Here is a 144179-nt window from a genome sequence, read left to right on the forward strand (position 1 = left end):
GTTTAGCCTCAGCTAGTGACGAATACAAAGCCATACGCGGGTTGTAAACGCAAGTGGACACCGGCTTCCCCCAGGACGACGACACCTCGTCCGGGAAGAATGGCAAGCACCGGCGCGGAGGTACTCTACGGGAAGGTAGAAACCGTTCCTGCCTATTCGCTGGCCAGCTGATGCTGAGTTTCTCAGCGGCTCGAGTGAGTACCTCCAGCAGCTCCTGGGCGGCGGCGGGGGAAGGAAGCAGCTCCTTGACCTCCGCTGCCTCCACGCTCACCACGTCCAGTTCCTCGGAGCTGGAAGACTGTGAGAGTGGTGTCTCGTCCACTCTCACAGTGGTGGAGGAGGAACCTGCCGCGCGTGCCTCCGACACCTGGTACAAGATCCTGGATCCAGCGGCAAAGGGACGGGAAAGTGCCTCAGGCGTCCCGAGACCCTCCGCGAGGTCCACCTGCGATCCCCACAAGGACCGGCGCTCTGCCTCGGCATGAGCGGGACCGGAGCCGCGGGGAGCGCGCCTCATCGAGCCGTCCTCCTCAAAGCGGGCTCGACAAGAGAGACGCGTGCGCCAAGAAAGGTGCTCGCAATCTCCACAGCCCCTCGAGGGCTAGCTGAGTGTGCTCCACGCCCAAGCAGACGACACACAAAGTGTGCGAGTCCTTGCCTGTAATAAAACGGGTGCAAGGGGGAGCACACTGGACAAAACGCTTAGCCATAGTTACTTCACACGCACTTGATGAAGGCACAGAGATGAATGGGCTTGCCCTTCGGGTCCCTTTATTGCTTCCTGGTCCTTCAATGCCCGCCTATGACGTACCAGCTTGCCATTGGTTAGATCTCACACGTGCTTCATGACGCGGTCACGCAGGGGCGTTCCCAGAGCATTTCCTCGAAGCTCGAGTTCCCTGAGAGGGAACCATAGGATTGCACCTGAATAAAATACATTATAGGTTAAATTCCATTGTTCCAGTTTTTACCAGCAATATTATTCTTGTGATTAAATATGTATATTCAAGCCTGTGTGTAGTGCATTCTAACAGTTAAAAAATGTAATTCTCCCAGTGGGAATTAGTAAAACGTATAGATTAGGATTAGGGTGTAATAAAAATATTAAATGACAACATATAGTTTACCATATTTTCGCGACTATAAGGCACACTTAAAATCCTTTTTTTCTCAAAAGAATGTTTTCATTAATCAAGAACGAAAGTTGGAGGTTCAGAGATATTGTTAATTTCCACATTAACGTTTGAACAACGTTACCAGAGGAGTGAACGCTTAATAAAGTTTGATTCAGCACAGCCCGATTTACTGGATGCATAACACCACCCCAGTCAAACGTTTTACTGCAATATCTTTTATTCCATGCGCCTGATAATCCGGTGCGCCCTATATAGGAAAATAGTCCTAAAATAGGCGATTCATTGAAGGTGCGCCTTATAATCCAGTGCGCATTATAGTCGCGAAATTACGGTAAACGTTTACCTGAGCAGCAATTTTCTCCCACGCCGTTTCTGTCTGCAGTAGCGGTGCTGCTTGTTTTTAATTACGGGTTCATACTCGCCATACGCTTGCATTAATATTTCCAGCTCAATAGGGGTGAAGTATGCCCACCGATTGTTTGTGGTTGTCCATTCATGCTGCTTTTATACTGTGGTCGTGCACACGCTCAACTCTGAGTCAACCTACTCAGAGTTGATTGAACCAATTCTAAACAGCTGTCCTGAAACCGAATACTCAGTTTCCCATCTCAGGGTGGTTTGACTCAGTTTGTTGAACCTCCTACTTGAAACGGACACCTGGTATTGATATTATCACACTGAGAAAGGGGAGACAAATCAAGACCGATTTTAGCTTAACCTCATGAAAACCAAGCCATTTTTTAGCCCCTTACTTGAAAATGACATACCAATGATAAAGGTTATATTGTGAATGATTGACTCATGTGATATTGCATCCTTAAATCAACCCCATATTCATCTTGCTCCTTCTCCAATTATACCTGTCAGACATTTGCATAGAGGCGGTATAAAAGGGTTCACAGTCTGACAGCTGACAGATTTGGTGTTCGATGTGGCGAAGGGTCTCCAGATATTTGCGTCAATTGCTCATGTATCTTCTAAATAAATGTTATCTTTTTTAACTTTAATTGATTGACGGGTCAGATTCTTCTCATCAACCACCTTGGAGAAATCGGAAAATTGTCAAATATGCCTGTACTTAAAGCCACTTGTTAAGGCTCAGGGAGTGGAGAAATGCCCACCTAGCAGCAAAGATCAGCTGTGATGATGTATGCCGACTTGCGGCCCTTTAAAGCCGGGAAAAAATGTTGTAATTGTATACAGATATTGCTCTGATCTAGAGCATGTCTGTGTTCCGACCTCTGCAGCACCTCCCGTCCAGTCACAATAGCAGGCGGCAGGTCACTATCATGTATGCAAATCTAGCCTTTCTTACTGATAGTAGCATATATTTACACCATATACAAGGATTGTCAGATTCAAGCTTGCCCTGAAGTGTTGCATTCTCAGACAGACCGCCTGCTGATAATTGCCATCCATTATGTGGGGGAAGACCATACAAGAACTCCAAACAAAGGTTGTTTTAATTTTACAGCCTTTAACACTGATGTTGCAAGTAATTTCACCCCTCAACCTGGTTTGCAGCAGGAGACAGCCCTGAAGAAACAAAAAAACCCTGTAGCCTAGTCTACAGGACCCCAAAGCACACAGATAAGGTTAAAGACCAGCTGGTAAACAAAGGGGGCATTCAGCGGCCGAAGACACAAATGTCTTGGGTGCTCAAGCATAGTCAATGTCGAAATGGTCAAATGTGTCCCATGTTGGTCTTGTGTCGGAAATGGGATAAAACTGTGTTGCATGTGGACAATATATATTCCCTTAAATATTAACTTTATGTTGAGATAAAATGGCTATCCTGGGGTTACAGATTGTTGCCCAAAGCATTAATTAATACTGCTTCAAGTAGAATTTTAACTAAATTTCCAAACTTGTTTTTTGTTGATGATCTCTGTTTTTGCCAGTGTATTTCCATTACATGTATCTATTCGTAAACTTTCACAAGAGTGAAAGAATTATAGCTAAGTCCAACACTAAATCAAACAAGCAGAAACAAATGGTTGGAATCTGTTTCCAGGTCATGTCAGGCAGATATTCTTGTATGCTATAATTGACAGCAGATAGACAAGACAGCTCTTGTTCTGCAGCTTTAATTACACAGGGCAGAGAGTTTGATGCATGCTGCTGTTTGGATTCAATCCACTGCATTTCTTAGCAGGATGACATTTGAGAAAATGTAGTCCTCGACCTTAACTTAAGAAATATGGTTTTTAACCTTACATCTGTTATACCTTTGCAACCACTGTCTTGTGTGAGGGTGTTGATCAAGTAAGGACTTGCTGCACAGCAATCTGCAGTATAACAGAAGGTTACATTCTAAATGGAATGTTAGTTGAGAGTTCCAGCTCCTGGAAGCATTAGGAATAAGTAGTCTTTGTCACCTGGGAAATAAACAGACAAACTCCACTCTGCTGGGAAAGTATTTTGTAGTTTTTCACAGCAGCCCATACGGTGTTAGTTAGGAATAGATTCAAATGGAAATTAAAATCAATTTAAACCTAACAATTTTCTCATTGTGGCTCTATTGGTCATACTTTACACTCGCGAAATCTGGAGCAATCTAGCACTTGTGTGTGTTTACATGTGTCAAACCTTCTGCCAGATAAGCAGTAACACATGACAAAGAATATAGTTATACATGGGAAATTATAAGGTTTAACGTTTTCTTTAGGGTCTTTTAATTGGCGACCAATTTTCTGCAAGACAAGGCAAAGCAATTTTATTTTTATCGCATAACAAAAAGGTTTAATGAGCTTTAAATAAAAATGCTTAGTTGCATGGTTCAAACAATCATCAAACACAAGTAACAAATAAACAAGCTAAAAAAAGAATAAAAGTTGCAGTGCAGGAGGCTTTGTTAGCTAGTCAACAGTGGCAAACAATGCATGTGTTGTTACGGTATCTGAGAAGAAGGTCTGGAGATTTGTTTCTGGCCACCAGCTGTTCTACATTCTCTTTTCTGTATTCTGACTAGTGTGGCCTTCCCCCAAGGAGATTTTTGCTTACCAGAGAGAACCTTCACTTTAGTGGGTACAATCAGGGTTCGAAATGACTTAGGACTCTTGGGGGGTCCCCTAAAATGTAACTATAAAAAATACTAAAGACTACCTTGCTACACTATATACTGCAGGCAAAGTTATATTGACATATTTTAAAGGTGGGATAATGGTCTTGGATGTTTTTCATGGTTTGGGCTAGTCCCAGTATTACCACAGTGCTACGACGCTGGCGCAGTTGAGCTGCTAGAGCAGCGTCGCAAGGTAGACCTCGGCGCGATAATTGACCATTTTTCACTGACTGTGCCCAAGCACCAGGTTAAGCAGGAGTTGCGACGCTGTATCTGGGAAGCGCTTGCTATACGAGGTGTGTTGCCTCCAGTTAAGGCGGCAGGTTCTCCTATCAGAGGAGATGGGCAAGGTGAGCAGTCTGCCAGTGTCTTTGGCTCTCCCACGGGAAGGCAGGCAGAGGAAAAGGATGGGGTGAGAACCCCAGTCACTCTGCCCCGCTTTGATCCTTTATCCAGCCAGAGATCCAGTTTGGATGCTCGTGTCAAGGTGAGGCTTGCACGTCTCCAGATGGAGGAGCAGGCTAGGCAAGCAGAGAATAAGTTTAACTTCAGGAAAATGGAACTTGACGCAGAGTACAGGATAAGGCAGCTGGAGATCGACGGGCAAATTGCGGTGGGTCGCGCTGGGAAAACGTCTTCACCCTTGTCCTCTGCGCAGACCACATTCCCAGATCAGATATCTGATCGTTTTGATGTCAGTAAGAACATTGCACTTGTCCCACAGTTCAGAGAATCAGAGCAGTGCTGGCTGACGAGTTTGCACTAACGCACAAGACAGTGTTCACTTTACCTCGTAGTGAGTTTGGGGGTGCCTGACAGTTCAGCTTGTGGCTACAATGTTTTGTTACAAGGCATTGAGATGGGGTACGTTCCGGTGCCGCTCCACTATGTGTATTTGCAGTCTGAATTGGTTAGCGGACGTTTCAAAGTTGCTGTACAACCTTCTCTCCCCGTCAAAGGGATCACCTTGGTACTGGGAAACGACATTGCTGGGGGTCTGGTGAGTCCAGTATTGGAGGTTTTAGATGCTCCTGAAGAGCTTGCTAACTCTGTTGAGCTTAGCTCTGTGTACCCAGCATATGTAGTGACGCGTGTTCATCTCTTTCCGCTCGTTTCACTGGTCCGTATAGGGTGCAGGAGAAACTTTGTTGTTGAAAAGTTGTTGATTTTGTCCATGTAAGCGGAAGAGATCTTATGTTCACTGCCAAAATGTTCAATCAAAAGCGCTTTTGCTCTTTGATAACCTGGCTAGGAGGGCATATGGTTTTTTACTTAATGTAGTGGCTATTTGTCCATAAACTTCAACAAAACAAATAATAACAAACTTCTCAAATGGCCACTTGAGGCTACGTCATGGTTAGGCTTTACGCAGGTTCAGAGGTACCAAAGCAAAGTGATGTCCATAACAAGATTGAGTTTGAGGAGGTTTATTCACACACATAAGCAAGCTCACAGACATTCCTGCTGCCTCTCTCACGCTGGTAAAAAACCATATGCCCTCCTAGCCTGAAGTACCTCCCACCTTGACCTACTTATGCAAATGAACATAACACCATGTGACCAATAAACGACAATACAAGTAAAGCATAAATACAAAATAAACCAAATTAACCTTAACAAGAAAATAAATGAATAAATGAAGCTATAAATTAACTTAAGCCCAAAAATAAACAAAAATAAAAATATAGCTCCAACAGAGACTTCATCATGTTCAAAAACTCTTGAATTTTTGCACGCGCTTCAGAAGTGCGCAAAATTGAGATATGATTCGTGCTCTCTAGCGCCCCCGTAAGTGCTCCCTATGGGGAAATTTTTCCCCACTTTTACCGATTGAGCTGGAACCTTTTCACACAGGTGCTCTTGGTTGTGCTCTACAAAAAAGTAAATTCTGGTATGCAAATGCGCCTACCGTTTTATGTCCGCCATTTTGAATTTTGTGAAAAACACGTTTTTGCAAACTCCTCCCAGACGCTTGGTCCGATTCTTACGAAATCTTGAAATGTTATCTCATTTTTCATTGAAGTTATGGACCAATGAAGTTTGTAGGATTGTGTCCTGAAAATTGAAAAACCTATAACTTTTTTTTTCCAAGGTCAATTTTTTACCAAATCTTTAGGACATGTTCACATTGAGTCCTAGAACATCCCCAAATATTGTCAGAATATTTGAACATTAGGGGGCGCTGTAGTGATTCTGTGTATTTTAGGCCATTTCCTTCAATTTTTGCATTTACAAACGAACAAACTCCTCCGAGAGTTTAAATCTGATCCATTTCAAAATCTGGCAAGTGGTTCCTGATACCCTTGGGGTCAAAAGTTATTAAAATCAAGAGTTTTCATAAAAGTACCTGGGCGTGAGCTTGCGTGCAGTTTGGACAATTTTGGAAGATTGTTTTCCAAAATGTAAAATGGTATAACTCCAAGGAACATTGGTATTTCTGGCTAGAAATGTTTATTCGTGATGCTTGTGTAAGCCTGCAAGTATTCCCATGCAGTGATTTTCGAAAAAGTATAGCGCCACCTATTGGCTTAAGTCAATGGAAAGTTTCAACATTTAGATGTCCATTTCCTAGCCCTTTAATCTGAGAATATAAGACGTAAGACTGTGACGATGGCTCACAGTGAGAATTGGGAGTTTTGGACCAACTTTGTTGCTGTGGCGACGTCATCTTCGCATGAAAGTTCAAGCACATCTTCTGAGCCTCGGCACACTCCAAAACTCTTGAAAACCTCTGTGAGTATCCTACGTGATGACCTTTACAGACCTGATGTGGAGTTTTGGATCAAAAGTGAAAAATTGCCTCCATTGCGCCCCCTGGAAGATTTTGACGAAGCGGCGCCGGCACCCTGTTTGACCTACAAGTCTGCTGATTTTTTACCAAATTTATTAAAGGGAGACTTTAAAAAGTCTCTAAGGACGATGCTCTAAAACAAACAATAAGTCAGTTATAATTTTTTTAGTCTGACAATTCCCTGTATTTTTGCCGGAGAGTGACCAATCCTATTTCAGTGACCTTTTGACTCTGCAATCCTATCAGAGGGTATAGCTCTTCTCTTAAGCTCTCGGCCCCCGATGCTGTAGTCATGAGTTCGAGTCCCGACGAAATAATACTTTTTTTTTTTCCTCCTTTTTTTAAACGCGTGTCCGGCTGATCTAACGAACAAAATGATTCAGTTTACTCTCCTTGCTGAGGTTATTGACTTTGTACACTTTAGAGGAGGTTTGTCAAACTCATTTGAGTTTACTGCCAGAAACTGCTGCGTGGCACATACTAACGGAATGAACAGCTGAAGGGAGACGTGGGTGAGCTGGCGGTACGCAGTCCGGTGGCGGACTGGTCTGGACGGCGCAGCCGTTCGGCAGCGTGTCGCGAGTTTGACATATCTAAACTAGACAAATAACACGAACAGTTCAATATAATTACATCTATGGATTTAAATAGACGTATTCTGCCCAGAGCGGAGCCACAGCGCGTAGTCTCGCGTGAGTTTATGCTGTTATCGCGAGAGTTCGCCAGCTCTAACATAATGTATTTCTGTTCAAAGTAACCTCTATTCAGGTCTTGCACATCGCCCCAACTTATTTAATTAGACTCCTGATGTGACTTAATTTGTGTTTATTAAATAATGCTGCAAAATATTGTCCCAACGGATCGATTTCTCTCCCCTGATGGAATGGAGACGATCCAACGTCTTTTAGTGTAATTTCTATTGCACAATCAGTAGTGAGCTCGTGGCGCAGTGTGTATCTCTATGCCTTTGGTTCAAATCCCCCACAGTTTTTTTTCTTCTTCTCTTTTTAACCCTGTGTCCAGCTGATATAAGAAACAAAGTTGCTTTTGAGATACTAAGTATGCTCCATTCTTTACTGAACTTGGCGCCCATAATAAAGTTAAAGACTTTATCACCTCTTATGATTTTACTGCTTCCACAATTGAATTTTGCTTGGTATTTCATCTAACTTGCCCCAGCACCTGTTGTGATTAATTCTTTCTCACGGTGTCAAGTGTGTACCTTGATCTTTTTTTTGCTCATTGCAACCCTTCTCTGCAAATTCATTAAGCAACTGGGTAAAGAGCTTGAAATGCCAAATATAAAAAAGCTCATGGAGAGCAATCTTGCCTTGACTGAATGGGGGCGATCAAAATATTTTAGTGACGTTTTGATCATTGATTCACAACAAGTTCTGTCTTGTAGAGGTTGGCTTGATGCTTTGGAATCTGTAGACCTGGGTTTGTCATCAACCTGAATTGACAAGCCATTGACAACATTGCAGGAATCTCCTCTGCCTTAAGATTGCAATATTACTTTTAGCTGAAAGTACATGGCTCCACTGATTCAATTTGAATTCACCAATATATATAATGCCCCGGAGGAGAAGCGTATCTTACTAAATGTATTCATTAATTAATTAAGCAAAGATCTCTTTAGGAAGACAGCCACGTGGTCATCCAGTGTGTGTAGTTAAAAGGTGAATATTTCTTGATGGAGCAAAAGTGGTGTGATTAGCCGTCGTCCTTGGCCTTGACTGAACTAAGGTGATCCTACATTCAATTGACTTTTTTCCAGGTCTTTTGCAGCTCGGCAATAGCCTTGTCTTGGTGGATTCCGTTCGTGAGACCACAGACTCAGGTTTGAATGCCAGCCCCGAGAGTGATTTATTTTGTCTTTTTGACCCGCAAGTCCGGCTGACCGCTGCCCCCCCGACGTGCGAGACGAGGCGAAGGCCCGTTCATCGCTGCTTGCAGCTTTAATTTTGTTTGTTAACACTGTCTTATGTACTTACCCCAAGAGCGCTGTGGAGCAGGGCTAGGTAAGATACCCTGGGGTCTACATAGGAAAAACCTGTTAGACACACTAGGTTAGAAGCCAGTGGCTGTCACCCAGTGTATTGTAGCAGTTGTGTGGTGTGATTGTGGTAGGTAGGTTTAGAGGAATAGGTAAGCTCAGGGTCCTTTTGTTTGTTTCTTTGCTTTGACAGACCGCTGGCACCGCCCTACTCCACAGGCCTTGCTACCTGTTAGCCCTCCTATCCCCTGTCTACCATTTTGTGTGTATTTATATGGTATGTACTTGTCATTTCTTTTCATTATTATTTTGTGGAAAATAAACCCACCATTCTGTACTTTTTTGTAGCAGCGTGTTTATTATTGATTGCTATTGTAGTGCATAGCATACAGGTTCTGGCATCCAACAGGCGTGGTCTTGGGCAGTTACGCCCCACCTCCTCTTCCGAGCCGGGGTGGAGGCGTAACATATATATACATGGTATCTATATATATATATATTATGGTTAGTAAAAAAAACGTTTGTCAGCTCAAAATTAAATGAATTATTAATAATGTAATAACAAAAACTTATTTCACCAGTAAATTACTATTAAACGACAAAAACAATGGGAAAAGAGTATTTCAAGTGAACGCAACATCTGTTTTGTTTTTCAGACAACGGCAGACTGTTCAGTGAAACACACACACTTTTACACCGTTTAGCTGTCAGTATTTTAACCGTGGTTGCTCCATTGACATATTTAAAATATATATATACACTTCAGCTGCTAGCTAACGGTAGGCTAACGTTACCTGCTGTCGAGTGTAGTGTTTACTAGCGTCCCGTCCGCCGCTGTTTCAGTTCCCTCTAACGTCCGTTTTCGGTAGCATCAGGGAGAAGCGGAGGCCTTTAAGTGGCATCTAAATAAGGCACCGAAATCAGAGTTGCTATTCGGTCCGGTAGATAACGGCCGTTAAGACACCTGTACCGTATTAGCACCGGGTCTCGGACCCCCCCCCCCTAAAAAAACTCTTCGGATCTACACGATTCACGTAGATGACATTTTCCCATTCAAAACTCACAGACTTGAATTAAGTCCTCACTGTCTTTCGTAATCACTGACTGGACAATTAGGTTGGTATGCTAGCTTTGAATAGCTAACTGCTATATATGTCTGCTGTAAGCTGGCAGATTGTTTGGCTTCATACACATACTAGCAGCTAGCAAGTAACGTTGACAAACGCACTCTTCTAATCATTACTTCACACTGGGTATCTAAGTTAGTTAATGCAACGTTTGATATAGGAACACCAACTCCAAATATTTTACTATAATAAGCAATTATTATGGAGATATAAACATAATCAAAGCACTTCCAGGATTTTCATAAGGGATTTCACTCTTTGTGAGGCTTAGTTTTTGCCGCGTTCAACAATAACCTACGTGTCTGCGCCATAGACTGTACTGTTTACGCCGGAGGACCACAACAACAATCTCTGATGCTATTAGCTGCCCTGATTGCTGCCCAATCGCACTAGGAAATAAATTATTGTTATAAATATAAAACGTCACTAAAGCCCTATAATTTTCAATCATTTTTAATGTTAAAAATATTTGTCGGGGACCGCCCAAAATCTAAAAAAAAAATCTTATAGGGGGTCCGGGACCCCCCCCAGTCCCACCTTATTTCGAACCCTGGGTACAATGATATTAATAACATCCCTAACTTTAGAATCAAAGGTGTCAACAAGCTCATGCTAGATAGAGCTGGTGTGGAGGAGAACATCTGAGTAAATAGTTGTCACGGTTTGGGTCCTCTTCCTGTCTTATTTTGTAGTTTTCTTGTCTCTTGTGTCTCTGTGTGAACTTCACTTCCTGCCTTGTCTTGTGATTGCCTGATTGTTTCCACCTGTGTCCAATCACCTGCACCTCCCTAGTGTATTTAAGCCCTGTGTGCCTGTTGTCCCTTGTAGCGTCATTGTCAATGTTACCCGTCGTTGGAGCACGTCCTGTTTTGGTTATTTAAATAAAAGAGCACAGTTTTTGAGAAGCCTGCATTTGAGTCCTGCCTGCAACCTGCTCCAGCACCCATCCTGACAATAGTTCACTGTTCAGATATGTAATGCTTGTGTACAAGGAGATTGCATTTTCAAAGAATACACAGAATTCATCCTAAAGTACAACATCAGTTGCATTCACCGTGGAATTGTTTAGACCTGATGACCTGAGATCAGAAAGTGGCAGGTACACCTTTTTTCAGTTTAATTTTTTAAAACAGCATAAGCCAATCTCCTATCTTCATGTTAGATGCTGTGCTACTTTCAAACAGTGTTTTGTGCTAAATTCTCAACCTGTACAGGTCTACAGTTGTAGGTGAAGAGGACGGTGCTCAGCACACAACCCTGTGGGTCACCGGTGTAAATGCTGAACTGAAGTCTATGAACAGCATTCTCATATATGCATTGTTATTGTCAAGGTGAGAAAGGAAGGAGTGAAGTGCCGTGGAGATGGCATCCTCCATACTCCTATTCTTGCGATAGGCAAACTGTAAGGGTCCAGTATGGGTGGCAAACAGAATTTAAGGATGGTTGGGGGTGAGTGAAACAGAACGGAAGTCACGTTTTTGGCAGTGGTTTTAACGGCTGTCTGAACCAGTGACAGGTTAAAGATGTCAGTCAAGACCGCGGTCAGTTGCACTGCAGTTCCTGAGCTTGTGGCTGTGCTTGGCCTTTTTGATGCCCCTTTTTAGGTCAGTCCTGTATGAACTATAGGCCTAAGAATCACCAGATCTGAAAGCAGCGTCACGTGCCTTCAGCAGTCTCAACTGGTCTGGCTCCGGGACCCACCATCACCCATTAATGACAAGCCGCGGTGCTAGCGGTTTTCTTTGCGGCGCCAGTCTTATCTTTTCCTGTTCTAATTGCCGCGCTTGACTGAAAACATGGACGGACGAGCCGGCAAAAAAATGACACTCCGCTGCATTAGAAAAAGTCCCTTCAAAATAAAAAAAAATAGATTTTTTATTTTTTTTATTTTCCCATGCAACGGCCCGCGACCCACTAAAAACGGGGCGACCCACCAGTTGAGAATCACTGCTCTAAAGGGAGATTGGTGGCTACACCAAGATTTTTGTGATGAATATTTTTGCTTGACATTGAGTAGGCCATGTTGTTCGAACCCATAGAAATGCCCATATATTTGTACTCATTCATGGTTATGTCACAAAAAAACCGCATTATGATCTTCACATTTACAAGTTGTTACAGAATTTAAATCAGTTGTATGACTTGTCATGTCCAAGAAGCAGTGTTAAGTTAATTAAATCATGTTGTCTTGTGTCTATGCTGTCTCGTGATTTCCTGTTTTACTTTAAAAGTTAGTATTGCTCTCGTTTCAGGCAACTCCTCATCTGTGTGCCGGCCTGATTGTCTTCCCTCCCCCTGATTGTTTCCACCTGTGCCCTTTCACCGTGTGTGTATGTATTGTCTGCGCCTTGTTCATCTTGTCCGTTGTGATAGAAAAACCCACATTTACCCATGTCCTTTGCCATTACCAGGTCTATTTTTGTACTTTATTCAGGCTTGATTTCGGTTGGTTCTTTTTTCAGCCTGGTGTTTATTTTCAAGATCGCTTTTTTGTTCTTAGGTTAAGTATAGGGTTTTCCTCTTTCGAGAACGATTTTAATTTTGGCGTTTTGTAATTTTGAACTTTGCCCCAGAGTCGTGCAATTGGGTTCATATCCATTGCCCGGTTGTGAAATGACAATGGTTTATGTCAGCATTTAGTGTGCATCATAGCAGGGCCCGGAGTGGGGCCACTTTTCCCATGGTAGTGTAAAGTGGAAAAATCAAGCAACAGTTCAGCTCTTACTATCCTGTTGTTTTTTTATTAATACCATGGTTCAACAAATAATTTAAAGGTTAAATAATCCACTTAAACTGAGAAGCTAACAAAAATATTCCACAAGAATAAGGTCGAAAAATTAACAAAAGCAGAAATAAATAAATAAAACATATCCCACTCTTCAACAAAGTGGCATATTGAACTAATGTTTACAGTTCAACTCACAGTACAGTAGACAGTTACACTGCGAATAGCATCTACAGCCACTTTATGTATAACTGTGTCATATACTGCTCTTTCTTACATTAAATAACTTTAATTCATAACTTCCCCCCCACACTAACAGTTTCTTCCCGTGTACATACACTTTGTCACTTTCTGTTGGCTGGTGCACTTTATTTTTAACTTAACTAACCCATAGCTTTAGATTACTAACCCATAGCATTATATTTTTATCTTATTCCTGTTGTCCATTGTCGTACCGTCTGCTTTCATGCACCAATCGCCAAGTCAAGTCCTTGTCTGACATTTTATGACAAATGTTTTCTGATTCCTGATTTACTCTCTGATTTCCTCTCTATCAGTCCCTGTAGTCATGGCTTCCTCATTGCATATTTCAGGCTCATCATTTTCTGCAAGAGACTGGCTAATCAGAAGCTACAAAGAAAATTTAAGATAGAGTTTGAGTTTGTCTCACCGCAGTGAAGTTGTAGGGGTTGTTTTATTTTGGCGGGTCCTTTTTGTCTTGTCATTTCCTGTTTTATTTTGAAATAGTAACTCTCCACTCATTTCAGGTCACTTGCTCTTCCTCATGTATCACCAGTCTGATTCCTGATTGTGTCCACCTGTTCCCCATTCCCCTCCATGTGAACTAATAGTCTGCGTCTCCCTTTGTCCCGTGCCACTGTGTTCGTTTTTGCACTTGGGTCTGTTCATCCATTCTAGCCACGCCATAGTTCCACGTCTCGAAAACCAGGTTGTTGTGTTCTGCTCGAGTGTTTTGCCTCCAAGCGAATTATTTTGATTTTGTTAGGTTTTGTGTTGTAGGGTAAAGTTGCATAGTCCTTTTTGTTTACCTCCAAGTGAGTGATTTTGTAAGGTTTTGTATTATAGGTTTAGTTGTATGGTTCAAGTTTCATAGGCCTTTTGTTTTCCTCCGTAAGGATTTTTTTGTTTAGTGACATGACCTCCGTCATGAGAGTGCCTATCCATATTTTGATAACATTGAGTCTTTTGTTTTCCTCCTAGAGTGGAGTGACCTTTATTTGATAATTTTGTAGCCACACCCCTTCCCCAACTAATTGTTGGGAGAAGCACGGTCCAGATAAGGTTGATGGTTAGTATTTACTTCTGCCTTGGAGATATTCAGGCTGTTCAATAAAGACTACATCATGCCTTGGAAAGAAAAAAAATGAGTAAGCCTGGCATATTCAGCAGCATCCTCCTCCAATGTCTTTTTTTTTTTTTTTCTCCCCCTCCTGAGGGCTATTGCACAAAACCCGGATAAGGGATTAATCCGGGCAAGTAACCATGGTGATTTATTCTTTGAAGTTAGCCTTCTCCAGACCAGGCTAAGATTAATCCTGCAGCCCCATATGTTAAATCAGCTGCCGCTTTGACCCGAAACAAACATGTTTAACAGTTATTCCGTTGGTTTCTGGGTCCGCTGGTGGGCGAAAGTGCGCAGTGGGGAGTGAACAATTGTAAACGTTATGAGGGCGATATATAAAGTCCATTCACCTGTGTTTTTTCCTGCACGTGTTGGATGAAGAAGCGTCGATTAAGAGGTGCTTTCAGACGTGAGAGGGTGTTTGGGGACAGATCGGACCCTTTAGCTGTTCCCGACGAGTACCAGCATGGCTGCGAGGTATAGACTTAGAAATAGATAGAGACGGAATCCATTATTTGGGCAGACTGCTGGGTCCCAAAATTCAGCACCACACAGCGCGAAGCCATGTCCAGTCATGTTTGTTCTGTATGAACATTAATTGTAGAAAGATTTAGAATTAAACACAGCAGAGATTTGTGGATAAGGGTTTAAATTTCGGATTAATTTCCAGAGGAGGTTTAATTCCCAACCTTAAAATGTTTCCTACCTTAGCTGTTTCCAACAGAAATAAGAATAAGAAAGCCTTATATGCAGGTTTAGCAGGTTGGGTGGGCTTGGAAGTCAGACGTTACAATCGATTGTCTACCTGTCGCGCCATTTATCTTCATTCCAGGAAGATTCATATTTTATAGGGCTAAATACCCTGTTAGTGATTTTGTCACGTTACGACATGTTTTTGTATTGTTTATGTAATGTGTCAAAAAGTTTGGCCACCCCATGTCTAGCATCTATAACTCTGAATCTGGAAGGTAGCCCGGGAGAGGAGTATAGCCATGGGCCATGCGCTCGTTTGTGTGGAATCTGGAAAACAAAAACAGTAAGAAAGTACAATGTGCCCCCTACCTTCTTCAGAAGGTCAAAAGTGTTGTGGTGTCATTGGCTGCGACAGAGAGACTTGTTTGTGTGACTCATCCAAGTAAATATTGTCTGGAGGGTATGCCTCTTGTCAAGGTTCTGTTGTTTCTTCTAACATACTGCACCACACCCCATGAAATGCAGAGTGTGTGAGAAACCTGGATAAGTGGCTGCTGTCTCATACAAACTTGTTTCTACTGGTCGCCATGGAAGGAAGGAGAGAGAGAGAGAGAGAGAGAGAGAGAGAGAGAGAGAGAGAGAGAGAGAGAGAGAGAGAGAGAGAGAGAGAGAGAGAGAGAGAGAGAGAGAGAGAGAGAGAGAGAGAGAGAGAGAGAGAGAGAGAGAGAGAGAGAGAGAGAGAGAGAGAGAGAGAGAGAGAGAGAGAGAGAGAGAGAGATTTATATTTGACTCCACTCTCTGTGGAGTGTCAGGACAAAACTTTTAGTGCAGTGTTTAGAAAATGAGCAAAAGGTCTACATCTCCTCAAAAAGATGGAGTTGCAGCAAGTGTACACAGAGTTTTCCAAAAGGATCCCCCGCCAGAACCCGGCGGGACAAAGCAGTTTGAGGACAGAAAGGTGGGATTGGGGAAGAAGGTGACTCTGCTCCGAGGCATCTCCATCATCATCGGAACCATCATCGGAGCTGGAATCTTCATCTCTCCAAAGGGCATCCTTAAGCATTCAGGCAGCATAGGAATGTCCCTTGTCGTGTGGATTGCCTGCGGTGTGCTGTCCCTCTTCGGTGAGTTGTCACAGGTGGTACAAGAGATGTACTGTTGGCGGTAAAAGTTACAAAAATATATTTATTGTAGAGAAATTATTAACGGAAGTCTATTTTAGTACTGAATCAACATGTCAAACTATTGGACACTTAAATAATGTTATTAGGATAGATTTACGTTATAAAACCAACTGCCAGCTCAATGCAGGAGTAAGGCCTTCCTCGTGCACATTACTGTGCTTGCTTTGTAGGTCATGCTTGACCTTTTACATTTTATTGCAATTTAGTCGTATGTTCAGCACTACTGTGAGTTGAAAGTGTCTGCTTGGTCCATATTGTCGCTTTGATAACTGTAGTCGGTTACCCCCGGTGTGCAGTTTTGTAAAAATATCCTTATATATATATAAAATAGATAATTGTAACGTTATCCAAAAGATGATTATGAAATAAGAATTAATGAAAGCATTAACCTTGTTCTCTGATATTATAATTGGAAACAATTTAAATCAATGTAAATGTAATATCAGGATTTATATATAGCATTTAAGTTTGAAATACTGGTGCTGCATGAGAACAATCTGAAGTGATGTGCACATCTGTGTATTCTATATTGTTTCCTTATCCTTTCAGTTATTGTACATTAATGAAAGGTCCTAACACTTATTCCCTGGATATACTTTCTTCACCTCTTTCCAGTAATTCATATTCTCCAAACATTTAGTTTTTTTTCTCATTAATCTGGGTGATCATGGAGCCTGGGGGGGACTTTTCTGTAGATGTGGCTGAGATAGCTCGAAAGCCCTGGGCTCTTTCTTCAGAGCCAGAAATAATCAGTTCCCCCTGTCACTCCAGGAGCCCTGTCCTATGCTGAACTGGGGACTTGCATTAAGAAGTCTGGTGGACACTACACATACATACTGGAGGCCTTTGGCCCTCAGATGGCCTTCATAAGGCTATGGGCTGATCTCATTGCAATAAGGTAATGTCTGCCTCCTTACATAAAAAGTGCACTAACAAATATATTATATGCCAACAATGGATTCAATTAAGATGTTTTCCTCCAAACGTATTATATACGGATGCTTGGTCTGCCCCCTTTGGTGTCATTTTGAACACACAATACCCTCGTACTCAGCATACATTTTTCAATTTAGAAGTCCATTGTGGATAATGTTGTGAATTTTGGAAATGATGGTTTGTATTAAAATAACTACATTTATTACGTCTGTATTTGTATGTTACAAAGTATGTATGTTAGTTGGTAATTAGTAATCCTTGACTTCTTCTTTCAAGTTGGACATGAAACAAATCTTGTTATCTGTTTTTTTTATTCAACATATAAAATGTAGCTATGTCACACAAATTCAAATACGCCACTGTTGACCTTCCTTTTGGGTTACATTCCTGGGTTTTACTTTTTTCTACATAGACTGCCTACCTTAGTTACTCCTAGAGTTGAGCCGGATACTCGGCTGAAACGAGTATCCGGTACGGATAAAGCACTTTTGCAGAGTATTATACGAGTAATACGAGTCCATATCTGTGCTCGGATTGAATAAAAGTCCTTATTGGGTAGCTGTCTGTGTCTGCGTTCTGTGATTGGCTGGTAGCCACAGCGCCCCTCCCCTACACACATACAGTTTATTGTGTTGCTGTGTCCCGCTCCGCTCACTCATACACAGAACTCCTCTCTCCCTCCCTCAGTCAGCAAGTTCGCGGGTAAATTTAAAGGATTTCTTCGGCTTCAGGTTCATTTTTTTACTTCGGTTTGTTGTTCTTAACTAGTAGAGTTCAGGTCTACGTGGGGCTTGTTAAGACGTGGTGCTTAAGAATGCGACTCGCGTTGCGTCTCTGCCTGTCGGTGATTTTTTTTTTCAGTCTCTCTCTCTCTCTCTCTCTCTCTGTCTCTCTCTCTGCCGGTCATCAGTTTTTTTTACCGTCTGCTGGCTCTCTTAACGTGTCTGACGTTGACTAGTCACTAATAACTAAATATTACAAATTAAGCCACACACACACTTTCCCTCTCTCATAATCATCAGTGATACAGAATAATGAGTGATAAACATAAATGAACATAAGAATTAAGAAGGAATGCTGTTTTAACCGCAGAAATGCAGTACACTGTTTTTCAAGTTCATGTATGATTGGTCATATCACCTATTAATCAAGCTCCCTCTGAAGGGTCAATTGCATGCTTACAAAAGAGCATAACGGTTAAAGCCCAGCCCATTTCAAGACAACCCGACAATTTACGGGGTAAATCCTTCCTACTTCCGGGTTAAGCCCCTCCCACTATCGGGTTAGGCCCTGCCCAATCCGAGTACAGATACGGATACAGATAATTCATATGGTTCAACAGATACAGATAATGCTGTACTCGCTCATCTCTAGTTACTCCATTCAGAGGAAAACTTTGCTAGTTCAGTTACGTGTGAACATGGCTTAAATGTGGTTGCAGGAATACTCAACAAAAACACTACTGTTACAGGGTTTGAAATGACTTGGGACTCTTGGGGGGTCCCCTAAAATGTAACTATAAAAAATACTAAAGACTACCTTGCTACACTATATACTGCAGGAAAAGTTATATTGACATATTTTAAAGGTGGGATAATGGTCTTAAATGTTTTTCACGATTTGGGCTAGTCCCAGGATTGTAGTGATATCTGGAGAAGAGGATTGGCTATAATCCAACAGGTAACCCTTTAAGTCTGGAGCAACAAAGTTACAGCACCTTATATAAAGCCCTGACATGACAAAGTGGATAACAGGTCATTTTTTCCTTGAGCAAGGAAGTTAACTAAGTTACCTAAATCCACCATGCACCTTCAAAGGGTTTGATCAAATACAAATGGCATTTCTCATCCCTTATGTTAATAGATGCCCAATGGATTCTAAATTAAGAAATTTGTTATAGTTAGTAAAAAAAGACTCAAAATTAAATGAATTATTAATAATGTAATAACAATAACAAACTTATTTCACCAGTAAATTACTATTAAACGACAAAAACAATGGGAAAAGGGTATTTTACAACTTCGAATGCAGCACAAGGCTGGCGAGGCGAATTTCAAGTGAACGCAACATCTTTTTTGTTTTTCAGACAACGGCAGCTACAGACTGTTCAGTGAAACACACACACTTTTACACCGTTTAGCTGTCAGTATTTTAACCGTGGTTGCTCCATTGACATATTTAAAATATATATATACACTTCAGCTGCTAGCTAACGGTAGGCTAACGTTACCTGCTGTCGAGTGTAGTGTTTACTAGCGTCCCGTCCGCCGCTGTTTCAGTTCCCTCTAACGTCCGTTTTCGGTAGCATCAGGGAGAAGCGGAGGCCTTTAAGTGGCATCTAAATAAGGCACCGAAATCAGAGTTGCTATTCGGTCCGGTAGATAACGGCCGTTAAGACACCTGTACCGTATTAGCACCGGGTCTCGGACCCCCCCCCCCTAAAAAAACTCTTCGGATCTACACGATTCACGTAGATGACATTTTCCCATTCAAAACTCACAGACTTGAATTAAGTCCTCGATATCTTTCGTAATCCCTGACTGGACAATTAGGTTGGTATGCTAGCTTTGAATAACTGGTTTAGCTAACTGCTATATGTCTGCTGTAAGGTGGCAGATTGTTTGGCTTCATACACATACAGCTAGCAAGTAACGTTGACAAACGCACTCTTCTAATCATTACACACTGGGTATATAAGTTAGTTAATGCAACGTTTGATATAGGAACACCAACTCCAAATATTTTACTATAATAAGCAATTATTACGGAGATATAAACATAATCAAAGCACTTCCAGGATTTTCATAAGGGATTTCACTCTTTGAGGCTTAGTTTTTGCCGCGTTCAACAATAACCTACGTGTCTGCGCCATAGACTGTACTGTTTACGCCGGAGGACCACAACAACAATCTCTGATGCTATTAGCTGCCCTGATTGCTGCCCAATCGCACTAGGAAATAAATGATTGTTATAAATATAAAACGTCACTAAAGACCTATAATTTTCAATCATTTTTAATGTTAAAAATAAATTCTTATACGGGGTCCGGGACCCGCCCAGACCCCTCTTATTTGACATTAACTGTGGTAAAATAGTTTTATTGCATTCAAATGGCAATAATTTAGTTTTTTTTCAAAATATTTTCTCAAACCCTGCAGCACAATGGTTCTCTAGATGTGTTCTAAACAGTTTCCCTACACCAAAGAAGAAAGCAGAACTTGTTTTTTCCACAATTGAGCCTCCTTTTAGCTACGAACCTCTAACAATAGTGCAAGTTCTTATTAATTGTTGAACAGAGAAGGGGATCATGCTCTAATGTTTATACATTTGTTTCTTGTGCAGTTTAGTTTTTTTACTCTTTGAACCAATTGATAGGGGATCAAAGTTGAGTACAGTTGCTGTTCTCAATGCCAGTTAAAAGCTAAAACCAGTTCAGTCAGATATAAGCTATTTACACACAGTGCAATTCATTATACAACATTTTGTGTTTCAACAGTTGTATTAGACTTTGTTGGGTGACAGAGCCCATCACACCAGGCATGTAGAAGCTCTATCTGGCTGCGATCTTGTGATGTGGTGAACAGACTCTAGTTCAGACTGGTGAGGTGACAAACGGCTCCCTGTGAACCTGTCATAGTACACAGCCAAGCCGAGTAGTATAAACAGTCCAGTGGCTATCCTGAGCTTTCCAATTTTATGCTTGCCTAGGTCTAGTGGGACTCGATGAAAGCCATGCGAAATGAACAGAATTAGAAAATGAAAACAAGAATCAGGGAGACAATGAGAGATTTCCATGGCTTTAGCAGCTCAGTGGCTGCTGTGGGAAATGAGGGAAACACTGATGAGCCATAAGACCAGTATGTGAGACCAGCCAACCTTATTTGATTCTTATTGAAGTCTATAGCAACACAAACACACACTCACACTCATACCATGGGATTAGAAATGATGACAGAGGAAAAGGTGAACGTCAAGTCTGCGTGATTAGTCAGCCATACAGGTGTGAGTGTTTTTGGCTATTTATAAACTTGTGATCTTTAATAAATTGTGTAGGAATCTCAGACTTTTTATCCCCATAGCTTTGTTTGTTTAACTATTTGTTTAAATAAGTAAACAATAACTACATCATCCACGTGATCTACTAAATTCAACTCAAATATTGTCTCTATTTTGGTTCTGTACCAACTCCTGGCAAAGAAAACACAGCTCTTTAGATGTCACATGCTCCATTATGTTCACCATTTAGTCCCAAACTTGTTGTGGGGGTTTGTGGATGTATCAGACCTTTCTCACTGAAGTTGGGGGGTTTTACTACTCAAACAATGGTCTTAGACCCTCCTTGAATCTGAGTATTGACTAATGTTCTAATGTTCGCCCATCACTTTGTATGCATGTGTTTTCCAGGCCTGCAGCGATGGCAGTCATCTCTCTGGCCTTTGGTCAGTATATCCTGGAGCCTCTGTTCATGCCCTGTGATATCCCCCCTATGGCTGTCAAACTGGCAACGGCCATCGGCATAAGTATGAATATCATTAATAAATCATTCAGGATGATTTTTTTTTCTTGATGATCTTGAATCCTATATTGGAGGCATGCATTTCCTTTCATTTACAGGAGTCACACAGTGGTGCAAGAGAGAAGTCCTTTATTTAATTAAAAGCAGCAATGCTAAAACTTGAAAAATACTCTACTAAAACATTATGTCCATTACAATTGAAAGTCCTTCATTGAAAATGATTCTCTCTGTTTTCAGCATCTTTTATTTAAAAAAAAAATTGCATACCATGATAAAAAGTGTAATAACTAACTATTTTGTCTATCTGAACAATTTTAAGGATAAATATCCCTGTGAGTGTTCTGATGTGTAAAAATCAGTTATCCTATTGGTTTGGCCCCTCTATTTTAAGGCATGGATACTTTTTGTTTTTTGTTTTAATTTCAATTTTCAGAATTTGACTTTGTCTGCCCCTGTAGCTTCTGTTATGTACCTGAACAGTATGAGTGTGACATGGACAGCGAGGATACAAATCATCCTCACCTTCAGTAAGCTGCTGGCCATCAGCATCATCATAGTACCTGGAATGTACCAGCTCTTTAAGGGTAAGAAACCATGCTCACTACCCTCATCATCACCTCTAATAGCTTCTATTGGTACTATTCTAGAATCCATACACTCCTAAGATAATACTGGCTGTACATACTTTTGGCTTCCCATTAACTAAAATTGTAGATCAGAAATCACTAACTGGCGCACTGCGGTCCGGATCCGGACCCAGAAGCCGTCCCACCCTAACCCGGACAAAAAGCAAAAAAAAGACGATTGTGATTTAAACATGAAAGCTCACTTTTTGACTGTGCAGCTTTGGTTGTCGATTTGTTTCTGTTCATACTTCCCACTGCAGCATTAAACCAGTGTCTCATATGCTCAGAACCTGTTGAAACGCCTGAATGAGGCGCAATGAGCTCCTACACGTGAGGAGAACGGCCCTGATGCACTCAGGCCCAGGTTTAACATCCTGGCAGGGAAAACTAGATCTTAATTCTCCCACTTAAAAAAGTGGCACTAATGAGCCACGCTAAAAGAAGCAGTGCACTGCTGCTAGCGAAGCTACACGGCCACTGCGTCCGTATACGAGACACCGACATTTTATGATGCGCTGCCCGTCTGCTGGCAGCATATCCAAGTTGCAAACCGGGGGTGTGGCGTTGTTCCTTCACAGAAAAAAAAGTCTGTTGAATTTACATTAAAAAAAAATATATTGTGCTTGAAAACTGAATTTTCTCCTTTAACTGCTAGGGTTTTGAAAATAAAGTAATACAATTTAAGAGTAATGGCTTGCTTTCCCACCACTACTATATGTCAGTTAAGAATGTGCAAAATCCAAAAATCGCCTCCAAATTTGAAAATAGGTTAAACTGTTGGAGCTCTATTCAACACATCTGACAAATGCTGACACTTAAATGAAAAAGGCACATGACCCTGAGAAAAAAAATACCCTACACTTGCTATAAAAAAAGAACATGCATTAAAAGCAACATGCCGACTTATCGGGACTTATCGGGAGCTTATTTACCGTAACCCCCAGAGTTAGTCCATACATACCCTTCTCATCTCTGTGTGTGCTGTAACGCTGTCTGATGGCTCTACCGGTAGCAGCCCATCACAGAACATGCAGGTGACTGGTTTCAACAATCCTACTCAAAATCCAATGAAAAAGCAGCAATGGTCCATATTCCAAAAGAAGATGGTGAAACTGTTGTATCCATCTTGCCATTAAATGGCAACAGTTCACTGATGGAGTCTGTTTTTGAGAGCCTGGGCTTTCTTTTACAGTGTGTTGCCGTCCAGCTCCATCACAACCTTCTGGAGCACTTCGAACGAGTACTTAAGTTCAGGAGGGTAGTTGAGGTTCAAGGCATACATTAGGCCAAACAACATGGCAGCAGCTAAGGCAACGTTATCCAGATCATGCAGTACCACCTGGCCCTCCAGGACAATCCCAATGTTCTCTGGTCCATCAGTGGCATCTGTGTGTTTCACAACACATATTCCCAGCGTGGTCTCCTCAATGGCTCCTTGGTTAAGGTCTTCGTCTTCTGCCTATAAAGTGCACATTCACAAAATGTCATATGAGAGAAAATAAAAACACTTAAAACCTTAAATCTATCATGCCCTTAAAACATCATACTATTTAATGAGTATCTGCGTTAACTGCTAAGTTTCCTCAAATAATGGCCTGGGCCTTTATTTACCTCAGCAGCACCAGGTCTGCAGTAAGTCATATTAAGTGTCAAATAAAATTAAAACATGTGTATATTACTTACCATTTACTACAGAGCCTTTGCTACTGAGCTCAAAGCAAAGTGGAGATCTTAACTGGAGGAACACCTAATACCTATCCAGAAAACAAAAACATTTTGAAATTAATTTATTATTTATACAAACTGGTGAAGCATCGTGATTGACACAACTTATCTGACTGTCAACATTAAAATTATGAAAAGGAATTTGAATACTCTGCACTACATCACGGTATTTAAAAACTATCTAATAAATAAACTTGATTTTAGATACATTTTCTTGGCAATGTAAATCTCAAGCAGCACATTCCTGACCTTATCAAGTGCTGCGTTCTAATTAATAAGCAGAGAGCAAATTTGTGCACGGTCAGCAAAAAAACTGCAGTAAACTTTTGCCTCAGCGAGATTATGTTAAGCTAGTATTTAATTAAGAAGTTGACCATGTGGTCTAATTTTAGTCTGTACTTATACATTTTACATTACCTATCAAGATTGACAGTTACACTTAAGATAAAAGTTGCCCTCACTAGCACAACGCGAGTAGCAACATTAGCTAACCTTAGCATTGCTCGTTTTTGCTGGTCCTTAAAAACCTCTGCTCGACCAAAATAATGCGTCTAACCGGACTATCTTTAGCATAACGTTAGCTAGCGAGTAGCAACATTAACATTACCATTGACTATCCATGTTGCTCAATAAGTCAATACATCTAGACACACAAGGAGCGTCAATGTTACATATCTTTAGTTCCTGCACAATGAGCATACATTAAATCATTAAAACTCCAATGAAGTAATACATACACTTACACAATGATAACAGTTCATATATGGTTATAATTTGAAGTAAAACAATTATTGTGTTGGTTCAGGCACTCTTTAGGCACCGATGTGTTTTAAAAGTATCGTTTTAGCACTGGTATCAGGAAAACCTCATCCTTAGTGGATAATTGTAAACACTTTCTTGGGGCCTAATTGAATGTAAGGGAAACACTGTGTATACCTTTTGGATATTAATATTTTCTCACTTTTTTATGTATACACTGAGATTTCACAAACTTTTTGGTCATGGAAATTAAGTTTGAAGTCATGGTAATCCATTGGTCAAAATGTGTATGAACCCTGTTTTTAGCAGAAGTATAATTTACACATTAGTGGTTTCTTTTTTTTTTAGTATTTGAATGTAAAGACATTAAAAATAGACGTTCTCTAACATAAGTTTTCAGCTGTAAAAATTTACTTTGCTCTGTTCGTCTCAAAAAACAACGTACTACAAATATAACCTTAAAGCCTTTTCAGTCCATGATACACAGCTGCTCCCAGCAGGCAACAGCTCAGGCCAATGTCCTCACTGCTGGTGTTAGAGGCCCTACATCCCAGCGTGTGTGTGTATTAGTTTTTCTCAAATGCTAAAACACATTTCACAAACGTTTCCTCCATGTTCCCCAATGTCTAAACACAACATCCTTTTCTAAAGCTACATAAACACAACCATACCTTCCCACTTCAAAACTCAAACTTTCACACCAAAAGAGCAGCTCGAAGCTTTCAAAAATGTAAACATTATACACATCATTACACACTACAGCAAAACAATTGAAAACACAATGCTCAATTTGTGAGAAGGTTCTTTGTTTCATAACTGCCAATGCATAATTTTAGAAACTTTACAGTAATGGATCTTCTTAGATCTCTGCAGAGGATTAAGCATTTAGATTTGTGAGTTTCATATGAAGAGTATAAGTCTATAGTAAATTCTGCATGTACAATACTGTAACACAGCTCAATGCAAAGACAGAATCTATTGGACACAATACTCTTGAAAACATGATCAGGACAGGACTAGCCGTTCAAAGGACTTCATGATTGCAGAGGTCAGGGCGACGGGCCTGCAGTCATTCAGTCCTGTGATCCTGGGCTTCTTGGGAACAGGGATGATGGTGGAGGCCTTGAAGCATATCAACATGGATGTATACTTTTGCACATACTCGTAACGAAGGTCTTTGTGTCGCGCAGAGTTGCGCTCAAAGGGAACCCTATAGACCTGTTTCTTCCGCATCTTTTGGCGCCGGAGAACTCGGTCTATTGTGGCCAAGCTGACATCATCAATGCTCTCAAAGTTGACATTATCGGCAATGACTTTGTCTCTGATCTCCCGGAGTCTGATGAGGGATGGACTCTTAGTCCTGCTTTAGCCAGTCATGCCATGGACAATGACATGGTCAATGACTGCTCGCATCTCGTCCGTAATGATGGTGCGAGGTTGTCTTGCTCTCCCTCCTGGACCTTCTTCTCTCCCTTGTTGGCCTCCTCCTCTTCCTCGTTGGCCTGCTTCTCTTCTTCCATGGCCAGCTCTTCTTCCTCCTCTGACTCGAATTCCTCTTCCCCTGACTCTGCCTTCATCCATTGTGTTTGTTCGGAATCTTCAGCAAACTGTGCACTCTGAACTTGCTTTTATTCATGTGGTCACAGCATTAGCAACAAGTGTCTTCAATTTTGAGTCGTTGTGTGTAATGAATGACGCCAGGTGTGTTCATTGTGTTCAAATATTGCTGACTGTGGCAAGCATTTTGCATCACATGAGCTTTCATTTGAGAATATGAGCAGAGTTCTTTTGCAACTTGTGTTTTAGCAAGGGAAAATGTGTTAAGATTTATGAGAACGGAGGATTGTGTTTTGTGAATTGTGTCTTCATGTGTTTATGGTATTGGAAAATGATGGCTAGATTTGGTAAATGTGTTTAGACAACTGGTCATTTGGTTTAGAGGATTGGCTTTTGTGTTTTAGCATTTGAGAAAAACTGTAAGTACTTGCCTTGTTGACTGTTCCCCATGTATTGTATTACTCAATTTTTCTTCACTTAATTATCATCGACCATGCTTTGACTGCAAACAAGCTAAAGCCAATATCACTTACAGCTATTCATCTCATGACCCTCCAATATAGTAAGGTAAATTGTGAATGGTATGGTTAATTTCCAATCTGTTTGGAAAGAAAAATAAAATCCCCAGCACAGACAGATTTGACAGACAGATTTGCACGAAATCAGTATAAGGGATTAAGTCAGGACATTCACGTTATCCTGGATGATTTTAGCTTTAACTTGGTTGCACAAAATCTGGTTAAATAAAACCCAGCCAAGTAACCATGGTGATTCATTCTTTGCAAATAGCCGGCTCCAGGACAGGCTAGCTGACAGGCTAAGATTAATCCTGCAATCACATATCTTAAATCAAATGCCGCTCTCATCTGAAACGTGTTTAACAGTTATTCTATTGTCTTCTGAATGTGTTCTGATTTTTTTTTAATAACATGCATTACTTGGTATCATGAGTTTGATTTGACGGTCAAGATGGCTGCCACGGTGCTTCGGTGATCATTGTTTTTGGTTGTTAATTGTCTGAATGTTCTTTGAATCTTTATTCCAACATCTAATTATTTTTCTATTCCTCCCGTGGCACATTAAAACGGTTCAAATATTAAAATGTTCAGCTCCTTTCAGAAATTCCTGCTATGACTTTTCAGCTTTCTAGCTCTTATAATTTAATTTATGGAAATTAAAATCAAAATATTTTTTAACATGGTTTTCAAATCCTCTTAAACCTCTTCAAATTTCAACTTCAGCAATCTTTCAGCTAGAGACACCAATTAAACTATTTTATAAAACAAAACTGCTCGTTATCTATTATACTTCATAATCACTAATTATGTTTCATTAGTTTTTGGGTCCGGTTCTGAGTTTTACATTAGTGTGTATTGCGTTTCTTAGAGTGGAGAGAGTCAGAATCCGGTAAAATAAATATGGCACTTTTGCCCTCACGGCCACATTATTCACTTTTCAGGCTTCATTTTTGGATCAAAACAATGTTGTGCTTGTGCTGGTCGGACTCATATGGGTATGGAATCCCAGTTATTTACTTTTTGCATGAGGAGTCCGAGAGTGAGACATAGTCTGTCTCAAGCCCCATAGGCTCCAATACAAATCTGCCAACATTCTAAAAAAATCAAAAACAGAAGGTACATTTTTTTAAACACTGAGAGACATGTAAACTACACTGATGCATTCAGTAGAGTCTTGGGTCTCTTTAAATGAAATTATTTTTTTGGATACCCTTTATAGTTTTGCTCCAGGGGACATATTGTTTGATGTATGGAATCTTACAGAGAACATTTCAAAACCTCCTTTCGTTTTTTTTTACAAATAAAATAAAAAATTAAAATAGTGGAGTCACATGAGTTTCTATCAACAGACCAACATCATGAACTCCCCCGCTTGCCCCCCAATCCCTGGAGGGGTTTCTTACTGTAATGTATAAGGCCCATCAACTAATAACTTCTTAGCTTAGGGCGACTGTGGGAGTGGGGAGCGCGACCGTCTTCCAATCAGAGGGTTGGCCACTTGATTCCAGGCCCGGCTAACCCGCATGGTGATGTGTCCTTGGGCAAGACACTTAATCCAAGCATTGCTCCTCTAGCTGTGACTAAAGTGTGTGAATGTTAGTTACTGATGGGCAGGTGCCACTGTGTATGGTAGGTCCTGTCATTAGTGTATGAATGGGTGTTAATGGGTGAATGATGTGATGTAGTGTCAAAGTGGTTTGAGTGGTGAGAAGACTAGAAAGCGCTGTCCAATTCCATTTAGTTTGAATGCAAAACGTTCTCTCTCCCACCCCAATATTTCAAAATAAAAGCCTCAATGATTATCCGTACCTCAACCGTAAAACACAGAATGAAGCTGTTTTGTTAAATTAGGAACTGCTCTTTCAAAAACTAGTACAACTAGTACTTACTTCTTCTACTGCTACACCTTATATTACTACAAAAGTGATTTTTTAAATTCTCAGCTTTTATTATTTCTGTATTTTTTAAATTCTTTAAAATTAATTTCAGCTTTTCCTATTTCTATTCTTTCAACGATGTTTAGAAGTAATTTCAGCTTTTTTCATTTCTGTATTTTAAGCAATTTTTTAAAATCAATTTCAGCTTTTTGCATTCCAACCCATTTTAAGCAGGAAATGCATTTTCTAGTTATGTTTCCTGTTGCGATTCCCAGAGCTCTTTCACCAGAGATGAGCTGTTGAACATCTCCGCCGGTGTTATTTCCAACTTTTCTTTCCTCTGTGGAATTACTGTACATTGTAGTCATAGGTGTGCTCACCTATAGCCACGCAGTGAAATGCAGGAAAAGGAAAGCAGGCCAACCCGTTAGTGTGACTCTGCAAGAGGGTTTCTCGCACACCGCTACCTTTCTCTCCAACGCGCGCGCTCACTGTGTATCAAACTGGACGAATTTCAGCTGCTGGTGAGGAGGGACAGGGACTTTTTTACATCCTCTGTTTTGTGCTTCACGAAGACCTGGCTCTGTGGATCGATACAGGACTCCGCGCTCCAGCTGGCCCGGCTTCCAGCTGCTCAGAGCGGACAGCGACACTGAGCTCTCCAGCAAGAGAAGGGTGGAGGAATCTGCTTCTTCTTCAACAGCAGCTAGTGCAACGATGTAACACTGATCCTACAACACTGTTCTCTTGCTCTAGAATCTTTCATAATCTGCAAACCCTTCTACTCCCTCCGTGAGTTTGCTTCGATCATTTTGGTCGTTGTTTACATGCCGCCGCCGGGCAACATGCACGAGGCACATCGGACACTCGCCGACTAGTTACGGCATGTGGAGCGGACCAACCCGGACTCCTTGGTCATTGTCCTGGGGGACTTTAACAAAGGAAACCTCAGCCACAAACTTCCTAAGTTAAAACAGTTTGTTAAATGACCGACCAGATAGAAGAACACGCCGGATCGCTGATACACCACAGTTAGCACGACATATCATGCCGTCCCTTGTGCTGCGTTGGGACACTCCCACCACGTCATGGTCCACCTGATTCCTGGCAGAAACTAAAGCTCTGCAGACCTGTGGTGAGGGAATCCAAGAAGTGGACCAGCAAGGCGCTAAAAGGCCCTTCAGGCGTGCTTGGACGGGGAGGTTTACAGGACTGCTACTGACAATCTGGATGAGTTCACAGAGGCAGTAACTTCTTAAATTGGCTTCTGTGAGGACAGCTGTGTACCATCATGCAAGGCTGCGTTCTTTTCCCGTCTGCTCCCTGTACACAAACAGCTGCACCTCCAGTCACCAATTTGTCAAGCTCCTGAAATTTGCGGATGACACCACCCTCATTGGACTGATCTCTGGTGGTAATCCGCCTACAGCTGGGAGTCTGACCATCTGGTGATGTGGTGCAGCCAGAACAACCTGAAGCTCAACGCTCTGAAGACAGTAGAGATGGTTGTGGACTTCAGTACACAGCCCCATCACCCTGTGTGACTCCCCTGTCATGGCTGTGGATTCCTTCCATTTCCTGGGCTCCATCATCACCCAGGACCTCAAGTGGGAGCTGAACATCAGCGTGTCATCCCCTCTGTAGAGAGGATGATCGGCTCCAATGTGCCGTCTCTTCAGGACTTGTCGCTTCCAGGACACTGAAGCGAGCTAGAAAGATTGTTTCCGACCCCTCTCACCCCGGACAAAACCTGTTTGTGCCCCTTCAATTCGGCAGGAGGCTGAGGTCCATCAAGACTAAGACCTCCGGCCACACTTTCTGCCAACAGTTTCTTCCCGTCGGCAGTCTGACTCTTTATGCTACTCAAAGACACTTTATTGTAAAACCAGCACATTTAGCACATAAACACAGATACAGCAATAAAAATCAACACATAAAACAATCATATTAACTATACATCTACAACTTTCCTAGTAAGCAGATACTTTTAAAGTCGTCAGTTTTCTTTTTTCTGCATATTATATGCTTCACCTCCTCATAAGTTTTCATAATTAGTGAAAAATATGCCGTGTGGGTATTCTCCATATCAATGCCGGGGTCTATTTAAGAAAGCCGTGAACGTGCACTTATCCCAGCTATATACTACACCTGGATTGACATAGCTCCCCCTTCTCATCCTGGCTCGGCAAACGTGCAACCGATTAAGGTGCCGCTAGCGGATCAAGTCAAGCTGCACTCTTTCACTTATCCTGGATTTCATCCCGTAGATATCTGTGGTGGCGGGCGTGGTTTCGGCTCGGCTGCAGGGGGGAGAGAGGGGGAGTGGCTCGGGGAACAGGTGGAAGCAATAATAACCAGCTGGCGGTGATTGTGTGTGTGTGTGTGTGTGTGTGTGCTCTCCCCTACTTAAACAATAAGGCGGGGGGAGAGACAGAACGATGAGCGAGCCGTACGCCGGCGCAGTTTTTCCCTGAAATACACCCAATAAAACCATTGTACCACACAACCCTGGCATCGAGTCACTTTGTCCGGAGCCCGAACGACCCACGCCCTGTACAATATCCTATGTTAATCAGGCCCCTGTTGAACATCGGTGCACGTAGCATAGCTGGATCATTCTCAACCAACAGAAAAATGAAGCTTAGCTATTTAAAATTGCTTGATATTCCCGTAGATGATCATTGATTGTTTCTTTAGTCTTCATTTTTTTTGCTGCTATTTAAAGTTATTACTTATCACCTTGCATGTTTTTGTTTGTAGGAGAGACCAGGAACTTTGAGAATGCCTTTGAGCTGAGCAACATGAAGCTGTCTGGTATGCCACTAGCCTTCTACTCTGGGATGTATGCGTACGCTGGGTGGTAGGTGGCCCTCACACACAAACACAGGCTGAAATAAATGTTTTGATACGTTTTCTGATAAAACTGTGAATTAAGGTCTCAATTTTGTTGAGAAATCAAGGTCAAATAATCACATGATCTAATCCAAGCCATCTAAATTTACAATCTGACCCTTTCTCAATAAACATTCTTGTGTGGACTCATGAAATGTCATCAGTCGCACCCCTGGAGTCAGAATTGTAGTACTGCTCCAATTCTAAAGTCCGCATTTGGCCATAAACGTTCATAATACCCGGATCTGACTCGCCCATTTTACCGAGCACGCATCGGAGCAGGCTCGTTCTTGCTTGTGAGAGCCAAATATCCCAGAATGCATTTCACCTCAGCAGCAACGACAGAGGAAAACACAACTGTAAGTCAAAGTTTATAAATACTACTATAGTTAAGTCACGGAATGTAATTGTAGGAATCTTCCGGCGAGAAGTTAGTTGTTGTTTCAACATTTCTGTGATTTTGTCAACATTGAGCCTTAACATTTAACTCCAGGATGTGTGAGATGTGAGGTGTAGTTAAGCGGACTGTCAGATTCTTCTAGCACCGGGCGGTTAGCTCAATTCAGCCCGCAGAGAACAGCCTGTTCTTGGCAAGTCTTCTGTGAAATGCTACGCTGGTATTCACGTTTTTGTAGCAGTCATACTTGAGCTATACTATACTATAAATGGGCTCGAGTGTTCATATGTTGTCAGAGACTGATGTTGTTCACCGGTAATGTTACGTCTGTTTGAGTGCAGAGTGTAGATTCATAACTTCATGTTTACATTTAACTTTGTCTGTATCCACAGAGTGCAGCGTGTTATTTGTCCATCATTGTACGTTACGATGTTTTAATTAAAGGACAGGAGGAGATAGTCATCAAGATTCTAAACCAGCAGCGTCAACGAATCTTCAAATGATGGTCTGAATTGTAATAATAATAAATAAATATTTTCCAACTGATGAATTCTTGTATAGATAGTGGTGGAAGATATTTCATGACTGGTCAGTTGCTTGCATATGCTTGAAAATGTTTCAATGTATTTCATTGTTTGTGTTTGTTAGTTCAGCTATCTAACTGAAGCATCATTGATCCCTGCATCATAGACATTAAATACTAATCACTAATGATATCATAATAATATACTATGAGGCTAATCACTATTATATATATGTAGACACAGAAGAGGTTCAGGTACATCTTCAATGTAATTTATAGTGATGTTTATGCATTTAACCTGTAAAAGGACTATCACACTGATTATTGGCATGACAAATGGTAAGTGTGAATGTAGTCCTATTCAGTAAAATATTTATCGTATCTAACCTTCTCTTAGTTTATGAAACCATTATAAAGCTAATAAAGTGTGATGTAACAGCCCTGAATTAAATGTTCACCTCTGTAACGTTTTATGTGTTTCTTCCGTCCAATATGAATAGAAATTAGATATTTACCTGTCAGTGTAATCCAGTATTTCAGCAGCACCACAAACTACAGCTGCTTCTCCTCTTAATCTTCTTTAGAAAGATGTTTGACTGTACAACAACTCTGATCTAATCCATTGAGATTTTTTGCCTAATTATTTTATGTCTGATATATATTTATCTACTCTGGTGCTCCATTATATATACTAGGACTTCTTACGAGATTATTTTTTAGCACACTCTATACTGATAGAAAAATACACATTTGATGAGACATGGTCCTTGTTAGTGAAATAAAGTTAACCTAGGTAGGGAAAACAGGCCAATGCTTCAACTAGACTTCTAATCACTTTTCAAGACTACTCATATCTGGTCAACATTTACAGCCCTTTTTTTGATTTGTTGAACCACACTTACTTCCCCTTCCCCTCATTCATTTTCCTTCCCATGTTATGTCACCCACTGTTACGTCCCCCAGCTCTGGTCCTCGATTTCCAACTTTCTCATAGCCAGTTGATATCCAAGTTCATTTTCACGGGCCTGAGCTTGCATACGCTCACACTCAATTTCCTTCTCTTTGATACTCAACTCTCTCAACCGAATCTGCAGCTGTAATGCTTCTGTAGACATGTTAGATTGTGTATTTACAGGCAAAATGCCCTGATTAACCAAAGCAGCTTGTAAGGCGGCTTTGATTGTGTCCTTGGCGCGCTTTTCAGCAGAAGTGAGCTCAACTTTATAAGTTCCCTCTCAGGGAACTCGAGCTGCGTAAAGACGCTGTGGAAACGCCCCTGCGTGACCGCGTCATGAAGCACGTGTGAAATCTATCCAATGGCGAGCTGGTACGTCATAGGCGGGGACGCCGGACCAGGGCCCCCTAACCCCCTAACCCTAACCCCCGCCTATGACGTACCAGCTCGCCATTGGTTAGATTTCACACGCGGTCACGCAGGGCCGTTCCCACAGCTCGAGTTCCCTTCGGGGAACGAAGGTTACATACATAACAGAGAGACGTTACTGCCAAATTCAGCAACTGCTCTTTCGAAAATTTCAAAAGTAACTCATTAGAGGGTTCTTTAATAAATGCTTCCTCTGTTGCCATTTTAAAACAAAACGACGGTTAAAACGTGCACCGAAATCACTAACAAAACAATTAATCCGCGAGAAGGCGCTTAAAGTGCGCACCAAAGTCAGGAAAACAATTTAATAGTAAAAAAAAACCACTCACCGTGCAGTTTAACTGCAACAAAGCTACAAGGTAGCGAATATCTAAAGTGGTCAAACGAATACCAGCGCTCACTAATTAGGCAATATGCCCCAATATCACAAGCTATACAGCTAAACTCAGAGGTATTCTGATCCTGGATGAGCCCCCACTATGTTACGGACGGTTGGACACCACCCTTAACATAATGGAGAGATGCACACAAATCAGCTCGCATCAAACTTTATCTAGGGGTATTTTATTGAATATAATACATTTTAACGGAAGTTTACTAATGACCCAAAACAAATCAATAGGTGTGGAACGTTCTCCACTGCTGGGTTGGCGGCTGAACGGCAATCTTAATCACAAGCACGGGCTGCGACTCTCGAGGGTTCCCCGTGCAAATGGTCCAGGAAGCCTTTTGTAGCCCTGACACAGGCTCATCTGTAAATCAACACACACACGCACACACGCATGCAAACGCATGTAGCAACAAGCACCAGAGCTGGGGGACGTAACACCCACATTGCTTCATCCTCTCCACCCTCTTCCACTAATAACTTTTACAATCGAGTGAAGAAATCCCAATCTTTCATTCAAAGAAATTACTTCACTATGTCCTACTATACAAGACCAAGAGAACACACCTACTTCACCCCTACACATAAGTACAGAACGTTCCATTCAACCTGATGGATTTCAGCACAATGTTGCTAATGAATATAATATTCAATAAAAAGGTACACTGCAACAGATCTCATTAAAGTATGTCAGCAATCACCATTGACGAGATATTTGATTAAACAAATGCAACCCCAAACAGACCTTTGTAGCTGCATGGATTCAGTCTTTTTAGTATGTTTATGCAATTTTCGGATTAGAGGCCTAAAAATAGGCTACGGCTTACTATGGCACTAAATCCTGATCAAATCATCATTTCAATGTTCTGCAACTTTGTCCGAGAAAATCCTCTCTAACGGAACCTTGTTGAACATTAATTGAAAATCCCTGCACTACATCTTCTAGTGCTCAGATTATTGCTCATAATTTTGTCAGCTTCACTTCAGTATATATGAGTGTATATGAGTTAACATTTGTTTTCATTTGCAGGTTCTATTTGAACTTTGTGACAGAGGAGGTAGATAACCCTGAGCGGTAAGTTTTAAAATAAAATCCAATGCAAACAATATTTTACATCAGGATTTAAATCCAGCTGTAATTGCTCAAATGTTACAATGCTTCTGTTTCTGGGTGAAATTATTAAAGCAGCAATGATCAATGTTTTATACAAACATCTGATCGCTACAAAAGGAGTTGCTCAAAGTAATGCAAGCAACTAAACTACAGCAATTAATGCACTGCTATTATACCTCATGCCATCAGGACTATGCCTCTAGCCATCTGTATCTCCATGGCGATTGTAACTTCCTGCTATGTGCTGACTAATGTGGCATACTACACTGTGATGACAGCAGAGGAGCTCCTGGCCTCAGAAGCAGTTGCTGTGGTAAGTAATAGAAATGGCAAGTGTCGAAAAACAATCAGCACATATTTATTTCTTTAAAGCCTCTTTTTATTGTTAGAGCAGGTGGTAAATGTGACCTACTAAAAGCGCTTCACTTTTGATCACCAAAAATGCATTTTAATGCCAGGTCTGACAGCTCAGGTTAGGAATCTTAGTAATAATGTGTCTGCAATTCCTTTAACCATTTCCTAATTTTATCTGTTGTTCAGTTCGTCCTTTTATTGGGAGGTTGATCGACAGTATGCAAACAGATACCTAGTTATTATTTCCGGGAGACTACCGAATTTCAAAGCCCCTCCCGAAAATCTCCCGGACCGACCTTTCTCCCGAATTTCTCCCGATTTCCACCGGACAATAATAAAAGTTACACCTTGAAGTCGAGCGGCAATTAGAACGGAAAAAGATGAGACTGGCGCTGCAAGGAAAACCGCTAGCACCCAACCGCCCCCTCCCGTCGATTGCCAGCACCCCCCCACGTTGACCACTAGCACCCGCACCCCTCCGTTCCTTTTAAATTGGCAAGTATGGCTGACACGGGCGTGTGGCGGAGCCAAATGCAGCACAACGGCACAGAGTGTATGGTTAACGCTTTTATTACACACGGCCTCACAGCAGGCGTTCGGGCACAATGAGAGACAGGGCAGCGTTTGGTCCTCAGGATCGGGGAGGAGATGCCGGGAGACAGCTTGTGCGACCGCGGGGCCGGAGCACCGGAGCAGAAGCGCCGGGCAGTCCAAGGGACAGGCAACAGAAACCCGAGGCGCTCAGGCAGGACTCGTGGTCGGGGACAGAAGGCTGACGTGCTCACCGGGGCGGAGACAGACGAACGGGTCGGGAACAGGCAGGGTCGAAACCGGGAGATCAGTCCAAGGTAGAGTGCTGGAGAGACTTGCATGACGCGAGGAACAGGCAGGGTCGAAACCGGGAGATCAGTCCAAGGTAGAGTGCTGGAGAGACTTGCATGACGCGAAGAACAATCTGGCAATGACAGGCTGGGTGTGCAGTGCTTATGTAGCGGGGCTGATTGTGAATGAGAAGCAGGTGTGGAAGGCAGGAGAGTGACTGATTGTGGATGCGGGGCAGGTGTGGAAGATCGAGCTGGCAGGTGATTGTGACAATGGCGATGACGGCCTCTTTATTTCTGCTCACGCGCTTGAACATTTCCAGCGTCGAATTCCAACAGCATTTTGCTATTGTGTTGGTGAAATGATCTGAGGTTGATTTTGTTAATGGCCTGCGAACATTCAGCGTGGACTGGCGCAAACGACTTGCTGAAGCTGACTGCCTGACATATGCCTACAATGTGTTGTATAGGATGAAGTACTTTCCTGAATAATTTGTCACACTGCGCATGCGTGAAATGTGTTAAAAAAATTGACGTGATTAACAACAAACATCTAATTAACGTTGTTAATGCGCTATTCTTGACAGCCCTAATTATAACCCATGCGTTACATTTGCCTCGGGAGCAATTGGGGGTTAGGTGTCTTACTCAGGGACACTTTGACATGGCACATGGGGCAGGCGGTATTTGAACCGCCAACCCAGTGCACCACACTACTCCATGCGCCACCATCACCCCTATGGATAATTTGCATCATTCGCGACAGAGAGAGGGAAGAATAATTATTACGTTTCACAGAGTAAATAGTACTTGGAAGCTGGTACTTCATTCTCTTTTGCCAGGCAGAATCAGTATGAAGAGGTTGAAGAGGTTGACCTAACAATATCACTGATGATAAGTAGTTGTGTAGTATTTTGCAGTTTTAAATAGAATAAAAACACTTTGAATTGACTAAAGTAGTATGTAGCGCCGAGCTTGTATGGGGCGCCGTTTGTAAAATATTGCACGTTCTAAAATCCTGCGCAGTTTTTGTACATTTAGCATTATCATATGAATAAAAAAATCAGGACAATATTCATATGTCACTTTTTTAAACATTTAGAGACAAAATCATGTAAATACATGCAACAACTTTGAACAACTTTGTGTCACTGCCAAACATTGCACAAATATAAATATTTAATTTACATTTAACAAAGTTTGTGAGCAGAAGTAAAATACGATAACATCCTTAAACCAACCCATATTATTGCTCTCTGTATCTACCTGTCAGACCTTTGCAGAGAAGCTGATGGGGAACTTTTCGATAGTGGTGCCTTTTTTTGTGGCCTTGTCCTGCTATGGGTCCATGAATGGTGGTGTCTTCGCCTTATCCAGGTAAAGTAATCTTTCCACTTTGCTGGCCTACACACTACACTTTATTTTACAATAAATATCCCCATCACAGTGGGTGGGGGTGAGTCCAGGGAAGATTGTTGATAGAGATCAGTCAAAGCGGGAATACAGTAAAACACACAGTTCATCAGCGATCAATGATCAATGTCTGTGGGTAACAAATATGTATTTACATGAATACGTACCTAATATAAGGTGTGTTTTTGTGTTTCCCAGAATGATTTTTGTAGCATCTCGTGAAGGACAGCTTCCTGAGGTTTTGTCTATGATCCATGTCCGCAGGCACACTCCACTGGCTGCTGTAATCATACTGGTCAGTTTGATGCAATATAAACAATAATGACAAGAATTTATGTCAAAACTTTTCATCAGAAAACACTAAATATTACTCATACCCCAATTGCAATAACAATTACTACTAGTCTATAAATATATTAATATCAATTTTGAAATATTGTCGGTGGTAACAGACATCACAAAGCATAATATTGTTGCTATGGTCACCTACAAGTACTTTGCATTCTGACAAATGGTTAAACAACTGTCCTATGTTAGAGAACCTTGATAGTACATTCAAATGAACATCTGCCCGCCCACCAATTGAAAATATATCCACTCAAGCCATTTCTTCTCCCACAGTTGATAGTAATCTGTTGACTTATTCAATGTGTGTATGTGTGTTGCAGTACCCTATGACCATGCTCCAGGTGTTTGTGGGAGATATCTACAGCCTGTTGAACTTCATGAGCTTCTTGCGGTGGCTGTTCATTGGTGTGGTGGTGTTGGCCTTAATCTACCTGCGATATATAAAACCGGACCTCCCCCGCCCCTTTAAGGTTAGTTTGCCCACGCCTTTCCATATCTGTAACTGTACCTAGTCCTCTCTGAATCGGTTTCCCAAAATTATTAAAATCAAGGCCACGCATCCATTGTGTTTCCTAGTTACTCATTTTGCTCCTGTAGATGTTTTATTTGGCACAGACAGACAATCTGAAGTCATGTTTAAAAGTATGACGTGAATGAGATACTTCCACACTTCGCTGATTGCAAACAGTATGTAAATAGTAATAACAGCCGTTACTTCTGTCGTAGGTCCCTCTCTTCATCCCTGTGGTCTTCTGCCTCACATGTTTCTTCATGGTCTTTCTGTCTCTGTACTCGGACCCAGTCAACACAGGAATTGGATTTGCCATTTCCCTCACTGGCATTCCTGCTTACTATATCTTCATTATCTTCAACCACAGACCAAAGTGGCTTCAAAGTGCTTTAGGTAAGTTATTGCTCATACAATGGAACATCTCGTTCACTAGCACATTAATAGGATAGATGGACTTGTTTTCTAATGAATGGTCATGCAGAATCTTTATTTCATGCAGCAGTTACAGGATCATTGCATTTATTTGTCACATAAAAGTCAGTTCACTTGTCACCACAGCACTGTGGAATGTGTTCTGTGGTTGTAAAGCCTGAGAAAAGAAAAGATTTGTGATCAACAGAAATATTGTGTTTTAAACCGGCTACGGTATTTTTCTGGCACAAAAAGTCTTCATTATGCTTTTCAATTGTACTACGGGAATGGGAGTATCCAAATTATATGACTTTTTATTCATAAAAAGGTACACAAATTTGAATATCATTACATCTTTAAATATTCTGATAAAGTTGCAAATACAACAGTTGTCGGAGTTGCAAGTCACCCAACTTCAGAAACACAAATTACAGTAGTAGAGTAGATCTTTACATAATTCATATGTATATATATATCAAAATATATACGTTTTATTAGACATTTGCATTGTTACTTGTTTTTTGTTATTAGATTTTTCAAATCTTTTACTTTATTTGTTACATTTATTCAAGAGTTGGGTAGCTCAGAATCTAACATCACATATTTCTGTGTATGATGGTCTCAATTATATTTAATATCTCTCAACTCCTGTGCGGAGAAGAGAGGAATAGACACCGCTGTAAACAAGTCACAAGGAACAGAGCTGTCTGTCAGCCCCATTGTAGCTTTCTGGTGCCGCACACCCCCGGTTCCAACACCGTAAATGTACACACACAAGAGTCAATGTTCTTTTGCCACTGTGTTCTTTAATGTGACAGCAGGCGATCGCACAACTTACACAAAAATAAACAAGGCAGTGTTTTAACATATGACATAGAAATAAAAAAAATAACAGTACACAAATACATCATGCCACACCAATGGAGCCTTGCGGGAGGAATGCAGGGCGACGTCCCTGGACCGCAGCACTGCGGTGCTCCCAGGGCCGATTGATTGTTGGCGGGACCAAGCCGCCGGATCTATCCCAGATGCTTCACCCGCTCAGTGTCCCTTGCACTCATTATTTTGTTTTATTTATTTAGGATATATTTAATATATTCATATTCCGGTTCTATAATGTCTTTCTAAAAATAAAACGTTCTTTGAAAGAGTGTACTAGAATTGCTATGATATTGTCATTATGTTATCAGTGGCATAAAATGAAAAAATGGAAATTGCAATTAAAGCTGCAAGCAGCGATGAACGGGCCTTCGCCTCACCTCGCACGTCGGGCGGGGGGCAGCGGTCGGCCGGACTTGCGGGTCAAAAAGAGACTAAAGAGACAAAATAAATCACTCTCGGGGCTGGCATTCAAACCTGAGTCTGTGGCCTCATGAACGGAATCCACCAACACTAGGCTGTTGCCGAGCTGCAAAATACCTGCAAAAAGTAAATGAAATGTAGCAGAGACAGTTGGTGGAGATCGCAGAGCAATTGTTACGGGTCTCGGGCACGATGACCACGATAACAAAAAGATGCATTCCCTTAAAATAAAGGTAGAGTCTGAAGCGCAAGCATCACAGCAACACTTGTCTCGTTCTCCAGATTGCGTCTGTATAATTGATTCAACACATATACAATTTACATCCAGTGCATTTTTCTTGTCCTGGATATCTGATAAGATGCAGTCTCAATCAAGGTTAATTCCCAGAAATATACACCTGTAATTACCTTAGCTAGTTCCTATTGACCAACTACATAAGGGATATTTCCACACCATATTGAATATAGCAACGTATATATAAAAACGGATATAAAAACTCTTATTCACATATGGACATTGCACTTTAGAATGTATATTCATTAACTCACCATGTACCAAACCATATTGTCATGTAAAAAAACAAAATATGTAAAACATGACTAAATAAATCACTGCCCCTGCATACTGAACAAATATTACATTCTGGATTCATTAAACACATTTTAAGTCACATGAGGAGTCTTCTTAAATAAGTGCTGACGCTTTTATCCAAAGCGACGTACAATAAGTGCATTTCCACATAGAGATACAAACTCAGAAGAACAAGTAACAAGAAAGTACATTTTTCATTAACTAAGCAGTTTCAAAACATGTTAAAGATAAGTGGCATTATAAGTACATTTTAAGTGCTACCATTTGTTAGTGCTACGGTTTGCTAGTGTTTTAGTCATGGTAGAGTCTAAAAAGGTGTGTCTTGAGTTTTCGACGGAAGATGTAGAGGCTCTCTGCAGTCCTGATGTCATCGGAGAGCTCATTCCACCATCTGGGAGCAGGACAGCAAAGAGTCGCGATCTCGCCGAGTGCTTTTCTCTCAGTGAGGGAGGAACAAGCCGCTTGACAGATGCAGATCGGAGGGTGCGGGTTGGGATGTAGGGTTTCGCCATGTCCCGGATGTAGACTGGTCCCGATCCATTCACAGCGTGGTACGTCAGTACCAATGTTTTGAACTGGATGCGGGCAGCCACTGGTAACCAGTGAAGAGAACGGAGAAGTGGTGTGGTGTGGGAGTATTTCGGAAGGTTGAAGACCAGTCGAGCTGCTGCATAGTTAATCACACATTTTGAAAAACATTTATCTTGATTACAATATTTTTTTCTCTTATATTAACTGTTTACAGTTTAGTAATTTGTTGTTTCCCCTCCATAATGAGCTTGACGTGTGTATATTATTTCATTGGAATTTGGGGCATATTAATCATATCATTTAATCTTATATTTAGTTCCTTCACAATGAGCATGAATCTATGTAACATATTGAAAAGCATTGAAGACGCTCGCTGGGTGCAGATTGTAGACAGTAACAATCGCCCAAACTATTTAGGGCACACGTAAATGTAAACAAAGTGGCGTTAATAGCGTGAAGAGGTGTCTTTTGTCCCTGTAAAGCTACCGTAGTTAGCTTAGCTAAAAGACGTATGCTGGTTGTTATTGTTCAGCTTAGGTTGCTCTGGGCTGTGCTAAATAAAAACCCTCTTGAATGTAGAACACGACTCACGTCTGGCCTCATACCATGACAGGCACATTAATGTTGACAATTAACTTCGTTAGCCTTGTCCCTCAAACAGCTGTTAGCAACGAGGCATTGTTAGCATGTTTACAGTGTCCCCGCTAGGTAAGTGGGTAAGACTGGAGAACGCACAAGGAAAACGTAATCACTCACCGTCCAAAGCGTTTCCACTTGGTTGAGTCGTGTGGATGTAAACATAGGTGTGTAATTAGCAGGCTGCTCCTAGCGCTAGCTCCTCTTGCTACCCCAGTTAGCTGTTCGTGCCGTCGAACAGATATAACAAGCCCTTAAACAAAACGTACCTTACTGGCTGCACACATCCAAGAGGGAATGAGAACACTTTACTTCAGGAACTATTACTACTGTGAAAGCTACCTTAAAATGATGATCCCGTTGCTGAGTTTACTGTAACTTAAAGCTTCACATACTTGGTGGCTCTGTGACACTAAAACATGTCCACCCGAAACTAACCACGTAAACATAGTTCCTACCCCAAAAAACAAAACAAATATTTCTGAGCACAAACCACACAACAAATAAACAAGTTCATGAAGATGTAATACAAATGACACAAATTACATTCACCTGACCAAGGAAAGTAAACTGAATCCCTTTGTTCGTTAGTTCAGCTGAACACACAGTTAAAAAGAAGAAAAAAAACACTATGGCGCTATCAGGAAGAGAACTCGAGTCAAAATATTCAAAGTCCTGTGGCTAACCAACGGAGCTACGTGCAACGCTTGTATTGCGCAATCAAAGTAACCTATAAAAGGCGATTCACCCACATTGCGTCAGGGCAGGGAGATCGATCTGTGGAGACTATATTTTGCAGCATTGTTCAATAAACACAATTTAAGTCACATCAGGAGTCTAATTAAATAAGTTGGGGCGATGTGCAAGACCTAAATAGAGGTTACTTTGAACAGAAATACATTACGCTAGAGCTGGCGAACTCTCGCGATAACAGCATAAACTCACGCGAGACTACGAGCTGTGGCTCCGCTCTGGGCAGAATACGTCTATTTAAATATATATATATATATATATATGGGGATGTGTCACCGGCATGAACGAGTGTACATGAGCACTTGGTAAGCTATCTAGGAAGCTAATATTATTTCTCTTAATTTAGAATCCATTGGGCATCTATTAACATAAGGGATGAGAAATGCCATTTGTATTTGATCAAACCCTTTGAAGGTGCATGGTGGATTTAGGTAACTTAGTTAACTTCCTTGCTCAAGGAAAAAATGACCTGTTATCCACTTTTTCTAATATAAGGTGCTGTAACTTTGTTGCTCCAGAATTAGAGGGTTACCTGTTTGATTATAGCCAATCCACTTCTCCAGATACCACTACAATACTACTCTAATATTATCCCACCTTTAAAATATGTCAATATAATTTTGCCTGCAGTATATAGTGTAGCAAGGTAGTCTTCAGTATTTTTTATAGTTACATTTTAGGGGACCCCCCCCAAGAGTCCTAAGTCATTTTGAACCCTGCGTCTAATCAATTGCTTTGTTGAAGCTGCAATGACACAGTGCAGTCAAATATACTGAAGATTTTCCTATTCCTTCTGAGAAAAAAGTAGGGCTGTCAATAGATTAAAAATGAGTTGAAATTAATTCATTGCAATTGTTTTTCTTCTAAAGACTAAATCTTTCAGGCAATGACTAATCAGCTTGTATTTTAGACATGGTCATTTAATCGTATTGTTTAAAACACAAAACTACAGACATTTGATCATCTTGGAATTCTACTGCGTGGAACATAGCAAAGTGCACAGCAGCAAGAGTTGCTGTGTGTCAACAATCTCCTGACATTTTCCCAGGATGCTTTCCAAACCACTGTGTGCCGCCCAGGGTAGATGTTGAGATGGAAGTAGCTTGGCCGCAGACAGTGCATTAAGTGGTCCACTTACCACTCACCCCCCCTCTGTTTGACATGTGGAGGAATTCTTTTGCACAGTTCTCCGCTTAATGTCGCACCTCTTTTTGTGTTACTTCTCATGCAAAAAGCTCTCTCCATCTTCAACTACCGTCTCTCCTAACTAACTGACTGCGGCTAGCGGCGGTTTCATTTCCGGGGTTTATTTGTATACATCCGGCACACTGGAGGTAAACAAAGTTTCTCTCAGCCACATTACCGTAAATCCTCAAATAGTGGCCGGGGCTAATATAATTCATTGCATATGCGTCCAACACTTCCAGGAACCATTTACCGATAGGCTACCGGTAGAATGAAACCGGTAGACCTCTAGCTAATCAACTTTCTGGAGACTAACAATTTAGAAATGAATCAGTAATAAACCATAGTGTATGGTCTATCTAAGTTTATCGCGTATAGCACTTTATTTGCAGTGTCCTCCTCGTCGTTCTCCTCATCCTAGGCTACTTGCGTGCAGTTCTCCCCCCGGCGCTGCGCCAGCGCCTCCCTACCAGCGGCGCATGGCTGTCCCGCTTTGAAGCAATGGATGAGATCATCTTCACTCCCGTCATCTTTCAGTGTCAGTTCACAAACTTTGACGGACAGCGACCAGCCAGTTCACGAGCAGGTGGCGGGCAGGGGCTCTCATGTTACCTCCAGCAGTATATTCTTTACTTTTACATTTAAAACATTTTTTTTATACTCCCGGCCTTTATTTGTCCGTATTGACCGCGCCCCCGGCTACTATCTGAAGCCCGGCCACTAATTGAATCCCGGTCTTTTTTTTTCACTAATATGAGTACATTATATATTCCCAATAGGGATGTAACGATGCACTCAACTCACGATTTTCTTTTTTAATCAAAATGAGCTACAGACAAACGATAACCAAATAAAATTATTTTATTCGTAGGAAATAGAGGAGCTTGTAAAAACTCTGTAAAAACAGTTTGTCCTCTTATAAAAAAGTGCAACTTACATGGTCATCTTAAACAACAAAATACATGAAAAATACCTCCTTTCTTTTGAAACAATCTCACAAGTAAATAGAATATAAAACTGACCAAAAAAATAGGTCCTTTCTTTACAGAAACACTGTTTTTGTGTTTAATAAAATAGTGCAACTGGATTTTTAAAAACAAATCCCACATCAAAATAATAACATCAAAGCTCTCTTCAAATAAACTAAGACTGGCTTGTGTAGCCTGAAACTTTCTGGTTTCTCTTGAGGAAGATCAACACGTCAACATTCTGAGGCCGAAGCTGAGATCTCTGTGAGGTTACAACATCCCCTGCGGTCGAAAAGACCCTTCCACTAGGGACAGAGGTAGCTGGTGTGGTGGGGCAAGCCTTTGCTAAAGGTGAAGATAGTGGGTACAACTTGCTGTTGTCCTTCCACCATTTGAGTGGGCAGCTTGTGAGGGAAATAAGACATTTCACTTCTGTATCTGACAATTTCTGCCTCAATCCCACACATGTGATTTGGTCTGTGCTGCCCCTACACGTTCTGTGAAAGTCCCTTCTAGGAGATCTTCCAATGCAGTCTTCTTGAGAGGTGGTTGTTGAAGGCCTGCATCCACTATATCAGCAGGCAGCTCCGCTGCATGCGTAGAGGCAACGGTGTCTGTTACACCTCCAAATTCCTCCACAGGGGAATTGGTCTGTAAAGAGCAAGACAATAACTTATATATATTATTCATATGTGTATATATATGTTTAATGATAAAAAATTGTGCAGGAGAGGAAAACAATATCGAAGGGCTTATATAAATATTTTCTAATGAAGTAACCAATTGCCCTGGTAATTTCTTTGGCTCTTGCATTTGTACCGATTTTTAATCGTGTCACGATATATCGTTACATCCCTAATTCCCAAATTATAACAATATTCTGTATGAATTCAAAAACGCTCCTTGCATTCTTTATTATATTGCCAGAACCGTAATTTTCTTATAACACAAGAGATGACATAATAGTCTGGTTTTCTTTGTGTCCGCAGATTCTTTCAACAGAACTTTGCAGATCATCCTTGTTGTCGTTCCCGCTGAGTAGCGACGCTTCAGATCATCAGTTCCTTGTATATGAGACAATACCAATTTTCCTCTGAGATAGAGGAAAACTGGTATTGTACCCTCTATGACTCATGTAGTACAAAGTACTTGTCCTGATGTCTGATAAATGAGTGGGTCAACATAATGTATTTTAATAAAGAATAACAAATTTGTCTTCAAATTGCTTTTCTATCTCCATGCCATTTTATTTGTGACCGTTTAAGGAATAGTAAATGCTATTTGATCACCAACTTCAACAACTTTATTTCTACAGAGACTTGCTCTGTTTAGATACATTGTGTGGACACATGGGATTTTATTACACCTTTCTACACAAACTCATATTTTTAGTAAAGTCTAACCAAACCACTTACTTGAGTTTGTTATTTCTGTAAATTAGTTCATTGTGTGGTGTAGCTGATTAGTTTACACATTTTGTAAATGTGTACACTCCTCCTTAGGAGAGTTATAGGGGGCGGGGGGACAACAATATGATGCAAAACATTGTTTCTTCTGGGTGATTAACAGCGATTAATCACTTCATGCTTAAAATGTAATAATGAGTTAAATATATTTCTTATTTTAATTTTAAAGTAATGTTATCAGAACAACAGGCACTTTTGGAGCAACAGCAAGTTAACAGTATATAAATCCGTTTCCTTTTCTTTCTGAAGAGTTACCTGATGAAAGACGCATTTTTTTTCTGGTAACAGCATAAACAGTTTTTGTTGAGTAGTCTCTAGTGAGCGCAACACCACGTTTTAACGCTGTCACATTAAAAATAAAAAATGAACACTACCTAACTCATGGCTGGAAAACATGGCCATCTGTTCATCTCATCATGTGGTCCATACAGTCTCGGGGCACTGTTTGCATCTCCACTTTATGAATCAACACTCTACAGTGGCGGCTAGTCCATGAGCAAGCTTTTTTGTGGTTTATTACATTAAAAACTAATTTTAGAAATAGTCAATATTTCTGTTTTTGAAAAGTGGATTATACACCCGGTAATATTTGTAAATTAAGATATCTGAGCAAAATATATGCTTTTCCTGCACGTCCTTTCCGCTTGTTTCCAACTGAGTCTCACAAGAAACGTGTAATAGCTACGTTGGTCCACAAGGAAAAACTTTACAATGTCACGTTTTTTGGCGTATTCATTTACATTGCCTCGCAACTAGTTCAGGTGACTATCAAGTTTCCCCTTAGCGAAAAGAAAAACATGGCAGACTGTCGGCATATTATTTCTGAAAAACTATTTTAAGAAAGCATCGGCAGTAATATGCATTTCGATGGCATTTCGCTGGCATTTCTAGCGAGAAGTATGCCTTATACTTTGGTAATCTTTTATCAGAGAATGTAGAATGTAAACCTTCTGTTTATTGCTTTCAGCCTTAAAGGCACTAATTGCCAACACAAAAACCAACACAAAGCACTCGAATCACAGTATTACTTTTCAAACATAAATTCCCTTATTTTTATGAGTTGTGTGTCTCTTTCAAAACCCCTTACGTTTTCATGGGAAGGGGGGGCCTTTTTGGTCTGGAGCGTCGTTTCTCACTGTAAGGGCAAAAATATATGTAACTCTTCTAAATGCTTCATTGTATGACCAGTGTATTAATTGCAAGTGCTGGGATGGCAAGGCCATGGGAAAAGAGCTTCAGTGTTTCACACTGATAAGATGTCCCCAGTGTCCTGGCTGTAGAGACTCAACAAGTTAGTTCACATGTGTTGAATGTAAGCAAGATGCCACCTGTAATTGAACTGAGGTATAAAAACGGCCTGGCCCTGATGTGAAGGGGAAAGGTTCTTGGCAGTCTACTGAGCATGTAGCTGCTGTGACCTTTCTTCCCTTGCAAGGAAATAAACTGAGAAAGACATATTTGACTCGGAGCCTTCATTGTTATTTAACGATTGTCTGTGCAAAAACTTCCACCACACGCTCGTGTTTCTCAACGTTTGTAGTGGGTCGCGCGGGCCTTCGCATGGGAAAATTAAAAAACAACATCCTGTGATTTTATTTTGAAGGGACTTTTTGTAATGCAGCGGAGTTTCATCATTTTTTCCGGCTTGTCCGTCCATGTTTTCCGTCAGCGCAGCAATTAGAACGCGGAAGCTTTCTTATAATGTGTTTTTCACAGATAATAAGCCGACAGTCCGCCATTTTCTTTTTTTAGCTGACGGAAACTTGATAGTCACGTGACCTAGTTGCAATGTAAATGAATAGGACACAAAAACGTAATATTGTCACACTTTTTGGGGGCAAATTGTAACAACACTACGTTTTCCCTTGTGGACCAACGTAGATATTAAACATTTTGCTGTGAGACTGGGTTGCCCAAAGAGCCATGTCTAAGGAGCAGTTAGCCAATCACTGAATTGAATGAGTGTCATTATAATTTTAGCGTCCTAAAATACATTGGAATTTAGGCTTGCCCTTCGCCGCCCTACGCTGTGCTCTCGTCAGGGCGAGTGTAACAACATAACAAGAGTGACCAACGGCAGTGTCCTGACCCGACCCAAACTTGGTACGAGAAAAGAAAATTGTTGGAGAAACTAGAGGTCAAACAGCTGGACCCAAATCAGCCTGACCTAGCTAGCTAGTTAGCTACATGCTAACGCCGTATATTTGCGCACCGCACGCATGACGTTGCCGTTTTAAAGTTAACATCGCTACCCAGCTACGACGCACATAGGATTGCGGTAAGGACACACAACCACATTGTGGATGTAAACAGGCACATTTTATCCAAAATAATTAATTGTGTGAAGTTTGGTGGGGCTTTTGAGTTTTTCCTCAACACACTGATCGGGTGTTTCCCCAACAAACTAGGTTCATAGGTGCATCTCATATATATATATATATTAGGGCTGTCAAAAATAGCGCGTTAACGGCGTTAATTAGCTGTTTGTTGTTAATTACGTCAATTTTTTTGACGCATTTCACGCATGCGCAGTGTGACAAATTATTCAGGTCCGGAAAGAACCTCTTCTTCTAGGGAATGCACTTCATCCTATACAACACATTACTGCCACCTGCAGGCATACGTCAGGCCGTCAGGTTCAGCAAGTCGTTTGCGCCAGAGACCCGCACCCCCCCCCCCTCCCCCTCCCCCCGGTTCTCGCGCAGCGGAACAGAGAAGAAGAAAAGCTCCGCCCAGCAGAGCTTTGCTAAGAAAAATAAATAAAGAGCAGCGCTGAGATAGAGGAAAGACCATCGGAGAGACCCGTAATACTGTTCTGAAACATGCGGAGGAAGAGAAGCCAATGCGATGTAATTCCTCCCAGGTATGGGGATATTTCACACTGAAATGGGGGTGGTAGCGGATTTCTTCTAATCGCCGCGCTTGACTTTAAGGTGTAACCTTTATTATTGTTCGGTCTGAAACGGCGCGCCCAGTGACGGGTGGTGCAGCAATATTGTTGTTCGGGTGGAAATCGGGAGAAAGGTCGGTCCGGGAGATTTTCGGGAGGGGCTTTGAAACATCGGGAGGGTTGACATGTCTGGTCATGTCTGGTCATCGCAGGAGCACAAACTCACAGCAGAGTGAGATAAACTGCAGAGGCTCGAGACCCTTCTAGAGCCATGCAGGGAAATCAGTCTAACTTATCAAATAACATTGATTTGATTATTTTCTGGAATGAATTAAAAAATCAAATATCAATAACATGTATTTATGTAAAAAATAATAATTATGATAATAATAATGATAATTATGTATCTGTGTCCTGTTATTTATCTTTATTATGCATTTCAGAAAGAAAAAATTGTTAGGATTCAGGTGATTAATCATGGTTAATCCACTGAAAATTCTGATTAATTTGATTAAAATTTTTAATCATTTGACAGCCCTAATATATATATATATATATATATATATATATATAATATATATACACACACACACTTACACATGTGTTCTAGATTTTAAATATATTTATATTGTAATATATGTATCCTTTATTATAATACATTTAGGTATGGTCGGTACATTATTTAGCTGTATGTCAAAGACATGTTCCAGGTGGCAAAAACATTTTTGACAACAATTATGGGATCAGTGATCCATATCAACATAGAATAGTTGTATTCTTTAAAATGTAAGTATAGTTTAGTATCAATCATAAGAAAAGTTAGTTCAAATCTCAATTTTAAACAAATAAATATGATGTGATTTGAAATCAAACAAAATATGGCTCCAACACACATGTGTATTGACCAGAGTATTTCTAATGAGTCATATTTCATCCATCTAGCGACCAAAGCTAGGCAAGGAGCAGGCTTTGAAGAGGAATTATCTCTCGTATTTGTATAATTTGTAGTCTGTTTTGCCTGATAATGCCAGAATTAAGTGCGTTGCAATAATCCAGCTTGTAAGAAATAAGCGCATGGATGACTCTTTCCAGGTCTGCAGGAGGGAGGAAAGACCTTATTTTACATAGTTGTCTTATTCAGGCAAAGCAGATCTGCACAACTTTGAGTTGTCCTTTGATGCTCAGGTTACCAGATTAAAAAGAAATGCCCAGGTTGCATCCTTCATGCCGAAGATTTGTCAATAGCGTGCCCACCAGGCAGGTGTAACAATCTTGCATTTTAGTAATTTAACTCCAGAAAATTCATGGACGGCAAGGGCGGTCGTGATGCAGAAAATCGTGGAGATGTCTTGCTTAATAGGGAAGTTAGGTATTGTTGTGCTGTCAATTCTAGGACTTATAAATGTGACTCGGAGAACGGATAAAGTGTAAAAGAATGGGTCGCTTTATTTCAAGCTTAACAAGAGCAATGAATCCTGGCAGTTAAACGTGCACGGTCCTAAGAATGAATATCCAACCTAGTGCATGAATATTCAGAAAAAGGCGCTTAGACAGAGGGCGCAGGGCCTTTTCATGGTTGACTCGTATGAAGCCCCATTTGTTGAAGCAAAAGCTGCAGGCGGAGCGTTTTCTAGCTGTACGCGGCCTGGTTGGAGCACTGGGTATTCTCCACCCACACTGGCTCGTCCCTCCGACGGCGTTACCAGGGCCGGGTCTAGGCAGGGGCAAGAGGGGGCCTGGCCCCCTCAAATAAATGTTGTGCCCCCTCAAACTAGGTGCTGGAGCACAATGCCCACTCAAGATTTGTGGCTGCCCCCTCATACATGCCTGTCTAGACCCAGCCCTGAGCGTTACTGTTGAGAAACTGGTTATTGAGAGTTTTTCTGTTCATTTATTGAGAGTTTCTCTGTTTAGTTGGGAGTGTGTGACCTTGAGATTCCTCATCCCTGTGTGTACTGATATCAACATGTCACGCGTGAATGCACTTGCCTCTGTGAACCCTCTAACCCTCCCAGTAGTTTCCCACTTCTCTGGATCTCTGAGTAAATGTATATAAGAGGCAATGTTTATATCGTTAAGTACATAGTTATCTATTGCTTGGCTCGCAGAATGTTGATACATGAGATAAAAGCATAAAACAAAAGTATAAAAGTATAAAATACCCCACAGTATCATCTGTGTAACAATGAAACTCTGAATTATGTTGTCAAATGATGTGGCCTAGGATTAGCATGAATATGGTAAATTATAAGGGGATCCAATAAAGGGACACCACAGAAGCAAATGAGGCCTCCCTAAGCCTTACACAAAATGGCCTGTGTGACAGATATGAAAGTAACCACTGACCCCAACATAATTTTTTAGACGGCCGATTAAAACATCGTGGTCCATTGTGTCAAAAGCTCAGCTGCGATCAAGAAGAATAAAACGGAGTACAGGCCTCTGTCAGGATGCAAGTAGTAGGTCATTTGTGACCTTGACAAGAGCAGTCTCGAAAATGGAACTAAATCTCAGACTTAAAGATAAATAAATAATAATAATAAATAAATAAAATAATTCCTCATATCTATCTGGAGTCAAATCAGTGCTTAGTGGGGGAGGGGGGTGTTTAATTGTTTTAGGAAAGCAAAGAGACTCACTGAGTTTGTCTTTTTTTCCCCAATACCATTCAGCCTTTCTGATTTTTTGTTTTAATTTTCTCACATCTTCAGTAAGCCATGGAACTAGTTTCTTACTGCTAACGGGAGGCATGGAATCCAAAATGTTTGTACAGGAACTGTTAAATGTGCTCACACTTCTACTGAGAGGACAAGTGTTTTGTCATTACAATTACAGTGTGATTCAGAAAAAGCACTGCAGAAGCAAGGAATTGAGAGTAACGGGCGAAGCAAATCATTTTGGGAAACATTTTTTACTACATGAACAGGTGATTTTCCTGAGACCATCTACCTAAAACCACATTCGGCGGACTTCCAGTTCCAAGTCAATGTTCATGTAAAAATATAGGCGAATTAACAAAACCTATAGGTCCCAGGAGGGGGCACCAATTCCCCAGTCCTGAGGGCAAAACAGTAGGTTTACTATAAAGGGAATGTGACTCAACTCAGCGAGTGGAGGGAGGTGATTCCCCTAGGAAACTGATTAATAGGGCATGTGTGTTTGCGTGTGTGTGGACCTCGAGGTTCCAGGGATGTCCCCATTAACAGGAAGCAGCAGACCCCAGGTAGGAAAGGCCTCCCCTCAGGGTAACTCAGGGCCCAAACCCTAAATGAATGTGACAAGACCTTGTGTGTGTGTGTGTGTGTGCGTGTGTGTTATATTACCTTCTATTGAGCAGTGATGGGTGAATGAATTCCCATTAGGGAAACTTTGGAAAGATTTTTTTTAATTTGGAGGAGGCTGATTGGCCTAAGGCTGCTGCTCTCAAATAGACTAACTGACATGCACACACACACACATATACAGCGCTGAGTGTGTGTTAGACTCAGGTCTAGTGAGCAATACAGGAGTTAGGTAGTGAGGAGGGCTGATCAGACAAATTCCCTAATTCAAAGTGACCACTGCCCAACTCATCATTTCTGCTCAATGAAGAAAGAAGACCTTTAAATACCACGTAGGAGTCAATACGATCTGGCGCTAGAGGGGTGAACAGCCCGGGTCTAAATACTGCCGGGGAATCATGACACGAGGAACAGCTGCGTAGGGACCGAAGCCGGCTGAATGGCCACGCCCCCTGACCCAGTTCTTCCAGACACACTCCCCACAGGTGGCGACAAACAGCACAGACAGACCCACAGGGGGAAAGGAAGATACAAACACACAGGATGGGGAAAAAGGGAAGCTGACCCACAACAGATTTCTTTAATAGCAATAACCAAAAGAGGAATATTCCAAACATATTGAATATTTAAAAATGATGAGCATTCCATCAGAATCATTACCATTTATTTGCTAAGTATGTTACACCAACGGATTTCCCCATTAATTTACAGTAATCAATGGCAGCCGCAATTAACCGTATTCAACTGTAGCATGCCTACTGTAAATTACTTCGTAATACTGTATAAAACCAGTGCTGTATAGAAACAGCATTATACTGTTATTTTACTGTTCCTACATAGATACCCATGAACAGTTAAATACTGTAAATAGTATATTGACAGTATGACACTGTTAGAATTTAATGATTTAAATAGTTAGATTTCAAAATAAAACCTCTTAGAATTGCTAACATAAGAGATAATTTAATAATATACTTTTATTAAAGTCAAAGCAGTGTCAAACGCACTTAACCGTAATTACATTTAAAAAAATAAAAAATAATGTTGGATTCATTACAACAAATGCCAACATATTCAACATCAAAAAACATTCAAAATACCTAACTGTTCAATACAATAGAAACACTGAAAACATTCTTGACAATCTACATCCAAGACAAAGTTTGGAACTACATTTTTAGCAAACTGAACACAATAGTGTTATCTAGGGAGGAAGGAGAAAAAGAGATACTTGTTTTCACTTTTCATTAAAATTACTGAATGAATGTGTCTACTAATGAGAGAAAATTATTCTCATTGTTGGGATTTTCAATCCCCCGAGTTGGTTGATGAGAAGAATCCGGCACGTCAAGTTAAAAAGTTAACTTTTATTTAGAAGAGAAAAAGATACATTGAGCAATTCCCCGCAGGTGCACCTGGAGACTCTACACACGTATCGTCAACCGATCCATCCAAGAGTCTGCCTGTTGTCTGACTCTGACCCTTTTTATAATCTCCTCACGTCCTTGAAGACTCGTTTTTGCTGGTTCTGGTCTCAGACGTCTATTGTCCAAGATGCCCAGGTGTCCCTCCTCCCTCTGTACCAATCTGTGCTGGGAGCACTGTGTCAGATAGTTATTTATCTTAACGCTTCCTGTACTCCTTCATCTCTCAGTTCCCTTGTGTGCCTTATATGGTCATAGCGTTATTTACTGCATTGTCACAACATCTGCTCTATAGAAAAAACATGTAAAAAGCACACAAACAGGAACATACATCTCACATTATCTAACATAATGTGTAAATATTTCATTTAAATGAAATAATATTCTCCCCTGTGTAACAGAGTCCGGCACTCTCACATAAGCTTACTTAGATTTCACAACATGAATAAAAGATCATTGGGACATTTGAATTAACAAAATTAAATGAACATAAAGTTAGCAAATGCTGTAGCCAAAGCAAACGTAGCATCAACTTTAGCTAACTTAAATTGAATAAGACCAAGCTCACATAACTAACTTAACTGCTCGTTGATTCATTTGCTGACAAATAAAATCAGGTGTCAATGAAAATGAAGTGATATGATGGCCAGGATTTAAACCACACAAATCTTATACATCTATGCATTGATTAATGAATAAAAAGGACATTATTATATGGGTTTGGTTTAAAATCTTCATTTGTCGTTGTACTGAGTCAGTGCACAGGCTTAGCTATTTGGCGTGAGGTTAAAACATTCAAACCAGTTAAAATCCATCACCCCTTAATGACCCAAATCGATCGGTCAACGGGGGAGGTGGGGGGGCGGGGGGGTGCTAGCGGTGTCCACGGGGGGGGGGGGGTTGCTTTCGCGTTCTAATTGCCGCGCTGACTGAAAACATGGACGGACGAGCCGGAAAAAAAACGTCACTCCGCTGCATTAGAAAAAGTCCCTTCAAAATAAAATCACATGATTTCTTTTTGTATTTTATTTTTGTATTTTCATTTTCCCATGCAAAGGCGACCCACTACAAACGACCGGGTCCGCGACCCATTCCCACCAGTTGAGAAACACTGGTCTAAAGGATATTGGACTGTATAAACTGTCATGAGGGAACATGGGAAAATGTGATGTCCTGATCAAGGTGATTTTGTCTAACATAATTATTTTTGCATTGACTAAAGTTTACCCATGGCTCTGAATGTAGTTAAATGTACTGTGTTTATTTCAGGGTTTGGGTTGTTACTGGCATGAAAATGTTTTTTGTCTTCCCTTTTTTGGTTTTCATGGTGCTGGCCACCTCTTATAAAGTCAGTGTGTTTGTCTGGGGAGGAAAAATGGATTGAACCCTGTGAAAGGTGGTGGTGGATTTTGTCCTGTTAGTTGAGAGGCTAAAGCACCATTATGTCTTTTTGTGTATACCGGATTTTTCCTTGAGGTATCGTCAATGGAAGACAATTGTATCTTTTTCCTCTCTAATGAGGCTTGTTCATGTTCTATCTTGCATAAGCAAGATTTAATAAAAACTATCACAAATTACCAAATGTTTCCCTGTTTTGTGGCAATGGACTTAATTTGAGTGGGATTTGCTAAGAATCACGGCAAATCTGTCACAAGTAACTCGCTGGTAACGCAGTTCAACAGAAAGTTGCAGATAATAAAGTTTTCACTTCAGAGAGTAACATTAGCTCAAGTTAGCTGGAAGCGGCATGCAAGCTGGACACATCCGGTTAATGACAAGTTATTGGCAAAAATCAATACAACGTAAATTCAACAAAAAATAACAATAATAAAATAAATAGATGCCTTACTGTCTCGATCAGATCAGAATCAGAAGCCATTTATTGCCATATGTTACACATATAGAGGAATCTGACTTGGTGAATTGGTGCATGTATGTAGTTACAGTAGAGTACACATGATGCAAAGTGATTATATAATGTTAGTAGTGGGAGTTAGTCAACTGAAAAAGGAATAAATATAGTAGTATACAGCAACTTTAAACACTGTACTGTAAAAAAATATTTTCTTCCAAGACGTCAACTATTGCGATATTTTATAGTATTCAACTGTAATGACGAATTCCTCGTAATTTTAAAGTAATTTTTTACAGTGTAGACATACAAGGAATTTGTCATGGCATCTGAAAGTGTTGAGTGTATTTAAATAAGAACTAGAAAATGCATTTCCCGCTGAAAATGCGTTGGAATGCAGAAAGCTGAAATTAATTTCAAAATGTTGCTTAAAGTACAGGAATGAAACACGCTGATATTATTCTAAACATTGCTGAAAGACTAGAAAAAGCTGAAATACATTTATAAATTGCTGAAAATACAGAAATGAGAAAAGCTGAAATGAACTTGAAAGAATTGCAAAAAACTGAAATGGGAGAAGCTTATATGAATTTGAAAACACAGAAATAGTAAAAGTAAAAAAGAAAAAAATACATTTTTGCAGTAATATAAGGTTTAGTACAAGTGGTACTAGCAGCAGTAGAAGTACTAGTTTCACTAGTATTTAAAGGCAAATGTGGTGTACCTATTGTTGAGGTACAGATAATCATTGAGGCTTTTATTTCAAAATAAAAGCCTCAATAGTAAATAATGGAATTGGGTAAGAGGGGGGATTGGGAGAGAGAACGTTTTTCATTCAAACGAAAATGAACTTAGTAAATTGACTTGTACAGTGCTTTTCTAGTCTTCTGATGTAATGGCAAAAATATATGTAACTCTTCTAAATGCTTCATTTGTATAACCAGTTTATTAATTGCAAGTGCTGAGATGGAAAGGCCATGGTATTAGAGCTGAAGTGTTCTGCACTGATAAATGTCCTCAGCATCCTAGCTCTAGAGACTAATCACAGTAGGTCATATGTGTGTAACCAGATTTGTGGGAAGTGTTGGGAGGGCGAGTCCATGGTCAAAGAACTGATGTGTCGTACATGGATTAGCTGTCCTGAGTATCCTGGCTGTAGAGACTCAAAGTGGTCAAGGTTTCTGTTGACGCCACCGATAACGGAACTTGGGTAAGAACTGCCTCGTTCTGTTAGGGGGCAAGGAGGTTCATGACAATCTGCAGAGCACGTAGCTGTTGTGACCTTTCTTCCCTTGCAAGGAAATAAACGGAGAAAGACATATTTGACTCGAAGACTTTGTTTCTTACTTTACGATTGTCTGTGCAAAATCTTTCACCACACTGACCACTCAAAGCACTTTAATACTACATGACATATCTCACCCATTAATACACAAATGATGTGCACAGAACAAACAAGACAGGAGAAGATCCTAACAACGGGTCAAGATAAAATATAGAAACATTTTGCATGGTTGGTGAGTGCCTCAAAAGTTTCCAAATGGTGTAGAAATTTACTGAGAACTTCGTGCTGCTCCCATCAAAAATGCCCCTGGATATTTAACGGTTAACCGTCATGTGTTGATGATGTCATAGAGGTGCGCGGTTTTGTGAAATAAAGACGGACGCATACAGCGCCAATGACTAATATTAGTACCACGTGTTTTACTTGGATGATTAAATGTCAGTGGACACACACAAATACTAGAGCCCCCATCACGATTACAGTTGTTCACTCCTCAGGGCAGTTTCCCCCACCAGCAGACCCCCTCCCCCCTCTGGCCGGTCCGCCCGCAACTTTCGGCGCGCTTATTTTCCGACAGACCTTCTTGCGGTCCGCGAAAAAGGTTATTAATAGTATATTAAGTTGACGCTTTGTTGCGTAAAATAAAGACCAAACAAAAAGAATCAAACGATCTTCTGTCATTCGCGTAAAAAAATAAACTCACGTGCCTGCAGCTTAATGACAACACCGAAGGAACAACGTCACGCCCCCGGTTTAAGTCCAGCAGACCAGGAGTAGCCTCGTTAGCAGTTTAGCTAGCTAGCACTTATCGCTCTCCGATGTCCCAAATATCTAACCGTCCGGCCTCCACATTACTTACGGTCTACTCATCCCGGGTCTCCGTCCTAACTCACGACACGCACGTCGCACGTCAATGTACCATAAACACGGTTAAACCTACACGTCCCTGCACAGTGGATGACTCCTGAGCTACGGTCTTTATGGCCATCGAACACCAGCTGGTCACCAATGAGCTCACAGCGCAGACAGGGATTTACACAGAATCCACACCTCAAACAAATGCTTCCTGGAGCAAAACTATTTGGAGTAGCCAAAAAATAATGGGATTTTGAGAGACCCAAGACTCTACCGAACGCATGAGTGTAGTTTATATGTCTATGTGTTTTAAAACGGCTCAATTAACAGAAAAACATGTACTTTCTGTTTTGTTGTTTTAATGTTGGCAGATTTGTATTGAAGCCAATGGGGCTCGGGACAGTCTCAATATCGGGCTCCTCACGCAAAAAGTAAATAACTATGAGATTCCATACTCATACGAGTCCGACCAGCACAAGCACGGCATTGTTTTTCTTTTTTTTATGAAGGCTGAAAAGTGAATATTGTGGCCGTAAAGAAAAAAGTGCCTTTTTTTTTTTACCGGATTCTGACACAGCTCCACTCTAGTCTATCCACTTACTGTAGCAGGACACTGGTTTTGAATAGTTGGATTGTTATTAGCAACACTGCATCAGTATGACTGTGCAGAACCAGTACACTTCATTAACCGGTATACTGCCCAGTACCAGCTAAAAGCCTCTGTAAATCACAGTACCTACTTGTATGTTGTGCAGTGTCTGCATTTTTTTGCGTAAAGTGGCAAAATTGGACAGTATAAGATTTTATCTGTATTTGCACTGTAGAGCCTTGAGGTGAATCTGAAAAGGGAGTGTCTCCTGAAGTGCATCATTCTGTACCCTGGGGAAGACGTGGAGTCTTGTACTAGTTTTAACTAATTAATTAATTTCAGGATAAGATGGATTGAGTATTGAATAGAAAATCAAATATGTATGTAAAAGTTATTATATTCAATATATATGATCTCAGGTTTGAGTAACATGCTCAGACTAATTGTACATTCATGTTAATTTGCCTATGACTTCAATTCTTGTGGAGCTCTCTAGGAGCTGTATTTTTTTAACATTGTGTCTTAATTGAAGTGAGAATACTTCACTAACTGTTTGGTATGTTTTGTGCTGGTAACTATTCGTGGTGGCATTCTTCTACTGTTGGACAGTATGATTTTGAGTTTGAACACAAGATGGATATTTTTTTTTCGTAGTTTATTGTGAAAAAAATCCCTCTTTTGATTGCAAATTCCTTCTTTTATAGTTTATTTTAATTTGTTACTTCCCGGCTCCTCTAGACATTAGTTGAGGGACATAACATTTGGGGGGTCGTCCTAACTTATGTTATTGGCTCTGCGGCGGGTGTGATTGTTGTGGCGCATGGTTATGGTGGCTGTAAGTAAAGTGCTGCTCTGTCCCTGATGGGAAAGAGCGGACTCCCTTTGGAGTTTTTTGGGGTGGGGGCATTGGTGCAAAAGTTGTTAGAGCAATTGTCTCGGGGGCATGTCCGAGACTGCGGGTGGGGTGCCAGTTCAAGGTTGCTCCACCGGTCCTGTGGGTTTCAGAACGTAAGTACCCACCGCAAGTAACACCTGAAGACAAGCAGGGAGGTTAGTCTTGTGTTCGGCAGCTAAAGGGACTGGAAGGGATACAAAGTAACTGTGTCGGCGGTGACTCGGTCAGTATGGCAGCCTTTGCAGAGATGGCAGAGATGTGTTTCCCCAGCTTCACGTGCTGCTTCCTGTCGGACAGGAAGTCAGTGATCCACTTGCAGGTGTAGTCGGGCACGTGCAGCTGGGAGAGTTTGTCCTGCAGCAGAGACGGGATGATGGTGTGGAAGGCAGAGCTGAAGTCCACAAACAGGATCCTTGCGTAGGTTCCTGGGGAGTCCAGATGCTGGAGGACGGAGTGGGGGGTCATGTTGACAGCATCGTCTACAGACCTGTTGGCTCTGTAGGCAAACTGCAGGGGGTCCTGGAGGGGGTCGGTGAGGGACTTTAAGGTGGGACAGGACTAGCCGTTCAAAGGACTTCATGACTACAGAAGTCAGTGCGACGGGCCTCTAGTCATTCAGTCCTGTGATCCTGGGCTTCTTGGGAACAGGGATGATGGTGGAGGCCTTGAAGCAGGCTGGGACATGGCATGTCACCAAGGAGGCGGTGAAGACAGGAGACAGCTGGTCAGCACAATGCTTCAGGGTGTGGGGCGAGACTGAGTCTGGACCAGCTGCTTTCCGGGGGTTTTGTCTTTTGAAGAGCCGATTGACGTCACTCTCCAAGACAGAGAGGGACGGTGGGGGAGGGGAGAGTAGTCCAAAGGTGTGAGCACCTGATGGGTTGGGGGAGGTGGTGGATGGAGTCAGGACATTGTCTTTCAAATCTGCAGTAGAGGTCATTCATGGAGTGGGGGGTTTTCGGCTTATAGTTTGAGGTGTTTAAAGCCTCTCCAAACCGAACCTGATGTCATGTTCTCTTTCAAAAGGGGAGCTGAGGGCGGTTCTTCTTAGTAAATTCTGTAGTAGACGGGTTCTCAGCTTGCTGGTATCTGCACGGGCTCTGGTCCTCCGATGGTGGCTGAGCAGCAGCCGACGAGTTCCATTATACTTATGCAGAGTGGTGGGGCGCGGTCCTGTGAGTGCGCCATAACCATCAGATAATGCTGCTGCATTTAATTGTGAGCAGGCATATTTCGTTGGTCCCTATGTTTCCGGGAGAGTCAAGGGGAAACTTATTTCGATGCCTTTGAGCGCATTGCTGCTGCTTTGCGTTGGCCATCTTGCTACAATGCAAGTTGGTGGGTAAGGCTCAGGAAGCATGCTCTTCACTGTCGGCAGACAATAGCCTGGAGAAAGTGCTATACTCAGTGTTACGTACAGTGCACTATGGGTATAGGTCTACAGATATCGTGTTCTTTTTTGTATTGTTGATCCCTGTGCTTTTTTTTTAACAATACGTTGTTACGTTTTGTGTATTGGATTTTGTGTGGCTACCGCCTCACTTGCCTTGACCTGTTGCCCTTATGTTGCGCTCCAGGTCGAGCCACCAGGGAGCGTAACTTAAAATGGTGGCTTGTCCGGGATCTTTGATCCTTTAAAAGCAACAGGTTGGATGAGTGTTGGTGTGCAGTACACACGTCAAATAGGCTGGTAGTAGTTTGAGTTTGAGACAACATGAGCATTGTGGGATGTGGGGTTCTCTGTGTGTGTCTTCTTGTATTTACTTTTTAGCTTGTAGAATAGATGTCCGCTTGTAGGACAGATGGTGTGACCGGATCGGTCCTTATAAGGCAGACAATGTGAATGGTGGAAGAGAGAGCACAGGAAAAATGAAGATAAAATATTATCTGAGATAACACACCTGCGACCGAAGGGAGAGCCAGTTTGAACCCATTTTCAGGGCAAGGCCGAAGGCTGCAGGAGAGAGTACCAGACACTCATTGTTCGGGGAAGGCGTTTGTTACAGAAGGATGAACTGGGTTGAACCAACGTTCAAGGGCACCAGAGGGATTAAAACAGGTCAGTGCCAGAAGGCAGGCGGACTTTGGAAGGGATTTGCTTGCGATGCATTTCGATGTATTTCATTGTCTCCAGATATATCTGCGGAGAATTGCTCATGTACAACTTTTTCTCTTCTAAATAAATGTTAAACTTTTTAACTAATTTCCTGCAGTGGATTCTTCTATCAACCAACTCGGGTGGATAAGGAATATCCTAACAGCATGTTTGATCTTCAGGGTTTTCTTGATGATCCTTCTGTGGAGCAGATTGATCACTGCACAAAAAAGGATTTGTATGCCATTGCGGCACATTTTGAATTTGCATTTTCACCAGTTCTGCTAAAAGCAGAATTAAAAGAAGCTGTTGTAAAAATGTTGGTAAGCAAAAAAAGTGCTTGGTACGGACAGCAGTGTGACTGCTAATGAGGCCACTATTCCACAATCCTTGCCTTCTAGCGCAGAAGACAGTTGTGAGGAAGAGGTAGTTGATGGAGGGCTGGTTGCGGCCGCATACGTCCGTTCCTTTAGATGCGGCCCCTGATTTAGATCTAAAGCCTCCTCGTACGGTGCCCCGATATTCTCCGTTTTCCTCACCTAAGGTAAGCGATGAGGCCCGCCATAAGCTACGCCTAGCACATTTGCAATTTGAGGCGCAGGAGAAAGAGCGGGATGCAGAATATAGTCACAGGTTGGCTATTCGGAAGATGGAGTTAGGAATTGATGCGGAAAGAATGGCATTAGAAATAGCAGGAGAGAAAAAGGTGAAGCTAAAGCGCCTAGAACTAGAAGCTGCTGCTGCTGCTTTGAGTATAGCTCAATCTCCTGGACCTAATAGGTCCATACACCTGGATCCCTCCGCGCCTACAAGAGGTTTTGAGGTGAGCAGAAATATTGTGTTCGTCCCTCAATTTCGTGAGGCGGAAGTAGACTCTTATTTTACTGCTTTTGAGCAAGTAGCTACCTCACTGGAATGGCTAAAAGAGGTCTGGTCAATACTGCTTCAGTGTAAGCTGACAGTGCAGCTAAAATCTTCTGTGCCTTCCCTATCTCTGGAAGATAGTTTGTGTTATGAAACAATTAAGACGGCTGTGCTTCGTGCCCACAAACTAGTGCCTGAAGCATATTGACAAAAGTTCAGAACATTAAAAAAATTACTAGCAAAACATTTGTTGAGTTCGAAGGAGTGAGAAGGAGACTCTGTTTAATAGATGGTGCAAGGCGAGCAATGTGACTAATTTTGACACTCGTCAGCAATTAGTTCTCATCTAAGAATTCAAGAATAGTCTGTCTGATCGAATTGTGACATATCTCAATGAGCAAAAGGTGGAGACATTAGCGCAGGCTGCTGTGCTTGCCAGTGAGTTTGTGTTATCACACAAACAAACGTTTGGAACTCTCTGATATGAGAGTAGGTCTTTTACTCCTTCTGCCTCGGCTAGAATGCAGTCTAGTCCGCAATGGCCACTCCGCTCCACTGAGGAACGAGTGTGTTTCAACTGTCACCAAACAGGTAACATAAAGAATGACTGTTTTATGCTGAAACGCAAGCTGTCACAGCCAAGCAAACGACCAAAAGAGGTTGGTTTAGTTCGTGCGTTGGTGACTCCAGTGTCACTAGCCCCGGAGATGGAGGGTGATACTCTGGAACCTTGTTATGAACCATTTATATTGGATGGCCTGGTTTCTCTCAGCGCAAATTCGTTGAACCAGCGTCCAGTGCGCATACTTAGAGATACGGGCGCCGCTCAGGCTTTCATATTGTCAGACATGTTACCTTTTTGTGATGACACTTTAAGTGGCTCTAGTGTGCTTGTGCAAGGCATTGAAATGGGGTTTGTGGCTGTGCCTCTCCATGAGATACATTTAGCCTGCGACCTAGCAAACGGAGTGTTTAAAAAGGGGCTGCGCCCGTCTTTGCCCGTTAGAGGCATCACATTTCTGCTAGGGAATGACATCGCTGTTGGTAAAGTTATGCCAGTTTTAGAAATTCTAGAACGACCTGAGATCTTGCAGCCTGATGTGTTGGCTCAGGACTTCCCTGAAGTGTTCCCTGTGTGTGTGGTCACCCGTGCTCAAGCACATAGCTTGGGTGAAGCAGTTGTTTTGTCAGATACTCTTTCCTCAGTCTACTGCTGAGCCGAGTGTCCAGCCTAAGGTCCACCAAAGAGACAACTAGGTTGCCCATGGTTCGAAGTAATCTAATTGCTGCTCAGAAGGAGGACATTACTTTAGCCAAGTGTTTTGCTGCGGCTCTTGCTCCAGAGAGCGCTAAAAATAAAGAAATAGATTATTTTATGGAAAATGATCTGATGCGGAGATGGAAATCTTGCGCGGATTTGGATAACGAGTGGAGTAATGTCAGTCAAATTGTTGTTCCTACACAGTACAAACAGTCCGCTTTATCTCTGGCTCATGGTCATCTAGGTATTACGAAGACCTATGAACGAGTGCTGCGACAATTCTTCTGGCCAGGTTTGAAGAGAGATGTGTCTTTGTTTTGCCGTACATGCCATGTATGTCAGGTCACGAGGAAGCCTAATCAAGTTATTAAGCCTGCGCCTCTTCACCCGGTCCCGGCTATAGGGGAACCGTTTGAGCATGTATTGGTGGATTGTGTTGGCTCTCTGCCAAAAACGAAATCCGGTAACCAGTTCCTATTAACTATAATGTGTGTAACTACCCGGTACCCTGAAGCTATCCCTCTTAGGAGTTTAACAGCTAAGGCAGTAGTTAGGGCTCTGATCAAGTTCTTTTCTACTTTCGGCCTCCCTAAGATTGTGCAAACCAATCAAGGTACCAACTTCCTTTTGGGTATTTTCGAGCAGGTGTTAACATCACTGTCAATATCACACAGCATCTCGAGTGCTTATCACCCGGAGTCGCAGGGGGCACTCGAAAGATGGCATCAGACGTTTAAGTCAGTGTTGCGCAAATATATCATGGACAGCGGTAGGGAATGGGATGATGGAGTCCCCTTGGCTTTATTTGCAGTTCGGGAAATAGTGCAAGAGTCACTAGGTTTTAGTCCAGCAGAGCTGGTATGTGGCCACACAGTTAGCAGGTCCTCTAACAGGAGAGAGTTGTGCACCCAGCAAAACATGCTGACCTACGTGAGTCGCTTCCGAGAACGACTGCACGAGACTTGCAGTATCGCTAAGGAAAGTCTCTCTGTTGCACAGCAGGGTATGAAGCGGCAGTTTGATAAAAAAGCACTTCCACGTTCTCCTCAAACAGATGACTTGGTTTTAGTGTTGCTGCCCATTCCAGGTACTTCAATGAGTGCTCGATCTGGACCTTATACTATTGACAGGAGGTTGAGTGATACTGACTACGTTGTCAGGACTCCTGATAGAAGGCGGAAAACCAGAGTTTGTCATATAAACATGTTGAAAAAGTATTACACTAGAGGCGATGTCCAGCCTGAGACTCGCAGTGTACCTCTTGTAGCCACTGTTGCGGTGTCAGCTGTGAGTCCTAACGCCGCGAATGACGAAGATGGCCTGAGTTTGCGCAATGCTCAGCAACAGACCCCTCGGTTGTCAAACTCAGAAATGTTGTTGAAACTTCCATCCTTAATGTGTCATTTAAGCAGGGAGCAGGAAGCTGACCTACTCTGCCTTATCTCAGAGTTCCCCTGTCTGTTTGGAGATGTGCCTACCCGCACTACGGTGCTAGAGTACGACATCGATGTAGGTGAGTCCAGACCTATTAAACAGCACCCGTACAGAGTAAATGCATACAACAGATCTCTGATGAAAAAAGGTTGATTATTTACTGGAGAATAACTTGGCACGACCCAGCTCCAGTCCATGGAGTTCTCCGTGCTTATTGGTTCCAAAGCCTGACGGTACTGTCCGATTCTGCACAGATTATCGTAAGGTAAACCATGTAACGGTGCCTGACTCATTTCCTATGCCCCATGTAGATGATGCATGGATACCATAGGATCCGCTCGCTATGTCACAAAGTTGGATCTATTGAAAGGTTATTGGCAAGTTCCCCTTTCACCAAGAGCTTCTGCCGTCAGTGCTTTTGCAACTCCTGATAATTTTGCACAATATTCCGTGATGGCTTTCGGGATGAGAAACGCTCCGGCCACTTTCCAGAGGTTGGTGAGTAGTGTGTTCAATAGTGTGCCTAACTGTACTGCATATTTGGATGATGTGGTAATACGGACTGGTAGAGTGGACTGCTCATGTGGACTCTCTAAGAACAGTGTTTCAGCGACTAGCTGATGCATCTCTGACACTAAACCTTGCAAAATGTGAGTTTGGAAAGGCGACTGTGACCTACTTGTGTAAACAGGTGGGTGGAGGCAAAGATGAGGGGAGCGTAACACTCAGTGTTCGAGGTTGTGCCATAGGCTTACAGACAGCGGTTTCGTAGACTTAAATTGACTTTGCCACTAATAAAACGATTTTTAATTGGTGTAACTCATGTAAGGATCCGTTCAGCATGATTTGACTGATAATTGTTTATGTAGCTTATTCATTTATATTTGTACAGACACTGGTTTTGATCAGAATAACTTATGTTATCCCATTCAATTCCTCTAACAGAGATGATACAAGTAATTGCAAGTAGCAGAACAAGTGTACGGCAGGACCACTGCAGGGACAACCACCATCAGATAGAACCACCATCCACAGAGGCTTCTGTGGGGAGGGAGAGCACAAAGATGTTGGTTTATGATGACAGTAATATGAATCATATTTAAAGTAATGGTGATGGCAGCAGCAGGTGTCAGCAGAGCCGTGCCAGGAGTCAGAACCAGGGTCCGCACAAAACTATGATCCACGGAGACCTGCTAGGCGAGAAAGCACAAAGATCTCCCAGAAAGAAGCTGAATTAGTGAAGTACATTAATAAAGCATGGATGATTGTGGAAGGAGAGAGTGAGAGAGGGGCTCGGTGTGTCCTAAGAAGTCCCCCGGCAGTCTAAGCCTAGAGCAGCTTAACTAAGGGCTGGTCCGGCCTAACCTGAGCCAGCCCTAACTTTAAGCAATATCAAAGAGGAACGTTTTAAGCTTCATCTTAAATGAGCTGACCAAGTCTGCCCCCCGGACTGAAAGTGTAAGTTGGTTCCACAAAAGAGGAGCTTGATAACTGAAGGCTCTAGCCCCCATCCTACTTTTTAAAACTCTAGGAACCACAAGTAGCCCAGCATCTACGGCGCTCAGATGCCTTGTAGGGCAGTACGGTGTAACCAGTTCTTTAAGATAAGACTGTGCCTCACCAGCAATTGCCTTGTAGGTGAGGAGAAGTACCTTAAATTATATTCTTGATTTAACAGGAAGCCCTTATCACATGACAGCTGACTTCGTAGGCCCTCTGGGCCTATCATGATAACTTCAGTTTTTTCCGAGTTTAACATCAGGAAGTTGCAGGTCATCCAAGTTGTGATGTCTCCAAGACAATCCTGAAGTCTAACAAGCTGGTTGGTGTCTTCTGGCTTGATCGATAGATACAGTAGAGTATCGTCTGCATAACAATGGAAGGTTATGCAGTGTTTTCTGATTATGTCGCCCAAAAGGAAGCATATACCGGGTAAATAGAATCGGTCCAAGCACAGAACCTTGTGGGACTCCGTGACCAACATTGGTGGTCCTCGATGATTCACCGTTCACAAACACAAACTGGGATCGATCCGATAAATACGATTTAAACCAGCTGAGTGCAGTTCCTTTGATGCCAATCAAGTCTTCCAGTCTCTGCAGCAGGATACAGTAATCGATGGTGTCAAATGCAGCACTGAGGTCCAGCAAGACAAGTCCTTGGTCCAATGCAAGTAGAAGATCAGAGTTGACCATCAATTCTTATCACTTGGTCGTAGGCTGAGCGTTGAGTATCGTCATGAAACTGCTCGAGCGGAAAATCTTCCATGGAGCAGAATTCGGGAACCGCCGGAGTCCCCACGGGAGGCTCTGTCTGTTCCCCCTCTCCCTCGGCGGCGGCGGACGACCTCGCGTCACCGCTGAGCACAGCACACGTTCACGACCTGTTGTTCATGAACGCACCCCTGCAGCCTGTCCCATTAGCGTGTTAAATCCCTCCCAATCCGTTCCCCAAATTACGGCGTGCGTCAGGTCGGAGGTAACCACAACCTTTATACTAAATTTTTTCCCCTTGAACCAAAGTTTAAAGGACACTATGGGATACTCGTGAATGTCCCCGTGCACACACCTAATTTTCACCCGCGATGCTCCCACCAATGCCCCAGGCTGAACCAGGCTCTGGTGTATCATGGACTGCGAACAGGCCGAATCCACAATCGCCTGGCGTGTACCCCCCCCTGGATTCTTACCGGAACGCGGTACATCGCTCACGGGCCGGGGAAGGGTGATGGAGCGCCGGCAAACCGGATCACCTGCCCCACCTTCATCAGCGGGCACTCCCTCCGCAGGTGGCCGGGCTGCCTGCACCTCCAGCACTCCTGCCCTGGCGTTTGAGAACCTCCCAGTGGGTCAGGAAGGCTGCCGGGGCTTGCTGCGGTGGGGGGGTCCCGGTGTAGGGCCATCGGCGCTCGCCGTGGGGCCGGTATGGGCCGCCCTGCGGTCGGCTGCTGGCTCCATCCTCTCCCAGTGCGCCCGAAAGGCTCAAATCAAAATAAAAAAAAAGGTTGTGCACAGTAGTTCAGAAGAAAGCACCATGGGCTTTCCGCTTGATGACACCACTGACGATGAAGCAGAAGATGACCTGGAGAACACACAAAACAGAAAATTAATAAAATTGAGAGGGGCTCTGAAAGTGTCCAAAACAACCAAACCCAAAAAGAAAGTGACTGTCTACAGGAGCTCAGAAGAGTGACATCTCCATTCCACTTAACGACACCACTTTTTATGATAGTTCAGATGTCCAGAATGATGACAAGGATCTATCTGCTGGTGACTTTGTCATTGTGAAATTTGCTAGTAAAACCAAATCCTATAACTACCTTGGATTGGTGGAGAAGGTTGAGGGTGCAGACATCAGTTCTAAGAAGTCTGTGGATGGAAAGGCCATCTTTATTTAAAGAAAATGATGGAGTCATTCCTAGAGTTGATGTGCTCAAGAAACTACCCACACCCCAAACACTTGGTGGTACAGCCAGAAGGGAGCAGAAGTTTATATTTCCGTATATTTCAGTATATTTCTGCAGTGTTGAAAAGTGGGATGTTAAATAGCAGGCCAGATCCAGACTACCTAGACCTACATACTGTCACGGTTGGTAGATCCGCTGTCTCATTCTGGTCTAGTGTGCGTCGTTTGCGCTGGTTGTTTCATGTAGATAGCTGCAAACCATCTAGTCAGCTTACTTAATGCCCTGTTTTTTATCTTGTGTTTGTCAAAACGTTGTTTGCAGTTCCCGTGTTTCTCCGCTTCGCTCATCTCAGAATCGCCACCTCAGTCCCTGCAGCACCACTCTCCTGCTGTCTGTGTTTCTGGTCTGACTGTTCACCGAGTGATCATCTGCATGTTCTGGGTTCTCCTTAGGGAAATACTGTTCAATAAATTCTCATTTTACTTGCTATTGCTTCAGTCTTGTTTACCATTACTATGTTATTAAAAAAGTTTTTAAGTGGTTTAAGTCCCAATAGGGTGTTTATTATTAGTTACATAATTAACAGACATTGATTGACCTACAGCATTCTATGTATGTCAACAAGCATCTATTTTTACTTCAGAAATCACTGGCACAATTTACCCTAACGTATTCCCCTCAAAAGCACAACTTACCCCACACCAGGGGCAAGTTGTGCCACAAGACCTTTTTTCCCAAAAGCTATATTTCTGAACCAAAGTTATTGTTCTCAGGGATGCACCACAACCTGAACACATCATTACACATGCGCATCACATCCTTAAATTGAAGGCAATACTGTCATGGCTTCACTTTAAAGTCGCTTTGTGTAAAAAGTGGCACAGCTCACCCCACTCTCCCCTACCGATTCAAGTGACTGATTACAAATCTGGAAAATGGGCTACAAACACAAAATAATTACCTTGTTCATCTTGTTGCTGCACTTCAGTTTATTTCTCCAAAATATATTTTATTTTTGTATTCTGTTTTTGTATAGGAAAAGTATTATCTATAGTGTTCTAATAATAAATACAAATGAATCAAACAATGTGTTGTCCTTATTAAGGTTGGTTGACGGGACAACTGTGACTGAATTATGTAGACGTCTTTTCAACGTCTGCCATAGACACATGTGCTTGACTGGGATTAGAACTCTTTTAAGTTATTTTAAGTTAGCTAGTTTTAAGTACAAATATCTACTTGTCATTACGACGTTGTTATTTATCTTCCAATGTCAGTGCGTGAGCTAGCAATAAAACTGCTAACATTAGCTTGAGCAACACAGGAAGAATGACCGAGGTTTTTCTGAGCCTGAAGCCCTTTCACCTGAGTCTGAGGACTTTTGGTCTGGGACCTGACGCCGTTTTGTTTCGGTCTGAGACTTGAGTCTGAGATCTTACATTTTATTTATAATGGCTCTTACCTATAACAAGTTGTAAATCGGCTTATTTTATGAAATTGCACTTTGTTTCTTGCTCTTGAGCTTTTATCCCTATAGTTGAAATGAGTCAGCTAAATGACATGTAGTCTGCGCCTCGGGGCAAGAAAGACAGAAGTTCCTTATTCTCTTTCCATGGATTCAAACTAAAAAAAGGCCTTCTTACAACAGGTTACAGAGAATGTAATCAACAAGGACACGTTTTACATTTTACATTAACTGGAGACAGATTATGGGAAGAAATGGAGTGAAGTCATCAACAACAACGCATGACTGACGTAGACTTAAATGGTGCACCTAGGAGACTGCAGTCAACTCAGCAGACGCTTAAATATTAGTGCACGTGTATGCTGATACTACAAAAATATGGCTTTTTCTTTCAGGATATTTTTAAATCTGTAGAGTAAAAATCCTTCATATTTATCACAGAAACGAGTACCGGCATATGTGCAAAGTACTGCTGGGCATGTGGGTTAACACCAAAACATTAAAATAGGCGGCCTGTAGCCTAGCAGCCAGTCTCCTGTCCCGGTTACCGTGCGCATCAACATACCGGAAGGACCGCCATACCATGCGGGGTCCGGGTGCCGGAAACTGGCCGCCTTCTCTGAGGCCAGCGGGGCGCACGGAGAGCGGCGGCCAGAGCGCCTTCCTGTGTCAGCTGGGGATCCCCAGCAAACGTTAGACCCAAGGTGGGCCGCCCGCTGTATGTTGCGGTGCCCACCTCGAGCCAGACGGGTTCTGGGGACCCCACTCCGCTGAGTCGCGTCATTCTGTCATTACGTGGGAGTGCGAGGGCAAGGGCAAGGAGGGAAGAGTTCAGGAAAATAAAAGGACTCTAATAATCAAAAATTAAACTCAAAACCACTCCACCTGAAAAAAATGGGAAGGAGGGAAAAAACAAGGATCTTACCAAAAACCAGTGTTGTGCCTGAACACGTTCATTGAACGTGAACTGAACGTACTGTATTAATGCCCGATGAACGTTACTGTGAACTCGTTCATTCTGGTGCCTATGAACGGAATCGTTCAATGGGGTGCCAGATTTCTATAGAAAACACACCGTAAACGCGCCTAAATAAGTAGCGGAAAAAACACCCAATCTGGCAACACTAGCCACCAGTGTCGCACCGCCGCTTGCGTCATAAAAAAAAAAGAAAAAAGAAATGCATGGAGGCGACAGCTTCGTGTAGCAAAGAGGCGGCGTATAATAATTTAAATGAGTTTTATGAAGTTACTGACAAGGTCGGTGAGGATGGGAGGAATCTGACCTTTCTTTGCAAACATTTGCACCTTAATGATAACTGTCGTGTTTTTATTCCTTATTTAAAAAATACCATTCAAGCAGCATGTGTTTAAGAATGTATTGTAGGGGTGAACACTGCAGCTGCTGCTAGTGTGGAGTGAATGGACAGCAACATAGCATTAAAGCAACAATAGGGAAATGCTGTCCCCTCAATGCTAATGTAAACCCTGGTTGGATAAGGATTCAAAATTGGATATGAAGATTAAATCTGATGCATAGCTTCAGTGTTAAAACTAATAAAATAATTGCTGTCCGTGGTTCTATATGGGCTGTGGCAATAATTTTGAAAAATAGCTTGCAGCAACATATGGAGAGAAAAAAACTGAACTAGTTGGAACTGTGAACTTAGTTCAAATATTTTGAAGTTTGAACTATAAACTGAACTAGCTCATTTTAAAATGTGTGAACTGAACTGTGAACTAGTTCATGTAGAAAGTGAACATTCCCAACACTGCCAAAAACCAACATGAACTAGAGATTACTCCACATGACGTGATGAAGACAAGACGTACCTGAAACGCATGCAGCGTAGACAACAATGACGCGACAAGTGACTCACAGGACTTAAATACAAAAGGGAGGTGCAGGTGAGTGGACACAGCTGGAAACAATCAGACACGGCAGACAATCACAGGTGAAGACAGGACAAGGTAGGAAGTGAAGTTACCCCAGGAACACAAGAGACATGAAACTACAAAATAAATCAAGACAAGACCCCGAACCGTGAAAACCAAACTTTCTCTTAAATCTCATTCACCAGCTGGGATCTAAAAGGAATTACATAATCATTTCTATTCAGGTTGATAGTGTGCCAACTCCAGGTGTCAGAGATGACCAATACATTCTGATGTCCAAAATACCATACATGAGTCAATCTTCTTCAAAATCTCATTCGCACGACTACATCTGGTCAATTTCAGATTAGACTTAAACGGAAACAAATCAATAGTTACATAATAATTAGCAATATTAGTAGTGGTTGTAGTACTATTTGAAAGAGCAATAAGCATCACTTCAGATTGATAGTACACATCCCCAGCACCATACAAGAGCCAATTTCCTTCAAAATCTCATTCACGCGACTACTGTTTATCGGTTTCTTATAATATTCACAGTGAAGCATTATCAAGGTCTTGAGGTCTGACAACTTTTGAGAGGGATCAGGTTAACCTGTGAGGAGCAGGGTGTTAAGTAAAAACATTTAACTTCCTGTTGCCCAAAGGCGGCGCTATGACTAAGGTTAGAATTATCATATGGATAACCTAAATGGTGAGAAGTTCATATTACATGAGAAATATGGAGCAGATTAGATAAAGTATGGTCAAGTTAAAACAACTTTTTTCTTAATTAAGAAAAGCAATACATGTTTTGTAGAGCATGTACAAGAGCACATGTGTGCCAAAAACTGGCCTAGTGTGGAACTATAAGGGGCGCTATAGGGACATTTCTTGATACCCAAATGCGAGACCCCAAAATTATCCAATTTTTCACCAGTGTTGATATGCATGCGAAATTCAACACATTTTTGATTATGATGGACTTAAAAAAGGAAAAATTCCTTCTAGAGAAAATAATAATAATAACTAGAAAATGCATTTCCTGCTGAAAATGCGTTGGAATGCAGAAAGCTGAAATTAATTTCAAAAAGTTGCTTAAAGTACAGAAATGAAACAAGCTGAAATTATTCTAAACATTGCTGAAAGAATAGAAAAAGCTGAAATACATTTAAAAATGGCTGAGAGAAAAGCTGAAATGAACTTGAAACAATTGCAAAAAAACTGAAATGGGAGAAGCTTCTATGAATTTGAAATCAAAGAAATAATAAAAGCTGAAATTAATTTCAAAAAGTTGCTTAAAATGCAACAAGCTGAAATTATTCTAAACATTGCTGAAAGAATAGAAAAAGGTGAAATACATTTAAAAATGGCTGAAAATACAGAAATGAGAAAAGCTGAAATGAACTTGAAACAATTGCAAAAAACAGAAATGGGGGAAGCTTCTATGAATTTGACAAAATACAGAACTAATAAAAGCTTAAATTACTTCTAAACATTGCTGAATCTTTTTCATTCAAACTTAATGAACTTGGTAAATGGACTTGTACACCGCTTTTCTAGTCTTCTGACTACTCAAAGCGCTTTAATACTAGATGACATCTCTCACCCATTAATACACTGAGGACACAACCTACCATACACAGTGGCAAATGCACATGTGCACAGAATAAACCAGACAGGAGAAGATCCTGGCAACAAGTCAAAATAAAATATAAAAACATTTTGCATGGTTGGTGAGTGCCTCAAAAGTTTGCAAATAGTGTAGAAATTACTGAGAGCTTTGTGGCGGTCCCATCAAAAACGCCCCTGGATACTGGAACATGTTTTGATGATGTCATAGAGATGCGCGGTTTTGTGAAATAAAGATGGACGCATACAGCGCCAATGACTAATATAAGTACTACGTGTTTCACTTGGACAATTAAATGTTAGTGGACACACACACATACTACAGCCCCCATCTCGATTACAATTGTTCACTCCTCAGTGTGCAGTTTCGCCCACCAGCGGACCCCCTCCTCCCCCCTAACCCCGGCTGGTCCACCGTAACTTTTGACGTGACGGACCTTCTTGCAGACCGCGATAAAGGTTATTAATAGAATAAACTCACGTTCCCTCAGCTTAATGACAACACAGAAGGAACAACCCCCGGTTTAAGGCTCCAGCGGGGAGTAGCCTCGTTAGCAGTTTAGCTAGCTAGCACTCTAGCACTTATCGCTCTCACATTTTTGAAATATCTTACCGTCCAGCCTCCACATTACTTACGGTCTGCTCGTCCAGGGTCTCCGTCCCAACTCACGACACGCACGTCCATACGTACCGTTAGCTAATGTTAGGATATTCCTTATCCACCCGAGTTGGTTGACGAGAAGAATCCACTACAGGAAATTAGTTAAAAAGTTTAACATTTATTTAGAAGAGAAAAAGTGGTACATGAGCAATTCTCCGCAGATATATCTGGAGACAATGAAATACGCATCGCAAGCAAATCCCTTCCAAAGTCCGCCTGCCTTCTGACACTGACCTGTTTTAATCCCTCTGGTGCCCTTGAACGTTGGTTCAACCCAGTTCATCCTTCTGTAACAAATGCCTTCCCCAAACAATGAGTGTCTGGTACTCTCTCCTGCAGCCTTCGGCCTTGCTCTGAAAATGGGTTCAAACTGGCTCTCCCTTCGGTCGCGGGTGTGTTATCTCAGATAACATTTTATCTTCATTTTTCCTGTGCTCTCTCTTCCACCATTCACATTGTCTGCCTTATAAGGACCGATCCGGTCACGCCATCTGTCCTACAAGCGGACATCTATTCTGCAAGCTAAAAAGTAAATACAAGAAGACACACACAGAGAACCCCACATCCCATACTAACCACGGTTAAACCTACACGTCCCTGCACAGTGGATGACTGCTGAGCTACTGGCCATCGAACACTAACCCAGCTGTTCACTAATTAGCTCTCAGGGGCACAGCGCAGACAGTGATTTACACAGAATCCACACCTCAAACAAATGCTTCCTGGAGCAAAACTATTTGGGGTAGCCAAAAAATAATGGCATTTTGAGAGACCCAAGACTCTATCGAACGCATGAGTGTAGTTTTTATGTCTCTATGTGTTTTAAAACGGCTCAAACAGCCGTTTACAAAAAGTGTACCGTCTGTGTGTTTTTTTTAAAAATGTCGGCAGATTTGTATGGAAGCTTATGGGGCTCGGGGCAGACTTTGTCTCACAATCAGGCTCCTCACGCAAAAAGTAAATAACTCTGAGATTTCAAACTTATACGAGTCCAACCAGCACAAGCACGGCTAATGTTTTCTTTTTAAATGAAGGCTGAAAAGTGAAAATTGCGGCGGAAGAAATAGAAGAAGAATAAGTTGATTAAAGAAAAGAAGAACAATACTTGGAATGCTTGAAGCATTCCAACTAAAAACCATGAATTACAATAGGTTCCTCTACGACTAGTCGTAGCAAGGACCCTAATTAAGTAAAAACATTAAAACAGGGATGGTTCATGAAGTCAAATCAGTTGGTCAGACATCCAACAGCAGGATTTTAAAGTAAATGATTTATCGGAAGTCAGTGTAAAGACCTCAGAACTGGATAGATGTGATCCACTTTCTCTTAGTGAGGACTTGAGTCGCAGTACTCTGACTTTTTATAGAGACCGCTACAATAGTGGAGTCTACTGAAGATGAATGCATGACAAGTTGTTCTAAATAGTTTTGAGACAAAAGTCCTTGCATCGTTGATATCATTTTCAGGTGAAAATAGGTCATTTTTATCATTATTTTTTCAGGTTCACGTCCAAATCCATAATTACAACGATTTCTGACGTGGTTTGTGGTTTTAATATCATTGATTGAAGCTCAGCGCTGACTTTACATTTTTGTTTTATCTTTGTTAAATGCAATAAAATTCTGGTGAAGCCAGTTTTTTTATCAGTACAATACATTTACCCATCCCTTATATGGAACAGCGCTGATATTCCAGTTCTGTCAAGTCTGTGCTTAAGAGGATTTTGTTGAAAACCTTCTTAAGAGCAGTTTCAGTCGAAAGCCTGATTGGAAGACATCAGTTATTACGCCCAAAAAGTCTTTTGGGTGTTGAACAACCGATTTCCATATTATTTAACTTGAAAAGGACACTTAATGACATTTGGACATGCAGACAGTTGGGACAGAGATAAACATCGATAAACACCTTCTCCCCCCACTGAGAAACAGGCCAGTGGGCTGCATTGATTTAGTTTGCTATCACATGTAATTGTCTTTTCTCTGATCTTCCTCATTTACCAGCAGCCAATTTACTGATCATTCTACATTTTAGCATTTTATCATCAAGACTGTCAATGAAAGTCTTTTTGTGAAAAACTGTGGTTAATGAGGCCATAGTGTACAGGCTGCAATGAGCCATCAGACAGTTTCCTCTTCCCTCTATTCAGTGCTATGAGATGTTTTATTAGCCATTATATGACAGACTTATTTTATTCCACACAGCCAAAACTGGAGTCAGTGTAAGAGAAAAATGGCAAACAAACACAAGATAATAATGAGACAGACAGCAACAGTGAGACGCTTCTGGGAGAGAAAAAATAGGAAAAACAAGAGGACGGGGGGAGCAAAAGAATAGAAGAAAGGGAAAGAGATTGAGTGTCTGCCTCAGGTGGTACTAGTCACCCTGAATTATAAATGCTCTCACACTTTCCAAGCCAAAACACACAACCACAATATAATACCCATGATGCATTTCCACTGGCAGGGCACTCGACTGTCCCCTGGGTAGCCACGCCACTAATCTTTGTCCTCTGCTTTCCTTCTCCTCCGTCTCTCCAGTCGCCGGAGTGAGGGATTTTGCAAACTTTGCCCTCCTTTGCACTCGCCATCATCCTTGCTCTGGTCAGTGTGTGTGGTGTGTCACAGTGAGCTACAATCTCCTCAAAAATATCCATTTCCCTTCTCTTTTTTTTTCTCTTGGTTTCTGAAAAGAAAATATTACTTTCACCATTCCTGAACTCTTAGCTGTCCCAGTTTCTTTTGCAGCTTGCTTTTCACATTTTGTTCTTTTACCCATTCTGATTCTGAAACTTCCATCCTTGCTATCTTTTTTCATTGGTCTTGCGCTTTACTTAAAAAATCTAAAGACCCCACAGCAGCCATCATCTCTTCCATAAAGTGTCAGAATGATGGATGCTACCAAATAAAGTAATTTCTCTTAGTTTGATAATAGCACACGATTCCCGGTGGGTTCATATATTCTGATATTTGGGAGAAAATTCAGAGCAACGCTGTGGGAAGAGATACGTGTCAAACCTTTGTACGGAAGGAGAATAATAAAGAGCTAGAAAATGCATTTCCTGCTTAAAGTGCGTTGGAATGCTAAAAGCTGAAATTAATTTCAGAAAATTGCTGAAATAATAGAAATGAACTTGAAAGTTTTGAAAAAAATAACTGGGAGAAGCTTATATGAATTTGAAAAACAGAACTAATAAAAGCTGAAATTAATTCTAAACATTGCTGAAAGAATAGAAATAGGAAAAGCGGAAATTAATTTTAAAGAATTGCAAAAAATACAGAAATAATAGCTGTGAATTAAAAAATATGGCAGAATGTTTGATATTCAAACTAAATGGACTTGGTAAATGGAATTATACTTGTACAGCTGTTGTAAAATGGTGCGGCCCCTTTAAGAGCTGCAGGCACGGGCGAGGGAGGGGGAGAGAGCGCATGAGGAAGGTGTGTTGTTGTGATGACGGAGTGGATGTAGCGGCCGGAGAATTGTCTGTACTGTAACTGTGTTACTCAGTGTTAGATTAATAAATCCTCAAAGAAAGTAAAGCGGACTTTTATTCACCAACCCCGGGACGAAGGGAATTAACCCCAAAGTTTACTTAGCCGACAGTACTTTGGCCCTGGAGCAGACAGCAAAGTCTCCCCTGCAAACTCCGACTACGGTCAGAGACGGACCGGCAGGAAAGGTTAACACAGCGCTTTTCTAGTCTTCTGACCACTCAAAGCGCTTGACATCACACTACATGACATCATTCACCCATGGGATCAAGCCGCCAACCCTCGGATTGGAAGATGGCCGCGCTCTATGGAAGTAAATCTGTGCCATCGGGGGTTGAAATTAAAAGGTGATTGAATTTCTAGCACTGAATATTTATGGATTGAAATAATGTACCTGAATGTTTTTCAACATTAAAACACCGCAAAAAAAATTCAACCTAAAAAAAAATCACTGTTAAAATATTCCGCCGCAAAAGAAATGACAATGACAATATTCAACCCAAAAAATTCAGCCGCAAAAACACCAACATCCGGGACACTAAGGTAGAGCAATTGATTCTAGATTCAAGATCAGGAGCGTGCGTCAAGCTAAAGGAGCGAGCACCCAATGCACCTTCGCCTTCGGATTGTAGCCATGTCCAATAATAACGGGGCTTTAACTCTTCTTTATGCCATCAGTGTGGTTTGTGTCTGTAAGATTCCGTAATAGACAGCTGACATTTGTACATTAACAGACTGTATTGGACATGAACTAAGCGGAAGTTAAACGAGAGCATACAGCCGCCCACAATAAGCCTCTTCTTCTAGTTTTGAAGTCATTTAATGAGGGTTTATTTTGAAATGATGGGATTGGGGGGGGGGCGGCAAGCGAAAGAGTTCACGATGTTGGTCTGTTGACAGAAAGCATAGCTGCGTCATGTGACTGCACTAATCAGCTGTAACGGAGCAACTAGGTTCATTAACGAGCTGATCGAGGGAGGAGGGGGGGTGAAGACAAGGAACTGAGATTCTAAAATGTCTTCTGTAAGACCTGAATACCTTCAGCTCCTGTCAGACTGCACTTATCAGCTAATACGGATCAGCTGTGAGTCACAGACAGAGCCGCGCACGTCTGTAAGCAACCGTGACAACGGAGCCCCTGCAGTCAAGCTCAGAGGGCAGAGAGAGACAGCGATTACACACAGAATCCAATCCTCAAACAATTGTCGCCTGGAGCAAAACTATGAGGGGTATCCAATAAATAACGTGCAAAGTGTGGTTTACATGTCTCTATGTGTCTTAAAACGGCTTTGGTGGTTTTACAAAACGTGTACCTTTTTTTATTAGAAATATGTCGCCAGGTTTGTATTGGAGCCTTTGGGGCTGGCGACAAACTTTGTCTTACTCTCGAGCTCCACAGGACAAAAGTAAATAACTTTGGGATTCCATACTCATGAGTTCAACCAGCACAAGAACAGCATCGCTTTGATCCAAAAATAAAGCTTGAAAAGTGAATATTCTGGCCGTGAAGGCACATTACCGAAATGTGATGCTTTCCTTACTCTAAATTTCCAGAACATTCCAAAGCTGCACTCTAGATCGCTACATAGAAACCCATGTGTGGTGGCGGGTGTAGTTTCAGCTCGGCTGCAGGGGGGAGAGAGGGGGAGTGGCTCGGGGAACAGTGCCAGGTGAGAACAATTGATTGATGACTGACATGTGTGTGTCCTCCCTACTTAAAAGGCAGTGAGGCGGGCGAGCGAGGGGGAGAGTACGAGCGAGCTGGAAGCAGACGCGTTTTATGGAGCAGTATCACTCAAATAAAAACATATTTAAAACTCGCCACCCTGGTGTGAAGTGCCTCTGTCCGGGGCCCGATCAACCCACGTACCGTACACCATGTAAAACACAGAAAAAGACTGAAAAACTAATGAAACATAATTAGTAATTATAAAGTATAATAGATACCAAGAAGCTGTTTTTTTATTAAATTGTTTAGACTTTGGTCAACATTTTAAAGTTTAAATGGTGTTTCTAGCTCAGAGAATGGCGAAACAAAAAACAGTGTAGTTTAAGAGGATTTGAAAACAAATTCCATCTGAAAATCATGTTAAAAATGTTCATGATTTTAATTTATATAAATTAAATTATCAGAGCTAGAAGATTCATAGCACCTCTCTCCTGAATGAGCAGAACATTTTAATATTTGAACAGTTTAAATAGCTGAAAGTGTGAAGGAGTTGAAACGTGCCACGGAAGAAATAGAATAAGTTGGAATAACGGCATTTTTATATCATATTTATGAAGAATAATTTCTTGCTCCTCCGCGGAAAAATATATTGCTCTCTCTCTCGCCATATCGAACGTGATCGGCTGTTCGGTGCCGACGTTTCTTATGTGCACGCGCGCGCAGAGTATTCAGCGTTTGAGGATCAAAGCCTGTGTTGACTATGGGGGGAGAATTTGGTGAGCGGCATATGGTGAGTTTCTCAGGACTGGGGTGACCTTTCTTGGGAAACCTGTGACCTGTCCGAGTTTACGATAGCCTCCAGTCTAAACAGAGAGGCCAACGGATGCCTTGACTGATCCATATCCTGTTTTGTTACCTGTTTTGGGTTGGTGATTGACGGCGCCAGTAAGAGGGGTCCCTCTTGAAGGGTATAAAACAGATGTCCACCCTCTTCTCTTTGTCAGATCTTCCTGCTCCTCCGAGGGAGAAGGAACAGTCTTTCACTTTTTCAGTCATTTGACTTCTGTCTGTACTTACGGGTTGTGTTGATGATTTCTGTATTCTTTATCATTTTTCTATATTCTAGTTAGAAATAAATACTTAATCATAAAGCGAGTTCAAGATACTTTGGATTTCTCACAAGGCTTCAATCCACAAATTTCCACCACATTGGCAAAGTGAGTTAATAAGCGGCATCATGGTACCATCAAAGCCTGATTGCTTCGGTTTTGTCAATTCTGAACCCATCCTGGAACCCTGAGTTTGTTGAACTACCATCATGGTACAGGTCCCTGATGACGTCATGGGCTTAGAGGCGTGGACACTGCCTACCGCACCAACTTTAACCCAGTCACTACAGAAGAACTTTGTAAACCAATAGGATAGCTAGCTCACCTTTTTCAATTGTCTATATGTATGTGTTTGGCCCCTGCTTCGGGATTCGTAGGCGGAACCGTTAAACAATCAATTACGTTGTAGTCAAAGGACTCGCTGTGGTCTGTGGATCGGAGAAGCCGCGAATCCTCGATCGAGGTGTTATCTTTTGACCGCAACGCTCATTCTTTATTAAATTCTTTTGATTTAACTTTTCAATCCAAGACATCCTTTGTTTGTCCGGAGTTTCTTCATTTTGAACATAACACTATCCATGACATTGGAGCACCTGAGGAGGAGGGGGGGTGGAGAGAAGGAAAGGAGGTTCTAAAATGTCCTCTGTAAGACCTGAATACCTTCAGGTCCATCAGACTGTACTAATCAGCTAATACAGATCAGCTGTGAGTCACAGACAGAGCAGCGCGCAGAGAGAGACAGCGATTTACACAGAATCCACACCTCAAACAAATGTCCCCAAAAATAACTTCATTTTGAGAGATATAAGACTCTACCAACGCTCAGTGTGGTTTAAATGTATCTCTGTTTTAAAACGACTCTACTAGTAGTTTTACAAAACATTACTGTAAGAGCCATATTTGCCTTAACAAGATGTGTTTATTGTTTTTTATGAAAATGTGTCAAGGCTCCTTTAAGTTATTTAGCTGATGACGTCATAGCTTCAGTCGAGGTTTATCAGTCTGTGGAGCTATACAGTTTTTTGACCGTTGTGCCAAGTCGAGCACTGAATGTTCATTGTATGCAAGTAAATCTTTATAAAACGAAGTTGCTGCCTACTTTCATTACGCGTCAAGCTCACGCCCCAAAACACGGACTGTTAAAAGTAGTGGTAATATCGATCCACGAGGACGGAATCAAGATTGCCGCTATAGTTACCTTCCGGTTTTTATTAGAAATATGTCACCAGGTTTGTATTGGAGGCTATGGGGCTTGAGACAGACTGTGTCTCACTCTCGGGCTCCTCAGGACAAAAGTAAATAACTTTGGGATTACATACCCCTATGAGTCCGACCAGTAAAAGCATGGCACCGTTTTCATCTAAAACGAAGCCTGAAAAGTGAATATTGTGGCCGTGAGGGCAAAAGTGCCATATTTTTCTTCTGGATTCTGATGCTGCCCTCACTCTACATTTCAGGAACATTCCAGCTTTCTACATAGACAGGAATGTAAAACTCAGAGGAGGACTGAAGTGATAATGAAAAAAGTATGATAACAAGCTGTTTTTTATAAAGTGGTTTAGTCAATTTAAAAATTGCCCTTGTTTGTCCTGCCAACTCTGCAATAACAAAAATTACAGGCGCTGGTCAAATGGTAGTAATGTCAGATGGGAAAAAGAGTGATTGCTTATCATCATATCCCCAAGCGCACACAGACACTACTTTAGACTATGGAAATACTTCTAATGTATCCTTGCTCTTCACTTATATATCATCATATATCTTATATTACATCTCATATTTTGTCACTGCTACAGGCTTGTCTGTGCAGACGCACGCAAACAAAAAAACACACTGACTTAATTTAATAGAAAGTCATCTGGTGAAAGCCAACTTTCTGGCTGCTTAATCTGTCTGTTTCACTGTAAACTAATATCAGTTAGTGGAAGAATGAAATAATATTTGCATAATTACGTAACAAATGGAGCCATCCTGGCGCTGCAATAATGAGAATATTTCAGAAGAGGAAATGTCACACACACTGATGCTTTGTGCTTTAGATCTATGATTTTAGTACACGCAAACACATGCACTCCTACACAAACACATGTTTTAGTGTGTTTTTTCATGTATCTTCTTTCACAGTTGCACCCCGGGCATTAAAAGGAGAGCGGGAGAGATCTTGGAATGTCCCGGCACGCCTCCAGGCTCGCCGAAATAACAAGGCGGCACTTCCCGTTTGATCTCTGCTTCTGCGATCAGCGTATCATAACATCTCCTCCCTCTTCCTGCAAGGAGAAATCCCAACATATTTAATAATGAGCAGTGCAATTGTGGTGGAAGATTTTGCACAGACAATCGTAAAGTAAGAAACAAAGGCTCCGAGTTAAATATGTCTTTCTCCATTTATTTCCTTGCAAGGGAAGAAAGGTCACAACAGCTAAATGCTCTGCAGACTGTCATGAACCTCCTTGCCCCCTAACAGAACGAGGCAGTTCTTATACCCAAGTCCAGTTATCGGTGGCGCTAACAGAAACCTTGACCATCTTGTTGAGTCTCTACAGCCAGGATACTCAGGACAGCTAGTCCATGTAAGACACATCAGTTCTTTGACCATGGACTTGCCCTCCTAACACTTGAAAACAAATCTGGTTACACACATACGACCTACTTTGTTTAATCTCTAGAGCTAGGACGCTGAGGACATTTATCAGTGCAGAACACTTCAGCTCTCATACCATGGCCTTTCCATCTCAGCACTTGCAATTAATAAACTGGTTATACAAATGAAGCATTTAAAAGAGTTACATATATTTTTGCCATTACATAATAATCACATACTATGCATCAATTTAGGAAGCCTACTCACATTTACGATCTGATATTTACCACATCAAATATCATAAACCTGTACATCCGGAGATCGCTCACAAAACTTGGCCTGTCACAGAACAAAAACTCCCTACAAAAACCCTCCAAAATGGAGGAAAATAGGAAGAAATCTGTTAAAAGAAAAGACTGGAAACCTTCTCCCAGGATTGAGCATTACACCACGGATGTCATGTGTACAGTATAACCATTTACTTATAGCAAAATAAAAAATGTTTATCACAATACTGGAACTTAAACTAAGTACAATCACACAATATAGAAAGAATATGTGGAAAAACTTCTGTCAGAAAAACTCTCACACCTTCATTTATCAGATGATCCAGAACACAATGTACCTCTGTCCAAGAGAGGACAGACTTTCTCTCGTACTACGGTGGAACAACTAAACTAATTAAATGATTGCATAAAACCAAAGACATAAAAGGAGAATTTCACATGGATCACTTTGTGTCTATAAAAAGACATATCTTACAACATGCTATTATTTTTGCTAATACAGAAAATAGCTTTATTGATCATATATTATATTTATTTATTTCATATTCAAATAAGGCCATTTAGGCCTCGATATAATCGGTCAGGGGATCGAGATGATCTCCCCCAGCATGCTGCAGTTTTCCCCAATTCTCATCGTCCTGTTGAGAATTCTGTTGGTTCAAATTGGTTAGTCATGGTAGCATCCACCCGACGCTGCTGTAGTCCTCCAATACCAAGTATTAGAGGCCTCCAAACACAGCGAGGAGCGATACAGCCAGAGATCAGAATAAACAGTGATAATGTCAAATTCTTTGCCTTGCCGAACTGTGATTCCAGCATTCTACTGAAAGTATGTGTGTGCTTTTATTTGTTCAATTTGTCAATCATACTCTAAAGTTAACTCATCCAATGGGGTGTGATTTGTGGTGAGTGTGTTAATCCTTCACTGGGGTCCACCTCGCCCCCCCGCTGCTCCTCCCCTTCTCCAACGCCGATGTGAGCCCTCCCTCCTCTATGAGGGGCAGTTCAAGACATTATTCATTCTTATGAGGGGCCGTTTAGGACTTAACTACTGAGACACTCTCACACACTCTACTGAGACACACTCACACACACTACTGAGACACTCATGCCATCTCACTAGTGTGCGTGAGAGCATCTCACTATACAATGTGAGAGAATCTCAGTATACAGTGTGAGAGAATCTCAGTTACACCGGAAGGCGGAAGCAAAGAGCGCTGATTTTGAACAGCGCAATGTGCCAATCATACGCCCTTCCTTCATATGCCTTGAAGTCTGCGCTCGCCCGTCCAAGTTTATAAATACTACCATATTCAAGGGATGGAATGTCATTTTAGGACGTTTTCAGGCGAGAAATTAGGTGTTTAAGCAACATTTCTGCGGTCGGTTTGTTAACATTCAGCCATCGTAAAAAATTCCATGGAGGATGTCGGAGACGTGAGGCGTAGTTAACGGGACCACCTGATTCAATTCAATTCAATTCATTTTATTTTGTATAGCCCAAAATCGCAAATTACAAATTTGCCTCAGAGGGCTTTACAGTCTGTACACATGCAACATCCTCTGTCCCGAAACCCTCACATCGGCACAGGAAAAACTCCCCAAAATATGAAAAAACCCTTCAATGGGGAAAAAAGGGAAGAAACCTTAGGGAGAACGTCAGAGGAGGGATCCCTCTCCCGGGATGGGTCATGTGTACAGAATCAACAATGTAAAAGATGTACAATACATTCAATTTCTCTAACTGAAATGATACAAGTAATTGCAAGTAGCAGAAGAGGTGTACGGCAGGACCACTGCAGGGACAACCTCCATCAGATCGAACCACCATCCACAGAGGCTTCTGTGGGGAGGGAGAGCAGAAAGATGTTGGTTTTTGATGACAGTAATATGAATCATATTTAAAGTAATGATGATGGCAGCAGCAGGTGTCATGCCAGCAGGTGTCATGCCCCCAGCACCGGGCGGTCAGCCTCATCTCACGCCGCAGACAGCAGCCTGTTCTCGGCCAGACTTCTGTGAAATTGACTACTTGTATGGGGGATGTTGGACCGTCCTGATGCGTATTTGTCCTCCTTTTTTGGAGTTGCGCTGGGAAAACTGTGGCCCCCCCCCCTCTCTGGCGCCACCCCCGCTAACCTGAAATGACTTTGACACCCCTGATTTAGAGCCTCACGAAATATTGTCCTTTTTTATGGTGTTATGGATATGGTCACCCTACATTGTATCTACTTTTCCGTAGCGGAGACACGTGTGGATCTTACAATAGAAATATTCGGATTTTAATGTATTATTTAATCGATTATTATCCTTCGCTTTGAAGCTGATGCCCTGCTGCCGGTTTCCATGACGGTCTCCCCACAAGACCTTTAATAAAGACACGATTAGTTTTATTCCACAATGATAGACAGTACAATAAGCGCGCACACTATGGAAACAGTATAGTTTACGTATAGTTTATTAAGGTTATGAATTTAAACTCTGCTCGCAAAATAGCCATTAAACAAACACCAGTCTCAGATTAGAGGTTATGAACACTCATCCTAGTTATACTATCGTGTATATATAACCGCTACGGAAAAGTGGATCGAAGCGGAGCATTTCACGGAAGTCTGGCCGAGAACAGGCTGCTGTCTGCGGCGTGAGATGAGGCTGACCGCCCGGTGCTGGGGGCATCAGGTGGTCCCGTTAACCACACCTCGCCGTCATATAAAGTTTTGCTATTTTGCTCGACTGCATGGGTTCGAATCCAGGTTGTGGCGATCTTTTAATAAATGTATGTTCTTTTATTTATTTCTTTATACGTGGCAGTGATGTAGTGCTCACTTATACAATCATAATCGCTGCATTGGATATGGGATGCATTTTGAACATTTTCAGCAATATGTTTGCGAATGTGTGACGGATCAGGTGACCGAGGCAGACAACATATGTCGGGGCAAAACAAACACGCACGCGTAGCCAAACCAGTGGTTCAAAAACCAGTAGGCACGTAACACCTGTTTGGTCTTGTGTAGCTTGCTGCTCTGCATGTACTTGACTTGTGAGTTTCCCCCTGGTCTGAAAAGTTGTCTCGTTTCACTTTCTGCCGTGCTGTGAACAACGTTAGGTGCAGATGAGCATGCCCTTTGTTGCTCAATAGAAGAAATTCTGTCAGAGGATGTTAAAATAGTTCTCAAAACTCCAATGGCTTGCTGCAAAGCGGTCTCATCTCCATCCATGACCCGCCTCGAGTCTCAGCCAATCACAGCGCGAGAAATGTTCTGCCTTCCGTTTCCACTATACTTTCGCTCATACACACATACATTCTCCTCATACACACATACATTCTTCTCTTACAGACATATATTTTCTTTACACATACATACATTTGTTTGTGAGAGTGAGAATGTATGTATATAAGAGTGAGAATGTATGTATATAACAGTGAGAATGTATGTATGTGAGAGTACCAGAATGAATAATGTCTTGAACGGCCCCTCATACTCCTCGGCTCCGATGTCCACGTTGTCATGGTGATCACACACACTAAGTTCTATACTGGTGTGTTACAAAAGTCTTTGCCCATCAATGTTTCTTCTTACTTCGTCCCTGGTGCAGCTCCTCTGCTCTGCTCTGCTCTCGTCAGGGCTCTTACTTTGTCAGCTTGGAATCGTTTGTGCCGACAAAACTGTCTTTGTTTGTTCTCATAACAACATCCAAAGGAGTAAAAGTTCTCTTTAATTCTTTGAATCTTCAGACTCGCCAAATGAGTCCTGGTTTCTTTGCTCGTCAGACTCCTGTCGTCTCTCGTTCAGATTGTCCAAGCATTTCGTAATGTTCATTGATGGGGCTCTAGTTGGTGGTTCTTCTTCATCCTTGGTGTGGTGTGGTGGGAGGTTGGCAGTACCGAGGGAGATCACAGCAGGTGGCGAAGCGGAGTCCAATTCAGGATCCACTGGAACATGTTCCTCGTATGATAAAAACAAAAACAACAAAGTTCAGTCAGACATCTTCTATCAATTTTACAGATTCTTTTTTTTAACTTTTATTCTACAGGTTCTTCCCTAATTATCTTTCTTATTTAGGAATTGTGCTTCGGTCAAATATATATATGCGTGTGTCTATGTATCCATTTCTATTTCTGTTACCATTAATCCAACAAACCCTAAATATTTAAAGTCCAATCATGGTCTAGTTGGCATCATTGCTCATCAATCCCTGCGTTGTAGATTCACCACTCAGCTCCATCCTACAGACCCTACTATACCCCCGGGTGTTATTAATCCCCTCTAAAAGTGACCCTAATGGCTTCCACTTGGGTTCTTCACTGGTTCCAGCTAGGTGACCTTATTGTACTCACCTCCCTGGTTCGCCAGCCACGCCTCGGAGGAATCAGGTATCTGCACAACTGAGTCATCAGCAGTGCAATCCCCTGCAGGCAATTGGCTCAACTTCTTACATCTTATCCATTTATATAAATTTTATTTTTGATTACTTTTTAATCAAATTTTACATTATCTTATTTTTCCCTTAAATCGCAGAAACCATTAAGACAAATTACTCTATGTGTGTTACATATGTGGCAATAAATGACTCCTGATCCTGCATGAGGTGTATCCAGGATGGTCTCTCTCTGCTTGTTGATTGTTGGTGTGCTCGGTTCATGTCAGGCTCTTTGTGGCCTTCATAACCCGATAAGGAAGCTTCTGTGGAGGAAAAACATTGCGCAGAAAACGTAATCTCTTCTCTTTTCTTATTCTCTGCTTTCTCCCATTTATTCAACAATGATTTAAGCTTGGTAAGATAATAAGTTTCCATCATGTAATAAGGTCAAACGTCAGAGCCCTCTAATGCTACTTAGATTGTGACTTTAGCAAAAAGGAGCTATATTGTATCCAATTATTTTCCGTCCATTATTTTCTTATTTATTCACTCAGTCCTGCTGACTGTGGATAAAAAAAAAGGTAACAGCAATTATTCCAATTCTTCCCGAAAGTAGAAATCAGATACGTTGTTACTTTGTTCACATAGTGTGTTAATGTTCAAAACAAAACCTTTCGTCCAGTTTCTCAACTCTCAGTCTATTTTCTTCTTTTTGTCTTTGTTAAAACATTCTAATTCATTTGGAAAACATCTCATTTATGATGGTCGGACAATATTCCTTTTCTTTACCTTGATTTAGTTCAATTAAGTCCATACTAATGTTTTCTCATAATTTAAACCTTGGGATTGTGTCCTTCACAATCAATGCATGGCAAAAAATGTTATAAGTAATTTAACAGCTAAATGCTCCACAGCCTTCCCATCCCTCCTGTTGAGCATGTGTTCATTTACCACATAGCTCAAAATAACCAAATCTCCATATAAAGTCTCTACCATCTTCCGCATTATCTCTCAGTTGCATTTTACCCCAAAAAGTTCTCCCTTAAAGTTGATCAGGTGGTTTCCTGTTGAAACGTTCATCACCAATTCTTGTACCGTGTATTTGAACCCGCTTTTTCCTGAGGTAGTTTACTTCATTTAGTAGCTGTAATACTAATTATGTTTTTTGTAGATCTGTTTCTTGATGTCACAAATTTTCCTCTAAAATCGTTATGTTTGTGTAAAAATCTTTTCATTCCAGTGATTGTGAGCATATTCTTTTAAATAATAGACCAAACCAAATGTACAATCTTTATGCCCTTGTATTTGAGTACAATGCATAATACAATTATATCCCAGATAAATATTTGCACTCAGGATTAATTTCATGTAACACTGTGTGTTCTTGAATCTGCTTGCTCCATAAGAGGAGGAATATCCTTTAAGGTGCCTCGTTGGCCCCCACTGTTGCCACCCGCATTCATACAGCAATCCTCCACATCTGTCCACCGTTCAGTGACACCTCAGTTTCTCAAAACCCTTCGTTGTTTCAACAAAGATTTATTTTAGTCTTCTCTGATCTTTGTTTTAAAGAATGCCCGTGCATCTCTTATCTCTGACCTCGAGTCTTTGTAGAAACATTCCACTGCACGTCACCAGTTCTTATTCTCTTAGACACATTGAGGAGTTACACAAAGGCTAAAGGAAATTCATGGAGTAACTAATTTATAACCTCTTAAAGTTAAACCAAAATAGTAATAGTTGAGTTAAACTTTTCCACATCAGTCACTCCTGCTTCATCCCAACAGCTTTCATTCATATTGCCGAAACAAATCAACCAAACAATTATTTGATAATACCAATTGTCGTCTCGTTTGTAAACCTGTTTTTAGATCTATGATCCCTAATTGCACACACATATCCAGTGTGCTGGTGTTTGTATGTAGTCTCACAATAATAACGACATTTTATAAAAAAATTCTTTTCCGTTTGAGGTTAAAATAACAGATCTGCGTAATTCTGGAATCACACAACAGTATTACTTCACATCCTTCATTATTCAAATTAATTAATTTACTTCTCTCCTGTTCCCCATCAGTCTATGACTGTGTGTTTGTGTATGACCTGTTGTCCGTTGAAGAGGGATCCACCACCTCCACTTGTCCTCTCCTCCATCCAAACACCATCCCGTCCTTTGAAGGCCTCCTCCCTGCTCCACTCATGTTGTCCCCCCACAGACCCTCGGTCCACAGGCCTCCGTGGCTCTATTTGTCTCAGGAATACACACAAGAACAAACAGGTTTCAGATACTTCAACATCATCGTATTAGGTATTTTCTTTCTTATGCTCTGCAGCACTGTTGCTGCTGGCATAAACTCATTAGTTTTGGGCTCCCGGGAGTAATGTACTGGTATTTGTTGCTTACCAGTCACTCTGTCCCATCTGGTGGGAGCTGGATGCTGAAGTTCTGGCTCATAGCTTTGTTCAATGCAGACATAGGGTCTGGGCTCTGTGGGACCAGGGCTGTGGTTTGTGATGGGGCTGAGGAGGTGGAGGAGGACGTGACAGGTGGATGGAGGCTGGAGGATAAACAAGCAGAGGAGGCTTCGTCTCCCTTATATCACTTCTCAAAAGGAAAAACCAAATCAGGAGAATTAATCACAAATGATCACATCTCTTGTTATTCACTTCTCACCGTCTCCTCTTACTTCCTCCTTGCGCTCCTGCGCCTCTTCAACATAAAAAACCCATTTCCTTAGCAACCTTCCATCAACCATATTGGTCTTCCCATTTCCTTAAATGCGTAACATTTCCATCATCAACTTTCTGAATTTTCCAACTTCCCTTTTCAAAACCCATCCATCTCTTGCTCTCATAACTTCCACCTTTTGCCTCTGGGGAACGACCCCATTCTATATTATATTATATTAGCGCATTTATCTAAACTTCCCACGGAGTGATTTAGATAGAATAGAAACCTGCTTTTGTTTTTATTGCTAACAGGAACTTTACTCTGCGCTACTGAAACAAATAAGAATTAAAGAAAAGTTGGCTTTTAGGGATTTAAACTTAAAAATTAAATAATAAAAAACACCAGTCCGGGTTTGCTCGTCAAACGGATGTCGTCACTCTCCTCCAACTCAAGTGGATCCTGGCCTCACAAAACCAAACTAATCCTGTAACGGACCAGGGCAGAGGACTTTGAGAAGAGTCATAGACTCCCTGTGCACAGTTTCAGGTCCAAACCTTGAGAGGAAAAAAAGTTCTTGATATCCGACTCGAAGAACCAATTATGTTAGAAAAAGAGAAGACACGTGTGGTGGCGGGCGTGGTTTCAGCCCGGCTGCAGGTGGGAGAGAGGGGGAGTGGCTCGGGGAACAGTGCCAGGTGAAAGCAATAACAACCAGCTGGGGATAATCGTGTGTGTGTGTGCTCTCCCCTATTTGAACAGTGAGGCGGGGGCGAGCGAGAGAGACCGACCGAGCGAGCGGCGTGTTCCAGCGAGCGGGATCAAAATAATAAAATATTGGAACTCATACTGGTGTCGAGTGCCTGTGTCCGGAGCCATACAGACCCACACCGTACAACACGTCTGCCACTCAATTTCTGACCTGGAAAATACTTTTGTTGTGTTACAGAATGTGTAGCCCCTTTTTTCAATTAAAAATGAAAGATAATTAGTTTCTCTTGAACTCTCCCCATAATGGTGGGCATAATTTCCACTGAACTCTTATGTGTGTTTGAGTGAAAGCTTTTGTTGTGCTTCAAATGACTTTGTGATGTCCATGTGAGCTTGTTGCTGCTTGGATGTGTGTGTGTGTGTGTGTACATGCAGTTAGTGCAGAAAGCGTTTTTCATTGCAGACAGCAGTGTGTGTGTTTTACTTATAATTTGAGGATCTCAGCATGGATGACGTCTCCCCCTCACATGCAGCCTCCTGCTCCCTCTACTCACGTCAATCAGATTGTGTGCTGTGGAACTTGGTTGTTGTGGTTCTTTCTGCGGATCAGCCTTTGTGGCAGGGTGCGGTATTGGCGGACATGTGATGAGAAGAGGGCCTCCAGCATCTGTTTGACTCTGACACATAGCAGAAAAGAAACCCATTGGCCATCTTGTCTAGAAACCTTTGTATCTGGTTCATGAACCACTGGTCGTAACGCACAATAATTCTTCAGTCATACGTTTCTTATTGACTACATTCACATTCATGCCATCCAAACATTTTGATTTATCTTCATATTTCTGTCTCATCACATCCACAATGTGTCCCTCCGGAGGACTCATTTCCTTTTTACCTTTACCCAGTACACCACCCATCTGTCAGGAGTGGTGAAGTATACTTTTTATTCCTTAAAATATAGTCGTCACTATAAGTCTTGATTTTCTTTTACATAGGAAAAATACAAGTTAAAACCCAACCAAAAATATTGGTTAATAAATATAGGTCAAGGGCGCAAATATCTGTTCTCAGATTATTATTAACCCGAAACACAATATTGTCCTTGTCTTCCTGTTAGGTCAAGGGCTGCGATTATGCGATTTCAGTGGTGGTCTGAATACAATCGTTAGTTCGCAAAATCAATCCTATCTTCCCCCCTCGGTCAAGGGTCACAACTAATGTTGTCCCTGTATTCCTCTTGTTCAAGGGTCTAAGATCACAGAATGGGCACTGGCTAAGAACAGAGGGATTAATAACAGAGATAAAAGCATTGGAGGTGACAGCACCATGTAAAATTCTCCACTGGAGATCAGCAGTCCGTTTTTTGAGGGGGGGTTTATATAAAATCCTCCACTGTGGGCCAGGTCCATTTTGTCCCAGTCTGGTGGACCGCACAGTGGGGAGCCTGTTACACAGTCCAGTTCTGTTTGTGCATTTCACGCAATTGAAGTATAGAGTCTTTTTTCCTGCTTCATGTAAAGTCAGACTTGGGCTTGTCGTAGCTAGAAGGGGGCCGGTGAGGTTCCCCAACTCCGGGCTCAGGTACATCTCAGGGTGAGGGTCTGTTCTCTCAACAACTAGTACAGAGAGTACGACTGTGGGCATCTTTTACGATTAAAAAGGGCCCACGATTTAAAAACGCCCTGATAAAACGGAGGCAGCCCTTTTTAAATTTAAAAATCTAGAATCAATTAAAAACAGAGCAGTATCCAGCCCCAAGTTGTTTGCACGTCTGAGAATGCAGCTGGCCACGTCTCTCTACACCAACCCAACCGGACCTGCAAGATATTTTTGTACAAACTGAATTCTAAAAGTGGCCGTCCGGCTGGCCAGATGGACAAGGCCCTGTCCCCCCTCCTCTCTGGCTTAAAACAGCACCCCCTGTGGCACCCAGTGCAGACCCCCCCAAAAGAAATCAACCATCTTCTTCTGTATGTGGGCTAGGAAGCCCGAGGGAGGGTCTAGACACATAAGACGGTGCCACAGCTGGGATGCGATCAGGTTGTTTAAAACCAAAACTCTACCTTTAAAAGACATGAGGGAGCAGCAGTTTCCCCTCAATTTTTTCTGGGACGCCCTCCCAGTTCTTCTGGACTATGGCTTCTTGTCCCAGGTATACTCCTAGGTATTTAAAACCATGCTTCTTCCATACCAGGCTCTGGGGTAGAACCGGGAGGCCGTCACGCCATTCACCGAGGGCTTCACTCTTCCTCCAGTTCACACTCGCCGCCGATGCCCTACTAAACTTTTCCACGATTTTGGTTAAAAGGTCTGCATCCCTCGGTCCCTTAATAAAAACAACAATGTCATCAGCATAGGCTGATAAAACCATGTTCCCACTAAAACCAGGTAAAACAAGGCCTTCCAGGCAAGAGCGTATTTTTTTGAGGAGGGGTTCCAGGGAGAGTGCATAGAGCATCCTGGACAGGGCACAGCCCTGCCGGATCCCTGTACACTCTAAAAGGTGCACACAGACTGCCGTTTATCTTCAGCACACTCTCAACGTCCTTGTACAACACTTTGATCTTTGCTATGAAACCAGCGCTGAACCCAAACTTTCCCATGACTTTCCAGAGGAAGTTGTGCTCAATGCGGTAAAAAGCCTTTTCCTGGTCTAGAGAAATCAGGCCAGTATTAATACCCAACGAGCTGGAGACCTCCAAAACATCTCGAATAAGGTAGACATTGTCCACCATAGACCTGCCGGGCACACAGTAGATCTGGTCCCGATGGATGACTTGCTCCATAGCTTCTCTCAGCCTGGAGGCAAAGACCTGAGACAGGAGCTTGTAATCCACACACAGCAGGGACACAGGGCGCCAGTTGCCTGTGTCCTGCAGGTTTCCTTTTTTTGGCGGCCCTCAGCTCCTGCACCTCTATGGGCCTGTTGAGCTGCTGATTGGTCTCCTCAGAGACTTGAGGTAGCTCGTTGCAGAGCTCCTCCATCAGTGGTTCCTCCTCCCTGTACTCGCTGGCATACAGGGAGGAGAAGAAACCCGCAGCTCACCTTCGAATCTGGCATGGTTCCACCACCGGCTGCCCTGCGTCACCTAGCAGTAAGTGGATCACCCTCCCCTGCCCACTCTTCTTTTCCAGGCCGAAGAGGAAGCTAGAGGGAGTGTCCATTTCCGTGATGGTCTGAAATCGAGACCTGACCAGTGCGCCCTGTACTTTAACGTCAAACAGGTCGGCCAGAGCCATTTTTTTACTTTGATCTCCTGTGGACTCGTTTAAACGTTCTAGTTCCACTATATCAGTCTCCAGGTCCATCATAGATCTGGTGATGTCTCTGGTGACGTTGAAGGTGTGCTGTTGGCAGAGGAGCCTAATCTCAATCTTACCGCGGTCCCACCACTGCTTAAGACTGCTGAACTCGCTCTTCCTCAGCCTAAAAACACTCCAGAAATAAAAAAGCACCTCTTTAAAATTCTTATCAAAAGCTAAAACGGAATTAAAATGCCAGTATACACTCCTAGGTAAAACATTTCCAATAAACACATTACATAAAAGCAATGCATGGTCAGTAAAACCAGCAGGAACAATACTGCACATTTTAAAAATATTAAAATGTCTGGGTGTTACAAGCTGCCTCAGAGCATGCTGTGAAGCTGGATTTGGCTCTGCATGGTTGCGATCTAAAGATGCATTTTCTGTACAGTTAAAATCCCCACCCAAAAATAAAAAATCCTCCGAGGCACAGCCATATAAAATCTCATTAATTTGTTGTAAAAACAGCTTCCTCTCTGCACAGATTGTTGGAGCATAAACATTGATAAAAACAACAGTAAAAAGGTCGAACCGCGCCTTGACTAAAAACAACCTCCCCTCGATGATGTGTTTGACCTCCAGGGAGACTGGATTAAAAGACCTGGAGAAGAGGAAGCCCACTCCTCCACTGAAGTTGGTGTTATGGCTCAGCAGGACTTCCCACTCCCTACTCCAGTCGGCCTCGTTGGTGCTGTCACTGTGAGTCTCTTGCAAGAAGAGAACATCAAGATGTTTCATTTTTTTAAATTCATAAATAGATGTTCTCTTCTTGGCATCTCTGGCTCCATTCACGTTCAGGCTTCCTATTCTAAAAGTATCCATGATAATAAAAAAATTTAAACACAAATAAAAACCAAAAAATCAATAAAAACACACATTGGAGCTTTTTTCGTGACCATCATTAATTGCTCGTATTGCTTTTAGCAGATTAGTTTTTTCAATCTAAAAACCTCTTGATCGGTGAAGCCAGACTCATCCCTCTGGCTCATGCGGAGTCTGGCTGAATTATAAAAGCACACCAGGTCTGGGAAAAACTCCTCAATTTTTAGATTTTTTTTATTTGCTCTGCAGAGTATAGCTTTTCCCTTTGACTTTTTGTTAAAAAGGCACTGTGTATGTCACTACCGTCAGAAACCTGCCCCCTTCCTGCCTCCTCTTCCTCCCCAACCTTACTGGCTTTTGCCTCGCTGCCTATGTTTAGGTTCTTTTTTTCTCTTTTGGTTGCAGCTTTCGTTTCCCCTGCTTCATCCTCCACCTCTTCCACTTGCTCCACTGCCCCATTCAGTTCTTCCCCCAACTGAACCTTCAAACCACCCGCCTCCTGTCCCACGCTGCACCCTCCCTTAACCTTTTTCTTTCCATCCTCACCCTCTACCACTTCACCCAAAGTGTCTCTCTCACCTACAAAACCACTTTCATCCACACCGTGCACATCTTCCATACTCACCCCGTGTAAATTAGACACAGCAGCGGACCAGCCCGCGGGCCGTGAAACCAGCCGCTCGGACGCCGCAGTCATCTCCGCGGCAGGAGGCCCCAGAGGTCGGAAGGTGACAGGCGGCCCCGGAGGCCCTCCCGCCGCGGCCCGGCCAGGCCTGTCTCGACAACGCGGTTCACCTTCTCCACCTGGTCCAGGAAGATGACCACAGCGCTGTTCATGCGGGAGGCCGATTTAACGCTGCCATGCACGACCTTCTCCCCCACAGCCAACCCGATGTCCTGTACGCTACACGTGAAGTCAGCGGCGATCTTGATGCCGTGCTTCCTCGTGAGCTTGGACAACGTGTCTCCATTGACCATGGCGTCTAGAGACGCCGACCGGTGAGACACCGGCAGGAGAAAAAGAAAAAAAACAAATAAAGAACCCAAAGACCAAACCATAAACCACATTAAATATATATAACTAAGGAGAAAAACAATGTAAGAAAATCGCTCGATCAGCCACTCGCTCACACACGCTCACTCCCAGCATGCACAGAGACCGAGAGATTAACTGGCCTCTAAATGTGTTGATTTCATTGTGCAAAGGATGCTTGGAGCCTGGTCTCACTAGCATCCTTTCTTTGTCTTGTTGACAACAGCCTAAAGGTTGCACAGCATGCTCATGTGTTTGTGTGTCTGAATGAGTTTTCTTCTTGTTTAGCTGATGCTTAGCTCCTTGTGGTCTGAGGGCCATATGTCGTTGTCTATTGTTATCATGAACAACAAATTACAAAGATTTATTTTTGTCATAAGACATGCAGCAAAGGTCCACTGTAACGGTCTGTGTGGACCCAAATGCCCTACACATGACTCGAGGGCTCTTTGACCTTTTATTGAAGCTCCAGAACAGCAGACAGAATCACCACGGGACAGAAAGGCAGGTCGGTTCACCGGGGTTCGGGCTAGCAGGGTAAACAGAGGCAGGCATGTTCGGCAGCGGGAGATCAGTTCAGGAAGAACTGCTGGACTCTAGCATCGAAGCGGAAGAACAATCTGGCAGCAAGTGAGTGAATGACTGGGGTTTAAATACCAAGGCCAGTGAGTAGGGTGGACAGGTGAGTGTGATTGGGCTGACGAGGTGAACGTGCCAAGCAGTTGTACAGCATAAACTGATTAGGTGGAGGGAGGGGGAGGTTGAGCTGAACTGGTTAGCTAAGGTTTTTCTGAAACTATTGCATCTGAAAATTTGAACACAGAACATTGGTTTATCTGGTACTGATTTGATTTACTTATATAGAACACATCACACTTACAAAACTGCTTTTTTATGTAAATATTTTTTTTAACCATGGAAGTTTTCACAATTAGATTATAGTTAGAAGGTTTTATTAAATTGGTGCAGGATTGTGTGCGTGTGCAAGTAGTCTCTTCATTTTTATGCATATATTTAGATATGGGAGCTTAATAGAGAGCATGAGGAAACGGTCGGTTATGAGGAAACAGAAAGAGAGCTAAGCAGTAGTTCCTCATCTCATCAATCATTTAGTCGCATTTGCGAGATCGTCTGAACATAGGTGTGTGTGAGAGAGTTCACGGTATTCGAGCATTGGAGCAGGTCTGGCTGCGGCTTCTATAAAACCATGATAATGTCAGTTTGATTTTTGGTAGTGACTGCGCTTGGCTTTTTTTGTTTGTCTTCCCGCTTTTCCGCTGACCCTGTATTTGTGCCCTTTCAGTTATTCATCCGCCCGGTTCCTTAGTCTGTCTGCCGTTCCCCACTGTCTCCATAGCCCTGCCAATCAAGCAGTTTTCCTCGGTACCTCGTAGTCTCTGCATTAGGGCTGTCAAAAATAGCGCGTTAGCGACGTTAATTAGTTGTTTGTTGTTAATTACGTCAATTTTTTTAACACATTTCACGCATGCTCAGTGTGACAAATTATTCAGGTCAGGAAATTACGTCTTCCTCTAGGGAATGCACTTCATCCTATACAACACATACTGACACCTGTAGGCATATGTCAGGCCGTCAGATTCAGCAAGTTGTTTGCGCCAGTCCACGCTGAATGTTCGCAGGCCATTAACAAAATCAACTTCAGATCATTTGACCAACACAATAGCAAAATGTTCCAACACGTTGGAATTCGACGCTGGAAATGGTCAAGCGCGTGAGCAGAAATAAAGAGGCCGCCATCGCTACACTTGCCAATTCAAAAGGACCGGCGGGTGCGGGTGTTAGCGGTCAACGTGGGGGGGTGCTGGCGGTTTTCCTTGCAGCGCCAGTCTCATCTTTTTCCGTTCTAATTGCCGCTCGACTTCAAGGTGTAACTTTTCTTATTGTCCGGTGGAAATCGGGAGATTTTCGGGAGGGGCTTTGAAATGCGGTAGTCTCCCGGAAATATCGGGAGGGTTGAAATGTCTGACATGTCATCGCAGCCCTGGACCATCAGGAGCACAAACTCGTTTTGCTGACCGCAGCAGAGTGGGATAAACTGCAGAGGCTTGAGACCCTTCTAGAGCCATGCAGGTAAATCAGTCTGTAAATTATCAAATAGCATTGCTTTGATTATTTTCTGGAAGGAATTAAACCAAGTCAAATATCAATAACATGTATTCATGTAAATTATAATGATGATAATAATAATGATAATTATGTATCTGTGTCCTGTTATCTATCTTTGGTATGCATTTCAGAAAGAAAAAATGGTTAGGATTAAGGTGTAATTGCAAATAGTGATTAATCCTGATTAATCCACTGAAAATTCAGATTAATTTGATTAACATTTTTAATCATTTGACAGCCCTAATATATAAACATATTGTGGTAGACTACAGGTAGAAGTGAGGGGGTGGGTGTTGGAGGGGAGGTATATTTCGACCAGATGGCTCCACCCCCGAGCCATGTCAGGGAGTTCCGGCCTAATGAGGCAGGAGGGTAGGCAATTAGAGAGGGGAAGCATAAGAAGGGCAACAAAGAACCGAACAGGAAGTCAACGCAGGATAGGATTGCATGGACTGGCTGACGACCCCCCGCTGTGTATCGAACTACTTTGGAAGAGGACGGTGAGAACGTCCCAGATGCATGATTTGATAAGGCTAGCAAAGAGCTGGCTTATGGAGGACCCCCAGACCTTTTTATATAAGGTGGTCAAGAAGGATGGATCTATGCAAACTAATTAAGATATCACAGTTGCGTACCTCAGTCTATGAGTGGTGTAGTCCCATAGTATTGGTAGCGAAACCAGACGGCACCATTCACTTCTGTAATGAAATATCCAAATTTGATGCCTACCCCATGCCTCGAATTGACGAGTTAATCGAACGGCTAGGGACAGCCAGCTTTATCACGACGCTGCACCTCACAAAAGGATACTGGCAGGTGCCTTTAACGCTAGAGGCGCGGGAGAAAACCGCGTTCGCCACCTTGGATGGGCTCTTCCAATATAAGAAACTGCCTTTTGGGTTGCATGGGGCCCTAGCGACCTTCCATAGGTTGATGGACTGGGTTCTTCGGCCCCATCGGGAGTACGCGGCGGCCTACCTTGACGATATGGTCATTCATGGAAGCAAGTGGGAAAACCATCTGCACCAGGTGAGCATGGTACTACAGGCCTTATGGGAGGAGAAAATGTCAACTTGGGCTGCAAGAGGCTGAATACCTGGGATACACGATCTGGAGGGGATGTGTCAAACCCCAAGTCAAGAAAGGGTCCGGGATTGGCCCCGGCCCCGTACATTTGTAGGGTTGATCAGCTATTATCGTAGATTCATCCCTCACGTCGCGTCTCTAGCCGGCCCTCTGACAGATTTAACCAGGAGCAGCCTGCCCAACCAGGTGAGGTGGACCGAGGAGACTGAGACAGCCTTCCAGGACCTGAAGGGAGCGCTGTGTTCGGGACCAGTACTGGTGACCTCAGATTCCTCCAAACCACTACTGGTACAGACAGACTCATCCGAAACTGGGGTTGGGATGGTCTTATCACAGTTTTAAAAAGGTGAGGAACCCTTCCGGTCGGAGCTGAAGGAGGGATGTGTGGTAGACTACAGGGAGAAGTGAGGGGGTGGGTGTTGGAGGGGAGGTATATTTCCTAACGAGGCAGGAGGATAAGCAATTGAGCAATTAGAGAGGGGAAGCATAAGAAGGGCAACAAAGAATCGAACAGGAAGGAAATGGAGAGTGAGAAAAGAGAGAAGTCAACGCAGGAGAGGACTGCGTGGATTGACCTGGACTGGCTGACGAACACACTCTTTTAGCATTAGCTTAGAAGCTAACCTTGTGATGTCTTCCCTCACCTGCTCTTTCTTGCTCGGTGTGTCACATGTTTAGCTATTCCCCTGCCTTCCTTACGGATAATGGCGCATGTAAGAAGTGTAGTATATTTGATAGGTTGGAGGCGAGGCTTAGTTAGTTAGAAGCACGGTTCCGCATGGAAGCTCAGTCAGTAGCTGCTGTAGTTAACCAGCCATCTCCTATAGTCGGTGCGGACCACATAGACGTATCGTTTGCTCCTGCTAACAGTCCCCCGGCAACCCCCGAGCGGCCGGGAGGCTGGGTGACTGTCCGGAGTAAGCATGAGTCTAAGTCGAAGCACGCGGTTAACCACCATCCACTTCTCCCCACTCAGCGACACACCCGCTGAGAAGCCAACTCTGGTGAGTGGTAGCTCCATTCTGAGGAACGTGAAGGTAGCGAAACCAGGGGCTATAGTTACTTGTATACCCGGGGCCAAAGCGGGCAACATTGAGTCTTATCTTAAACTGCTGGCTAAGGATAAACGTAAATACAGTAAGATTGTAATTCACGTCGGCGGTAAGGACTCCCGGTTACGCCACTCGGAAGTCACAAAAGTTAACGTGGAATCGGTGTGTACATATCAACCTAAACTGGATTATAACTTTTTTGAAAGCCTGACTTTCAGTCTTTCACAACCAACCTGGAAAATAATCCAGCCGGTTCTCTTTGTAATAGTGTACAGGGCCCCAGCTCCTTATTCTGTGAATTTTCACAGTTCTTAATGAGTTTGGTCCTTAAAACGGACAAGGTAATTATAGTGGGTGATTTTAACATTCATGTGGATGTCGAAAACGACAGCTTTGGTACTTCATTTCTCTCTTTGCTGGAATCAATTGGTTTCTGTCAGTGTAAACAAACCAACTCATTGTTTTAACTACACGCTCAACTTGGTTCTTGTGTATGGTATTGTGATAGAACATTTAACATTTAACAATCTTTCCACAGAACCCTCTCCTTTCGGACCATTGTCTGATAACCTTTGAATTTCTACAGTCAATGTTTATCGGATACCACTGTAGCCTCATTTAAAGAAGCCATTCCCTCTGCTCTAAGTTCAGTGTCCTGTCTCAAGATATCAAGACTCCTGTGAAAACTTCAGTCAGTCACAAATCGACCATCTTGTCGATACTGCCACAGGCTCTTTAAGAATGCCGCTGGACGGTATTGCTCCCCTCAAAAGAAGAATGGCAACAAGAAGGAAGTTCGCCCCTTGGTATAACTGTCAAACCCGGAACTTAAAGCAAACTTCGCAGAAACTTGAACGGTTATGGCGTTCCAACAAATCAGAAGGATTTAGGCTAGCTTGGCAAGACAGCGTTAAAACATATAAGAAGGCTCTCCGTAACGCAAGAGCATCTTATTACTCATCATTAATCCAGAAAAATAAAAACAACTCCAGGTTTCTCTTTAGCACTGTCGCCAGACTGAGAGAGTCACACCACTGTCAAGCCGTGTATTCCTGTGGACCTTATTATTGAAGAAGTTCATAAAGTCGTACTAAGATTCTGACTGTCTAAGAGAAAATTGATGGTCTCCTGCCACCAACCGGAGCAGACCCGTCCTCGGATGTAGGAACCTTGGATGCAGCCGTGGGCCCTGATACCTACTTGAATGGTTTCTCTTCCATCAACTTTGATCAACTGACTTCTACAATTTTGAAATCCAACTCTTAAAACTTATCTCTTGGATCCGATTCCAACTAAGCTGCTTAAAGAAGTTTTTCCGTTAATTAGCACAACCCTACTGCACTGTAAAAAAAGATCCTAATTTTACGGGAAATAACTTTACATTTTTACAGTAGTTTTCCCATTTTTTGTAATTACGTAAAAAACGCTTTGAAAATAAAGATATTATATGTAAATTAACAGTCCAACTGTAAATTTACATGTAATGCTAATAATGACAAATTAAATTTTTTTCCCATTTTTTAATGGAAGAAATACTGTAATAATTTTAGAGTATTTTCCTGTTTTCTTAAATTACATTCAAATCACGTAAAAAAACGGTCAAATGACTGGCAGCTGCGGCTGCCAGAAAAAAACCTTAAAATTAAGTTAAAATCACTTAAATCAAATAAAGTGCGAAAACTATAAATATACAGGAATTTTCTTTAACAATGTTACAGAAAAACACATTATTTTATAGATTTTTCCTGTTGTATTCTGATGAAACACCTTTTAATAAAGAGATATCACCAAATATTCTGCCGCAAAAAATGTTAATTTAATGATTTTTACTGTATTTTTAAATTCAAAAACAATCAATAGATCTCTAAAAGATGTCATTTTACAGATTTTTCAGGTATTATTACGATCAAACACCTTGTTAGTGATATCAAGTTTTGCAGTAGAACACTACCATTTCACAGATTAGTCCTGTAATAGATTTAATGTATTCAGGTGTACATTCACAATATCAAGCAATTATTCAAAAACAGTTCTCCAGGGACCCCCAAGAGAAACAAAACATTTAAATTGTCTATCTGTCACTAGCTTGACAGGGGGCTCCACTTAATTTGTGCTTATATGACAAACATTCCACTAAGGTAAATCATAAGTTTTATATTAACGTGTATTCAAACACAAATTGTGGATTTCAATTTGGCTTTTATTATTACATCAGACCTAATCCAGTCTTATTTTGAAGTAGATGCAAGAATGATACATTACGATTTATGTCTTTTACAGCAACTGCAGACTGTTGTCCGGTGTTGTAGTTTCCCAGAGCAAAACACTTAACCTTTAACTGCTCAACCTTTAACTGCTCATTGTCAAGTTGCTATTGATAAAAGCTAGAATGTTTTGTAATGTAAGATGCTGTAAATTTCAACCTCAAAAGGATTTTTTTCCCAAATCAGATTTAGTGGGAACTTACTATTAAAATTGTTCACAATAATCAATGTTTCATAAACGATAATAACACAAAAGACCGTGAAAGTTCAAACAGATACTGCCCAGTTCAACCGAACGCGGGCCACTGAGTTTGACACGTTTGCAATAGAGCATCTTTGGGATGTGGTGGAATGGGAGCTTCGTGCCCTGGATGTGCATCCCACAAATCTCCATCAACTGCAAGATGCTATCCTATCAATATGGGCCAAGATTTCTAAAGAATGCTTTCAGCACCTTGTTGAATCCATGCCATGTAGAAAAGGCATTTCTGAAGGCTTAAGGGGGTCAAACACAGTAGGTGTTCCTAATAATCCTTTAGGTGAGTGTATACCAAGATTTCACTAAATGTTTGATCATAAAAGTTTGGTTTAAAGTTATGGAAAAGTCATGAATATCTATTGGTCAAAATGTGTATGAACCCTGTGTTCAGAATATTGAAAACGTTTGATTTCCACATTCTAGAAATTGTGCAGTTATAAAATAGCTTGGATGCTACAGTTTATGTCCACATGGGCACCTCCAGATCGTGTAAAGAGGCTGAGTTTGCCCTAATGATGGAGGCCTGATTCTGCGAAAGTGGCTGCCCACAATGGGCATCCTGAGGCTAAAGAGGGTGTCCTTAGCCCTTGTGATGGAGGGCCAGTGCTGCTGCAGTGCATGAAGTCATGGGCATACGTAATCCGGCTAAAGACTGCATTTAGACAGGGGAAGGGAGGGCAGTAGTGGTAACACTGGCGTTGTTACAGTGGTGTTGGCCGGCTTTAATTCCTCCACTTAAGCCCGGACCCAGAGTTCCAGTAGTGGCGAATGTGCAATCGAAAATCAACGGTGTTCGCAGCCTTAAGTCAGCCTCTTGAGCCTCCTGATAGACTGGGTGCACATACACAAGGATTTCACAAAATGTTTGGTTGTGGAAATTTGGTTTAAAGTTATGGAAAGGTCATAGTCCCGCCACTGGACTTGTTTTATAGACACCCCAAAAATCCAAGTGAATAAAACTATGTTGCAGGGTGGTCCATCTATGAGACAACAGATGGTGTCTTGTGTTATGTCCTCCCAGAACTGTCTAAGCGCATTAGTGAGCTCCTGTAGTCTGAGGAGCAACTTGGCCCTGTCTGATAGACTGAAAAATGTTGTGCATCAGCGTATAGGGTCGGACTATGGGTTTCATCCCGATACCTAATGGAAATTTGTTTGTGAGCCTGTAGTTATTATTACCAACAAATAAAACTAAATGCACATATTTATTTTGTTTATTTTAAAACTAGTCATGTTTTCCTACAATTGCTATTGGCTTTCTCAACATGTTGCTTTGAACAAGATGGGATAATCTGCCTGTCAACTGGCCAATGAGAATAGTGCGCGCTCACATTTCAAATGACTCTGTTAGAGCGGGAGGCTGCTACCGGAAAGGTGCTCCTCGGCGCCGCAGCGCAGCACGGCTGGAGTATTTCAACTTCACTTATGGATGCGAATTTGAGTTGTGGGATGTCAACGGACCAGACTGGAATATGAACACACAGGATCTGTTCACTTCAGTAAAGAGAATTTATATCCTGCAAAGATATCAGGTAAGAAAACATTTACCCTGTATTTTCTGAAACAACCTAACAGAATTATGTTTTGTGCTGATGTTCTTAAGTTATGTAGCCCAGTCTATAAATATTTGTTTAATGTTTAAAACGTTACTACGTTAAAATCTCCTCGCTGTTTAAAACAGTTTACAGTCGATTAAATATGCAATAGGCGGATGAACGGACGTAACGTTATGCCGTTTATATGAGGAGTTCGGTTAACGTTAGCTAACGTTAGCCGATAGCTAACGCTAGTGTGTTAAACTAGCTACGGGTAACGTTAGCTTGTTGGCATGAAACATACTTGATTTTACACACAGGATCTGTTCACTTCAGTTATTTGAATAAACTACTTGGTTTATTCAAATAACGTAACGTTAAATGTACAGTTACTGCATCTGTAAACGGATTGTAGCACAACTGCAACAGGCATAACGTTACACATTTGCCTGAGGACGTTATATTTATTTGGAACACAATAAACGAATATACTCATATTGAAGGTAGGGTGCGCAGTTACTGATTTATTAACAGTATGGATGTTATTAAAGCAATAAGGTGAGAGGATGTAGTCTGACAACAGTTCAAGGTTGTTTGTTCCGATGCAGCTGCACAACTCTTACGTTATTGAAGATAAAGTACCTTATTTCTTTTGTAAAAGTTTACCAGCGACATTATAAATAGTAAGTAAATAGCTGTCTTTCATCACAAAATAGTTGTAGCCACCAAACCTTGTTAATCTCATTTCAGTAGTCTAGAAATGTGTGGGGGGATTTAGGGAAGGGTGCATTATTCAGCATTAATGTACTGTTCACCTTGACCTGAGTATTTAAATAATGCACACCCAATATTATAATAATTTAAAAAGATGCATGTCTTAAATTCTACGGTTGAAGTTTTGAAGTATAATTGACAGTTTTCTTCACTGTTTCAAACTACTTGACACAGCAAAGGCCGCTAGCCCGTGATCTCATGAGAATGCTGAAGAACCAGGACTGACAACATGCCACCGGATTGTGGCGTACAGAATTAAACCCAGGGACAGGTACGCAAAAAAGAGGCAAGATATACACAGATGGAATCGTTCTAATATAAAAAGTGAACAGGTCTGAATACTTATATATGTGTAGTGGCAAATTCTTTCTAACACTGATAACTGCTAATTATAAGAAACTGTCTTAAATTTTTCAGATTAAGCATTGGAACAACGTGGGGAGAACAGACACGCAACAACACCCAAAGTCCATCACTAGTAAGTAAAAACGTCACCCAAATGACAATACATGTGCAGCATTTAGAAAACACACTGCAAATTCAGGCCACACAGTACAGAAAATACAGAAAAAGATTAAAGTGTTTCCAGGGGACACTAAAATTTGATGAACACTGCTTGGACAAGCTTGTTGTTGTGACTCCTGAAGTTATGAAGTCAGGTTTGTGTATAATTTGTTTATGTTCATGTTGTGGACTTGCATCATGCTACTGATCTACGTTACATAAAGTGTGCTGCATGCACCTCGCAGGACCTTGCAGAGTGGAAAAGCAGAATTTTATTTTTATATTTGAGATTTCACAGATTGGAAACTTTAATCCAGTTCAACAGTGGAATGACGGTCTGTAGCCTGCATAATAATCATATAGACATTATTAAATAATCAATACAATTCAAACAATATTCTGAGTTATAGCTAACAGTAGGCCAAGATTCCCAGGAGATCTCCTTCCTTAAATAACCCCCATACAGACAACTATCTTGTGAAATGTACACACTCCACTACCATCACCACCACGGATTAAGGTAATGCTTATATGAAGGCTCAGTGTTCCCCTTGTGTTACAACTTTGGGGAGGCAGACGGATTGGCTACAATTCTGCGACCCCCCCCTAACCCCCTTGAGTTGCGTGCAGTGGTCAACAAAAGTCAGTTCACAGAGTAAATATAAGGATAGTCATCTTCACCACCTCCTTGGAGACAGAGGGGCCGGGGGGGGGATTCGGGGGAGGTGACTGCACAGCGCTGCGCGGTAACGACAAACGGTTCGCGGGCATGCGCGGCGGGCACGATTAAAAAGCCTAACGGGCCGTAGTTTGCCCATGCCTGGGACAAACTCTCAGCTGCACGTGCTCGATTCCACCTGCAAGTGGATCACTGAATTCCCGTCCGACAGGAAGCAGCACGTGAAGCTGGGGAAACATGTCTCTGCCTCTCGGACCATCAGCACCGGTTCCCCCCAAGGCTGCGTTCTTTCCCCTCTGCTCTTCTCCCTGTACACCAACAGCTGCACCTCACCAGTCCGTCAAGCTCCTGAAGTTTGCCGATGACACCACCCTCATTGGACTGATCTCTGGTGGTGACAAGTCCGCCTACAGGTGGGAGTCTGCCCACCTGCTGACGTGGTGCACAACCTGGAGCTCAACACGCTTAAGACAGTGGAGATGGTTGTGGACTTCAGGAAGTACGCAGCCCCACCTTCTCCCCTCACCCCGTGTGACTCCCCCGTCACCCCTGTGGACTCCTTCTGTTTCCTGGGCTCCATCATCACCCAGGACCTCAAGTGGGAGCCGAACATCAGCTCCATCACCAAGAAGGCCCAGCAGAGGTTGTTCTTCCTGAGGCAGCTGAAGAAATTCAACCTGCCAAAGAGGATGATGGTTCACTTTTACACGGCCATCATTGAGTCAATCCTCTGCTCCTCCATCACCGTGTGGTACGCTGCAGCCACAGCCAAGGACAAGGGCAGGCTGCAGCGTGTCATCGCTCTGCAGAGAAGCTGATTGGCTGCAATCTGCCGTCTCTCCAGGACTTTGAAGCGGGCCAGAAAGATTGTTGCCGACCCCTCTCACCCCGGACATAAACTGTTTGTGCCCCTTCCATCTTGCGGGAGGCTGAGGTCCATCAGGACTAAGACCTCCCGCCACACTAACAGTTTCTTCCCATCGGCAGTTGGGCTCAGAGCCCGGGTCCCCCCCGATTGACTCTCACTCCATGGACTTGCACTGTCACTTTCACTTGTCACTCATCACTTGTGTTTATCTGTTTAGTTGGTGCACTAACTCAATTTCTCAAATTTGCATTCTTATTTTTTATTTTTATCTATATGTCTTAACTTACTAACCCATAGCTTTCTAACCCATAGCATATTTTTTTATCTTATCCCTTTTTTATTTGTTGTCCATTGTCGTAATGTTTGCTGTTTTGCACCAACCGCCAAGTCAAATTCCTTGTATGTCTGACATATTTTGCCAATAAACGATTCCTGAAGGGAATGACCTTAACACAGTAAACAGTAAAGATACGATATTTGTTTATATTTCATAATTCATAGGATTGGGGCAGCAAAGTGAACAGTGCACACAAGATACATGGTAAACCTAGCTGCAGATAATACAATCATAGTTGGTTGGATTGATTTCGATGTGTAAATTAGGTTTGTTTTGTTTTGTTTAGCTACAAGTGTGTTTACCTTGCTATGATACGTCTGATAAGAAGTGTTTAAAGGAATGGTAAAAAAAATGAAAGCCTACTTTCTATGGAAATTTCAATGAATCTTATTTTGTTCTTTTTCTCTTTTTTCCCCCCCAGATGCACTAAGGATCAGGCTGATAAGAGGGATTTTGGACAATTGGTTTCTATCTGCACAATGACTTCTGGTAAAGATTCATTGACCTTTTGCGGTATGTTTTGATTTTACTTATTAATACACTGCTTAGTTGGGATTCAAAGTGTAATGTTTGTGCTCATATATTATCAAAATTAAATTGAGCCACCTAGGGTCTGGAGAATATTATGGATAACTGTATAATACTGAATTGGAAAAATCCCTTCAGCTCAACAGCCTAATGTGTTGCTATCTCCACCTGTTTTTCAACGGTGAGGTCAACAGTTAAAGATAGAGAAATGCCATTTTTAGTTTTTAAATTCTTCCCAGAGGGCTCTAAAAAGCTGTATGTATGAATAATCAATTTATATTTGATAATTGAATTTAAATTTTTAAATCAATAGTGGTTTAATTGAAACATTGGAAATCTTCTAGATGTATCAATTTATCTTGTTATTTTCACAGTAAAAATGAAAAGCTTATATTTTTTTAAAGAATGTGTGTTACAAGAAGGATCTGTAAGAATCCAGTGTTTGATGCTAAAACTTTGTAATATCCCTTTTTTGAAGCTGTTTGATCCTAATAAAATGGGAAGAATGTGTAAAGTAACATTTTTGGCCTCAAATTGTTTTGTGTTATCCCTTTATTGAAAGTGTTTAATTATATTAATACAAGAGAAAACTGTAGAATAATAGTGTTTAACTGTACAACCTTTAGAGAAATTATGTTATTAACAGTGTTTCACTGAAATAATAAAGGAAAGGTTTGTAGAATAACAGTTTAACACTAGAACTTTTTGAGATATCATTTAATTGAAAGGGTTTCATCATTTTAAAAACAGGAAGAATATCTAAAATAAACGTTTTTTTAACGCATTGTTTTTAGCAATATCCCTTTATTGAAGGTGTTTGAACGTAGTAATACATGAATAATATGTAAAATAATAGTGTTTTACTGCAGATTTTTGTGTGATATCACTTCATTGAAGGTGTTTCATCATAATAAAAAGGAAAAATATATAAAATAACATTGTTTTTATGCTGAATTTTTGGCAATTATCTCTTTATTGAAGGTGTTTGATCATAATAATACAGGAATAAGCTGTAAAATAAAGGTATTTTAATGCATTGTTGTTCAGCAATATCCCTTTAATGAAGGTGTTTGAACGTAGTAATACATGAAGAATCTGTAAAATAACAGTGTTTTACTGCAGATTTTTGTGTGATGTCACGTCATTGAAGGTGTTTCATCATAATAAAAAAGGAAAAATACATAAAATAACATTTATTTGATGCTGAATTTTTAGCAATTATCACTTTATTGAAGGTGTTTGATCATAATACAGTAATAAGCTGTACAATAAAGGTATTTCCATATATAAACTTAAATGGAAATAACCGTAAATGTATGGTTCTTGCAATTTTTTTGAATTACAGTATTTTACCTTAGTTTTAGGTGTTTTGCATGGCAGCCGTAGCTGCCAGTCATTTACCTTCTTTTTACGGGTTTTTTTTTTACAGTGTGGATATTATGAATCTGTCATTGTTGACAGAACATGTACCACAGTCCTTCAAGGTAGCTGTAATTAAACCTCTTAAGAAACCTACTGTCACACTCGGGCTGGGGCAGGTTGCAGGGAGGACTCAAGCGCAGAGTTTTTCCAATCAAAGTGCGCCCCCAGACGTCACCTACTCTAGCTCCAGAGGTGTTGCCTAACTACAGACCCATCTCTAATCTTCCCTTCCTCTCTAATATCCTTGAGAAATCTGTCACAAATCAATTATTAGACTTTCTACGAGGATTTCCAGTCAGGATTTTGAGTGCATTACAGGACAGAAATGGCACTGGTGAAAATTACAAATGATCTCTACTTGCATCAGACCAAGGACTTGTCTCTTTTCTTGTCTTGACACCATCGATAACTGTATCCTGCTTGTTACGTTTCCTTCGGTTAAGAGGGAAACGCTGACATCCAATGGAGGAATAAAACAGGGACCGTGTGAGGCAGTTAAAGAAAAGTAGATTTATTTACAAAAAGGAACATAACTGGTAGGTTGGAAAAAGGTGTGGGGGGGGAGAGTGTACTGTGGGGGTTGTGCCAAACAAACTTATCAAAGTACAATAAAACCAGGCCTAGCTCAACTCTGTGGAAAGAAAAAAAAAGGAAAACAAAAGACCTGACTCTTCTACAAATGTTCAAAATAACAGAAATACATCGGTGGCAACAACCCATAACCTAGTGGAATAACAACAATAACTCTGCGTGTATGTGGGTGTGTACAGGGTACCCCAGCCTTACCTCAGTCCCACTTCCCCCACCACAAACCTCAATAGTAAAAAAAAAAGCAAGAGCGAGAGAGAGCACAGTGAGAGGCTTTATAGTTGCCCTCCATATCGGATTGGCCGGAGTGTGGGCCAATACCGGGGTGCTCTGGAGGCAGGGCCAGCCAATACTCCGCCCCTCACCTGCAGGACAAACAAAAAAAAAGGTGAGGGCAAGAGAGGCACACATCTCTACACGTAACACTGCTGCAGAGAGACTGGAACACTTGATTGGCATCAAAGGAACTGCACTCAGCTGGTTTAAATCGTATTTATCGGATCTATCCCAGTTTGTGTTTGTGAACGGTGAATCATTGAGGACAACCAATGTTGGTGACGGAGTCCCACAAGTTCTGTGCTTGGACAGATTCTATTTACCCTGTATATGCTTCCTTTGGGCGACGTTATCAGAAAACACATAAACATAAACTTCCATTGTTATGCAGACGATACTCAACTTTATCGATCAAGCCAGAATACACCAACCAGCTTGTTAGACTTCAGGATTGTCTTGGAGACATCAAAACTTGGATGACCTGCAACTTCCTGATGTTAAACTCGGAAAAAACGGAAGTTATCATGATAGGCCCAGAGCGCCTTCGAAGTCAGCTGTCACGTGATACAGTCTCTATGGATGGAATTGCTCTAGTATCCAACAGCACCGTCAGAAATCTTGGAAGTTCTCTTCGACCAGGATATGTCCTTCAACTCTCATATAAGGAAAACTTCAAAGACTGTGACACGGGCGTGTGGCGGAGCCAAATGCAGCACAACGGCACAGAGTGTTTGGTTAACGCTTTTATTACACACGGCCTCACAGCAGGCGTTCGGGCACAATGAGAGGCAGGGCAGAGTTCGGTACTCAGGATCGGGGAGGAGATGCCGGGAGACAGCTGGTGCGAACGCTGGGCCGGTCGGGGATCCGGGGCACCGGAGCAGAAGCGCCGGGCAGTCCAAGGGACAGGTAACAGAAACCCGAGGCGCTCAGGCAGGACTCGTGGTCGGGGACAGAAGGCTGACGTGCTCACCGGGGCGGAGACAGACGAACGGGTCGGGAACGGGTCGGGAACAGGCAGGGTCGAAACCGGGAGATCAGTCCAAGGTAAAGTGCTGGAGAGACTTGCATGACGCGAAGAACAATCTGGCAATGACAGGCTGGGTGTGCAGTGCTTATGTAGCGGGGCTGATTGTGAATGCGAAGCAGGTGTGGAAGGCAGGAGAGTGACTGATTGTGGATGCGGGGCAGGTGTGGAAGATCGAGCTGGCAGGTGAGTGTGACAGACTGCCTTTTTTCATCTACGTAATATATCGAAAATCAGGAACTTCCTGTCTTAAAGTGATGCAGAAAAACTAGTTCATGCATTTGTTGCTTCTAGACTGGATTACTGTAATTCTTTGTTATCAGGCTGCTCTTGTAAATCGCTTAAACCTCTCCAGTTGATTCAGAATGCTGCAGCACGTGAATTAACAAGAACTAAGAAATGGGATCAAATAACTCCTGTATTAACTTCTCTGCACTGGTTTCCTGTTAAATCAAGAATAGAATTTACGTGCCTACAAGGCACTTGCTGGTGTCTTATCTTAAAGAGCTTGTTACACCGTACTGCCCTACAAGGCATCAGCGCTCCGTAGATGCTGGGCTCTTTTGTGGAACCAGCTTCCACTTTCAGTCCGGGGGGCAGACTCGGTCAGCTCATTTAAGATAAAGCTTAAAACATTCCTCTTTGATATTGCTTAAAGTTAGGGCTGGCTCAGGTTAGCCTGGAGCAGCCCTTAGTTAAGCTGCTCTAGGCTTAGACACACCGAGCCCCTCTCTCACTCTCACTCTCTCCTTCCACAATCATCCATTTTTATTAATGTATATCACTAATTCAGCTTCTTTCTGGGAGCAGTGGCGTATCCAGAACAGCTTTACTGGGGTGGCCAAGATGGGACACAAAGCTAGTGTGGGGTGGCCATGGTAGACGGCGCTGTCCCCATTTAAGCAGCAATTTAACAGAACCTATATACAACCTGTTACATATACATAAACAATTGTAACAAAAACCAAACAAAGTATATACTATGAAGTAATGTTATGTAAATCTTTAAACTCTCATGAACAATAGAGGATTCTAATAATAGTAACAAAGTGCAATAGAGGTAGCTAGTTCTTGCTTTTGCTCATTCTGCTGCTACAAAATGCTTTCACATAGGGCCAAGACCACAAGACAAGACTTAAAGTCTAATGCAATGCCACCAGACCAAATATAACTAAAGGGTTAAGGTGCTTCTTCATAATGTAACTGTTCATAAACAGTTGTAACATAAACCAAACAAACCTTAACAACACAAAAACAAGACCATTGGACAAATTCTGGGTTCATCCATCTTACATCAGATGAATTCTCCTGTTTTGGTGATTGGTAGCAAAAAGTTTAAAAATAAATTTGTCCATGTGAAGTGACTTTGCTCTTCTAGACTCAATGCTGAGAACACCCAGGTTGCTTAGTCTGTCATCTGTCATTTTTGTGCGCAAATGGGTCTTGATGAGTTTAAGAGCTGAGAAGCTGCGCTCACATACGGCACTGCTTACTGGGAGGGCTATGGCTATCTTGCACAGACGAAAATGTGTGAAAAACATCCTTATGAGGTTCAAGGAACACCTCAAGTTCAACATTACCGGACAAGTTCGGCATTCCACTTTGCTGTTTCCTTTGCAAAAGCCTCCTTGTCTGGTGGAGTTCATGACTGAGATCTTCAGAGTCACTTTCATAAATTTATCCCAGGCGAAAGACTGCTTCCTATTGAAGGAAACATCTGCTTTTGGGGTCCAAAGTTTGTAATTTCACAATTGTCTTTGGAGAAGCGCCTGTCTAACTCTCTAAGTATGGTGTCCACATCGGGGTAGAAGATTGTCTTCCTAAAGGAATCCTTGTCACCATCGTTACATTTGCGCTGACCCCATGTAGAGCTTATGACAGACCCACCAAGTCAGGAATTTGAATGCAATTTGCTATGCCTCTGCCTATTTAAATGTCTAAAAATATGTGAACTGTGAAGATGAGCTAATTGATACAAAAAAAAGTCCTTTATCTCCAAGAGCAAAAAGTCTTTTAAACAGACCTTAAATCACAGAGCAGATAAATAAGTTACAGCTCTCACAGCCTCAGTACGACCATTACTTTGTTAGTTAAAAATGTAAAACTGGCCCTAAATCAGTTGTTCAGCTGTCATCATTGATTGACAGCATTTCTCTTGTGTTGACGAACTTGACCAACTACCTGTCAGATCTGGGGTGTCCACAGGGGTGGCCAATGAGCTTTCAGCTTTCATTTTCCCCATTGTCCGGAAGTTCTTTGTGCTTTCTCGCCTAGCAGGTCTCCGTAGATCATACTTTCGTGCGGACCCCGGTTCTGACTCCTGGCACGGCTCTGCTGACACCTGCTGCTGCCGCCATCATTACTTAAAATATGATTCATATTACTGTCATCATAAACCAACATCCTTCTGCTCTCCCTCCCCACAGAAGCCTCTGTGGATGGTGGTTGTCCCTGCAGTGGTCCTGCCGTACACTTGTTCTGCTACTTGCAATTACTTGTATCATCTCTGTTAGAGGAATTGAATGTATTGTTGATTCTGTACACATGACAAGTGACATCCATCCCGGGAGAGGGATCCCTCCTCTGACGTTCTCCCTAAAGGTTTCTTCCCTTTTTTCACCATTGAAGGGTTTTTTCATATTTTGGGGAATTTTTCCTGTGCCGATGTGAGGGTTTCGGGTCAGAGGATGTTGCATGTGTACAGACTGTAAAGCCCTCTGAGGCAAATTTGTAACTTGCGATTTTGGGCTATAGAAGAGAGAGAGAAATTCTTTTTAAAAAAGGGTTTCAGGTGCTGTGCAATCTGACCCTGGTGCTGGCTCCTTGACGCAAGTGACACTGGGTATGTGTATTCAATGCATTACTAGTCATTTTATAAAGGGTTAAATATGGCTGACTATGTTCTGCAGTAGAGGGAAATACAGTGTTCCTGTTGAAGCCAGCACACAATCTCCCACACAGAGGTCAGTATGAAGCAGACAGAACACCATGAACATAACCTTCTTCATAAGAGTTCTGCTTTACATTGGCTAGGGTGAAGCAAATGAAGACACTCTGTCTGTGTGTTCTGAGACAGTTGCTGAGGTGAATGGGCTTATTATTATGGCACTGTGGTGGCGGGCGTGGTTTCAGCCCGGGTGCAGGAGAGAGGGGGAAGGGGATTTTGTCTGTCCCTAAAAACTCTGTCTTTACGACGTGCTCCTCTAACAATTTGTGCTGAGATGTCCGCAGGATTTGGAAGAAAAGGTGAAGCCATTGCAATGATTGCAACAGAGAACGGAAGCGGAATTAATTACATCACCTCTATGTTTCTTTGCCCACTACTGATTAGTCAAACTTCTGACTGAGGTCTCGAATGCAGAACTTAACCTGCCCCGGAGCAGGTTAGCCGTGCAGCGTAAGATACCATGGCAAAGAATACAGATTGAAGCTGAGCTACTTTCATAGTACCTAAAACCTATGGTTGGTGGAAACTAAACTGAAACATAGCGGGCCAGTTACCTAAACCAGCTTCATGGTACAGGCCCCTGCAGTCTGGAGTCCTATGAGCTAACACTGCATGTCTTTGCAAATTCATTGTGCGATTATCAGGCGCGTTCATCACACACCCACCCCCCCACCCACTGAGTTGGGATTAAGACTGCAGATTCCTTGCCAGACTTTTAAAAATAAAGCAAACCCCAGGTAACTGCTCTCATTTCTAAAGCCGCTTTCTCTTCTCTCAAATGAGCCTCTACAAGAAGCCCAGCTTACATCTCAAGTGTGGCATTTTTGCAATTAAGGACACTTGATGGATATCACACCACAGTCAGGAACTTGTACAATGTCTACTACTATGCCCCTGACCCTGAAATGCTACTTTGAGTTGCATTTTTACTTTACTGCAGATTTTTATCAAACTCTTCATTCCTGCACATAAAGTGCAAGAGAGTGGCTCATTTGTCATGTGTGGGATTCTTCCTAATCACATCAGTGCAATTGATCTAGACACACGGGTGTTACTGTGTCAAACGGGATTAACATCCCAATTCACAGCTTGATTTACACACACACTCTGTACTTTCTGCAAGTGGAATCTATCCTAAGTTTATCAGTGCCCAAAGCCTGCTCCTGCTTTCTCCTTCCAAATGGGAAGGAGGCAGCAGGAGCCGGCGTCTTGACTACCCGGCTTACTTACAGTAAGGCCATAGTAGACAATTATCTAGCTACTGACCTTAATCAACTTTAGAGCCATTAAGGCCGACTGAACGGGGAGACAAATGAAGGGCCTTAAAGAAAATCTGAAATGAGTGTGGTCAGGTGTGATGGAAGAGTGAATCAGGTCCGCCTGCTGATGAGAAATATTTTTATTGGCAACGTTGTATCTCTCCAAGACCAAAAAATTCCCAGTGCCTCGCTTCTCAGCTGCTAGGAAAGGTAAATGCGTTTATTCAATTCAATTCATTTTATTTTGTATAGCCCAAAATCGCTAATTACAAATTTGCCTCAGAGGGCTTTACAGTCTGTACACATGCAACATCCTCTGTCCCGAAACCCTCACATCGGCACAGGAAAAACTCCCCAAAATATGATAAACCCTTCCCTATCCCTTCAGGGTAACCACAGAAGATTGATGGTTCTAATAGATGTATGCAATGACTATCAGAATCAAATTTACACTTTGTACGACCTTAGCTATTTTACTTAGTTACATTTTAGCAAAACGTGTGAATTTGAGTTTGTTGTTACCATTACATGCAAATAGATTGTGTATATGTATGGCTTTTACTGTGAGAGGTAACTGCCTTTTTCTTAATTCTGGCTACAGAGCCTCTGTGTTGTTGTAAAAATTAAATGTGCTCCTTTTGACACGTAATATGGCCGTTCTGTATCAATGTCCAACTAAGAAAAACTGAGAATAAAGTATTGATTTGTAAATTCAAATCATTGAAAAAAAAGTCTGCTTGTTTAAGACATTCAGGTCAAAGGATTTATCTGAACACAATTTATTATATAAAATTCGTAAACAGTTTCTCATCCTCTTGACTTGAATGAAATAAAAATGATTTCATTTAAAAAAAAAGGCTTCACTTCTGTTTCATGCCTAACTTGTCATGTCCGTTTTTCCATAGATAAGGACACCATGCAAGGGGTGTTGGCCTCATTTATTGGTTTGATGGTGACTCATTTTTATCCCCCAGGTTATGAAAAGAAAGGCTCTTAGTAAATGCAGCTTCCTCCTGACATTGTAAAGCATTTGAGACAAGAGTCACTAGTGATTAGTGCTGTGATGCCGCCTCTGCGGCTGCTCTCACTTCCATCAAGAAGCGATCAACTCAAGCCTTGGACTTGGACATGTATACCTTATTTGAAAATATACATTTGATATAACTTTCTGTTGACCACTGAAAAACTGAAGGACATTAAGCATCCAACAAAGGAACAGCAATGAAGCTTAGGCAGAGACTTTTTGATTAAAATGATTCACAATGATGATGGTACATTGTATTGCTAATTGTACGGTGTGGGTTGTTCTGGTTCCGGACAAAGGAACTTGACACCAGGGTGAAGAGTTCAAATTAGTTTTTATTTTTCCCGTTCGCAGTATAATGCGCCAGCGTCCCGCTCGCTCGTTCGCTCACACCTCCTTGCACCCTCGCCTCCACCTCCTGGGACAAAACGGCCCCCAACCCTCTGTCTGACGCGTCGGTCTGCAGAACAAACGGGAGAGAAAAGTTAGGTGTGTGGAGGAGCGGCTCCCCACAGAGAGTCTGTTTTACCTTCTCAAACGCCCGCTGGCACTGCTCCGACCACTGGACCGGATCTGACGCACCTTTCTGGGTCAGGTTGGTCAAGGGGCTGGTGAGGTCCGCAAAACCGGCGATGAACCGTCTGGTGCGTGAGGACGCACCTGCCCCCTCCCCCCAAGTGGTACCCCAAATACCGTACCTCCCTCCGTCCAACTGCACACTTCCCCGGGTTGGCGGTGAGCCCGGCCCGCCTCAGCGACCCCAGCACTGCGTCCACCCGCCGCACATGCTCCGCCCAGGTGGTGCTGTGGATAATCACATCATCCAGGTATGCGGCCGCATATGCGGCGTGCGGGCGCAGCACCCTGTCCATGAGCCGCTGGAACGTGGCCGGGGCACCGAACAAGCCGAAGGGAAGCATGGTGAATTGGTACAAACCATACGGAGTGGAGAAAGCCGTTTTCTCTTTGGACTCTGACGACAGGGGAATCTGCCAGTAGCCCTTAGTCAAATCCAGGGTCGTAAGGAAACTTGCAGTGCTCAGCTGGTCCAGGAGTTCGTTGACCCGGGGTATTGGGTAGGAGTTGAATCGTGACACGTCGTTCACCTTGCGGTAGTCCACGCAGAACCGCACAGTCCCATCCTTCTTGGCCACCAGAACGATGGGGCTGCACCAGGCACTGTTGGACTCTTCTATTATCCCCATCTCCAACATAGCCGCTAATTGCTCCCAAACCACTTTTCTTTTGTGTTCGGGTAGTTTATAGGGTCGTGACCTTACCGTCACCTCCGGGGGAGTGTCGATTCGGTGCGCCATCAGGTCAGTCCGGCGGGAGAACACATCAGCAAACCGCTCCTGCAACTGGGCAATGTCTGCTCTCTGGTCCTCAGAGAGATGACCCTCACACGGGAGCGGGGTGGGATTAGCCGCTTTTGGCACCTCAGGCCCCAGGTCCTCTCTTTCCGATACTGTGGAAATCAGAGAAACAGACTCCACCTCCCTCCAGGCTTTCAGGAGGTTGAGGTGGTATATTTGTGTAGCACCGCCTCATAATCAACATCCCCCACCCGGCGTGTGACCTCGAAGGGCCCTTGCCACTTAACCAGGAGTTTTGAGTTGGAAGAAGGAAGTAATACAAGTACCTTTTCTCCCGGTGTGAATTCTCGCAGCCTGGCTTCTCTGTTGTACAGCCATTGTTGTCGTTTCTGGGCCTGGAGCAAATTCTCCCGTGACATCCTACCCAGTGTGTGGAGCTTTGCTCGCAGGTCCAGGACGTACTGGATCTCGTTTTTTCCGGGGCTCTGACCTTCCTCCCAGCTTTCTTTAATAAGATCCAGCACCCCTCTTGGTGACCTGCCAAACAGAAGCTCAAAGGGGGAAAACCCTGTGGAGGCCTGGGGGACCTCCCGGACTGCAAACAACAGAGGATCAAGCAATTGGTCCCAATTGCGTTCATCTTCGCTAATAAATTTACGGATCATGGACTTCAGTGTCCTATTCATACGTTCCACCAACCCGTCAGTCTGGGGATGGTACACGCTTGTGCAGACCGACTTAATGGCCAGTAACCCGGAAAGTTCTCTCAGTGTGCGCGACATGACAAGGTGCCCTGGTCTGTTAGAATCTCTTTCGGGATTACAACCCGGGAGATGACCTGAAACAGAGCCTGCGCGACGCTCTTTGCAGAGATATTGCGCAATGGCACTGCCTCCGGATATCGTGTTACGTAATCCATGAGGACCAACACAAAGAGATATCCACGTGAGCTCCGGTAAAATGGCCCGATTAGATCCATGCCAATTCGCTCGCATGGAACCTCCACCAAAGGTAGAGGCCGCAAGGGGGCCCTCGGAATGGCTGGTGAATTGACTTACTGACACTCCGGGCAGGACGCACACCAGCGGCGCGCGTCTCCCCGGATGCCTGGCCAATAAAATCGGGTCATTATCCGGTCTAGTGTCTTCCCGTATCCCTTGTGACCCGCCATCGGATTATAGTGAGCCGCCTGGAAAATCATTTCCCTGCGACTTTTTGGCACCAGCATCTGGGTGTTTTCCTGCCCTGTCCGAGTGTCACGACTCACTTTACACAGTCTGTCCCTAATCAACGAAAAGTGCGGATATGAAAAAAAATTCCCGTTTCCTGTGGAAACTCCAGCGGTGATAAAAATTGATAGTCAACTGCTGCGCCCTGACGCAGCAGTTGACCATCAATTTTTATCACTTGGTCGTAGGCTGAGTGTAGAGTATCGTCACAAGACTGCTCGAGTGGCAAATCTTCCATGGAGCGGAACTCGGGAACCGCTGGAGTTTCCACGGGAGGCTCCGCCGGTTCCCCCTCCCCCTCGGCAGCGTCGGACGACCTCACGTCACCGCTGAGCACAGCACACGTACCGCATGTCCCTGTCGTGTCAGGATCGGTGCTAGTGCAGGCGGAAGCAGGACTCAAATGCAGATTCTTCTGACGTGCTCTTTATTCAAAAACAAAACCTGGACGTGCTCCAACAACGAGTGACGTTAGACAATGACGCGACAAAGGACAACTGGCACACAGGGCTTAAATACACAAGGGAGGTGCAGGTGATTGGACACAGGTGGAAGCAATCAGGCAATCACAGGACAGGAAGTGAAGTTACCCAGAGACACGAGACACAAGAAAGCTACAAAATAAGACAAGCAGACCCAAACCGTGACAGAACCCCCCCCCTCAAGGACCGAATTCCAGACGGTCCTAAAGGAGGGTGGAACCCAGAAAAACAGACAAGGGAGGGAGGGCGTGGAACCCGACAACCCCCGGCCGCCCAGGGGACTCCAAGGGTCGGCGGTACGGTGTCAGGTCCCTCCGGCCGGGATGACCGCCGGACCTTAGGGTCTCGGGGGGCCTGCCGGGTCGGCGACCGGGCCTCAGGGGCCTGCTGGGTCGGCGACCGGGCCTCAGGGTGGCGGGGGGCGCCGAGCTGTGCGGCTCCGGCGTCGTCGTTGCGTGGGGCGCCGAGCTGTGCATCTCCGGCGCTGTCGTGGCGTGGGGCTCCGGCCCAACCCCTGACCCCACCCCCCCTTCAAGGACCGACTTCCAGGTGGTCCCAAGAGGGTGGGAGGGAGGGGTCATGGTCAGGCGCCGCGGGGCCGGGACCGGGGGCGTGGTTCTCGGGGCAGGAACGGGCGCTGACGGGGTTCTCGGGGCAGGAACGAGCGCTGACTAGCGTCTCGGGGCCGGAACGGGCGCTGACTGGCGTCTCGGGGCCGGAATGGGCGCTGACGGGCGTCTCGGCGCTGGAACGGGCGCTGACGGGCGTCTCGGCGCCGGAGAGACGGGCGTCGGGGGGCCCACTTGGGCTGGGACGGGCGTCGTGGGTCCGGGTCAGGAGCCGGGGCTGGAGGGGTTTGTGTCCTCCTCCTCCCCGAGCTCTTTTTCCTCGGGTTGAGGATGTCCCGCAGCTCGAGGCACGCCTTCTGATAACTTCTGGGCCCAAAAATGAAATCAGTTTTGCGAAGAAAAAACGGGCTCCTCACATCCAGGTAGTCCGGGCCCAAGTCACACCAGGAGTCTGCTGAGTCCTTACGTGGTCGCGTCATTCTGTCAGGATCGGTGCTAGTGCAGGCGGAAGCAGGACTCAAATGCAGGTTCTTCTGACGTGCTCTTTATTCAAAAACAAAACCTGGACGTGCTCCAACAACGAGTGACGTTAGACAATGACGCGACAAAGGACAACTGGCACACAGGGCTTAAATACACAAGGGAGGTGCAGGTGATTGGACACAGGTGGAAGCAATCAGGCAATCACAGGACAGGAAGTGAAGTTACCCAGAGACACAAGAAAGCTACAAAATAAGACAAACAGACCCAAACCGTGACATTTCGGTCGTGAATGCACCCCCGCAGCCTGCCCCATTAGCGTGTTAAATCCCGCCCAATCCGTCTCCAAAATTACGGGGTTCGTCAGGTGGGAGCTAACCGCGACCTTTATCCTATATTTTTTTCCCCTGAACCTAAGTTCTACGGACACTATGGGATACTTGTGAATGTCCCCGTGCACACACCTAATTCTCACCCGCGATGCCTCCACCAATGCCCCGGGCCGAACCAGGCTCTGACGGATCATAGACTGAGAACAGCCCGAATCCATCATCGCCTGGTGTATACTGTTGGGGAAGAATTTGATGAGCAGCATTTGTGTGTGAGCCCCTCAGGACTGTGGGGTGACCTTTCTTGGGAAACCTGTGACCTGTCCGAGTTTAGGATAGCCTCCGGGCTAAACAGAGAAGCCAACAATTGCCTTGACTAATCTATATCCTGAGGGTTATCTGTATCTTGGGTTGTTGATTGATTGGGCGCCACCAAGGGGGGTCAGGAGTGTGGACTTATGACCTTCTGGAATGTTCCTCTTAATCTGTCCTGAGGGTTAAGGGGGAGGGGCTGGCAGGGGTACCTTCTCAGCTCAGGTATAAAGACTCTCGGTTTTCCTCTGTTCCTTTGTCAGATCTTCCTGCTCCTCTGAGGGAGAAGGAACAATCTGTCCCTTTTCAGCTGAATTGTAGTCATTTGACTTCTGTCTGTACTTACGGCTTGTGTTGATGATTTCTGTAATCTTTATCATTTTTCTATATTCTAGTTAGTAATAAATATTTAATCATAAAGCAAGTTCAAGATACTTTTGATTTCTCACAAGGCTTCAATCCACAAATTTCCACCACATATACCCTCCTGGATTCTTACCGGAACGTGGTACGTCGCTCGTGGGCCGGGGGAGGGTGCTGGAGCGCCGGCAACCCGGATCACCTGCCCCACCACCATCAGCGGGCAATCTCTCCGGAGGTGTCCTGGCTGCCCGCACCTCCAGCACGCCTGCCCTGGCGTTTGAGACACTCAAGAATGGCGCCGCCATCTGCTGCGGTCGGTGGGTAGTGTGCTGGGGGGAACGCGGCCCGTCACGCGGTATGGCTCCTGGTCGGGTCGCGATCGATGCTTCCCCTTTGCCTCCTCGCCCGCTGGGATGCACCGCCAGATGGTCGTGGGCCGGTGATACTGCACCCACGCCGCAGTCCGTTCCGGGAGCCCCACCATAAGCTGCTCCAATACCACCTTCTCCATTACTGCCTGCGCCCCACCCGGCCCTTTCGGCAGCAACCATTTGGCCGCGGCTTCCTTGAGCCGCTGCCCATATGCACACGGCCGGTCCTCCGGCCCAAGCCTGGCCTCGCAAAACCGGCGGCAGTGGTCCTCCGGGAGCAGTCCCAGCCTGTCCACCACGGCCTTCCGCATGGCCATATACTCCCGTCGTGCCGCCGGTGGGAGTTGTAGCATTGGGGGGATCTCTACTCAGAAAAGAACGTTAGGCGCCAGACAGACAAATAACCCCTGTTATGTACTGTCAATTTATATTTTTATCATCTGGTAAAGTTCACCATATTGTACCCCCACCCCTACAAAAGTATAAATACACCACATACATAAACAAGGAAGCCCATGTAGTTAGGGGAAGCAGTTGTATTTAAACTGAAAAATATATCCCCATCAAAAACACAAAGGGTACAGCCCTACAAAAGAATCACATTATTTTTACACAGTAGATCAAATGGACTGTCTTTCTTTTATAAAGTCACGGGGTAGGCGTCCGTGAAAAGAGACTGTTCAGGTCCAGTAGCCGGCGTGGCCGGTGTGTGTGAGTGTGTGTGTGTGCTTAGCTTGGGGGGAGTCAGGCGAGCAGTTCAGCCGGGCTTCTCAGTCCTGCTCGACCATCGCTCTGTGGCCCACCATGGTCCAGGGCAATCCACCAGTTCTCCAGCCGGTTCCCTTCCTCAGTCCGTGTCAACTAGGATCTGTTAGTAGAGTCCTATTTGGACCCTCGAGGTCCAGCAACCAGTAATCTTCCACGGTTTCTGTTCTTTCTCCTCTCACTCCTCTCATGCAGCCTCTGTCAGTTACCTTTTCCACCAGGTGTCCCCAATTTGTTCCTCGCCCCGCCTTCTTTATTTGTTATGTCAGGTGGGAGGAACAAATCAGCAGCTTTGGTCTGCTACAGAGTCCCATGGCCGCCGTCTGCGCTTCCCCCATCAGGAGCGATAACAGCCGCACCGGCCACTCTTCCTCCGGCCAGCCACACGCCCCCGCCCCCGCCGTCGCCGTCGCCTCGAAGGCCTCCAGGTATGCCTGGACATCATCCTCCGCTGTCAGCCGGTGGAGTGTCACCCCGCCAACGCCGCCATCCCGGGCGCGGGCGGGGGCGGGGGTGCGGCTGGCCGCCCCGTGAGCTGCTCCAACGCCTGGGCTTGGAGCGCCCCCAGGTTGGCCTCCGCCTGGTCGCGCTGGATGGCCGCCAGCTCCCTGATCATCCGACCCAGTGCCACAAACGGCTGGGTCGGTATCCCCTGCCGGTTGTCGTCCGTCATTGTACCCCCTCCACTTTTGGCGCCACTGTAACAGCTGGGTTACTAGGGGGAACGGAATGGCTCGCAGTTTCTTTATTATCACACTGGTTTCTCCGACTTACTCTCGCCACTCTCTCTCCACTCGCTTCCGTCTCACTCTTAAATAGACAGGGAGGCATATTTTCAATTGCCCTCAGCTGGAGGTTCATTACCTCCACCATTCCCCGAGCCACTCTCCCTCTGCAGCCGAGCCGAAACCACGCCCGCCACCACAGACCTGAAAGCCGACAAGGACTTCCTACTCGCCCAAATTAAGGAAGCCCCCAGCACACTTGCATCTTCTGGGAAAGGTACAAATGCACTACAATTAACATTCATGCAGTACTAGTTGAACCAGAAATATAAATAGGCTGGGCACAGAGTGTAAGATTATTATATACAATTGCATTGTTGTTACAACTGAGATGTCCAATTGAGTGGAAATACTATTTTCCCAAGCCCTTCCAAAACTTTTCCTATATGACCTGATAAGTCTCTGGTGATTGGATTGCTACACAGAAAATGATTTAAACTTTTGCCCAAGCTAGTAATGTTAGCCACTGAGAGAGTAGAGCCATCACTGTATGCTACAGCTAATGCTCTACTAACATTTTAACAGACACACACACACACACAAACTGTTTCACTCACTGTTACTGCTGCTGCTAAAAAAATAACTGAGCTTTCCTGCCAAAATTCCTGTAAATTGCTCTGGGAGTATAACCAGAGTGCAATCGCTTTTCGCTCCCCCAAACAAACTCTGTGTGTCAATCAATCAACTACAGTGCAATAGAAAAAATAAGAAAGAAAAAAAGAAATAAGAAAATAATAATCAATGTAATTATCTATACCAATCCCTCTTCTTGTACATGTGCAGTTGTCTGCTCTCAAAAAAGTGACTCTGCATAAAAAAGTATATTCTTAGTTTTTTGGTTTGTTTACTTCTAATCATCTCTGCTTCTCCACCTACCCCCACTTTGCTTCCTCCAGGCAGAAAGACTGCTCCAGAACCTTCTTCATCTTTGACTTCAACATCGACATCTCCCTCCTCAGACTCAAGCTTCTTATCATCCTCAGAAGAAGAGAAGAAAAAGTCCAAGAAGTAAAAAAACCCACCCTGAATCATACAGTCGTTCAAGAAGTAAGCAGAGATATTATATAGATATGATATTATAACAGACTTTATAATCACTTTTATAACAAAGTTGACCGCTGCTTAACCTTTTATGGATTACATTTGTATGAAAAGCAACTACTTCCATGGGCTTTGTTAATAATAATTAGATGGAACTAAAGATGATATATCGATGTCTCGCTAATGGTATATTTTAGTAATCATTCTAAGAAATCAGTGATTGAGATCTTTACAGCCTTAGCTCTCTTGATCTCCTCAAGTTATTCTATGATCTTTTTTTGTTAGATATTTAACCTCTGAAACAGAAAAATATAAGAAAGAAATCGACTTACTGTACCATCCTAGTTCACTGTGCATCCTCTATCCATTATATGGTTTTTGTTTGGTACAGGCAGGTAAAAAAGGACATTACTTCCTGGGCATCCTCTTTCTAGGCTGGTGAAGGCAGATATTGCTAGCCACAGAGTCGGGTAGCAAAGTCTAATATAACCAGCCTAGAAGAAGGATGCAAAAGAAGGATCCTTTCTCATCTGCTAGTAGTACAAAACCTATAGGGTGCCAAATCAACAATGCCAGTATAAGTATTCAAAGTGACCTATTTTGTTTGTTTTTCTGTTGTGTTCTTAAGTAACCACAACAGATGGAGTGCTCCGTCGCTATAAGAATGTCCTTCGGATCTTCAAAAAGTGTGGATCCATGAAGAAAGCCTTCGCGAAAATGAATATTGATCGAAACACGATTGCACGCACAGCTATAATTGCTGAGCTTGCAATTAAAAATGGAAAGCTCCTCCCAATAATGTATAAGTATACTTAAGAATATTCATTTTGTTAAACAGTTGTTTAAACGTGCTGTTGAACTTTAAAAAAAGTTAATGTGTTTAAACATAGACATTTTCTATGTGTTTTGTGTTGGAATTCATAAAGGAAACTTGTTTGTGGCTTTTTTTAAAGGTATTTGTTTTATCTGACAGTGTAATAACACTTAATGACATTTTAACAAAACATTCAAATTGTTCCACTTTACTTGAATTCAATGAAAACGGTTATGACACTATTATAAACTGGTCTGACTATGTAATAACATATGACATCTTAATTGAAGAATCTAATTGTTCCACTTTACTTGAATTCAAAGAAAACAGTCGTGACACTGTTATAAAGTCATTTGGCAGTGTAGTTACACTTAACGACATCTTAAAGAAAGGGACAACATTTATGACACAATTGTAATGGTTTTGTGACAGCGAGTGTCAAAACCATCCATATAGGACGGTTTAATGTTGCTCTAAGATATGAAGGCAAAGGATTTTCTTAAGTTTGACAGTTAGGTCTGCTATGACATGTTTTGTTGTCTTGGTTTATGTCAAGTTGTCATAACAAGGTTATCTCAAACAATGTCACCTTTGCATCAAGTGACATAACTTACCGAATGACACTTAACGACAACTGTCATAAGTATTCATTGATATTTATGACAGCTGTCATGTCATGGTTATGACAGTCTTATGAACACCCATTCAAGTAAAGTGTTACCTAAGTTTTTGTAACCCCATATGTCCTGACCAATGATGATCATGAGCCGAAGGACAGCACCTGTAAACGATACACAGTGGGAACAACAACTTGGTAAGTTGCGTTACAGTCTACATCTACATCTTCTGCAACTTTGCTTGTCCAGCGACGCATCAACAAGCCATCAATTAACAGATAAGCCATTTTCTTTTTCTTAGCTTCTTCCTGACTAAAGACAGAAGACAGACATTTGGAAAGAGTGGAATCACCTTATTGTGGAGCAATGTATTCCGCACGACTTGCCGGGAGTGGCCTGAGACATGAGGTCAGTGGGCTGATCAGTAAGCCGACTATAAGACTGTCACAGCAATCTCAGGAACCTGGTCATTAACAAAGATAGTTTCAAACAAATCAAGACCATACTTCTTTGACTGGGCCCTGGTAACAGCACAAGCCAGAAAGACACTGGGGAGCATGTGTCCCAGTTGGTCAGTCTCAGAAGTGGTATCAGAGCTTTCAACCACCTCAGGAACCGGCACAACCTCACCCCCAGCCAGATCATTGCTCAGAATAAAGTCAACACCCATAATTGGTAACGCAGGAAGGACAGCAACTTTGAATAACCCACTAACCAGGGCATGGTGAACCTGTACATTATGTAAAGGGTCCGGAATATAACTCATTCCAACACCCTTTGAAATTGCACTTGATTTACACGCTGCGATAGACGACAATGGTAAGATACCTGCTTGAATTATCGACTGGGAACCTCCTGTGTCTCTCAAATTGTCACACTCACCTGCCAGCTCAATCTTCCACACCTGCCCCGCATCCACAATCAGTCACTCTCCTGCCTTCCACACCTGCTTCGCATTCTCAATCAGCCCCGCTACATAAGCACTGCACACCCAGCCTGTCATTGCCAGATTGTTCTTCGCGTCATGCAAGTCTCTCCAGCACTCTACCTTGGACTGATCTCCCGGTTTCAACCCTGCCTGTTCGCGACCCGTTCGTCTGTCTCCGCCCCGGTGAGCACCTCAGCCTTCTGTCCCCGACCACGAGTCCTGCCTGAGCGCCTCGGGTTTCTGTTTCCGGCTCCTTGGACTGCCCGGCGCTTCTGCTCCTGTGCTCCGGATCCCCGACCGGCCCAGCGATCGCACCAGCTGTCTCCCGGCATCTCCTCCCCGATCCTGAGGACCGAACTCTGCTCTGCCTCTCATTGTGCCCGAACGCCTGCTGTGAGGCTGTGTTTAATAAAAGCATTAACCACACACTCCGTGCCGTTGTGCTGCATTTGGCCGCCTGGCCGGTGCCAGAGTCTCGAAAGCAGCTACAACGGTTCCTGGGGTTCGCAAACTTCTATCGCCGCTTCATCCGAGGGTACAGCACGGTGGCAGCCCCTCTCACGGCTCTCACCTCCCCCAAGGTCCCTTTCCGATGGTCACCTGCGGCCGACTCCGCCTTCCAGACCCTGAAGAGCCGCTTCACCTCCGCCCCCATCCTGCGCATGCCCGACCCAGAAAGGCAATTTGTAGTGGAGGTGGATGCCTCGGATGTTGGCGTAGGGGCCGTCCTGTCGCAGCGGGCCGCCGACGACCAGAAACTCCACCCCTGCGCCTTCTTCTCTCGGCGTCTGAACCCCGCAGAGAGAAACTACGACATCGGCAACCGAGAGCTCCTGGCAGTAAAGGCGGCTCTGGAGGAGTGGCGGCACTGGCTGGAGGGGGCCAAACATCCGTTCCTGGTGTGGACCGACCACAAGAACCTGGAATACATCAGGACGGCCAGAAGACTAAATTCCAGGCAGGCCCGCTGGTCACTCTTCCTCACCCGTTTCAATTTCACCCTCTCCTATCGACCAGGTAGCCGCAACATCAAGCCCGATGCCCTGTCTCGCCTATTTCTGAAGGGGGAGGAGGAGGGTACTACAGAGGCGGACACCATCCTTCCCCCGACTCGCCTGGCGGCTGCCATCACCTAGGGAGTCGAGGAGAGGGTCCAGGCAGCTCTGGAGGAGCAGCCAGGTCCCAGCGCCTGCCCACCCAACCGACTCTTTGTCCCGAGGCAACTCCGGTCTGAGGTGCTCCAGTGGGGCCACAGTACCCATCTCACCTGCCACCCAGGGATCCAGCGAACCAGAGAATTTCTCCGGCGCCGGTTCTGGTGGGAGTCCCTGAACAAAGACGTCCAGGAGTTTGTAAAAGCCTGCCCCGTCTGTAACCGGAACAAGTCCTCCAACCAGGCTCTGGCTGGACTCCTGCACCCGCTTCCCGTCCCTCATCGCCCCTGGTCCCACGTATCCCTGGACTTTGTAACTGGCCTACCACCATCTCAAGGGCACACCGCCATCCTCACGGTGGTGGACCGGTTCAGCAAGATGGCGCATTTTATTTCCTTGCCGAAACTGCAGAGGTGGTCCTTCGCGACGTGTTTAGACTCCATGGTCTCCCTGTGGACGTGGTCTCGGACCGGGGACCACAGTTCACTTCTGTCTTTTGGAAGGAGTTCTGCACCCTCATCGGGGCCACGGCCAGCCTGTCCTCCGGGTTCCACCCCCAGTCCAATGGCCAGACGGAGCGGAAGAACCAGGAGATGGAGGCGTCTCTCCGGTGTATGGTCTCCAGCCACCCGTCGACCTGGTCCAAACAACTAATGTGGGTGAAGTACGCCCACAATACACTGGTCAGCTCGTCCACCGGCCTCTCCCCATTCCAGTGCGCCCATGGGTACCAACCACCCCTGTTCCCAGCCCTGGAGAGGGAGGTCTCCTGCCCAGCCGTACAGACCTTCATCCGCCAATGTCGGCGCACCTGGGCCCAGGCCAGGGCCAACCTCCAGCGGTCGGTGACTAGATACTCCGCCTCTGCTAACCGCCGACGCTCCACTGCGCCCACTTACCGGGTTGGCCAGAAGGTCTTGTTATCGACCCAGGACCTGCCCCTTTGTGACGACTCCAAGAAACTGGCCCAGAAGTTCACTGGCCTATTTGAGATTCTCAAGATCATCAACCCTGCTGCAGTCCGCCTGAAGCTTCCGCGGACCATGCGTGTCCACCCTACATTCCACGTCTCTAAGATTAAGCCTGTGGTGGAGAGCCCTCTCGTTCCCGCCACCCCGGCCCCCCCACCTCCCCACATTGTAGATCGAGGTCCTGTCTATTCTGTCCGATGCCTCATCCGCTCCCGTCGCCGGGGGAGGGGTATCCAGTACCTGGTCGACTGGGAGGGCTATGGTCCGGAGACAAGATCCTGGGTCCCCGCCGGTTTTATTGTCGACCCACGACTTATCACCAGCAACACCCGGACCAGCCCTCCAAGACCCGCCCAGCAGCCAAGAGGCTCCGTCCCAATACCCGCACTGCTACATCCACAGCCGGCCCTGACGAGACGGAGGACTCCTTCTCATCATCGCAGGAGTCCTCAGAGGAGAACGACGCGCCCTCCCCCCAGATCCCCTCCCACCCGGCTCACAATTCAGACCGGGCCGAGTCTGAGGAGTATTGAGGAGACTCCTCCAGAACCCTCCCCTCCCTCCCTCGGTGACATCTGTCACGACTACCTGGCTCGCAGTAGCAGTGACATAGGGGAGACCACACAGTTGTTTAGTTCAATCAAATTATAGTTTATTCAAAACGTCATTTCCTATGACGAAATCATAACTTTCATTAATAAAGGTGTGTAATCAGTAAATGAGAAACCAAAAGGTGTAGTGCGAATCTGCAAAGTGTAACCTAGGCGTCCTGAAAGGAAAAGCAAAGAAGAGCAAAAAGTGCTGCTGCCGTCCTGGACGACCGAGCAGCGACGCACAGCCCAGAGCCGAGTAGAGTCGAGTCGGGAGGGGTCCAGAGAGAGAGAGAGAGAGAGAGACAGCCAGCGGCACTGGCAGGCGATCCTCTTAAACAGTCCCGCCCATCAGCTGCTGTCAGATGGGCCAGGATTCCACAGCTCCCCCTTCAGATTGGGAGGGGAGAGACGTGTGACCTGTCAGCTCGATCTTCCACACCTGCCCCGCATTCTCAATCAGCCCCGCTACATAAGCACTGCACACCCAGCCTGTCATTGCGAGATTGTTCTTCGCGTCATGCAAGTCTCTCCAGCACTCTACCTTGGACTGATCTCCCGGTTTCGACCCTGCCTGTTCCCGACCTGTTTGTCCGTCTCCGCCCCGGTGAGCACCTCAGCCTTCTGTCCCCGGCTCCTTGGACTGCCCGGCGCTTCTGCTCCTGTGCTCCGGATCCCCGACCGGCCCAGCGATCGCACCAGCTGTCTCCCGGCATCTCCTCCCCGATCCTGAGGACCGAACTCTGCTCTGCCTCTCATTGTGCCCGAACGCCTGCTGTGAGGCCGTGTTTAATAAAAGCGTTAACCACACACTCCGTGCCGTTGTTCTGCATTTGGCTCCGCCACACGCCCGTGTCACAAATTGGTTACAGACTGCTGGTCTTTTGGATCACCAGTAAGAGAAACAAAACCTTTTTGAATGAAACAGAGATCAGGTTCAACATCCCCACTGTGGACTTTGATTCCTGGCATGGACAGTCTTCACTAGACCCACACCTTTCGGTTGTGTTGGGTTATACGGATTTAGTTGTTTACGCTTTAGTCAAACAATCAGCAATAAGGTGACCTTTTTTCCGACAGTAAAAGCACTCGCGCTCACTACGCGGAGGAGACCGTGGTCCCCAGGTTTTCTCCAATGAGGGTTCAGGTCTCACAGGACGCGACACGGTGACTTTATCTGGACGAGCGGAAGACACAAACACATTCTTGTGCGTAAGAACAAACTCATCAGAGTTACGGCTGCTTTACTCACTGAGGTCACCTTCTGTTCATTTAAGAACATTACTATTTTCTCTGAGAGAGAATTCTTAAAGTCCTCCAAAAGAATCAACTGACGGAGGGACTCAAAGTTATTCTTAACATTTTTGGCTGCACACCACTTATCAAAAAGAACACCTTTCTCCCGTACAAACTCAACAAAAGTCTGTCCAGCCATTTTCCTATGATTCCTGAACTTTTGTCTGTAGGCTTCTGGCACAAGCTCATAGGCACACAAAATAGACTCCTTTAGAACCTCATAGTTCAAACTGTCTTCCAACAAAAGAGATGATACTACTTCCTGTGCCTTACCCACCAACTTAGTCTGTAATAAGATGGGCCACATGTCCTTGGGCCAATCTAGTGCAGTGGCGATCCTTTCAAATGCACCAAAGTAAGAATCAACTTCTGGCTCATGAAATGTTGGCACAAGTGCAATAATTTTATGAACATCATGTTTTCGTACACCCTCCTCCGATGAAAGTTTTAGGGACTGATTGGAAGTGATTCTCATTGCCTCTAAATCAAGCTCCCGTATTCTAACTTTTGCCTCCAGTTCTAATTTACGAAGCTGTAAACGATGATCATACTCTGCCTTGCGCACATTTTCCTTCTCTTCTAAATGAAGGCGAGCCAGACGAACCTTAAGCTTAGCATCACTGCCAGAACCTTGGCTGGACAGAAAGCCTCAAAGTGTGCTAATGTTGCAGGAGGAGGATCACTTTCAGCTAATTTCCTCGGAGGAGTAGTCTTTGGTTCTTCTAGGGAACCTGCATCCCGTAAACTTTCATCAACAGAAGAATCAGGGTTGCCTGGATACTCAAACATTTAATTCAGCCAATTTTTCCAATCAATTTAGCCTTTATTTCTTTTTTTAAACTATATTTGGACACTACAATACGGTAGCCCTGAAGTGCAAAGCAACATCACAAAGAATGAAAAACTTTTACAAAGCTCAAGACAAATTAACATTGCCGCTGTTGGGGCAAAACACGCACGCGTAGCCAAACCAGTAGGTTCAAAAACCAGTAGGCACGTAACAACGGCGTTTGGCGAGGAATAATCCTTTCTGCGGTACAACCCGGCTTCGTTCAGTTTACTTTTAAGAGTTCTCAAGCTGACCGTCAAGCTGACCGTGTAGACTTGACATCATGTCCACGATTACAGCGTACGAGTGGCCCTCGTTAAAATATTGAACGCAATGATGCAGTATGTCTGGTGTTTCCGTCTGGTCCACGTCCTTTAAAAACTCCAAACACCGACCACACGTAAAGCAAAACCGCATTAAGCTGTCCATGTGTTTGCCACAAAACGGGGAAAACATCCCTCGGCCACGTCCATGTTCGGACGGTCACCATGAACGTCTTTGTCGCCATAAACTCCACGCTCAACACTTCCGTCACTTACGGTATGTGGTTGTACGGTGTTGGGTCCGTCGGGCTCCGGATAAAAGGGACTCGATGCCTGGGTCGTGTTTACAAAAGAGTTTTATTTACATTCAGCACTGCGCCGGCGTCTGGCTCACTCGGCAACCCTCTCCCCTCGCTCGCCTCCGCCTTACTGTTTAAGTAGGGGAGAGCACATGCACACACAATCATCGCCAGCTGGTCGTTATTGTTTTCACCTGGCACTGTTCCCCGAGCCACTCCCCCTCTCTCCCCCCTGCAGCCGAGCTGAAACCACGCCCGCCACCACAGTGGTACATTCCCTTTCTGTGAAGAATCTGTCATTTGTAAATTTGTTTCGGGATTGGCAAAAGTATTTAGCGTCTTGTTAATTTGTTTTCTAAAATGTTAATTTGTCTTACAAAATGTTAATTTGTCTCGAGCTTTGTAAAAGTGTTTCATTCTTTGTAATGTTGCTTTGCACTTCAGGGCCACCGTACTACATGTGTGCCGCAATGCTAAGTATGTCGTCTTTAATGTGGAACAATAACTAAACAACAACCGAATTTTCAGATTCAAAGTGCTGTTCAAAAACAAGTTTTATTTTCAGACAATTGACAGAAATGTGGTGGAGGTAGAGACAGTATAGTTGTGCCAAATAATCAAAAGTAACAAACCAAAACTTGGCCCAACTAACTCTTTCTTCGGAACAATCGTGAGCCACTCAGCAGCTGGCAAGTCCGCACAGGTAGATTCCAGTCATCTCCACTAACGCCGGGTCCTGGAAGCACATGCAAGACATGGGGGAGGGAAAAACACCACAGAAGAAAGCTCTGCAGGCCTGTCTGGCCCTGCTGGCACGCAACGGCCCAAACCCGGCACTACAAAAGAAACACGCTGGCCTGCATCCGGTTGCCGGCTCGTCTGAGACTCAGGATGAATGACGCCCCAGTATTATCACAAAGACTCATGTACATACATTTGCAAACGTAGCGTTATCAGTGCCATGATCAACCCACATATGGATACGTGATACTTCAGCTTACATCGGATTTACAAAACCTGCAGTTCATCAGGTAATCAGCCCCTTTTACCTACCCACTATATCGTTCATCATGAGCATTTAAACTCGCAATCGAATGGGCCTTGTCCCTTTCCATCAACTACCCGTAAAGGTGGCAATGTAAAAAAAATCCAGCTTGATGCGTGTTATGTTGGCATTAGTGGTGGGAAAATGTATTGACTAGTGTGCTTTAGCAAAGCATTAAGTCTTGAGCTATGATATGGCTGAGTGCTGACTGCGATATTCCTACTGCTGATGCTATGACTACTTGAGAAGGTCCTGCTGCTAATATTTGTAATGTAGCAAGGAGTTTGACAACTGCTTGCATGAAATGTAAACGCTGAGTTGGAGATTCAATGTCATATTTGATTTCTTTCAGCATCATTGGGGCATGTTTGTACATATTTTTACGCGCACGTTCGAAATGAATGCATCTGAGGGCAAAAGCGCTAGTACTTTTCTATTAACAATTGTTCAGGAGAGACATTGACACTCACCCCCCTCGTCCTTCCTTTGGCAGAAGAAACGATAGCTCCTTGTTTCTTTGAAAGGCAAGCCACAAAATGCTCACGCTCAAACACACAAAAGGGATCATATTTCATTCATTTCATTGGCTGATTTAGTTGACACTACAAGGCTATAATCAACAGTATAAATAAAACATACACAATTATTCCTGGGATATAAACAAATGATTGCCTTTTGTAAATATTTAATCCACAGTATCTCCTTGCCATGGAGCCTTGTGTGGCCTTTTGAGGGATTGAAATGTTCTTTCTCTGCCTGGGCATTTTGTTAAACATTAATGGGGCCAACCCAGTACGGAAGTGGCTTTAATCTTTCTCCGGGCAAAGCCCCTGACTCCTTCACCCACAATCCCTCTCCTTTCATCTTCTTTTGTAGGTCCTCTCCACTCACCTCTACAGCCTTCCCTTTCATCTCTGTGCCCCGTTCCCTCCTCTTTAACCATCGACGGATTGTGCTATCATCTCTCTACACCCTGCAAAATTCCACTTACATTCTTGCTTATTCAAATTATGTTTGAAATAATTACTTTGTGTAGTCCCCCATCATGAGGTCAGACCCATTTGTCATTTTTCTTACATGCCTTTTTCCCAGCAAAAAGCCTGAGTCAAAACCGTAAAAGAAAAGCATAGCTGGATGCTTTTTGTTGTAACATACTGACAGATGAAAGGAGAATCATGTTTATTTCCACACATCTCATCCATCCTACAGAAGATGAGCACCACTAAACCAGTGCATGGGTCAACAGCTTTAACACCTCAGATTATCTGCCCATCATTCAATTCAACCATTTTTCCTCATTTAATCAGTAACACGTCTTGTCCCTGTACTGGAAATTAGGTCCACTAACGGATTAGTTTACTCCCTTCAGGCAGCTCCCAGAAAAACATAGTTTCTTTTTGAAAATCCGCTCTTATCCATATTTTTCCTCTCTAAATGAAAATGATGTTGCCTATTTATTCCTGCAGAATTAACATCACAAACGCTCTTCTCAGGCTCTGTTATGCTTCAGGGGGAGAGTGAGGGAAAGAAGATTATGCTTTTCATTCCTCTGAGGCACTCTCAAAGCAGGCTTTCCAGGCTTCCTTGTGCTTTTGAGCATCACTCAGGGCTTATTGGAGAGGTACACCATCAACTTGCAGTAAAGGCAACCAGGACTTAAAGAAATGTTGTTTCTCTTGCACCCATGTTACCCATCATATTATGTCACTTGCACTCACCTCCTTTTTTTCTTAAGTCTTATTATTTTGCGTTACACCCTTATACCTTTCCCTCTCCATCCAGGCAAGGACATACATTGACATTATTGCACTCCAAATAACAGAGGTGTGGACTCGAGTCATGTGACTTGGACTCGAGTCAGACTCGAGTCAGACTCGAGTCATGAATTTGATGACTTCAGACTTGACTCGACAAAACGTACAAAGACTTGCAACTCGACTTGGACTTTAACATCGATGACTCGTGACTTCACTTGGACTCGAGCCTTTTGACTCGAGAAGAATTGCTACTTTCCATGAAAACTGTCAAAAAAATTTGCGCCAACTGTATGCAGAGAGCGCGCGCTGCCTGCACGACATCCAATCACTGCAGTCCATTTTACCGTATCAACGAGACAGCTCGTTCATGCTTACAAAAATCAGGATTGTGAACCCAGATTCAGACTCCGATGGAAATCCTCGCCAACATTATGTCAACGTCCGTTTTAAAGTACTATAACACAGTCACAGTCGATCCACCATTACCCTTCCCTTCCCTTCGTAGTCTAGGTCTGTGAGGCAGCACACCATCACCCAGTGTTCCCCGTCCCCACTATAATAAGAGGACTTGAAATGACTCGAAACTAAAATGGTAAGACTTTGGACTCGACTTGGGACTTGCCTCATCTTTGACTTGACTCGGGACTCGAGGGCAACGACTTGAGACTTACTTGTGACTTGCATAACAATGACTTTGTCCCACCTCTTCCAAATAATAAACAATAAAGCTCCAAATATTATTTCAAACAAAACACAAGTATTTAGCTACCATTGAACAAATGAAAACTATTCTGTCGTTAGTGTAACGTTAAGGATAAAAGTTAAAGGTTTCTGGAGTTTTTTTGGCGCAAAGCATGTAATGTATGAATGTACAACATATTTGCTTTCAGCTTTGTCATGTTCAGTCATGAGCAAATCCATTGTGCATGCATTCTATTGTCAACGTCTTTTTGGAGTTACTTGAATTTTCTCACTTGGTTTTCTTGAATAATTATGTTAAGTATTCTGCTCTCATGCGCCACCCATGTGTGAAGAGTGTGGAGGGTTAAAGTTCCACGTGCAACCATGACTGTTGACCTACGTCTGCACCTTGTTCAGAGAGATGGCATTGTATTGTGCACTAGAGTCAAAAACAACTCTGATCTGGTCTGGCTTTTTGGGATGATAGACTCCAAATTTCGGCAAATACCAGCACTCTTTTCCCTTGTGCAGTGGCTCTGCATGGTGGTTGTCGAATACTCTCTGCATGAAAGTAAAATACTGCTCTTTCATTTTTGGTTATTTTCGTTCTAGGGTGCGTCGTAGAGAACTGAGGCGCCGCACCGCTTGCTCCCGATTTCCTGGCAGAGGTGGCCTTGGAAACTTGAAGGCGCGACCCAGCTGTTTGAGTCGTCCTGAAAAACTTCTTTGTCCATCATTTTTAAGAAGCATTCATCCTCAATGGAATGAGCATGTTTGTCGTTGTCCTTAGTTCTGCTGAATACTGTGAGGCCTTCTTTTATTCCAGAGACCATGTGGTGTGCCGGAATCGTACTTTTCATTGAGTTGGATGTGACTTGTACATGGTCTAAACAGTGAAGGTCTTCCATTTTCTAAGATGTTTGTTTTAAAGCTGTGAACAGTGGGCTTATGAACGTTCCCTAAGCACACATCACCAACCAAGACCCACCCTAGATCTAGCCTCTGAGCAAAGGGTGTATTTCCAGGGCCATTGATCTGCTGTCTCACTTTATGGGCTCTAAGGACATCTCTGCCCAGCAAGAGGAGGATGTGGGCGTTGGGATCTAGAGCTGGGATCACAGCAGCGAGACTCTTGAGGTGCGGGTGATGTAGAGCAGCTTCAGGTGTTGGGATCTCATCTCGATTGTCTGGGATGTCGTTGCATTCGATCAGTGTTGGCAGTGTAAAACTGATACCACCATTCAGTGGCTCAATTTGATACCCGGTTGCTTTTTTGCCTGAACTCTCTTTTATGCCAGCACATGTTTTCAAAGTGTAGGGTTGTGTTTCCCCTTTGATTTCAAACAGGTCAAAAAACTCTGATCTGGCAAGGGACCTGTTGCTCTGGTCATCGAGCATAGCATACATTTTGAAAGCATTCTCAGGGTGTCCATCAGGATAAACTTTCACAAGACATATCTTAGAACAGGACTTTGCCGTAAAGTTGTTTCCACAAACCTCAGTGCATAGAGAGTTCACAGCCGGTGTTGATGAAGTACGCTCTTCCTCCTCCTCCCTGCCGTGTTCCGTTTCGCTCTCCCCACCATACTCTGATGGGGAGTGTAAGGTCCTGGTAGCCCACGGAGGTGGTCCAGGATGTAGAGCAGTAAGATGATGTTCACTGTCGCACTCCTCACACTTCAATGTGCTTTTGCAGTTTCGAGCGAGATGCGATGATGATGAGCAGCACTTGAAGCAGATCCCCTGCTCCTTCAAGTACGTCTTCCGTTCTTCGATGGTTTTGAGTCTGAAGCTACGACATTTCCGCAGTGGGTGAGGCTTGTTATGAATTGGGCAGTGTTTAGCTATGTCGTCCTTATGTGCTGAATTGTCCTGAGCTTCAACAGGGGAGACATTAGTCTTATGCACTGACACTGGAGCTTTAAAGTTAACATGCTTTAAGAACGTTTTTTCTCTTTGAGGGGAGCAGTTGCTAGGGAGAGCGAAGCTGGGGTCACTCCTCATTTTGGCTTCATGACAAATGAAATTGGTGAAGAAAGAAAAAGGGGGATATGAGACTTGATACTCCTCCTTAAACTTTGATCCCTGAGACATCCATTTCTCTTGTAACCCATATGGAAGCTTTTCCACAATGGGTCCGACACCACGGACAGTGTCAAGGTATGTTAAGCCTGGTAGATAACCATCTTCCTTTGCTGCGAGTAGCTCCATTAAAAGATCTCCCAATTCTCTTAATTTGTAGTATTCTTTGTTTGCTATTTTAGGAAAGCTGTCTAGCTTCTTAAAAAGGGCACATTCTATGACCTCTGGAGAGCTGTAACATTCATCAAGCCTGTCCCAAACCTTTTTGAGAGCGGCTTCTGGTTTGTCTATGTGGACTGCCCTCAAACGCCGTGCATGTTCAGAAGACTCCTTGCCAAGCCATTTTAACAGCAAGTCCAGTTCTTCGCTAGCAGTAAGATCCAAGTCTCTTATTGTGTTGAGGAAAGACAACCTCCATGCTCTGTAAGTTTCGGGGCGGTCATCAAAGTGAGTCAGACCGCTGCTCACGAGCTCTTTGCGTGACAAATACTTAGCCATGTCCATCATAACAGAAGATTCGGATTGGCGTGCAGGGGAATACTCTGCAGACTGCGGTGCATTATAATTTGGCTGTGCGGGCAAAACGTTGCGGAATGGTCTTTGCAATAAATGCTCTCTTTCAGATTGACCAAGATTTGTACTGCGTTGCTGGATCAACGAGTGGGGCTTATGAGAGGTCTGGTGTTGGACGTGTGGTGAGGCACAGGCATCGACGACGACATGCGGGTTGTCTACTTCCTTGAAGGCCCTTTTAGACTGTTCAGAAGGACGCAAAGTGGGATTCTTTGTTTGTTGTTTGTGTGGCAAGTTTATGAATGACTCTGAATGTTGGCTAAAACGACTGGTTTGGTCCCTGATGTAATCGCTCACACGTTGATGTGTGGCTTTTACTATTGCTGGGTGGCTTCTCCTACTACGAAGCTCATCACCCTCGTACTCTGCAGCTGACTCCAATACCTCTGCCTGGGCAATAGCAGCTGCAGCCTCCTTTTCAAAATGCAGGGCTTCCAGATCAGCTTCTAGTCTAGCTTTGTCAACTTTCATGGCAATCTCCCTCTCCGCAAAAGTACCCCGTGCTCGCGCAGCCTCTGCCTTTGCTCTTGCTTGTGCTGCTGCAGCACCAACAGATGATCTAGAAGATCGCGATGCACCAGAATGTTTGGAATTGCAGACAGATGCTCCATCTTGTAAGCTCTGTGTTTCCTCTTCAGTTGCAGGTTTCAGATACTTTTCATCCATAGTGGTTGTTACTCACTGTGATCCGTTGCTGTTGAGTTGTTTAGCCAGCTGCATATCAGTCTTTTTACTATTCTGCTCTCCTTGAGTGTGTAGCTTCGTACACAATTTAGCAGTTAGCCAAACTCCATTTGAAAATATACGGGAGTCAGGAATCAGCGTCCAAGCTCCAAGTGCTTTATTCTGCAGCAGTTACATACAGTATTCAAGTTGGAGTAAAACTAAAACAGACAGAAAAATACAATTAGCAAGATGTCACACATGAGTATCGAACAGTATGTAGCTTCTACGCTTCTGTAGCAGACATACGTATAGTGAAACAACAACATGCAGCACGTACAAAATTAACCTCTCTAATGGACAAAATGACATTATAGAGTTACTTTATGGTCAATGCAAAACAAATACTCACAGACTATTCTTTCAAAGGCTTTTAAACGTAAAGGATGCTAGCGGATGATTTCTCTGAACGAACGATCCAAAACAATAACTCAGATGGCGAACTTCCGGTTCCGGGTTAAAGTGCGTGTCAAAATTAAGGCGAATTAATTAAATAATCAATAGCGCCCAGAAGGGGGCGCCAACTGCCCAGTCCTGAGGGCAGAACATTAAGAAACATTGTTTTTGTCACACCTGTATGTCAAGTTGCGTTTTTGTCCTGTCTCCAGTTGTTTTTTGACTTCCTGTTTTATTTTGGAAACTAACTCCCTCTCGTTTCAGGTCCCTTGCCCTTCCTCATGTGTCACCAGTCTGATTGTCTCCCCTGATTGTGTCCACCTGTTCCCACAACTCCCTCATATGTACTTATAGTCTGCGTCGCCCATTGTCCTGTGCCAGTGTGTCTTGTTGTTTTGCCCTGCACACCAGCCCTCACGTCACGAGTCAAGTCCGATAACGTTTGTCACGTCTTTTGATCCCTGTTACATTTCCTTGTTTAAGAGAGATTTTGAGTTTTTGCCTTTTTGAATTTTGACCACGACCTTTGTTTCCTCGTTAAGAGAGAGTTTGAGTTTTTTGCCTTTTGAATTTTGATCACGACCCTTTGTTTCCTCGTTAAGAGAGATTTTGAGTTTTTGCCTTTTGAATTTTGATCACAACCTTTGTTTCCTCGTTAAGAGAGATTTTGAGTTTTTTCTTGTTATTAATAAAAGCAATATCAGCTGAACCCTCTGCGTCCTCCTCCTCCTCCTTCCTGCCTGACAGTTTTTAGAAAAGAATGTCATTTCAAGACGGCGTAGATGGTATCCCCTCCTTCTGTTCTTAACTTTGACAATAAAATACTTATATTTAATTTCTGTAGGTGAATAAGCTCTTTTTGTCACGCATATGTTGTGTATCCGTTTTCATATACTCTGTAATTCTCACAGACCAACCGGCTTATGCCAGTTCAACATATTTCCTGCTCACTGAGTTTTTAATCTCCCCAGTGAATAGTGGGGCTTACCCTGATAGTATTTTTTCGGAGTAGGTATGCTACCTATGGCGTTCGACAGAGGCCTGTCCCTGTGAGTCTGATAAAAACCACAGGGGGAGCTTGCAGCAGTCACTCCCGACAGCCCAGAAGCCCCCAAGGTCAATGAGGTCTGTCAGACCCTTAATTGCCCTGTCTAATCAAAGGGCCTCAGGCAAACTCTTCCACCATAACTTTATCCTTCCTCTTTCCACCGTGTGCAGCAATGGAAGCCAGATCTGTCACAACCTAGCTTGGACAGCCATGACCTAATTGGGAAGACACAGACAGTTAACCAAAAAGGGAAAGTTTAGATTGCCACACACGGTGGTGACGAGGCACAGGGTCATCAGTTTTACCCAACTTGCTGGGAATGCAGTGCTTTAAACTGGACCAGTGGGCCCAGGTGTTCGCACTCTCCAGGAACCTGCCATCAAAAGGGACACACCCAAACAAACACACACAATACAGCAGGGAACCGCCACAAGGTCCCATTCCCCTTTTCTCTTCAGTCCAGTCCATTTACTTCTCTTTATCATGATAGGCCCAGAGCGCCTTCGAAGTCAGCTGTCACGTGATGCGGTCTCTATGGATGGAATTGCTCTGGTGTCCAACAGCACCGTCAGAGATCTTGGAGTTCTCTTCGACCAGGATATGTCCTTCAACTCTCATATAAAGAAGACTTCAAGGACTGCCTTTTTTCATCTACGGAATATATCAAAAATCAGGAACTTCCTGTCTCAAAGTGATGCAGAAAAACTAGTTCATGCATTTGTTACTTCTAGACTGGATTACTGTAATTCTTTGTTATCAGGCTGCTCTTGTAAATCGCTTAAACCTCTCCAGCTGATTCAGAATGCTGCAGCACGTGTATTAACAAGAACTAAGAAATGGGATCATATAACTCCTGTATTAACTTCTCTGCACTGGCTTCCTGTTAAATCAAGAATAGAATTTAAGGTACTTCTCCTCACCTACAAGGCACTTGCTGGTGAGGCACCGTCTTATCTTAAAGAGCTTGTTACACCGTATTGTCCTACAAGGCATCTACGCTCCATAGATGCTGGGCTACTTGTGGTTCCTAGAGTTTTAAAAAGTAGGATGGGGGCCAGAGCCTTCAGTTATCAAGCTCCTCTTTTGTGGAACCAGCTTCCACTTTCAGTCCGGGGGGCAGACTCGGTCAGTTCATTTAAGATAAAGCTTAAAACGTTCCTCTTTGATATTGCTTATAGTTAGGGCTGGCTCAGGTTAGCCTGGACCAGCCCTTAGTTAAGCTGCTCTAGGCTTAGACTGCCGGGGGACTTCTTAGGACACACCGAGCCCCTCTCTCACTCTCACTCTCTCCTCCCACAATCATCCATGCTTTATTAATGTACATCACTAATTAAGCTTCTTTCCGGGAGTTTTTTGTGCTTTCTCGCCTAGCAGGTCTCCGTGGATCATAGTTTCGTGCGGACCCCGGTTCTGACTCCTGGCTCATGGCTCTGCTGACACCTGCTACTGCCATCATCATTACTTTAAATATGATTCATATTACTGTCATCAAAAACCAACATCTTTCTGCTCTCCCTCCCCACAGAAGCCTCTGTGGATGGTGGTTCGATCTGATGGAGGTTGTCCCTGCAGTGGTCCTGCCGTACACCTCTTCTGCTACTTGCAATTACTTGTATCATTTCAGTTAGAGAAATTGAATGTATTGTACATCTTTTACATTGTTGATTCTGTACACATGACATCCATTGCAGTCTGTCCATCCCGGGAGAGGGATCCCTCCTCTGACGTTCTCCCTAAGGTTTCTTCCCTTTTTTCCCCATTGAAGGGTTTTTTTCATATTTTGGGGAGTTTTTCCTGTGCCGATGTGAGGGTTTCGGGACAGAGGATGTTGCATGTGTACAGACTGTAAAGCCCTCTGAGGCAAATTTGTAATTTGCGATTTTGGGCTATACAAAATAAAATGAATTGAATTGAATTGAATTTAGGTAAAAAATGAGGATGATTAGGATGTGGTTTCTTTATGGGTTGCTTCTTATAATATAATTTATTTGACTTGATTTGGGAGATAGATCGTTGGTTTTCTTAACAACCTTATGTCTAATTAGCATTGTTTTGTGGATGCTGGGTTATGGATTGATTTTTGTTCCACTAACCTGCAGTCTCTATGCTGAGCTAACAACAGAAACGTTTTATTCTTTAAGTGTATGTCCAGTAGTGAACAGCATATAAACAGTCTCTCTCCTGGTGGGAGCATTTTTTTAAGTAGGAGAGTCTTAAGTCTACACTGAGTGTATTTGCCAAAGAATCTCCATTAATATAAGCCAGGGATGGGCAACTTAAATGATGGAGGGGGCCACATAGGACAGCGCACTTCCTAAACAGATTTATGACAAAAATGCTATTTTAAATAAGACCAAAATATGTGCATTTGTCTGTATGTTTATTGAACCAACATAATCACAGCCTCTTAATATATTTCATGCTCAAATGCATGTATAACAGATCGAATCTTCTTCAACCACAAAAGGTTTGAAGCAGACAAATAAATAACCAGATACTGTGATTTTTTTTTCAGTGCAAAGTGCTGTTATTCATAAAAATCCAACTCAAAGATTTTAATATTTTACCTGCATACCTGCTCTACCTCACCCCTAGCATGACAGGTTGTCCTTTAATGAGAAACTTGTGGCTTTGGCTGTTGGTGCGCAATATGTGTAGTGGCGGGCATGGTTTTGGGCTCGGCTGCAGAGGGGAGAGAAGGGGAAAGTTGTGCAGCGCATGAACACCGCTATCTGTGCCTGCATTGCGTAAAAATCAATAAAGATTCACCAAAGGATTTGTGACAATCAAACTCAGCGTTTAGGAGAAATTGCCAAAAATGTCTTTTTCACTAAATTCAAAATGGCGGAAAATCTAGTTAGGTACATTTGCATACCATGATTGACTTTCTTGTAGAGCATGTCGAAGAGCACCTGTGTGCCAACTTTGAAGTTGATCGGACATCGGGGGCGGAAACTGGCCTAGTGTGGTCTTTTTTAAATTTATAGAGGGCGCTATAGAGACATTTCTTTTTACCCAAACGTGAGACCCAAAAATTATAAATTTTTTTAACACTCCAGATATCCATGCCAAATTTAACAACTTTTTGAATATGATAAAGGCCCAAAAGGGCCCCCGGTTTGTGAGAATA

General features: G+C 43.2%; 1 protein-coding gene and 1 long non-coding RNA gene across 3 annotated transcripts; both read left to right on the top strand.

Moving 5' to 3' along the window:
- The first annotated feature begins 15654 nt into the window (after nucleotides 1-15654).
- Nucleotides 15655-48330, top strand: slc7a11 (solute carrier family 7 member 11). 2 transcript variants are annotated; one of them, XM_037460907.2, is made up of 12 exons: nucleotides 15655-16019; nucleotides 16854-16977; nucleotides 21420-21535; nucleotides 21990-22115; nucleotides 31354-31453; nucleotides 35208-35252; nucleotides 35481-35604; nucleotides 37740-37843; nucleotides 38078-38174; nucleotides 38548-38697; nucleotides 38954-39131; nucleotides 46106-48330. In XM_037460907.2, exons 1-12 carry the CDS (start codon nucleotides 15737-15739, stop codon nucleotides 46156-46158), a joined length of 1500 nt encoding a protein of 499 aa, XP_037316804.2. In that variant the 5' UTR covers nucleotides 15655-15736; the 3' UTR covers nucleotides 46159-48330. The 2 variants fall into 2 exon arrangements, with proteins under 2 accessions (XP_037316804.2, XP_037316803.2); XM_037460906.2 differs by having other exon boundaries at nucleotides 16851-16977; nucleotides 46106-48323.
- Nucleotides 48331-105666: 57336 nt separating this feature from the next.
- LOC119199464 (uncharacterized) lies at nucleotides 105667-108570 on the top strand. Its single transcript, XR_009942697.1, has 3 exons — nucleotides 105667-105753; nucleotides 105900-105960; nucleotides 108292-108570. It is a non-coding gene; the product is annotated as an uncharacterized LOC119199464 (long non-coding RNA).
- The last annotated feature ends 35609 nt before the right edge of the window (nucleotides 108571-144179 follow it).

The sequence above is a fragment of the Pungitius pungitius genome, chromosome 2, assembly GCF_949316345.1.
Source record: "Pungitius pungitius chromosome 2, fPunPun2.1, whole genome shotgun sequence".
In the NCBI taxonomy this organism is placed as follows: domain Eukaryota; kingdom Metazoa; phylum Chordata; class Actinopteri; order Perciformes; family Gasterosteidae; genus Pungitius; species Pungitius pungitius.

What these genes read in the sequence shown, in the direction of transcription:
- slc7a11 (XM_037460906.2), top strand. Translation starts at nt 15,737, where the DNA reads ATGAGCAAAAGGTCTACATCTCCTCAAAAAGATGGAGTTGCAGCAAGT. An exon ending in GGCAACGGCCATCGGCATAA is followed by an intron (nt 21,536 to 21,989) that starts GTATGAATATCA and finishes CTGCCCCTGTAG; the next exon opens with CTTCTGTTATGTACCTGAAC. An exon ending in ATGTATGCGTACGCTGGGTG is followed by an intron (nt 31,454 to 35,207) that starts GTAGGTGGCCCT and finishes TTTCATTTGCAG; the next exon opens with GTTCTATTTGAACTTTGTGA.